Source organism: Schistocerca serialis, chromosome 11 (assembly GCF_023864345.2).
Source record: "Schistocerca serialis cubense isolate TAMUIC-IGC-003099 chromosome 11, iqSchSeri2.2, whole genome shotgun sequence".
Lineage (NCBI taxonomy): Eukaryota > Metazoa > Arthropoda > Insecta > Orthoptera > Acrididae > Schistocerca > Schistocerca serialis.
This window is the reverse complement of record NC_064648.1, coordinates 36,560,228-36,704,406: the sequence shown is the minus strand read 5'-3', so window position 1 is coordinate 36,704,406 and position 144,179 is coordinate 36,560,228. Positions and strand designations below refer to the sequence as shown.

Sequence of the window (144,179 nt, the reverse complement as noted above, 5' to 3'; positions counted from 1 at the left end):
CTTGAGGTATCACGAACAGAGTGACCTCTTCCATGCCTACCAGCATGGATTATGCAAAATCAATCACGTGAAATCCAACTCGCGCCTTTCTCACAGGATGTACTGAAAGCTTTGGATCAAGACAACCGAATAGATGCAGTATTTATTGATTTCTGAAAAGCATTTGACGCGATACCGGACCTACGCTTATTGTCAGAAATACAGTCGTATGAGATATTGAGTCAAATTTGTTACTGGATTGAGGACTTTTTGGTAGGGAGGACACAGCCTGTTATCTCAGATGGAGAGTCCACATCAGATGTAGGAATAACTTTGGGTATGCCTCATGGAAGTGTGCTGGGGCCCTTGCTGTTCATGTTATATGTTAATGACCTTGCAGACAATATCAATAGTAAAACCAGGATTTTGCAGATGATGCCAGTTATCTATAACAAAGTATCATATGAAAGAAGCTGCATAAATATTCAGTCAGATCTTGATAAGAATTCAGAGTGGTGCAGATATTGCCAAGTTGCTCTAAACCTTCAAAAATGTAAAATTTTTCATTTTGCAAAATGAAAAAAAAACATAGTATGCTATGACTATAATATCAGTGAGTCACTGCTGGAATTTGCCATCTCATACAAAGTAGAATGATCACTTAGATCACAGAATGAAGGCTTCCACGACCAAATGAAATAGCTGCTGGTAAACCTTATGAGATGTGAGGTTGTGGTCCAAGAAACTCTTCTGTTCCTGACATTTCATCCAGGACTGTGCTGGACATCCTCAGAGGTGCTCCTCCGCTGAGTCTTGCCGACTGACAGCTCGAGCATCCGAGAGTGACAAAAATATTGTAGGAAAGGGGGTGTGGTCAAAGTAACACATGATGAGCAGAGATGATCCATGTCAGAGATAAAACTTAACCATCAATTGTCGTCTTGTCAAAGATAAAACTGTCTAGCGATTCTGCAGAGCTACTGTGCATATGTCACTAAGTTTCATTGCCTCCTCTTTTCTACTAAAATTATGCTGAAGCCTATAAGTCGTTACCAACTAGGAAAAACAGAGAAATCAGCTGTAGCAGAGCATGCTCTTCAGTCAGGAAACCATGAAGTGCAGTTTTCTGAAACAGAAATTTCATCTACAATATTCGTCTGTACAAAACCCTGATCCAGCCTGTTGTTCTATATGGCTGTGAGACATGGAGTATCCGGAAACAGGACTTCCATAAGCTCCTTGTTTTTGAGAGAAAAGTGCTTTGGGAGATCTTCGGTCCGGTTCTGGATGCAGATACAGGGGAATGGAGGATTAGATACAACCGAGAGCTCGAGGAACTATACCAGCAGCCCAACATAGCAGGAACTGTCAAAGCCAAACGAATGCAATGGGCCGGCCACGTGGCCCGGATGGAGGATCACAGATGGCCTCGGAAGCTCCTGGATTTCACACCTACAGTAAAGAGACCGCCAGGGAGACCCAAGAAGCGTTGGAGGGATGGACTCCGTGAAGATTTAAACCAAGTGTCAATACATGTGAAGGGATGGCGGATAGCAGTAATGGACTGAATACAGCGGAGGAGGAAACTTGTAGATGCGTGCAGTCCACTGGGCCTGATCACGTAGTAGTAGTAGTAGTAGTACAATGTCAAATTATTATCCACAACTATGTAGAGAAGCCATTAAAATTTGTAAGCATCAGGATAATTTCAATAGGAAAGATGAGGCAATGAAACTTAGCGACATATGGACAGTAGCTCTGCAGAATCGCTAGATAGTTTTATCTCGGACAAGATGTCAGTCGATAGTTAAGTTTTACCTCTGACATGGATTATCTCTGCTCAGCACATGTTAATTCGACCATGCCCACTTTTCTACAGATGTCTGAGTGGTCAGTCAGCAAGACTCAGTGGAGGAGCACCTCTGAGGATGTCCGACACAGTCCTGGATGAAATGTCAGGAACAGAAGAGTTTCTTGGACCACAACCTCACATCCCAAAAGGTTTACCAGCAGCTATGATCACTTGGGTTCAGTTGTGAGTAAAGCAGATGATAGAGTTCATTTTATTGGTTGAATTCTGGAGAAGTGCAATCGGTCTACAAAGGAGAATGCTTACCAATCACTCATGTGAGCAGTTCTAGAATATTGTTAAAGTGTGTGGGACCCATACCAGACAGGACTAATAGGAGATACTGAACATACAGAAAGGCTCAAATGGCTCTGAGCACTATGGGACTTAACTTCTAAGGTCATTAGTCCCCTAGAACATAGAACTACTTAAACCTAACCAACCTAAGGTCATCACACACATCCATGCCCGAGGCAGGATTCGAACCTGCAACCGTAGCAGTTGCGCGGTTCCAGACTGTAGCGACTAGAACCGCTCGGCCACCTTGGCCGGCGAACATATAGAAAGAAGAGCATGAATGATACCAGGTTTGTTTGATCCCTGTGTCAGAGATACTGAAGAAAATGAACTGGAAGACTCCTGAAGATAGATGTACACCATCCCAAAAAGTCTGTTAACAAAGTTTCAAGAACCAGTTTTAAATGAATACTCTAGGAATTAACGACAACATGCTATGTATCGCTCACATATAGACCGTGATGACAAAATTAGAATAATTATTGCACGCACAGACGCATTCAAATAACCATTCTCCCCACATTACATATGTGAATGGAACCGGAAGAAACTCTAATAACTGGTACAATGGGGCATACTCTTTGCCATGCACCTCATGGTGGTTTGCAGAGTGTAGGTGTAGATGTTATCTAATTCTGACAAAGGCCTGTTTGGTTGAAAGCTTTGTTTGACAGTCTTTTTGTTGTGCCTATTTGTGGCTCATCATGTCCTCTATGTGGTTGGTAGTAACTATCATTTTCATAATATTGTCATTAAATCATTATTGACATGTGAGAAAACCACAAATTATACACTGTTATCACCTTATAATATAAATCACATAATCAGTCTATAAGAACTGTGCCAGGTTGTGCACTTGTTCATGCCATAACCATAACCACTGTTAACACAGTGAATGGATTCATACCACGTGGGACCGACTGCACAGCTGATCACCGTTTATCTCTGTAACCAGCTGTGCAGTCAGCTTCATGTGATATAAATCGATTCACTGTGTTAACAGTGGTTATGGTTATGGCATGAATAAGTGCACAATCTGGCACAGTTTTTACAGACAGATGGCATGATTTATGTTACAATGTGGTAACAGCGTATAATTAATTATTTTATCACCTGACAATAATGAATTTGACCCCAACATCATTGACAAAATTCTAAGTACAAAGATGAAGAAGCAAGTCAGGTCCTTACTGTCCCCAATGAACAACACAGATAAACTGGAACAGAAATTGTGCCGATTACCTTCCATAGGAAAAATATCAAACAGGATAAGCAAAATTCTGAAGGCAAAGGGTTTCTCCATGCTTTTCTATGTCCCCCAGACAATAGGTAGCTGCTTGTTCCTGTGAAAGACAAACAAACAATGATCACAAAAAATGAGGTTTATAAGATCATAAGCTGGGAGTGTCAATCTTGCTACATTGTACAGACTGGGAGGTGAAAGAACATCATAGGAGCTGGAGATTGATGAAGTCTGAGTCAGTCTTTGTGGAACATTGCCTTCACAAAAAACACAAATACATAATAGATCTAGATGTCTTACATGAAGAGGGAAAGGGGGGAAAAACTCAGCCAGTTAGAAATTCCAGGAATTAAAAAACAGATGTGTATATCCCCACATCTATTATTAAATTAGGAACTCCAATTCAGTTATTCCCAGCTTTTAGACAATATCACAACTCCTAGATAAAAGTAAAACATTGGGCCTAAATCCAAGAGTAGATAAAAAGTTCTAGGCTGGTGTACAACTTTACTCCTAGGTATGTTCGGTCATGTTAGTGTAACTGCTGAATTGTGTAATTCCATATGTAATTTGTCTAAAAATGGTCATCGAAGTAATGTTGCGTGAAGCCAGGGATTGATACATTACGAAGTTGAGATGTTTATCTTTACTTCATCATTTTGGTATCAGTAATGTACTTGAAAATGGACTTAGAACCAGAAACCTAGGTTGTGCAGTAATCATAACAAAATTTGTGAAACAAAGCAAAACACAGTTCTTGTTTAGTTAATGTACAATGAATGTTTCACCAACAAGCCACATTTGATTAAATTAAAATTATAATTTTAAGTTTCACCTATCCTGATGCTGTGAATACCTTTATGAACCTGATGATGGTCAGACAACTGAAAGTGGTTGCATAAATGAAGTGTTTTATCGGCAGCTCATGGTGGTATACGACATTTTTCAAATATATAAGAGCTCTGGGGCACCACCTCCTGAAAATACACACATAGAAAAAAAATTGTATCACCTCAGTTCCCAGAACTCCTTAAGATAGACGTTGACTGTGGATATCGAATCACAGACACAGTCCCTTTGACTGTTCAGAGATGTCACTAAACCTGGCCAAAGATGTAAAAAACCGTGCATGAGCAGTGCCTATTAGACGGAGGGGGTCCAAAAGCCGATCAGTTCCACTCATTCCACCAGGAAGGAGGTACACGGCTAGTGTTGTCTGTAGTTCAACCGTGCCTAGACGGTCAATACTGCACTTCAATCACGTCCGGAGTGAACCAAAGCGATGTTGTTCGGACATGGAGGAGATACAGAGAGACACGGACTGTCGATGACATGCCTCACTCAGGTCGCCCGAGGGCTACTACTGCAGTGGATGACCGCTACCTACGGATTATGGCTCGGAGGAACCCTGACAGTAACGCCACCACGTTGAATAATGCTTAAGCCACAGGACGTCGTGTTAAGTCTCAAACTGTGCGCAGTAGGCTGCACGATTGTCGGCTTCACTCCTGACACCCATGGCGAGGTCCATCTTTGCAACCACGACACCATGCAGCGCCGTACAGGTGGGCCCAACAACATGCCGAATGGACCGCTCAGGATTGGCATCACGTTCTCTTCACAGACGAGTGTCGCATATGACTTCAACCAGACAATTGTCGGAGACGTATTTGGAGGCCTCCCAGTCAGGCTGCACGCCTTAGACACACTGTCCAGCGAGTGCAGCAAGGTGGAGGTGCCCTTCTGTTTTGGGGTGGCATTACGTGGGGGCGACATACTATGCTGGTGATCATGGAAGGCCCGTAATGGCTGTACGATACGTGAACGCCATCCTCCGACCAGTAGGGCAACCGTATTATCACAGAAGAAGCTGAGTAGCACAGTGGTATAGTGGTTATGATAATAAACTGTTGCATGGAGGGTTGTGAGTTCAAAACTTCTATATTCGGTTCTAGTATATTCTAAAGGTATCCACAAATGTCAAGTATCATTGTACTGGAATGTTCTGTAGCTGTATATATACTGTACGTGTTCTTGCCGCAGGCAGTTTACTCCGTGCTCTTGTGCGTGCAGGTGCTGAATAAATCTTCGTTAAGTGAAGTCTGTGTTCGTCATTCATCTAATAACACCAGCTTTGATGTGACATTATTCTGGTGGATGTGCTGGGTATTGGAACTTGTGATTGTGCACAGTGGCTCCCATAAGGCCAACACAGAGCTGCCGTTTATGTGGCGAGAAACCCGAGTTCGGCCCATATTCAGCAGATTGCAATCTACCAGAGCAGATGAAGAAGACGGTTATGATGACAGCAACTGTGTGCCACCACATGAGACATCCTTCCGGGTTCTCTGGCGACGATGGCCAAGATCCCAACAAGTAGCAGAAGGTAAATGAGCATATAGCCAAATTTAACAAAATGGATAACACCATGTGTTTGGCTAACGTATTTCTCTTCTTCAATATGGTATTGTTCCACCCTTAGCCTTGATGACAGCTTCCACTCTCGCAGGCATACATTCAATCATGTGCTGGAAGGTTTCTTGAGGAATGGCAGCCCATTCTTCACGAAGTGCTGCACTGAGGAGAGGTATCGATGTCGGTCACTGAGGTCTGGCAAGAAGTCGGCTTTCCAAAACATCCCAAAGGTGTTCTATAGGATTCAGGTTAGGACTCTGTGCAGGCCAGTCCATTACAGGGATCTCATTGTCGTGTAACCACTCCATCACAGACTGTGCATTACAAACAGCTGCTCGATTGTGTTGAAAGATGCAATCGCCATCCCCAAATTGCTGTTCAAGAGCGGGAAGCAAAAAGGTGCTTAAAACATCAATGTAGGCCTGAGCTGTCATAGTGCCACGCAAAACAACGAGGGGTACAAGCCCCCTCCATGAAAAACACGACCACACCGTAACACCACCGACTCAGAATTTTACTGTCGGCACTACACACGGTGGCAGATGACGCTCACCAGGCATTCGCCGTACCCTAACCCTGCCATCGGATCATCACATTGTGTACCGTCATTCGTCACTCCACACAACGTTTTTCCAGTGGTCGATCGCCCAATGCTTACGCTTCTTACACCGAGCGAGGCGTCGTTTGGCATCTACTGGCGAGATGTGTGGCTTATGAGCGGTTGCTCGACCATGAAATCCGTTTTCTCACCTCCCGCATAACTGTCATAGTACTTGCACTGAATCCTGATGCAGTTTGGAATTGCTGTGTCTTGTCTGGATAGATTACTCTTCAACTGTCAGCGATGTCTGTCAGTCAACACTCGAGGTCGGCCTGTACGCTTTTGTGCTGTACGTGTCCCTTCATGTTTCCAATTCACTATCACATTGGAAACATTGTACCTAGGGATGTTTAGGAGTGTGTAAATCTCATGTACAGACATATGACACAAGTGACACCCAGTCACCTGAGCACGTTTGAAGTCAGTGAGTTCTGCGGAGCACCCGATTCTGCTCTCTTATTATGTCTAATGGTTACTGATATGGAGTACCTGGCAGTAGGTGGCAGCACAATGCACTTAATATGAAAAATGTATGTTTTTCGGGGTGTCCGGATACAGTTGATCACATAGTGTATGTAAAGCCAACTGACAGTTGCACAATATCGATACTTATACGTATGTTTGCACGTGCCACAATTCGACACTCCACCACACTGCGAGAAAATTGAAGCTCAGTCACTACATTGGCACCCTCAGGGGAAGTGGAATGCCGTCCCGATAGCACTCCGGGAAATGTACTCCGCGTTGCCGTCTAGTCGCGTGTGTCGGCAGTGGTTCTGTGGCAGGTGGTGACGGTGCTGGTGCTGGGGCTGGCAAGTGCGTTCGTGGGCTGTCAGGTAGTCAGTCATTGTGTGAGACGTGCGCTGCTGTTTCCCTGTCTGTGGAGAATGTAAAAGGCTTGCCATTTACCAATAACTTGAAAGTGGGTTTCCCTCATTAGAACACCCTGTGGGGACTGGTGTACGACAGTTGCAGGGGCCAGAGGCCTAGTAATATCACCCGATCTGAATCTAGGTTTACAACTGCCGATTCGAGTGAGCGATGCCAATGCTCAGTCGTATCATTATTGGCCGGGTGGTAACTGGTGATGCCATGGTTACTGTGCTGCAGAACTTTGTTACTTGGGTGAACAGGTCTGATTCGAATCAGTGGCCGTAATCTGTCATTATGTATGATGGACAACTGAAGACAGAAAACCAACTTGATGTGAAGGCAGACAACCAATGTTTCTGTAGATATGTTATCCGTAAGGATTGCTTTTGGCCAGCATGTGAGACAACCGTTCGTGCTAAGGATATGTCGTTGACCACTGGAAAATGGGTGTGGGCCCACGATGTTGATGTATGTGTCTGCAAATCACATGTTAGTAATCGTAAAATTCCCCAACTAGTACGCATATGTGTTGGTTGATCTTGCTCCGTTGGCATTTGACACGTGTGCAGGTCCATTTGTGGCAATCTCTTTGTATTCTCGGTCACAAAAAGCGATGGGAGACTAGGTGAATTGTTAACCCGATCCCAGGGTTACTTGAGTTAAGCAGGTTGTCAAAGCTGGGCTTCTGAAACGCTACTAGCTTTGGTTTTCCAGTCGAGAGGTCACAGTTTATGTTGATGTCAGTGCCGAGCACATTGGAGCCACTGGCTAATCTCAATTCCAGCTCTGTCGATGGATTGCTGATATAGTTTTGGAGCTCTCGATCAGACAAAATCCTTAGTGCTTGAGCGGTTCGAAATGGCACAGATGTGCGACAGGCTGTCAGCACCACGTTGTCATCACCCGATATGTGCCTGATGTCTGTGCAGAACTGCTCTCTGAAAACGAGTTGGTTGTGCTGGCAAGGTGAGCTGTTGTTATTCTGCCACAATGCATATGTCTGCGGGATGTAGTCTATAAAAATCGTGAACCCACTTGCTTATAGTTGCGGGCAGAAGTATTTTATCAGGGTGTATACACAGGCAAGACAAAAAAAATCTCGGATGTTTCCCGGTTAAAAATAAACATTTTCTCAAGTGAAAATTCACTTTTTCTCGGTGAAAGTATGGTTTTTCCATGTTAAGTGACAATGTACTTTCTCACGGAGCTGTAAAATGTATCAAACCTTCGATCAGTGGAGGTTTCGTACACCGGCATAAAATTCCAGGCACTTTAGGAGACAAAACGCAGCAAAAAACAACAGGTTTTGTAAAGATCTCTAATGTGCAAACTGCAGATTTTCCTATTGTTGTTGTTGTGGTCTTCAGTCCTGAGACTGGTTTGATGCAGCTCTCCATGCTACTCTATCCTGTGCAAGCTTTTTCATCTCCCAGTACCTACTGCAACCTACATCCTTCTGAATCTGCTTAGTGTATTCATCTCTTGGTCTCCCCCTACAATTTTTACCCTCCACGCTGCCCTCCAATACTAAATTGGTGATCCCTTGATGCCTCAGAACATGTCCTACCCACCGATCCCTTCTTCTGGTCAAGTTGTGCCACAAACTTTTCTTCTCCCCAATCCTATTCAATACCTCCTCGTTAGTTATGTGATCTACCCATCTAATCATCAGCATTCTTCTGTAGCACCACATTTCGAAAGCTTCTATTCTCTTCTTGTCCAAACTATTTATCGTCCATGTTTCACTTCCATACATGGCTACAATCCGTACGAATACTTTCAGAAATGACTTCCTGACACTTAAATCAATACTGGATGTTAACAAATTTCTCTTCTTCAGAAACGCTTTCCTATTACGAAAATATAAACGCAAATTCCACCAAATACAAGACGGTATCTTCCAAAGCACTGAAATCTAGATTGGGAGACGCTTTCCTCGGCCAATTATAGCTCATGTCACCTGATGTCGGAAGCCAATGACAGTAGATATTCACAGCATGTGATACGTGATGTAGTCAGCCAAAGAAACATCACTGTTAAGTAGCGCGAACACAGAAATAAGACAAGTTAATGGTTTCATTTAATATACACTATGTGATCACAAGTATCTGGACATCCCCAAAAACATACGTTTTTCATATTAGGTGCATTGTGCTGCCACCTACTACCAGGTACTCCATATCAGCGACGTCAGTAGTCATGTAGACATCGAGAGAGAGCAGAATGGAGCACTGTGCGGAAATCCCTGACTTTCAATGTAGTCAGGTGACTGGGTGTCACTTGTGTCATACGTCTGTCCGCGAGATTTACACACTCCTAAAGATTCCTAGGTACACTGTTTCTGGTGTGATAGTGAAGTGGAAAAGTGAAGGGACACGTACAGCACAAAAGCGTACACGCCGACCTCATCTGTCGACTGACAGAGACCGCCGACAGTTGAAGAGGGTCGTAATGTGTAATAGGCAGACGTCTATCCAGACCATCACACAGGAACTCCAAACTGCATCAGGATCCACTGCAAGAACTATGACAGTTGGGTGGGAGGTGAGAAAACTTGGATTTCATGGTCGAGCGGCTGCTCATAAGCGACACATCACGCTGGTAACTGCCAAACGACGCCTTGCTCGGTGAAAGGAGCGTAAACATTCGACGATTGAACAGTGGAAAAACGTTGTGTGAACTGACGGATCACGGTACACAATGTGGCGACCCAACAGTTTGGTGTGGGTATGGCAAATGCCCGGTGAATATCATCTGCCAGGGTGTGTAGTGCCGACAGTAAAATTCGGAGGCGGTGGTGTTATGGTGTGGTCATGTTTTTCATGGAGGCGCCTTCCACCCCTTGCTGTTTTGCGTGGCACTATCACAGCACAGGCCTAAATTGATGATTTAAGCACCTTCTTGCGTCCTGCTGAATAGCAATTCGGGGATGGCAACTGCATCTATCAACTCGATCAAGCACCTTTGGTGGAGTGGTTGCACGAAAATAACATCCCTGTAACCGACTGGCCTGCACAGAGTCCTGACTTGAATCCTACAGAACACCTTTAGGATGTTTTGGAACGCCGACTCCGTGCCAGGCCTCACCGACCGGCATCGATACCTCTCCTCAGTGCAACACTCCGTGAAGAATGGGCTGCCATTCCCCAAGAAACGTTGCAGCACCTAATCGAATGTTTGCCTGCGAGAATGGAAGCTGTCATCAAGGCTAAGGGTGGGCCAACACCATATTGGATTCCAGCATTACCGATGGAGGGCGCCATGAACTTGTAAGTCATTTTTAGTCAGGTGTCCGGATACTTCTGATCACAAAGTGGACATACAGTATAGCTACAAGAAACGCTAAGCTTTCTCTTAAAATATTGGTTGTCTAAAGATTTTTTCTATTTTTTACCAATGGTGTGGTTTCGCAGGATCCTACGAGCACACCTTAAATTGCAACAGCTGAATATTTCTGACCAGGACGACTATAAATTTTACTGCTGTGCACCGAATATTTCGTGTTTTTTCTGACTAAATAAATGTTTCGTCAAGCACTTCGACTTTTTCATTGAAAAGCCAGTTAATTGTGAAATTGCTCAAGAACACACCTCGCCCTTTTTTTTATTTTTGAAAGACAATTATACTTTTTGCATTGTTATTGCATAATCTGTAATCTATGAAAGAACTAAAATAAATATGAGAAACTAACATTTAAGTCTGATCCTCTTTAGCGTGTGTTACCCTTTAAGATGTATGAAACATAAATGTGCCAGTAAAATTTGAAGTCATGGCATAAATGCCTAGTCCTCTGGACCTGGAACTTTTCTACGTGCCTCGTCCTCAGTGTTAAGCGTTGCTTTTTATTTATTTATCTCTTGTTCCGGTGATCCATGTTGTGACACTATCACAGGATTTGGAACGTGTCAATTTTACAAGCTTTTGGACAGAATTTATGGTAATACATTAAAAAAAACAGTGAACAGTAACTTAGGTCCCACTACAAAAAATACATTTTAGAGATTACAAAACAAAATCAGTAAACAGTAACTTAGGTCCCATTACAAAAAATACATTTTATAGATAGACAAAGATTACAAATTAATAAGTATTGCAAAATGTATGTTTACAATAAAAATATTCGGTATTCGAAATACAAATTTGGGTATACATTTGCAATTTACAGTGCAAGAAATGTTAAACACTGTAGTTCAGGAATTCTTCTATTGTATAAAATGATCCTTGCAATAGGAACTGCCTTAAGGCTTTTTTAAACAAGAGAGCATTGTCTACCAAACACTTAATTCTTGAAGGGAAGGCATTAAAAATCTTACAGCCACTGAAATGGACTCCTTTCTGCACCACACTTAGATCTGGCTGTTCATAGTGGATATCATGTTTCCTTCTAGTATTGTGACTGTGATATGCACTATTCAGCTTAAAGATGGATTTTTCTTTCCTTATGATGCACATCAAAGACAATATATATATTGCACAGTGGATGTACGTATTTCAAGTTTCTTAAAAAGATTCCTGCATATGGCTCTAGGATGGACTCCACACATGATCCTTGTTGCATGAGAGCCTATCGCTCCGTGATTCAAGAAGTCTGTCGTACATTCTCTCACGTAACGTAATTCAGCCGGCGTCAAAGGGAATTTACTTTGAAACCACCATTAGCAATATTTTCCTGCGAAGCTTCAGATATTGTGACGTCACGCTCATCGGAACGAGGCCCACGAGAAAGATGCATAGAAAGCAGTTTGTTGTTACGAAGTATCGCTTAGTCTGTGGCACATTTTGCTGATGGCAGACGCTTGTGTGTGCACTGAGTTTCCTTGTAAATGGTTCATTTTTATTGCAAACTGAAATTTTATTCCGGTACTATTCTTTCCTTCATGTTTTATTGCTGCAGCGTTACTCTTCAATAGCGGGTTAAAGTAAAATTCTTTGTTGGACCATCAGTCAAAATTACGTCACAATTACAAAAATTCAACTGAAAACTCAAACAATGAAAAAATCACGGAATTCTAAATAATTCCCGCGTTTTTCCCAGTTGAAAAAATTCCCTGGTTTTTCCAGGTCGTATACACCCTGTTTACTGCCTCATATATTGCGAGGAGTTCCCGATCGTAAATGTGGTGTCACCGCCAGACACCACACTTGCTTGGTGTAAGCCTTTAAATCGGCCGCGGTCCGTTAGTATACGTCGGACCCGCGTGCCGCCACTATCAGTGATTGCAGACCGAGCGCCGCCACACGGCAGGTCTAGAGAGACTCCCTAGCATTCGCCCCAGTTATACAGCCGACTTTGCTAGCGATGGTTCACTGTCTACTTATGCTCTCATTTACAGATACGACAGTTAGCATAGCCTTCAGCTACGTCATTTGCTACGACCTAGCAAGGCGCCAGTACCAGTTACTATTGATGCTGTAAAACATGTACCGTCAAGAGCGACGTTCACCATTTATGGATTAAAGTTAAGTATTCCACCAGCTACGTCCGTTTTTCTAATTTCCTTGACCTGTTCCAGACCTCACGCAAGCCTGCGTGAGCTAAAACGCGTGCCTTTCGGCTTCCTCTAGTAACCCGGTGTTGGCTCCTGCCAACCCACAACAGTAAGTGCACCACTTCTGCTGAGATGACGACAGCTTATGGGAGAAGAAGGAGAAAGGTTGCCACGCGCCCTCACGGAGCTGTTGTAGAGCAGCCTCGATCGGTATTCGGCTCACGTTGACCACCTGTGTGAGAGGTCCCTCTAATGCAGGACGGCGGAGGGGTGCCGCATCTGCTCTGCTAAGCCTCGCCACTTCGAAGGCCGAACTCGTGGCGTCGGTCCACTGGACTGGTCAAGTCCGCTCCCTTTTCGACTGGCGGAGGCTGTGGTAAGAGGTTCTCATAATGACGCCGAGTGTGGCAGATGCTGGTGACAGAGGTTCAGCACGCTGAGAAAATGCCGTAACTCCCAAACAGTGCACGAGTGCAAAATGGCTTCTACCTTTTCAGGAAGAGGACACGAGCCCTCGGACGAAATTTGGTCCCCTAAAAGATCGGATTGTGGCTGTCCAGCCGGCCGCTGTGCCCGAGCGATTCTAGGCGCTTCAGTCCGGAACCGCGCTGCTGCTACGGTCGCAGGTTCGAATCCTGCCTCGGGCACGGATGTGTGTGATGTCCTTAGGTTAAGTAGTTCTGAGTGCTTAGAGCCATTTGAACCATTCGTGGCTGTCCAAAATCGCACTTGGCAGTGTTCAATACCGCACTATTTTTATTTAGTTATTCCGACACTTGTAGGAGGTGGTGTTCATGTTATTTTGCAGTCGAGGAGAAGATGAGAATGCCGTTTCAGTATGCGAAACAGAAGCGTAGTCCCTGTAGAATCACATCGATAAATCACTGCCATGTTTGTGCGGTGTTTCACAAGCGTTGTGTCATATACACACTCTCAGACAATCCAAATAGTATGACGACCGCGTTTTTTTCCCACTACAGGTATCTGTGTATAAGCCTCAGCACTGTCTAGCACACGACAAATTGTCGCGCCACGTAATGCGTAGTTGTAATCCCACAGTATACAAATGGGATACCAATCTGGCACTGTCCAGGCATTGAGGGGACTGTAGTCCCTACACAGACGTCACGCACCATTTTTCCTCATCACCAGATGTAAGGGAGTGACACAAACTATTGGATGGCTGTATAATCCACTTCCTCTGTGTGGCCTTTGTGATCGCTAACCGATCTGGGGCCAGGTGTTGTGGTCAACAGGAAACTGTCTGTGGTCTCTATACAGTATAAAGTATCATGTGATCAAAAGTATCTGGACACCCCCAAAAACATATGTTTTTAATATTAGGTGCATTGTGCTGCCACTTACTGCCGGGTACTCCATATCAGCGACCTCAGTAGTCATTAGACATAGTGAGAGAGCAGAGTGGGACACTCTGCAGAACTCACGGATTTCGAACGTGGTCAGGTGATTGGGTGTTACTTGTGTTATATGTCTCTACGCGAGATTTCCACACTCCTAAACATCCGTAGGTACACTGTTTCCAATGTAGCAGTGAGGCGGTAACGTGAAGGGACACGTACAGCACAAAAGCGTACAGGCCGACCTTGTCTGTTGACTGACCGCCAACAGTTGAAGGGGGTCATAATGTGTAATAGACAGACATCTATCCAGACCATCACACAGGAATTTCAAACTGCATCAGGATCCAATGCAAGTATTATGACAGTTAGGCGGGAGGTGAGAAAACGTGGATTTAGTGGTCGAGCGGCTGCTCATAGGCCACACATCACGCCAGTAAACGCCAAATGATGCCTTGCTTGGTGTAAGAAACGTAAACATTGGACGACTGAACAGTAGAAAAACGTTCTGTTGAGTGACGAATCACGGTACACAATGAGGCGATGCGATGGCAGGGTGTGGGTACGGCGAATGCGCGGTGAACGTAATCTGCGAGCGTGTGTAGTGCCAACAGTAAAATTCAGAGGTGGTGGTGTTGTTAGGGTGTGGTCGTGCTATTCGTGGAGGGAGCTTGCATCGCTTGTTGTTTTACGTTGCACTATCACATCACAGACTCACATTGATGTTTTAAGCACCTTCTTGCTTCCTACTGTTGAAAAGCAATTCGGGGATGGCGACTGCATCTTTCAACACGATGGAGCACCTGTTGATAATGCACGGCGTGTGGCGAAGTGGTTAAACAACAATAACATCCCTGTAATGGACTGGCCTGCACAGAGTCCTGACTCGAATCCTACAGAACACGTTTGGGATGTTTTGGAACGCCGACTCCGTGCCAGGCTTCACCGACCGACATCGATGCCTCTCCTCAGTTCAGCACTCCGTGAAGAATGGGCTGCCATTCCCCAAGAAACCTTGCAGGACCTCGTTGAACTTATGCCTGTGTCAGTGGAAGCTTTCGGGAAGGGAGACATGAACTTGTAAGTCATTTTCAGCCAAATGTGTGGATACTTTTGATCACATAGTGTACCTATTCCAGTGCTCCTGGGGGTCGTGTCGAGGCCAGGAACTGTTGCAGTAGACACGTGTCCTCCTCAGCACTTGCGTGCACAACTTTGGCCGAGTGCAGCAGTGGCAGAAGACCAAAGTCGCCGGTAGCAGGTGGCAGGTGGAAGGACCAGCACGTCAGCACCAGTGATGGGCTCAGAGACATCTTCAATTGTAAGACCCCTTACAAACGCTTGGCGCAGCTCCAGATCTAATTTCGAGTGTCGGTTGTCACGGGTCAGTACTGAAGACTTGTTCACAGCAGACAGATGGAACTGGGTTGCCGGTTTATGGCAGTGTAGCAGTCTTTGGGGAAAAATACACACATCCGACTCGATATCCACCATATATTCGTAGCCCGACTCCCGATCACCGATAAAAAGGTGCCGGGACAATGCTCGGCAACTGGAGGCCGCACCCACTTCTGACTGCTGCTGGCATTTAAATACGTGCACGGCGTTGTGCACTCGTGTGCCCTGTCTCTGAATCTTTTGTGATACTGGCAGACCGAGTACTGTTCTCATGCGGACGTTTACGAGGTAGTGGAGGAACGACTTCCGGACCTCCTGCACTGCCAGTTTCTGCCACCGCCGCCGTTGTGCCGGGATAGGAACCGTCGGTTTGCTCGGCGGGAGGCTCGATCTCGACTGCCGGGTTGTGATAGTCTGTCCTCATGACCACTGTCGGCAGCCGGTGCCCCGGTGGAGAACGTTGTCGACCGTACCAGATCACTCGACATTGTCAGCAGCTTGTTACACACAGTGACCGATGCACCGACCGTGGCCGGAACTGCGGTGGCTGCCATCCTGTCGGCCACCGCATCCGAAGCGTATCCACTACACTTTGTCCGGCAGCGTTCCAGTGCCCACCTCGCAGCACAAATGCCATAAAAATTGGGAATGTCTTTGGTCCCCTATATCCTCCTCTGTTAACACTTGCCAGAGGTGTTCCTATTGTGACATCCGCTAAATTTGGATGTTTGTTACAGTACCAGAGGACTGTTATACCACCTGAGTGTAAGATATGATCACCACACCATCTGGAGCTGATATGTATGAAAAGCTACAATCAGAATTGATACGTTGAATTTCCAGCACATACAGGCTAGATGACGAGTCGGTGGATAGCGAATCTAGCAGTACGACCACAGTGTTGACCGTTACACCACATCTGTCGCAGTCACACCTCCAGTCGTTTCCCACATTAGATCACATTGGGGTCACCGTCGTGGTCGTACTGCGGGATTCGCTATCCGCCGACTCGTCATCCAGCCTGTATGTGCTTGAAATGACTTATCACTTTGTATGTAAATGGTCTCTTTATTGCATTTGCCTAAGTAGCTATCCTCTTTACAAGGAAATAGTAAGTTATGGTTGGATGACATACAGTCTTAGTACAGAAAAAATGAAATATATCTGAACTAAAATCATTTCTTGTTGCTAAGGAACAGAAAAGCAGAAACAGGATATAACTCTCTGACAGCTCAGAATAAATTCACCATCAATTCCAGCACCCCTGGTGGCTGACACATTCTCAAACACACAACACAGCTCAACACTGTAACACATTAAATTGCGACAGAAGTGAAGCTCGGTCACTACGTCCACTGATAGGTGTACAGATGCTTTGGATCACATAGTGTACTTGCCAGAAGTCCCATACATATGAACAGCATTCTAGTTTGGGTCACACAAGTGATCTGTAAACAGCCTCCACTCAGTCTACAAAACAGACTGTTTGCAAACAACCGGTGTGACCCAACCTAGAATACTGATGAAATGTGGGTGACTCATACCAAGTAAGATAACAGAGGCTATTGAATGTATGCAGAGGAGGGCTCCTTGAATAGTCACAGATGTGTCTGGACTGTGGGAGTTTAATATGGAGATAGTGAACAAAAAGAACTGACAGATCCTTGAAAAGAGATGCAAACTATGACAAGAAAGCCTACTTACAAAATTTCAGAAACCAGGTTTTAGTGATGAATCTATGAATATGAAGAGGATTACTGGGTTGGTTGCACCAATAATCACACCCATTTAGCAATAGTTCATTAATTAACCTTAACACATACAAGGATCACAAAGAACTTAACTGAACATGGCAGAACAGCCAAAGATAATGCTTAGAGTCCAAAGATGAACGCATATTGCTGTTGGTGTCGATTTCATCGACCCCCTGTGTATGACTCCTGTAGGGGTCCCACAGACAATCATTCTTCTATGGGTTCCTTGTGTGAATGAAATGGGATCAAGCTCTAATATCTAATACAATGGGAAGAACCTGCTGCCATGCACTTCACAGTCATTTCTCGTGCACAGATGTAGATAATACTTCCTTCAAAATCAAGGAAGAAACATTGTGGTGCAAAAAAATTGCACAGAATTTAAAACAGAAGATTTTTTTTTTAATGTTTATGAAGAGGTAACTCCAGTACCATACTTGGCATACTTTCTTTTACATAAAACTGCTTTTACAGGAACTAAATTGGACAAGTCATTTCTAGCTGCTTAATCTATCGTGTAGCCAGAACTTGTAGAATGTCAAAAATAACCTTGGTACAGAGCAGTTTGAACTATAGTTTGACACTGAAAATAGTCCAGTGAATTCAAATGCCATGCAGAGGCAACAGATGGCATGAGTTACTTGTTTGGCAACTGTATGTTCCATATGTCAATTAGTTTGAGCTACCTATGTTTGTTAGATTCTGTTCAGTTAAACTCTAAAGTTAAACTGTGATCTGACATGAATGGAGAGATTAGTTTTATTTTATAATGACTCATTAAACAGAAACTAAGAAATCAGGAAACAAAATAAAAACATCTGGAACATAATAATGAAGCAAAGCAGCAGAAAAAAAACATAACATACATAGAATTTAAAAAAGGTAACAGTTTTGTAAAGAAGCCTGAAACAGTTGCAGAAATATTAGACACACATTTTTTGACAGCGGCAAAGGACTGGCTGTAAAGGATCTCTGGATGAAGCACTGGTCCTTTACAGAAAGCTATTAACAAAAGGATGATGCAGACATCTGTTCCTCGTGTTACAGTAATGAGACTGAAAGAGTAATTATGGCAATTAAAAATAAAAATCTGTCAATGTGAATAATATTTAGTATAGTATTGAAATGTGGCTAAAATGTATAAGGGCAGTCTTCTATAACATATTCAGTACATCTCTGCAAAAGGACCTGTTCCTGATAAACTAAAACCAGCTGTAGTAATAGCACTGTTTAAAAAAAGTGATAAATGTGATGTTGCAAACTATTGCCCAGTCCCTCTTTTAACTATCTTTCCAAAAATTCTTGAAACACTCGTGTTCAGAATGATTGTTGATCATCTATACTTACACAATATCCTCAGCAATAATCAGTTTGGGTTTCTTGTTGGTCTTTCAACCAAACAAGCAATTTTTTATGACAATCAAGTTTTGGAAGCCATCTACAAAACATGTCACCAGTAGGTATTTTTTGTGATCTCTCAAAAGCTCTATTTTAGGTCCACAGCTATTTCTTATTCTATTTCCTCTTTGTTCCAAAACAAAGACTGAATTTATCCTTTACTACAATCCTTATTGATGAAGTGTCAGAAAATAGCTTTGACCAAACTGCCAACAAAGCTTTCACTGCAATCTTAAAATTGTTTTCTCCAAATGGTCTCTCACTCAATGCAGTTAAAACCCATTATACACACATCAAAAAAAAGTATTGCATCATCCCAGTTCCCAGAACTCCTGAAGGTAGGCATTGGCTGTGGGTACTGTATCATAGACACGTCCCCTTTGACTGTTCAGAAACTAAACTCGCCCAAAGATGTAAACAGCCTTGAATGAGCAGCGCCTATTATACGGAGGGGGTCCGACAGCCAATCAGCTCCAGACATTCCACCAGGAAGGAGGTACACGGCTCGTGTTGTCTGTAGTTCAACAATGCCTAGACAGTCAATGCCGTGGTTCGACCGTGTCCGCATTGTTACTTTGTGCCAGGAAGGGCTCTCAACAAGGGAAGTGTCCAGGCGTCTCGGAATGAAGCAAAGTGATGTTGTTCGGATATGGAGGAGGTACAGAGAGACAGGAACTGTCGATGACATCCCTTGCTCAGGCCGCCCTAGGGCTACTACTGCAGTGGATGACCGCTACCTACAGATTTTAGTTTGGAGGAACCCTGACAGCAATGCCACCATGTTGAATAACACTTTTCGTGCAGCCACAGGACGTTCTGTTATGACTCGAACTGTGCGCAATAGGCTGCATTATGTGCAACTTCACTCTCAATGTCCATGCGAGGTCCATCTTGGCAACCACAACACCATGCAGTGCAGTACAGATGGGCCCAACAATATGCCGAATGGATCGCTCAAGATTGGCATCACATTCTCTTCACCAATGAATGTCACATATGCCTTCAACCAGACAATCGTCAGAGACGTGTTTGGAGGCAACCCGTTCTGGCTGAACATCTTAGACACACTGTCCAGCGAGTGGAGGTTCCCTGCTGTTTTGGGTGGCGTTATGTGGGGCCAATGTACGCAGCTGTAGGTCACGGAAGGCGCCGTAACTGCTGTACGATACATGAATGCCATCCTCCAATAGATAGTGCAACCATATCGGCAGCATATTGGGGAGGCATTAATTTTCATGGACGACAATTCACGCCCCCATCGTGCACATCTTGTGAATGACTTCCTTCAGGATAATGACATCGCTCGACTAGAGTGACCAGCATGTTCCCCAGACATGAATCCAGCAAACATGCCTGGAATGGCATGGATAGTATGCCATGATGAATACAGGCATGCATCAATGCAAGAAGACATGCTACCGGGTATTACAGGTACCGGTGTCTATAGCAATTCGCACCCCCATCATGCACATCTTGCACCACATCTGAAGGTCTCACTGTATGGTGGTGCAACATGCAATGTGTGGTTTTCGTGAGCAATAAAAAGGGCAGAAATGATGTTTATGTTGATCTCTATTCCAGTTTTCTGTACAGGTTCCAAAACTCTCAGAACTGAGGTATGCAAACCTTTTTTTTATGTGTGTATTAGTGTCTACACATCACAAAGAAAGTATGAAGAAACTGGAATAAAGTGTAGAGGCTAAAATTCCTTGGTGTTTATATAGAAAGCAAATGCAACTGGTGAACCTACAGCTTTCATCTTTTTAAAAGACTTAGCTGACCAACATTTGCATCACAGATTATCACTTCAGTGGCTGAAGCAAATACCATAAAGGCTTTCTACTCTGGCTACTTTCATTCATTAATATTTTATGTGATTGCATTCTGAGGCAACCAACTACTTTCACAAAAAAAAAGAAAAAAAAATGTCATCAGGATAATAAGTGGTGTCCACCATACACACACTGGCAGGTACTAATGTTTTGAAGTATGGAGTCCTTACCACCGCTTGACAGTACATTTTTTCCTTGTTGACCTTTGACTGTAGTAACTTTTCTCTGTACAAAAACAACAGCAAATATTGTGACTACAACACAAAACCAGAAACAGTCTGCATATTGGACCAAAAAGCCTTGATCAGGTTCAAAAAGGAGTTTATTCGTCCAGCATTAAGCTCTTTACGCGCTGCCATAACATAGTATGTGTCTTCATAAACAACTGCCAAAATTCAAATAATTCTCAAAAAGTACCTAACACAGAAATCTTTTTATACAGTTGATGAATTTCTGAGCCAAAATTAATATCACTGCTAAACTTACAATTATGTTAGAACTATATTTGATTAATTTTATATCAGGATATCTAATTGAAACACAATTGTGATGCACCACTTAACAATTTACATCTACATCTATACTTTGCAAACCGCCTTGCAGTGCGTGGCAGACGGCACATCCCATTGTACTAGTTATTACGGTTTCTTTCTGTTCCATTCACCTATGGACCACAAGAAGAATGATTTTGTGAATGCCAATGTGTGTGCAGTAATTATTCGAACCTTATCCTCGTGATACCTATGTGAGTCATCTTTGGGGGTTGTAGAATATCACCAGGGTCATCATTAAAAGCTGGTTCTTGAAACTTTGTTAATAGACTTTCTCAAGATAGTTTACATCTGTCTTCAAGACTCTTCCAATTCAGTTCCTTCAGTATCTCTGTAAAGCTCTTCCACGGATTAAACAAACCTGTGACCATTCGTGCTGTTCTTCTGTGTATATGTTCAATATCCCCTGTTAGTTCTTTCTGGTGCGGATCCCACACACTTCAGTAATGTTCTAAAACCGGTCACACGAGTGATTTGCAAACAATCTCCTTTGTAGACTGATTGCACTTCCCCAGTATTCCACCAATAAACTGAAGTCTACCACCAGCTTTACCCATGACTGAACCTATGTGATCATTCCGTTTCATATCCCTGCAAAGTATTACATCCAGTATTTGTATGACTTGGCCAATTCCAAGAGTAACTCATTGATATTATAGTCATAAGATACTACGTTTTTCCGTTTTCTGAAGCACATAATCTAACATTTCTGGACATTTACAGCAAGTTGCCAATCTCTGCAGCACGTTGAAATCTTATCAAGATCTGACTGATTATTTATGCAACTACTTTCAAGTAGTACTTCATTACAGATGGTTGCACCATCCGCAAAAAGCCTGATTTTACTATTAATATTGTCTGTGAGGTCATTAATATGCAATATGAACAATAAGGGTCCCAGCACACTTCCCTGGGGCACACCTGAAGTTACTTCTACATCTGACAATGACTCTCCATTCAAGATATCATGCTGTGTTCTCTCTATCAAAAAGTCCTCTATCCAGTTAGAAATTTCACTTGATATCCCATATGATCGTACTTTTGACAATACGTGTAGGTGTAGTACTGAGTCGAATATTTTTTTATTTCAAGAAATACTGCACCTACTAGGTTGCCCCTTGATCCAAAGCTTTCAGTATGTCATGTGACAAAAGTGTGAGCTATGTTTCACATCCGTATCATTGCTGGTTGGCATCAGGGGCGATTCTAGAAGTCAGTCAAGGGGGGGGGGGGGGGGGGCCTATGGTGTGAGGTGGGGGGGAATGCAATATCGCTTAACAAAAGGAGAGTTGGGGTCCTCCACCGACAAACTGGTAAAATTTAGTGTTGCTTAAAGTAGTTTTCAATAACTGTTTTGGATTTCAGGGTACAAAAAAAAAAAAACTTATTTTAACATGGAGTTTTTTATAAATTACATAAACCATAAAAAAGGTCAACTTACAACAAATAAGTTTTCATTAATTTTCTGGGTTCAGAAGATGACATGAATGTAAAAATTTGCCCCCTGGTTGGCACTGAGGAGGTCATCGTGTTCAAGATGCTCATTATGCTAAATCTCAGAAGATGTTTTAAGATTCTACAACACACTGATGTCACTTCTACTACTCCTCTAGTAGATGGTGTGACCTGTGCCTTTTTGCAAGAACTGGGCACGTTTTTTTGTTTGAGGGGTCTATGATAGTTTCTCATTAAAAGAGAAGCTAACTCAGTCACAAATTCGGTATAGACTCTGAAGTGATTCCATCGGGGCCTGGAGCTTTGTTCAATTTTAATGATTTTAGCTGTTTCTTAACACCACTGACACTAATATTTATTTCATTCATGTTCTCCGTAGTGCAAGAATTAAATTGGGACAATTCTCCTGGGATTTCCTTTGTAAAGAAACGTGTGAAAACAGATCATACAATGTAGGCTTTCACAGCTGGTATTGTCTTCACTTAAAACTTTTGGCCTGCTAGGCCATGATCAATGTATAAAACACTCCCCTGACATTTTGTCTCCGACTATGGGAGATATTCTCCGAGGTAAAGCGGCGAACTGCTATCGTGATACCTCCTGTAGTCGGAGACAAAATATCAGGGCAGAGTTTTATACATCGACCTCGGCCTATCAGCCCAGAAGTTTTAAGTGAAGTAAATTTGGTGCTTCTAACAGCCTTTACATATGACCTGTATTTCTTTGGGTCCGTGAATGACTGCTTGACAACATTGTGCTACGGTAGTCACTAGTGGCCTCATGCATAGCTCTATTGACAGGCAATCGCATTTCATTCAGCATCTCCCTGCCTTAGCTCTACACTTTGTTTTACACATATTATGTTTAACCCCTGTTTCTTTACACTGACTGTATACAACAATGTCTGTGTCATACTTTTCGTATTTTTTGTTACTGCTAACCTTATAATTGTTTTGGAACTAGTTCTGATTAACTTTATGCACGAAATTCTTTGTTAAACCTAACAGTGGCGCTCCACTCAAGGACAATGTCTGTATTATAATTTTCAGCTTCATTGCGTTCTTAGGTAACAGTATATGTTAAGTTCGAAATTTTACCACTCCATTATTTTGGGCACTATAACAGATAAGTGAAAATTCAGTTTTTGTATTCATATATTTATTTATTGTGTTATTTAGGGTAACCTTGTGTCATGTATGTATTACTCATCCTTCCACAGACAAAAACAATTTTGCATTCCTTCAGTATATTTTTTGTGATTGATGTTTTATTTAACTGTAGTACGTTTTCGATTGTATAGTGGGGGTCATCACGTAATGCAAAAGAAGTAAATGTTTGGATTTTCTTTTCTTCTGAGAAGCGCCAAGAAATAAAACAGTCATTTATGCTGACAATCATACTCGGAGGAGGGCGTACGTACTAATAATAACGGACGTGTCTTCCAACAAAACCTAATACATACGATCGTTATTTTCTTTACAACTGGTAACATGACGCGAAACTCCTAATCAACGCTCGTAACGATTCCGTAGACACGCAGAATACGTCGCGAATAAACTTCTGGATACGCTTTCAATATTAGCTAATTTTTGACCTCGAAAGTTTTCTCGAGTTCCTGAATCGCCTTGCGTAATAGCGGGTTCTTTTCTCAGACTTAAAAATCACCAGGCGGGATTTATGAATATTTTGTGCGTTGCGGCGAGGCCCTTGAAAAGAATACATTGTTTTCATTAAGTTTGGAAGACTGTCAACACCTTACTCGTATAAATCAGGTATTATCTGTTTCACACTCCTCCATGATGACCATCTCTTAGATGTATATTAACTATTTTAGGAGTACATGATTATTATTGTTAACTCATAGCAACACATCGGTTCTTACAGAACCATTCGTTTTAAAGAAAGCGTCCACTGTATTTGTTCTGGTTCCAATTTGTTGTCTTTGCAACATTTGTTTTCCCTTTCGAATCTGTTGTAAAGGCAGGACAGAAACGGCTAGGGTATTAAAACATTCTTATATTATTTGTGCAGGAATGCTTGCGCAGCCAGTTTATGCAACGCATTGGAACGACAGAACCACTGCTATTCTCCAACCTATCACTGATCTGCTCGTCGACTTCCCAACGCAAGTCCCAATTCCTCTCTTCTCTTGTCAAATATCAAACATCTACGTACGTGCGCGGAAGTACTACCAGTTTCCCACCTCCCGCGTGGTGTACAACGCACTATCAATGGATGTCTAGTGAACACGTAATGTGAAAAAATAAAAAGAATGACTTCCATTATTCGTTGTAGTTCTTTATTAAATGTATGATATAGGGAAAGTAATTCGATAGAAGAAAATCCAAGTATATTTACGAAATTTTTCCTCATTTTTAATTTTGTATTTTACAGTAGCTGCACCAGCTACCTTCTTCTTCGTGAGTACTTTGGTCGTATTTGAGTTGGTTAATGTGTGTTACTGTGTTTGAAAAATGTCTGAAGAATTGAATGACAACGTTAAACATTATGCCAAACTGAAGGTATATTAATGACTATTTTTAAATTACGCACGAAATATTCTGGTAGTTATGGAATGCCTGATTTGTCGACGTCTTTTTATAGTTGCTTAATTCGCCACATCTCCTGTATTGTAAGGACTTCGCAGCGCATTCGGCGTCCTTAAAATAAAAATGCATTGAGTAAACTTTGGGTATTTTATTGCATAACTGTATTATTAATTGTGGACGCCCCATTCTTGTGGAAGTTTGGTGCACTTATATTCAGGGTTTAGCGCATGAACATTGCGTAGGTATGAAGTATATTTACAATCAGAAATTCGCGATACTTGCCAGTAAGTTTCGACCACTAATTTAAAACTGTATGGTGGTCATTCTTTCATGTGTCTGATTATAATGAAATCATTAGCGTAACTTTCTGGTGTGCATGTTTTAGTAATTGCTAATGTCCGATAAGTCCGAAAGAAAGCAGTATGAGTTTCGTCGTGTTAGAATACGAGCTGCTTTATGAGGCATGATTGTAAGGTACGTTCAGTTTTGTATCGGTTAACAGAATGTTCCTTGATTTGGTGACAATGTCGATAGATTGATAGAACAGCTTATCTTCGAAATATGTATTCATCTAGTAATTAGAAACGTGCAGATTTTTTTTTAGACCACGTAATGTTTTTTTGTCAGATAACTCCATACTAGTTAGCAATAATAGTCAGCTAATCATATTACAAGTAAATTTCATACTATCCAAACTGTAGAAAGGCTTTTTGTTTACATTAACTATTTGAAATGAATACGAAATATCATGAGTATTTTTAGTTGTTTAGTACCAGTTTTGAAATTATTGTTACACCACTCACGGTATTCGTGAATATAAATTAAAGTGTGTAGAAAATGTAAACAAAGGTAATAATCAAATGAATTGAAAGTATCAAACACAGCACCTTTACATAGTTGTCACACGTCTTCCTACTACATTCCAAACAAGCTGGCTGGCCACATTTGATACACCTATACTCTGTATTTCTTTTCTGGGCCACAGGAGACTTCATATGCGTCTTCCTCTTTTCTGTTCTATTACTTGGTATGCATTCACTTGATTCCTAAATGTCTCCATGAATGTTTGTGGATCGTTAGCTTGATGTCTGTGGTAGATTTTGAATGTGCAGGTACTTCTTTAGATATGGCTCTATCAGTTCCATGGCTAGACTTTTGGTGACTTTGAAACAGGGTCATTCCATATCAAATCACCCAATAAAAAATAAATTTTACACCCACCTCCTTTGATTTTCATGAAATTTGGCTCAAATGGTTCTAATACCAGCCTAACAACACCTGCATTATGTACAAAGATAGTGTACGTACGACACTTATGTATAACCCAACTGATTGCTTGAAACATTGAATTTTTTGAGTAATTTTGTCTTTTTAATAAACATTAATGCTGATTCAAACTGTTTTTCCGCTTCATCCAAGAGCTTTCAGTTCTTTTGATACAGTCTTTTTTGAAGTAATACATTCTTCCAGTGCCGCTTGATTGAGGTGCATCTACTACACAGACTGTGCTCCAAAGGCACTATGCAAGAATCTTCTCTTTCAGGCCAATAAAATGATGCAGCTGGTCCTGAAGGATGTAGAAATAGAATTTCTGCATCTTCTTCATCATTGAATATTGTTTTTACGAGTACCAGTTACCATCATAATGGAAAGAAAAGACTAAGGAGGGTTTTACACTATCTGTAGTCCTTCTAATTTCAAGGTTGTTTGTTGGAAGTGGTTTGAAGTTATGAAAACTTCTTGTTCCAGGAATGGTTCGGGTTGCTGAAAAACGTTTTTCTAGTTTTAACCGTAGCAAATCAGCTTCTTTTTTGTCAATAAAGTGAAAATGAATGTTTTGAATATTTTTTTTTTCACAAAACTTGTACACATCGATTGCTGTCATTATTTGTTCGTCTGAAAGCTGTAGACTGGCTTTCCTTAAAATTCTTTTAATAGTTCCTCCTAGGCCATCACAAATTGACTTCCCATGACTTGTTGCAAAAAAAGAGTGTTGGGCCTTCAAATTATGGTCTCTCAAGTGTTCAGTCAAATTTTTAAAACTGTTTCTATTTTTGTACTGCCCAACACAACCATCTGTAAAGTAGTGAACTGAATCAATGTCAGTATGATGTAATGACAGCCACTTTGTAATTTCTTTTTGTACAAAGTTAACAAAACCAGTGTCATGTTCTTGGTCATCACTAATAAAACAGTGGTTGGAAACAAAAACATTGTTTTCCTCATTTCTTAGGAAAACTCCAACTGGGTGTAGAGTACAACCACCTCTATTCCAGTGGTAACTTTGGATCTCATTTTGTATAACAGAGGAATAATTTTCACTGAAATCAATCACAATAATTGCTGTTTTGGGTGGTGGGTCTTCTTTCAATCTTTTAAAGGCTGCTGATTGGGATTTTGTTATAAACGAGTGCGGGGTGAGCTTTTCCAATGACCTAACCAATAAAGAAATGTAGTCTTCAACACTGATAGATGTTTGATCATTTCTGCCCTGTCTGATTACAATTTATTCTTCTAAATCATAATCTTCACTTAGTTTTTCAATTAAGTACTCAGTTAGTGCAGCATTTGCAGGACAGCTGTCGCAATGATGTAGCATGCAGTTTTGGTTTTCCGTGTTGCACACAAGCATCTTAATTAGGTCTTTATAAGATTCTTCAATTTTCACAGCATCCAGTAATAGTTTAACATTCTGGTGGATACTGCATACACATACAGTGTGTGTGCCTGCAGCACCAGCAAGGATACACCATTTAGGTCTCAAGAAACAAAATTTTGAAAATCCTACTTCTACCTCTGGATTCTCCCATTTGAAAGAATAATAGTGTTCTCTCAAGTTACACAAAATGAGTCTTTTTTGCATGTACACATTTTTTTGAACACTTACTTTGTCTTTTGTTCCAGGTACCACTCTGGAACTTTCATCCTTTTCATATAAACCTGTTACAAGTCTTACTGTATTTTCAGAAAGAGTTTTACCTTTTTTTGGACCAGGAGTTTCCAAAATACCCTTTTCAGATTTTAGCTTTCTAGCTTGTCACACCATGTACGCACTTACATTAAATTCTTTCATCACTTTATTTCGACTCCAATAATCTGGAGCCAAGGTCAGAATCTGGATTTTTCTAGACCTCCCAACAGATGAAATCTTCTCTTTCATAAGAGAAATCATTACATCAAAATCCTTTGCTTTCTCAACCACACTTGTATCTTCTTCATCATCAGAACTTGGCGCATCATATTTTAATGCTTTTGAAACCGCCTTTTTTTGCAGTCTTTTCAATACTGCTAACCTTCCTTTTAAAATAAGACCCTTTACTTCGTTCTGACAAGCCATGAAGCTTTATCGGTGTTAAACCTAAATTATCAAGAGCAATGTTTGTTTGTATGAGGGATTCATTTCTGGATTCCAATGATTCTAATTCAATCATGACTTCATCATCTGTTTCACTTTCATTGACTTCAACTCATAATTTTTCCTCACAAAAGTTACGGCATGTTGAGCAAAGCTTTTGCCCAGGTTTTATGCTAATATTTTTTGTCAGTAATTGTTTAGAAAGATCCAAGCCTACACTTCTCAACGATTTTTTGATGGGTTTTTGTGTGTTTTTTTTAGTGGGTCTACACATGTTGTTTGATACTTTTCAAAAACATTTAAAAAGTAGTAGCTGTGGTGTGAACATATATTCTTAAATTCACACAGATTAATTCCAGATCGTAAGTGGATCAAATCTTTTTCTTCCTCACTCAATTCAGATACCAGTTGTAACTTTTTTGAAGGTGTGTAGGTTGTTTGGAAACAGTCAGATTTTTTAAGTAACCCTACGCTACAGGTTTGAATATCTGACATACTGATTTCACTTTTGGTCTGATTACTGTTCTGGTTACTTTTAATAGGATATTGGAAAAGAATCTCTGTAAACTAAGTAACAGTACTTACTGAAAGTTCGAATAAACTTAATAAAATACTATCCAAGCACTATTTAACATTGTAATAATTTTTTACTTCAAAACACAGGAGTAACAAAACAAAATCCAAGCGTACATTTTTACTCCAAGAAGACAAAAACTTATTTTCGGTGTCTAAGTCACTTGGTACTTTTTATTTTTAAAATATAATTAATATTATTTTAAAAATTAAATAACTATTAAACAGGTTAAAAAGCCAACATAATTTTTCTTTTATCTAATAGCCTATACAATTAAGAGTATTTTAAAACAAATTTGAGCTTTCTATCAGGTCTGAGACTCGAGATATTGCAGTTTTTGTAAAACAAACAAAACAAAAAAACCTTGTAAATTTTTTTTCATTTGGAAGATTTTAATATATCTTTATGGTATTTTTTTTTAACATTTAGATATAATACACAAACTTATTCCAAAATTTCATACTGATATCTTGAGTATTCTTTAATATACAAATTTTTTTAGTTGTGAGGATACGTTTAAGTTATGGTTTCCGACTGCTGAAACAACGCCAAATCTAAAAACTTTAAAAATTTATAAAAAAAACTATAGGAGATAGAGCAAAAAATTTTACAAGTGCTTTCAGGATGATAAAAGAAGTAATTGTACCAAGTTTCATCAAAATCTGACATGGTTGGTGTCAAGGCCTGGGTGACTTGACATGGAATGACCCAACAGTCAGCATGGGGTTTCCTCTGCAACATAAATACAGAGTAAATTTGTTGATGCAACAGATGGTTTACCAGTATATAGAAGACTACCATCAGCCAGTGTTGTATCCATCTTTTGGCGAATAATTGGAAGATTTTGTGTTGAACAAATCTGCACCAGATTTTGTTGAATTGTTGTAACATATAATTTCTGGCTTATTTTTTATGATATCATTTTCAGTTGAATGATTTATTGACGATATAAGAATTACTGTCTTATTTGTCTTAGGAGAAAATGAAACTGCTGTTGTGTTATCAGAGAGGCCCTGTACTGCTGATATAATTTTATCAGCCTAAAATGCTGGGGGAATTTCCCACTTGTTCTTTCTTACTGTTACCATATAGATTAGTCCCCTCTTTCATAGCTTCTACCAATGAGTTTTCAGGCCACATGCATCACTCCCTTATATAGACATCTGAAGATGTATGTGCTGCCAGAATTTGCTAGGCACATTATTTTTATGCCATATTTGGTCTTGCTAGGCATATAAATGCAGAAAGGAGAATTTCACCTAAATGGGACTAACATTTCATCCACTGTAACATTGGCTTTTAAACAATGTATGCACTGGGAATTGACAATGAATTTATAAAAAAACGTTTTATACTGCAGCTACGTAATCTGACTCTTCTTGCCCCTCTAGTAGTCATAGCGTCAGATCTCAGGCTGCTTAGAAGTATTTCAAAGAACTTCACTGACATTGTCACCACAAATATGCAGTGACTGGTGAGTCTTTTTCAAAATGAGATAACATATCTTCATGAAATGATGTTAATAGTGATGTCATCATTAGAAGGCCTATGAAAACTTGTCATGAAATGATTTTAATACTGATATCATCAGTAGAAGGCCTATGAAAACTTTGATTTCAGTGATGTCAGTATCTCTCTAATCGGATGGAGTAGTTGCTGCTTTCATCTGCACTAACAGGCTCACAACATTCCCACTTGAAATTATTTTTGCCATAGTAGTACTATGATTGCTGTAAGGAATTATCTGTAGCACAGATCACACCGGGCTCTTCTCCCAATAAATCATTTTCTTCACTAGTACCACACTGTGGTATCAAAGTGTGATAATCAGCTGCCTCAGGATCAGCATCAGAATAATTAAAAATATCATTGTCGTTCACATTTTCCTCTTCAGCTATATCATGTAACTACTCTTGCACACAGGCTTCAAAATTTGAAGCAGCTGCAGCTAGCTTATATCTCTTAAAAACCACTACAAATTATAACTGAAAAATAACAAGTAATGGATATAATAAAGCTATAAAATAAGCAAATTGAACACAAAATATGTAATGATTAAAACATACATACATAATTAAAAACATTAAATAATAATTCCATAGTTAAAAACATTAAAAACATATGGCAAATATTTTCCTAATTATTACATGTAATGTGAAACGTGCTGTACTCCAGACATCCAATTTTGTGCTCATCTCTAAAAAATATGGGCCTCACTTTCTCGCTAGACTTTCAAAGTCAATCGATTATTGAATGTTGCTTTACGTGCAACAGTTGTAAGGACAAAGATACCAGTTGTAAAGACAAAGATACTGAAAAAAGTGAGACCGCAGCTTTTTGCAGTGCTGCCATACTCGATGTTTAAAATGAATAATGGTTCTGAGAGATCAATATTTTGAGTTAAGGGTTATGCCAATAAGTTTGTTCCAGTGATCTGAGTTAACATTTTGCTAAAACCAACACACTAGAAACAGTTATAAACTATCGTTGTTTGAACAGTAAAGATTGATTATTTGCTTTTGACCTCTTGCAAGTTTGACACGTCAGCTACAGTATTTGTGCTAAGTAAGATAGATATGCTTACCTGGTGCAATAGGCGTAAATATTAAAGATCTACTTTGTACGGTAACTGTAGAAAGCTTGACAATCATAGTTATGAGTGTAATACACAAAGTATGAATCAGTTTTTGATGTTGGAGAAACTGTTACATCCTATAATGTTAATCAAAGATGTATTTGCAATTTAGCTGCAGGTCTTCAGTTGGGGTCGATCGAAGCGTCCGATCCCACCCATAGGCTTTGACCCGTGACGTAAGGCTGTTGTGGTGTGTGACTTGACGACGGCGCGGTGTTTGGTTTGTGAGTGTGGCGTGTTTGTAGGTGTCGTCGTGCCGCTGTTTGTGGTGCCTTCTGGTGGTGTTTTTAGGGTTTTCATGTTGTGTAGTGTATTGGGCTCAGTTGGATGTTACTGCTTGTTCTGAGTTGGTTCTTGTTTTGACTGTGTGTGGAGAGGAATTGTTTTCAGTGAGTTAACGATTTAGTGTTTTTGTGTGAAAGTTACTGTAGTGCTGTTTGCTGTAGGTCGTGTGTTAATTTGAGTAAATTAATTTGTTGCTGCTCTTGTTAGGTATGGCTATGATGGATAAAATAAACAGTGTGCACTTGCATGCTGTGATGGGAGAGTCCATTGGAGTTGATTAAATTTCTGCAGCTGTTTGGCTTGTTGGCAGAGGTTGTGAAGTGTGCTGTTTGTGGGCATGACATTATATGTGGCAGTGCTGTAGGGATAACCTATGGCACTCCATACATCGCGGTTCCTGGTTAGAGAAGTCTATGTTGGGCATGCACGAGATTGTGTTGTTGACATATTACTTTTGTTATAAATCATCTCTCAGTTTTTGCGCGCATGAGATTGGTGTGAATGAGAGGAGTGTGCTTGACTGGTTTTTGCTTTCTCGTGAAGTATGTTCTGAATTTATTAAGTACAGGGGTAAGTTGGGTGGGCCTGGGGTTGTGGTGGAGGTGGATGATTCACAGTTTGGGAAAAGGAAGTATGGGAGGGGTAAGTCTGTGGTTGATCTCTGGATGTGTGTGTGTGTGTGGGGGGGGGGGGGGGCTGTTGTACCGCGGGGTGGGTTTTCGGAATGTTTTTTTAGGGTTGTGGAGGGGTAGTCTAAGAGGGAATTAGTGGAGTTAATTGAGGAGTTTCAGTTCTTGGGAGGGAGAAGAGGGGTAGGGTAAAAATCGTAGAGGGAGACCAAGAGATGAATACACTAAGCAGATTCAGAAGGATGTAGGTTACAGTAGGTACTGGGAGATGAAGAAGCTTGCACAGGACAGAGTAGCATGGAGAGCTGCATTAAACCAGTCTCAGGACTGAAGACTACAACAACAACATACGTACCAAACAGAAAAAAATGTGTATTCCTTGATAGCATGCAATTCCTGTTAATATTGTACATGCTTGTGTCTAAGTCGAGCTATACAGTGACTATTAGCAGGACAAACATACAGTCGACAGCCTACTACCTATGCTGCCACAAGGAAACCTTGGGTAGGGAGCACCCTATCAGGATGCAGGGAATTTCTGTATTGCAATTTCCAAAAGAATTTTTATAGAGAAAGAGTGCAAGTCAACTCTCACACTTTAACATTTTACAAGATTTTTTGGGAACAGCAGGACATTTTAAAACCAGCAGCTCTACATACTGTATATAGAAACAGTCATCATATGCTAGGGTGACACATAACATTGTGCATTAAGAACCAAAATTAGTGTGGGAAGAAATGTAGCATGATGTTGAGAAACGTCATCTTTCTAATTACTTCATGTTCGTAAAATAGAATACATATCACTAAATTTCTTTTTTTTATTTTGTTTATTATTTTATTACACTTCATAGGTAAAACAAAAATTAATGTACAAGTTTATCTCTTCCACTGTACCAAAGGCTAAGGCGTGTAATGACACATGACAACATGATGTATCAATTTTTCCTACAGTACTATAGCGATGTTAGATACATAATATATATTAAAGGTTGAAGGCATGGAGCAATAGACATCCTGGGGAGAAGTGAGAGATGGAGACACTCCTGGGAAAAATAAGGAGGGTGGACTTCCTAGGGAAGGGGGGAGGTATTTTTTTTTTTGGGAGAAGGGAAGAAGTAGAATGTGGTGTAGTCTTTATTACAAGTTACAATAATCCCGTATAAAACAATTGATACAATACAGTATAAGTCAACTACCGCATGTATGCTTTTATTAATTATTATCCCGGAAACAACGGGATTGTTTCAAATCACTGAATAGTCGAAAACGTTAGCACCACGTATGGTGTATACAAACGAAAGCCTCACGTTTTAGTGACACGTGCCATCAACCACTGTGGCGCCATGAATACTATGGAAAAAAGCCAACTTAGTTTGACGTTGAAAATCACCACCATTTTTCAAATTACATCCTCCCTTTAAAACACTGAATCGTTACAAACCTAAAAGAATATAAAAGTATAAAAACTTTTTCTTAAATAGAGACTTTAATGTTATGTTTTACACTGTACCAAATGCTATGGTCCATGCTGATACATGACAGCATAATCCATCTGTTAAACTGACCAGTAGGGATACATAAAATATATTAAAAGGCAACAGCCATTCTGGATGACAAGGACTGGGACCACACCCGGAGAAAGGCGGCAGGAGAGGCGGGGGTGAGTGTGGGAAGGGGTGAAGGAAATGAGGGAATGGAAAAGGCCAAAAGAGAGAATTGATAAAGGGAGGGCAACAGGAAAAAACTGCAGAATCCTTTATTGTGGTCCTTAAAGTAACGTGAATAGGAACCAGATACTATGGCACTAAAATTGTAGACAAAAGTACAAAAACCAAAGTTATTAGGTCACTGTTGCGAACTGCCTAAACTGTTTGGCAATAAGATACACTAAACTGAAACTTGTTAGCAAATGGAGAAAAAAATATTAGCACGATTCCGTTCGTTGTTTACAAGCACTTCAGGATCAGACTAAGAAATGTTCCGAGTATTACATAGGGTGTATCATTGACAAAGCTCATTCACGGTATTGTTACATAGCCACATGTTTATAAAATGTGCACAATAAACTCTTTCACTAAACTACACTAGATGAAAACATTTTTTAGTAACATCATAATATCCAGCGACCAGCATCTGATAGACCAGCAAACTATAGTTTGTGCTGGAATCGAAGATTGTGTTAACCACTTAGTGCTTCAGCCACAAAGCATCATCTGGTGGAAAAGCTCGTTATCAGCCAAAGGAGATTATACTGAACAGATTGTAAAATATACGGGTTATTCACATTCCTGTTAATGGAGTGTTGGAGGGGGGCAGAGGGGAGGTGTAAAAGAAGTCAGGATTGGGGATAATTGAAACAGCTGAGATGACAAGATGTGCAAGAACCCTGCCTTCACAACTTCCACCATTTTTTTTCTGGGGGTTGTTCTAGTCTTTGTCTCTCCGGAATGGTGGTTGTCTTTTTGCTTTAACACTTTTCATATATTTCATGTATCCATCATCCCTATTGTAATGTTGGGTTAAATAGATACATCATGTTTCTGTGTACTATTATGGGCCCTAGCATTTGGTGCTGTGCAAGACTTAACATTGAAGTATCTATTTAAGAAATTTTTTATACTTTCACATTCTTTTAGGTTTGGTTATGATTAAATGTTTTATGAGGTGGTGGTATTTTCAACACCATGCTAAGTCCATATGCATGGTGCATAGTGGTTGACGGTATCTATCACTAAGACTGGTATTACACTATCAAATTTCTTTGTCAAAGTTGATATGTCAAATATTTTTTGTCAAAGAAGATTGATGGTGTAATAGGGCACTATGTCAAAACTCGTCTGTTGTCAAATAAACTTGATCAAATCTAGGGCCTCGCTGTAGATTTGATCATAAAAGTCAGTTGTCATCTGTTCACTGCAGTGTGGCATGTTACCATGTGGAACGCTAGCATCACTGCAGCGTTCTGTCATCTGTGGTGTTTTTATAAACATAGCCGGTAAATACAGTTGGTGTGTACCGACAACTGCAAAATTAATAGAGATGTATGAAGCTGATTAGGCGCTTTACAACGTGAGGCACCCTGAATACAAAAATAGATTAAGAAGATTGGAGACCCAACCCAACCCTCTCCTGTAGCAAGGTGTCGGAGTGTTACAGTGAGCCGGTCTTCTGCAGATATAGCAGCTCTTAAGTGAGTATTGTGCTTTGTGATATGAGGATACACTTCCCTGAGCAAATACTGAAATGTATGCTCATCCATTCTTAAGTAATATATGTACAACTTGACATCCTCCATTCCACTACAAGCTCACGTAACAAGCTTTGTTGAATGCTTTTATCATCTCATCATAAAACCCACGGCTTCACGTAGGTACATTTCCTTTTTTCCCCCCGCTTCTCTTCCACATGTGCACACAGTGCTATTGTGAAAAGTATGACGACAGTGTAATACTCCTTTGTAGCACCAAGTCAAAAATCTTTGTCACATAAGTTTGACGAATATTTGATCATATCTTTGACAAAGAAATTTGATAGTGTAATACCGGCATAAAGCATGTGGCCTTTGTTTGTATGTGGTGTTGAAATTTCTGACTGTTCAATTGTTTTAAAAGTCCCGTTGTTTTCAGGATGATAATTTATAAGAGTTTGCATCTGGTAATGACCTGCACTGTATTGTATCATTGTTTTATCCGGGCTAATTGTAAATTGTAATAAAGATATTCCCAGCATTCTACATTGCTCCTCCCCCAAAGAAATGCTTTCTCCCTCTCCTTCCTTAGGAGCGAGATGGTGCAGTGGTTAGTGAACTGGACTCACATTCGGGAGGACGACAGTTCAGACCCGTGTCTGGCCATCCTGATTTAGGTTGTCCGTGATTTCCCAGCCTTTAATATACAGGGTGTACATAAAGTCCGGTAACACTTTCAGTTATTTATTGCACGAGAACCAAACACTGTACAGACATCATACATATGTCATTTTGAAGAGAAACCCTAAAAGTATTTTTTTCATGTATACTGCCACAGTGTAGTTTGGTAAATTGCCGATAGTACTTGTAGCAAACATGGTGGGTTGAGGTGCATAGTGAGCTTTCTGTGTGATGGAGTGTGACAAAAACCTGTCGTAATGAATTTATTGTGCCAGTGGTACTTGGTTCTAAACATCCGTTGAACAGCTGTAGCACAATTGTTTTTGTCGAACTCCAACGGGCCTTAGCATTTGGTACAATTGAAAAGGTACTCTTGTATGTTAATTTCTGTTTATCTATGAAATGTCATCAAATAAAAAAAATAATATGAAGAAATTTATAGGTATATAGTCTGTCAATTTGCTTCTGGTTAAGTGTTTTATGAATGTGAATTAATTAAAAAAGTGATTTTTTTCAGTGTCATGCTAAGTTTCTTTCTGCACAAATTATGGTTCGAAATGTATGGCGTTATATGTTGTCATAGCAGATGATGTTTGTTTCTATACACAGTATGTGACACCGCTGTTGTTTACTGCTTATTTTAAACACTAAACTTACTCTTTAAAATTTGTAAGAGTTTTAATATGTCTTACTGTGCCCAAGAGACAGCAAATGACTTGGGAGAGCAGTTGAACGGAATGGACAGTGTCTTGAAAGGAGGATATAAGATGAACATCAACAAAAGCAAAACGAGGATAATGGAATGTAGTCAAATTAAATCGGGTGATGCTGAGGGAATTAGATTAGGAAATGAGACACTTAAAGTAGTAAAGGAGTTTTGCTATTTAGGGAGTAAAATAACTGATGATGGTCGAAGTAGAGAGGATATGAAATGTAGACTGGCAATGGCAAGGAAATCGTTTCTGAAGAAGAGAAATTTGTTAACGTCGACTATAGACTTAAGTGTCAGGAAGTCATTTCTGAAAGTATTTGTATGGAGTGTAGCCATGTATGGAAGTGAAACATGGACGATAACTAATTTGGACAAGAAGAGAATAGAAGCTTTCGAAATGTGGTGCTACAGAAGAATGCTGAAGATTAGATGGGTAGATCACATAACTAATGAGGAGGTGTTGAATAGGATTGGGGAGAAGAGAAGTTTGTGGCACAACTTGACTAGAAGAAGGGATCGGTTGGTAGGACATGTTTTGAGGCATCAAGGGATCACAAATTTAGCATTGGAGGGCAGCGTGGAGGGTAAAAATCGTAGAGGGAGACCAAGAGATGAATACACTAAGCAGATTCAGAAGGATGTAGGTTGCAGTAGGTACTGGGAGATGAAGAAGCTTGCACAGGATAGAGTAGCATGGAGAGCTGCATCAAACCAGTCTCAGGACTGAAGACCACAACAACAACAACAACAACAACAACAACTGTGCCCAAATAACCTTTTAAAATGTTGAAGTGTGGTAGTCGATTTGTACTGTTGCTATATAAAATTTTTCTTAGAAATACAGAAATTCCCTGCATCCTGATAGGGTGTCCCCTACCTGAACGTTTCCTTGTGGAGGTGTAAGAAATACACCATTGGTTGTATGTTTATCCTGCCAGTGGTCACTGTGAAACTTGACTTAGACACAAGCATGTACAATATTAGCATGGTTTGCTTGCTATCATGAGAATATACCATTTTTTTCTGTTTGGTACGTATATTCTTTTGCAATATGTTCTGTATCCTGTTACATGCACTTACTGTTGTAGTGGCTTATTGGATAAGTAGTAATTTTTACTTTCCGTGTATCAGGATGATTTGAAAAATGGTTCTGATAACTAGGTCATCAGTTAAGTAAAAAGAATTGAATTTCACAGCTTTGGCCATTTTCTACATCAAATTAGAGATTTTTTGATGACAAATAAAAATGGTTTACCCAGATTCATGCTTTCTGTACCACAAAATACTAATTAACAGATTTTATCAAGTACCATGTTTTGTAGATCACATGTATATTTCACGTGTCATTGATCGTATTTTATTGATATTATCTTTTCTGTATGTACTTTAATAATAATCTAGAAATACTTTGCACGTGTCAGTGTAGACATCAGGTATAGCAGCTATAAAAATGTGAAACAATCACAACCATTGGGGTTGGCAGCCCTGGAGGCAGGCGACTAGCGCAAGTTTTGGTGTTCTCGTAAAGATAAGTCATTTTAGATTATAAAACATGTAGATTAGTACTGATTACGTGGTAAATAAGTGTATTAGTGTGCCATTTAAGCGTACCATTAAAGGTTTCATTTTTCTTTACGTAATATAGCAGAAAACGCGAAAAGACCGTACAGTCGTATTTTCTGTTTACGTTCTGCTGCAGCAAATCTATAGAATTTCGTTTAGTTGTTCCTTGTTCTCTCCAGCAATTTAACTTAGCGTACCTCTTCATTATTTAACTAGCATTTCCGGAAAATATCGTAAAGTTTAAGTTGTTGTTTCAGAAACTTTGCACTTTTGTTTTTGTTTACACACAGTTGCGTATAGGCCAAATTTGTGTAACCATATTTTCGTGTTTATCTGTAATTTAACTGACTTATTCTTAATAAACTATTACGTTTATCATGAGTGAAAAGTGCTTGACTTGCCGTAGAATTGTTAGGTCGGGGCTTTTGTGTGATGGGTGCTGTAGTTTTTTCCATGTGGGTGACTGTAGTGGCGTGGGAATAGGGGAAGTAAATGAGACTCATCAGTGGTTTTGTAGGATTTGTAGTAGAGATAGGAAGATACTAGAACAGGAGGGGAAAATTGCCGCCCTTCAGGCTGAGTTAGACAAGGCCAGGGGAGATCTTGACAGGTTAAGGAGGGAGAAGGGTAAAGAGAGGTGGGAAGTGGCAACAGGCAACAGGGGGAACAGGCCTAGAACTTTGTCTGACAGCTTCATGGTGAATGTGGAAAATAGATTTGACCTGTTGCTTCAGTTAGAAGCTGGTGAGCCTCAAGCAGTTGCAGGTGTAGACAGGGCACAACAAACTTTCAGCAGCAAATTGAAAAGTAAGAATGTAGGGAACTCAGTAAAGAGAAAGAAAGTGTTGTTGTTAGGTAGTTCCCATGGAAGAGGTGTTGGCCAACTTTTGCAGGATGAACTAGGATCAGAATACCAGGTCACCAATTTTTTTAAACCTAGTGCTGGTATGGAGCAGGTGACAGAGGATTTAGGATCACTTTGCAAAGATTTCACTAAGGAAGACACCGTGGTTATAGTGGGTGGGGCAGGTAACAGTATTGACAGAGATCCTGGGTACAGTATAGAGTGTGACCTGGCGAAGATTGCATCAGCATCGAAGCATACTAGTGTTGAGTTTGTATCTGTTCTTGGGCGCCATGACCGACCTCATTTGAACTCTTCTGTCAAGAGAGTTAATTTGGAGCTGGAACGGCTGCTCATGTCGGGTGCGGGCTCACACATTGGTGTGGTTCATGTTGATTCTGTCAGTAGGTGGGATTATACTAGGCATGGCCTTCACCTCAACAGGAAGGGGAAGGGTAAATTGGCTGGGGAAATAGCAGGAAAGTTAAAGGGGGGAGGCACTGTCATGAGTGGTAAAATACCAGTGGTTATAGGATTCAGAAAAGACCCTTTTTTAGGGTAGGGAGGACAGAAAGAAAGCAAATTTTAAGAGAGGTTAGAACTGAGACAAACCTTCAGTTTGAGAAAGAAATCAAGAACATAATTCCAGCTTATTACATCAGCATAAACAGCCATTGGTTAAGAATTTTCAACTGTCAGCAGATATTTTAACTCCACCCAATTTTAACTCAGTCAGTGTGAAATGTCAGCTATCTTTATTGCATCAAAATATTCGAGGACTGAGAAATAAAATTAATGAATTAACTATCTGCATAGATGAATTAGAGTCTTAAAACCCAGCTGACATAATCTGCCTCTTTGAACATCATGTGACCACTGGTATAGAACTTTTAAGTGTTACAGGGTTTAGGTTAGCATCTCACTTTTGTAGATCCGAAATGGAGAAAGGAGGAGTTGCCACATTCATCAGGAACTGTCATAAATTTAAGAACATAGACATTCATAAATTTTGCCTAGAACAACGTATGGAAGCATGTGCAACAGAATTAGAATTTCACAAAAAATCCTTCATAATATTAAGTGTGTATCGAGCACCTGCAGGTAACTTTAATCTGTTTGTAAACCACCTTGAAGCTGTACTGGCCCATTTAACAACCAAAAACAAAGAAATAGTGGTTGCTGGTGATTTCAATGTAGATTTCCTTAAAGACACTCCCAATAAGAACTTATTTGAGTTAGTAACACTATCATTCAACTTAATTCCCACTGTAAAGTTCCCCACTAGGATAGCCACTTGCTCACAAACAGCCATTGATAATATCTTTATAGAAAAGTCCAATGAACAAAATTATATTACAAAACCAATAGTCAATGGCCACTCAGACCATGACATGCAGTTCCTTCTGTTAAATGTTAATACTGAACAGGATATAAAATCTGTTAAATCTGAGCTCAAGAGGGTAATCAGTAAGCCAAAACTTGATTATTTTAGGACACTCCTCAGAGACATTCACTGGACTGATGTTTACAGTGCTCATGGCATGAATGAAAAATATTACATTTTTGCTAATAAAGTGCTTACCTTATTCGAACACTGCTTTCCCCCAAAACTTACCAAGGTTAGAGCAAAGTCTACAAAGAAGCCATGGATTACTCGAGGAATAGGGGTATCTTGTAAAACAAAAAGAAAACTATCTGTCAATCCGAAACATTTCCAATGTTGATGCTATAGCACATTATAAGAAATACTGCAAAATATTAAAGACTGTAATACGGATGTCAAAGCAAATATATTACAAGGAAAAGATAGTCATATCAGATGACAAAATAAAGACAATATGGGATATAGTGAAGGAGGAGACCGATAGAACCAGACATGAAGAGGAACAAATAGCATTAAGAGTAAATGATAAATTGGTGACAGATGTGTATAGTGTTGCAGAACTTTTTAACAAACATTTTATAACTGTTACTGAAAAGATGGGGTTGTCAGGTTTGGTAGATGCTGCTATGGATTACCTTAGACCAGACATTTCAAGTAACTTCCATAATATGAATTTGACCCTCACTACCCCAACAGAAATAATGTCCATCATAAAATCTTTAAAATCAAAAACATCTAGTGGGTATGATGAAATATCAACAAAGTTAATTAAAGAATGTAGATTCTTCGCTAAGTAACATATTAAGCTATCTGTGTAACCAGTCGTTTACCAGTGGAATATTTCCTGAATGGCTGAAATATGCTGAAGTTAAGCCACTGTTTAAGAAGGGAGATAAAGAAATAGCATCAAATTTCCGTCCAATTTCACTGTTGCCAGCGTTCTCAAAAATGTTCGAAAAAGTAATGTACAGTCGTCTTTATAACCATCTTATCTCAAATAACATACTGTCAAAGTCACAGTTTGGATTTCTAAAAGGTTCTGATATTAAGAAGGCTATCTACACTTACAGTGAAAATGTGCTTAATTCATTAGACAAAAAATTGCAGGCAACTGGTATATTTTGTGATCTGTCAAAGGCATTTGACTGTGTAAATCACAATATCCTTTTAAGTAAACTAGAATATTATAGTGTAACAGGAAATGCTGCAAAATGGTTCAAATCTTATATCTCTGGCAGGAAACTAAGGGTGTTATTAGGAAAGAGACATGTATCAAGCTATCATCCAACTGGGAACTAATTACATGTGGGGTCCCACAAGGTTCCATTTTGGGGCCCCCTACTTATTCTTGTGTATATCAATGACCTTTCATCAGTAACATTACCAGATGCCAAGTTTGTTTTGTTTGCCGATGATACAAACATTGCAATAAATAGAAAATCAAGTGTAGTCTTAGAAAGATCAGCCAATAAAATATTTGTGGACATTAATCACTGGTTCCTAGCCAATTCTTTGTCACTAAACTTTGAAAAAACACACTACATGCAGCTCAGAACTTGTAAGGGGCGTCCCAAGAGTATATGTCTAACATACGATGACAAGAAGATAGAAGAAGTGGACAGTGTTAAATTCTTGGGATTACAGCTTGATAATAAATTCAACTGGGAGGAGCACACCACAGAACTGCTGAAGCGTCTTAACAAATCTCTGTTTGCAATGCAAATTTTGTCAGACATAGGGGATATAAAAATGAAAAAGCTGGCATACTATGCTTACTTTCATTCCATAATGTCATATGGGATTATTTTTTGGGTTAATTCATCAAGCCAAGCTAAAGTTTTCCGGGCACAAAAACGTGCAGTAAGAGTTGTATGTGGTGTGAACTCAAGAACATCCTGCAGAAACCTGTTTAGGGAACTAGGGATACTAACTACTGCTTCCCAATATATTTATTCCTTAATGAAATTTGTCATTAAAAATATATCACTTTTTCAAACCAACAGCGCAATTCATGGAATCAATACTAGAAATAAGAATAATCATCACAAGGATTTAAAGTCACTTAGTCTTGTACAAAAAGGTGTGCATTATTCAGGAACACACATTTTCAATAACTTGCCAGCAGCCGTAAAAAGCTTAACAACCAATGAAATTCAGTTTAAGAGAAGCCTAAAGGATTTATTGGTGGCCAACTCCTTCTACTCCATTGATGAATTTCTTAGTAAAACCAACTGATTTGTATATAAGTACAACATAACTTCTGCACCATTTCAGTGCAGTAATGTGTTCATTGCAAATAAGTATTACAGTAGTTGTATTACATGTTTATTACCTTATAAATAAATAAAAAACTTTTTTATTTTAAATTCAGTGCATTAGTATTTGTAAAATGACACTTAGTGTTCATTAAAAAATGACGATCATTCCACTTGGGACCTGTGGAATGGTACATTAGCTTATTTGTTTTAGTTGTAAATATTTGTCATGTATTGTTGTTTTTCTGACATGTTCCACATCCTGGAGGACCTCCTCACTATGGATCAATTGGAATGAAAGTAAATCTAATCTAATCTAATCATAGTGTATCTAGTTTCTAATAACTGGAGTGTAGCTGCTCGCCTTTGTTTGGGTTATGATGCTTGTTGGTAGCTTGTGTTCTGCTTTTAAATTTAAACGAATGATGTGGGGAAACAGACTGAAGTTTAAGTAGTAGTTATTTACATCCATATTCTGCACACATACACTGTTAGATTCATGGTAGAGGGTACTTAGCACATTTTCAGGTTCCTCCACATTCCTATTTCTGTGGAGTGCAGGAAAAGTGGCTCTTAAATGCCTCTTGTATGTGCTTTGAAAAGTCTTATCTAGCCTTCACAGTTCCTATCTTTGTGATATACAGGGGACTGTAGTATACACCTTACTCTTAATTTGCATGTGGAAAAAGGCCCTATCAACCATACGTCTGTTCCATGAGTCCCTCAACATGCCTTCCTGTTGAGTGCCCTGTTTGTCCATTTGTTGTTGATATGCATCCTAGCTGTGTGCTACCAGATGTTACCTCACGAGCTAATTCTGGGTTTTCCTTTTCCTGTTGTGCAATATATTGTTCTTCAGAATGCTATTCTAGGTAGTCTGTTCTCCATCTTTCTTGCTATACAGTTGCCGAGTTCAACCTTCCCTTCATTATCATCTTAACAATGTTATTGTGTTTGTACATCTGTCATGAATCCTCAGTTTTTCTTATCCTCCATTCTGTGTTATACTCATCACATAGAGATCCAAAAATTTCCTTTAGTATTTTTTTTCTGAATATTAAGTTTCTTCAGATTTTTTTTCCTTTTAAATATTACTGCTTCACATACGTGTAATGTCACTGGCATTTTGGTCTATTGATCAACCAGACTTTGGAGTCGGTACATTAACTGCTCTTTTCTTTAAGATTTTGCTAAAACTAAAAAGTGTTTTGTTTGCTATTACTAAACAGACATCTACACTCAAGAGGCAAAGAAACTGGTACACCTGCCTAATATAGTGTAGGGCCCTTACGAGCACGCAGAAGTGTCGTGACACGACGTGGCATGGACTCGACTAATGTCTGAAGTAGTGCTGGAGAGAATTGACACCATGAATCCTGCAGGGCTGTCCGTAAGAGTGCGAGGGGGAATCTCTACTGGGCAGCATGATGTCGCAAGGCATACCACATATGCTCTCTAATGTTCACATCTGGGGAGTTTGGTGGCCTGCAGAAGTGTTTAAACTCAGAAGAGTGTTCCTGGTGCCACTCTGTAACAGTTCTGGATATGTGGGGAGACGCATTTTCCTGCTGGATTCCCCAAGTCCGTCAGAAAGCATAATGAACATGAATGCGTGCAGGTGACCAGACAAGATGCTTACATACATGTCACCTGTCAGAGCCGTATCTAGACGTATCAGGGGTTCCATATCATTTCAACTGCACACACCCCTCACCATTACAGAGCCTCCACCAGCTTGTACAGTCCCCTGCTGAGATGTGGGGTCCACAGATTCATTGGGTTGTCTGCATACCTGTGCTCATCCATCTGCTCGTTACAATTTGAAACGAGACTCGTCCAATGAGGCAACGTGTTTCCAGTTGTCAACAGTCCAGTGTCGGTGTTGACAGGCCCAGGTGAGGCCGGTCAGGTTCCTCTCAGAGTATGCAGATACAGTAGCTCCGTATTTAGCAATTATATACAACCGCTTGCTCACAGAAAGTTCTGTACCTAAAGACTGGAAAGTTGCTCAAGTCACACCAATACCCAAAAAGGGAAATCCGCTGAATTACAGCCTCATATCACTAATGTCCATTTGCTGTAGTGTTTTGGAACATATACTGTATTCGAACATTATGAAGTACCTCAAAGGAAACAATTTATTGACACATAGTCAGCGCAGATTCAGAAAATATCGTTCTTGCGGAACACAACTACCTCTTTATACTCGTGAAGTAATGAGTGCTATCGACAGGGGATGCCAAATTTACTCCAAATTTTTAGATTTTCAGAAGGCTTTTGACACTGTTCCTCACAAGCGTCTTCTAACCAAACTGTGTGTCTGTGGAGTATCACCTCATTTGTGCAGCTGGATTCGTGATTTCCTGTCAGAAAGGTCACAGTTTCTAGTGATAGACGGAAAGTCATCGAGTAAAACAGAAGTAATATCCGGCATTCCCCAAGTAAGTTTTATAGGCCCTCTATTGTTCCTTATATATATTAACGACATAAGAGACAATCTGAGTAGCCCTCTTAGATTATTTGCAGATGATGCTGTCATTTGCCATCTTGTAAAGTCATCAGATGACCAAAATGAATTGCAAAATGATTTAGATAATACAAACTCAGATGTGATACATGCCCAAAATTCTACGTTGGACAGACAAGCAGAAGTTTTGAAATTAGATACAAAAAACACATTGATGCTTTAAGACTTGGCAACTAGAACAAATCTGCATTTGCAGCCCATATTGCTGAAGAAAACCATTCAGTGGGAAACATTGAGAACAACTTAAAAATTTTACATCTAGCAGAAAAAGTAGCCAATATGAATATATTAGAAGAAATAGAAATACACACACAAAAACAGCACCCCAGACTTCATCCTTGATGAACAAACAGAGTTAGCAACACCCCTTTCCTGAAAAATTTCCAAAAATTATTTTCCAACCTCCAAAGCAAGTAATATTAGTATGCCTATCTGCAGATCAAGTAGCAAATTTATATGTTACTATAATTCTCATGATGCTATATGTAGTTAAATAATGTACTATTTTACCTATACAGTACAAAAACTTTATAATTAATGTTACAGTATCAACTCAAAAAATCAATGTCTCAGTACTAGTGTAAAAGGCATTTCAGTTGTGTAAATAAATATATGATTCTTTCCGAACATTGGACATCTTCAAATGTTACGATATATCATAGCATCTTTGATACTCATATATTTGTAAGCTCTTTGTACATATAAAAACATGTGGTGCGTGGTAGAAATCTTCTCAGTGACAAATCTAAAGTGTTCAGTGAGAAAAATTTAAGTTTGCAACAATAAGAATGCAATGGGAATGTATTCACATCTGTTGGACGAATGTTATGAAAACAAACACTCTAAACCGACATTTCACGTAAGTCACATGCAACGAAAATCTGTAACACAACCATCTGCGTGTGGCGTGCTTATAATGATGTATTATTTATATTTTAGGACAATTAATCTCTAAAAAACACACCACATGTCATAAGGAAAGCGTGTAAACCGTCTGAAGATGAATCACAACAATTCGAAATGTGTAACAGTACCCTTTGAATAAAGGAACTGAAAGTAAATTTGTGGCTGTTTGCTGTCCCAACACCATCAACAATTAGATAAGATATCTGTGTGGTGCGAAAAGTGGCAATTGACCGTGAATAAAGAAAAGTGTGAAGTTATTCACATAAGTACTAAAAGAAATCCACTAAATTTCGATTACGCGATAAGTCACACAAATCTGAAGGCTGTAAATTCAACTAAGTACTTAGGGGTTACAATTAAAATAACCTAAGTTGGAACGATCACATAGATAATGTTGTGGGTAGAGCAAACCAAAGACTGCGACTCATTCGCAGAACACGTAGAAGGTGCAACAGATCTACAAAAGAGACTGCTTACATTACACTTGTCTGCGCTATTCTGGAGTGCTGTGCGGTGTGGGATCCGTATCAGGTGGGACTGACGGATGATATTGAAAAAGTGCAAAGAAGGGCAACCCGTTTTGTGTTGTTGTGAAATAGGGGAGATAGTGCCACAGACACGATGAGTGAATTGGAGTGGCAATCAGTAAAACAAGGCGTTTTTCGTTGCAATGGGATCTTCTCATGAAATTTCAATCACCAGTTTTCTCCTCCGATTGTGAAAACAGTCTGTTGACACCCACCTACATAGGGAGAAATGATCGTCACGATAAAATAAGAGAAGTCGGGCTCACACAGAAAAAGGTTAAGTGCTTGAGTTTCTCGCCCGCTGTTTGAGAGTGGAATGGTAGAGAGACAGCTTGAAGGTGGTTCATTGAACCCTCTGCCAGGCACTTAATTGTAAATAGCAGAGTAATCACATAAATGTAGATGTAGATGTGAAGCTTTGTGTTGCGCAGCCATCAAGGTACATGAGTGGGCCTTGGCTCCGAAAGCCCATGTCGATGATGTTTCATTGGATGGTCGCATGCTGACACTTGTTGATGGCCCAGCATTGAAGTGTGCAGCAGTTTGAGGAAGTTTTGCACCTTGGCCACATTGAACAATTCTCTTCAGTCGTCATTGGTTATGTTCTTGCAGGATCTTTTTCCGGCCACATCAATGTCAGAGATTTGATGATGTACTGGATTCCTGATATTCACAGTACACTCGTGAAATGGTCGTACAGGAAAATCCTCACTTCATTGCTACCTCAGAGCTGCAGTGTCCCGCCGCTCATGTGGCGACTATAGCAACAGTTCAAACTCACTTAAATCTTGATAACGTGTTATTGTAGCAGCAGTAACCGATTTAACAACTGCTCCAGACACTTGTTGTCTTACGTAGACATTGCCAACTGGAGTGCATTATTCTTCCTGTTTACATATTTCTGTATTTGAATACACATGCATATACCAGTTTCTTTGGTGCTTCAGTAAAATGTAAATATCTTGTGACTAGGGTCTCCCGTCGGGTAGACCGTTCGCCGGGTGCAAGTCTTTCGATTCGGCGCCACTTCGGCGACTTGCGTGTCTATGGGGATGAAATGATGATGATTAGAACAACACAACACCCAGTCTCTGAGCGGAGAAAATCTCCGACCCTGCCGTGAATCGAACCCGGGCCCTTGGAATTGACATTCTGCCGTGTTGACCACTCAGCTACCGGGGGTGGACTTTGGTGCTTCAGTGTATTTCTGTAACTAAGTACTTGAAGTGGACAACTATCTTGAAAGTGAATCGATCTGCAGGCAAACGTACATCGCCCACTTATAACCAGATATTGTTTCAGTTGTTCATTAACACACAGACCTGTTTTCTCATTCATTTTGTAATAATTTTCCACTATTTTGATTAATTCTGTTTTGGAACTACTTATTAATGCTACATTATCTGCATAGGCAAGCCTAGATTCCTCAGAAAATTTTGGTTCTTGACACTTTCTAAGTGGGCTTTTGTGGGATAGTTGACATCTGTTAATTGAGGTTTCCAGCATCTCTATGGTGCTCTCCCATACGTGAGACAAACCTGTGAACGTTTATGCTTTCCTTCGCTGTATTCCTTCAGTATCCCCTGCGAGTCCTGTTTGGTGTGGGTCCCACACACATGAATAGTGTAGCTAAACTTAACTATTAGTTCGGGTCAAAGGAAATTAAGCAGTGCTAAGTTGGGGCTGTAGTAGTGTCTCTTGTGTACAACCTAGTGTGGCGAGGGACTGATATGTAGTGTAGCCTGAGGTCTGCGTTATGTTAGACTGTGACACTTCACTTGTTCAGTTGTACCAATCACATTTCAGTTGATGGTTTCAGAAACTTTGTTGGGTATTTTCAGAATGTCTTGATTTATGAGATTGTGGTTAGGCAGGAAACTTAAGAGTATAGCTTAAATTTTAAAAAGCAGTACTTTATGTGACTGCATTTTACACAACTATATTTAATTAAGGCTCTGCATATTTTTGTGCACTCATCATGGTGTTGTTTATTGAACACTATTTTCTGAGTGGATCTGGCATCTTTTCTAATCAGTCAACTTCATTTGTCATCAAATGCTAACCCGTGTTTGTTTTAAAATATAATTTTCAGTGCACTGTACACCAGCTTTTATTATTTGTATTTGTACATTTACTTCTTAGCTACATTTCAATACCTTCGTATGATTCTAATATATGCCAAGCTCTTTGAATTGGTTTCAGATGTATTTTTAAATTTCACCAAATAGTATTGTAAGATGGCCACGTAAGTGATATGTGAGCAGTCATCTTCATAGACCGACTGCATTTTCCCACTACTATTCCAATGAGTTGTAGTCAGTTATAATATGGCAGTCAAATGAAGACAGATGGAAAATAAGTGGGAAGGTGTTTATTCCAAAAGTAATTGCCATAACTGTTAATATGTTTATCCCACTGTGAGACAAGACGGTCAAGGCCTTAACGGAATAATATTTCTGGTTGCCTAAGAAACCATGACTGTATCCAGTTTTGCTCCTCTTCGTCCAAAGCAGGTCGACGGCCACTTTTTTCAGGGCTCTGAAAATATGGAAATCGCATAGGGAGGGACCTGTACTGCATGAAAGATGTGTAAGGGCTTTGCAGAGAAACTTTTGCAGTGTATGCCAAACATGTGAGCTTGCTGTAGAAGTTTCGCCTATACATCCTCCATATAGCCCTGATCTCTCCACACAGGATTTCCAAATTTTTGGAGCCCTGAAGAAAGAAATTCATGGCTGTCAGTTTGCTTTGGGTGAAGAGGTGCACATCTGGGTACAGCCATGGTTCCATAGGCAACCTCAAATGTGTTTCCATGAAGACATTGCCCGTTTAGTCTCAAAGTGGAGCTGTGGTGTCACCGCCAGACACCACACTTGCTAGGTGGTAGCTTAAATCGGCCGCGGTCCATTTAGTACATGTCGGACCCGCGTGTCGCCACTGTGTGATCGCAGACCTAGCGCCACCACAAGGCAGGTCTCGAGAGACGATATAGCACCCGCCCCAGTTGTACGAGGAGATTGCTAGCGACCATACGGACGAAGCCTTCCTCTCATTTGCCGAGAGCCAGTTAGAATAGCCTTCTGCTAAGTCCATGGCTACGACCTAGCAAGGCGCCATTAGCCTTACCTACTTTGAGAGTTATAGTATAAATGTCTCAAGAAGAATGCTGTAGTCATCAACTAATAAAGTTAAGTATAAAGCAGTTACGTACTTTTCTTGCTACCATTCAATAGTTATCCTGTTCCAGAATTGACGCCCGTCGGCGTGTGTGTGTACGCGTGCCTTCCTTTCTTTCGGCTACCCGTCACTGTGGACTGGCTGCCTTGTCAGTCCACTTCAGGAGCAAATGTATTAACAGATATGCTGATTATGTTTGAAAAAAATAAACAGTTTACTTATTTTTTTCCCATCTGCCTAATTTTCATGTGACTGCCCCTTTATGCAGCTGAGCCTGAGAGATCATTCCATTTCATATCCCTACGAATTTTGACACGGTTATTTGTATGAATGAACTGATGACATTTGTAATTCATTGATATTCTAGTTGCAGGATATTGTATTTTAACATCTTGTAAAGTATATAATTTTACACTTCTGCAGACATTGACTGCATACCATAGCGCTTCCTTACCATTATGAACTGTTGTACTGGGTACATATCGATGCAGTGTATGGTCAACTGTTCCTTTAAACTTGAGCCAGAGTTCCTCTACATGCTCCTGTGTGCTGAAAGTTTCAAATTCCTCATTGAGATATGACACTACTCACTTTTTATCTATTTAACTGAACATATATATCTTCTGCTTGTTTTAGTTTTCCTTTGTACTTTGGTAATCATTGTTGCTACAATCATGTCATGGTGACTGATACCAGTTTCGATGTGGACATCCTCAAAGAAGTGAGGTCCATTTGTTGCCATTAGATCCAATATATTTCTGTTGTGAGTGAGGTTCCTAACTATCTGTTCTAGGTCATTTTCAAAGAAGGCATTTAGTAATGTTTCATAGGATGTCTTACCGCACACACTAATTACAAAACTGTAGTTTTCCAGTTGATTGTTGATTGATTAAAGTCTACACCAATGATTACAGTACGATTGGGGAAATTGTGTACAAGTGAACTGAGGTTTTCTCCAAAGTTTTCGATTATATCAGGAGATGAGTCTGGTGGACTGTAGAGGGATCCAATTATTATTTATTGACATTGAGTCTTGTCCAAACAATTTCACATGCAGCTTCAATTTCTGTCTCGGTGGATTTGAGTTTCTTGCCTACTGTGACAAATAATACACCACCTCCATATCCAATTTGCCTATCCTTTCGATGTATACTTAAATGTTTCTCCAAAACACTCACCGATATGAATTTCTCTGTACCAAGTATTATGTGAGCTTCACTGCTTTTCAGGAGAACTTCAAACTCTGGCACTTTTGATGCGAATGCTTCAGCAGTGAGGAAGTAATTTGATGAAAATAATTTAAATGAATTAAACCACAGTAATGCAAGCTGTCGTACTTGAGAACTGGCAAATGTGACGACCTACGGTGATTCTACTATTGTGCGATGTTTGCGTGCAGTGGGGAAGATTAAAAAATCGGGTGTACGGGTGCCGAATGCTCTAAGCTGTAGTCACAAAAAATCTGCCATTGGCCATATGTGTACCATATCTGCTTGCTCATCATCAATCATCGTGTGAAGAGTACCGACCATTTCTGTCCTGTATTGTTACTGGTGATGAGAAATGCTGTCTTTTTGCTAACATAAGGAAAAGAAAGAAATGATTGAGTCCAAACAGAGCAGCAACTCCACATGCAAAATTGCTTCCCAGAGGTGTAACCATTACTGCTGACATTTATCGTGAGCAACTGATATGTTTTGCAGACACAGTGCAGGACTGCATGAAGTGACACTACTCCACGGTAATGCCTGCCCACATTTTGCTAGACTGATAAAAAGTCGCCTTACGGGCGTGGGATTGGGAAGTGTTTCTGCACCGACCTCAATCACCTGATCTTGCGCCCTCAGATTTTTACTTTTTCTGTTGTCTGTTGAACGGACTCAAAGGCTCTTCCTTTCCAGATGAAAATGCAGTCCAAATGTGGCTCAGCAAGTTCTTTGCTGAAAAACAAGTCATTTCTACAGTCACAGAAGCGAAAAGTTCCCATAAGATTGGGAGAGTGTTGTAAGTAATGTCTCTGTTATGTGTATCTGCGGTGTTTATTAAACTTGCAGAGAGACACTATGAACTTCATCACCATAATATTTGTTCTCACATTGTGGTATTTTAATGAACTGTCATTAGAGTACCAAGTGGAAGAGAATTTCTTTTCATATACTTGTACCTTCTTTTCCAATGTTAGAGCAAAGTAATTTTAACAAGTTATTAATTGTTGGACTGCCCATTTGGAGAAACTTGGTGTAATCATGAGATTGTCCAAGTTTAGCACTTCCTTTAACATAGTTTAATGAGTGTATTTCTTTCTCAATTTCTATCATTTCTTGGACCAGTGTCTTGTTTTCTTTTTCTTCTGTACGCTAGCTTGGCAGTGAAGGATGTCTAGTGCAACTTAGGCATTTATCAAATACTACAGTTCAAAGCGCAAGTTGATGGCTTGTATAAAAGAAATTTATATCTAATCAGACACAGCTTTTACAGTTTCTAAGACACAATTCAGCGAAAACTGACATTTTGAGTGCACAGAATGGACATTTCATTAGCAAGTCTAAAGAATTCTAATTTCTAGATGTTGTGATAAGTAGTAAAATGTCATGGAAAAGTCAGTTTTCTTGTTCAAAAACTGCACTACTTACCATTAGAACAGTATCTGCAATAAGTGAGCGTCCAACATGAAAATTAGTCTACTTTCCATATTATTATACTCTGGAGTAACATTTCGCACTCACAAAAGATATTTTTGGCTCAGAAACAGGCAGTTCAAGCGATATGTGGTGTAAGTTTACAACCGTCTTATCGACCACTGTTCAGGAACCTGAGAATTCTGACACTGGTCTCTCAATACATATGTTTTTTAATGCTGTTTGTTGCTAACAATATGGGTTTATTGCCAAGAATTAGCAGTATTCTGCTGCATCCATTTTCAGTAAGTTGCCACAAGAATTAAAAAATCTCAGCAGTAATCATCGCACATTGAAGTCTTAAACTGAAGAATTTCCGCAAGGATCCCTCCTTCTGTTCTGTCAGGCAGTTCCAGGGAAAAAAGCAAGCTAGTTCCTGTAGATTTTGGTAACACGTACTTGGAGCTTGACATCTGCGTAGAGTTTTCTCTGTGATAATTTCATGTAGTGACTTGTTCTATGAACTTTGAGAGTTTGGTCCTATGGGAATAGACCTGTAAAATAAAATAAATAATTAAATAAACAATACAGTCCTGAGTCGATGCAAGAAATGCTTTGTCGGCATTGGTATCCATTCCCACTAGTCGCGACACGTACAACAAGTGGTTCAAAAGTGAGGTTATATTTACAAACTTTGTTTGTACATGTACGGGCTTGTTTGACAAACCTGTGCATAGAAAAAGAGTGAATTTGAAAAGCAACTTTGAACATGCATGGGCTGCTTCAGTGAGGGGATAAGCAATCAATAGGCCACTGGAGTTTTATTCAATATTAGCGATTTCACATTTAGCATTTCTGTCTTTGCTTTGCTAGCCTCAATTTCAGTTCTTGTCTTGTCTATGAGTGTCAAGACACTAAGTTTGGTACCACTGACAGCCTTTGCATATGACCAGAATTTCTTTGGATTTTGTAAGAGAGTTTTTGATAACATTGAAGGTTCCACACATTGCCGTTCTGACCGTAATGGAAAGGAATGTAGATGGATGGAGATATGTAGCTAGGAGAATAGGTGGCAAATGGAAGGGGGAGGTGGTGATTTCTCTGCTTGACACACAGGTCTGTGTGTGTGTGTGTGTGTGTGTGTGTGTGTGTGTGTGTGTGTGTGTGTGTGTGTGAGAGAGAGAGAGAGAGAGAGAGAGAGAGAGAGAGAGAGAGAGAGAGAGAGAGTGTTTTGAGAAGTACTACCAAGTCTGAAAGAGACACTTTTTTTGAATACCTTGTATATAGGTTTCATACTGAAATTATAAAACTGCAGCCAATCACTTACGTGCTTCACTTGTCAGTTTAAAGATGTGCATTAAGTATGTAACAAATATTGCCATGTTAAAAAAAATTACAGATTGTCTGTAACAACTACTGTTTTGTATCCACATTCCTGTTTCCAATTTCTGACCAAGTTTACTTCCCAAGAGTGAAATGTGCCCTGGTTTCAGTGATGAGTCAGGCAGCGATATTGTGGTATTCCGTGGGCATGGTTGCTTTGCTCCTATGGATTATGTGACCGTTTGTCAGAGATGAGGTCCACCCCACGGTACAGTGTTTGTTCCACAATGGTGACGCTGTGTTCCGAGATAACAGGACCTCGTTCACGCCTTGCATTGTCCAGGACCGATTTTGTGAGCGTGATAAGGAATTGATTTGTCTCCCCTGTAAATTTTTCACAAACGCGACTTGTAACAAACACTCTTGTCTTTGTGTGTAGGTGGCAGAACTGAAGAAGGAGCTAAAGGCACGGGGGCTGAACACAACGGGCAACAAGAATGAGCTGGTGGAGCGGCTCATCACAGCCACTGGTGGGGTGCCCGGCCCAGCCATCTCTGGTGAGTCTCTCTCTCTCTCTCTCTCTCTCTCTCTCTCTCTCTCTCTCTCTTTTCAAAGTATTTAAGACAAACAAGGTCGACACCGGGTCATTAAAGTGTTTCGTGACCAGATATTGCCCCAGTGGTTATAGTTTATGATATCCGAAAAACATAAAATTATATTTGGAAGAGACATCATCTGATATTTTGTCCCTGTATATTCCAGCCATCTACAGACTGAGCTGACTGAAACTACAGCACGCTACAGCACTTGTTGACTAATTGTAAATCACAGGGAACTCAAGTGCCAGAGATGTTGATCGGCAGCGAAGAATATGCGTAAATTGAATCTGTGGCTGTGCGCCAATCTGTGCTATCAGTGTGTCATTATTAGCTGCACTGTAGTGACATCTTTGCGAATATGTAGATTGGCACCAACAAAATATTTCCACATTAACCGTAGAAACCTGGTGATTGAAATTTCGCGAGAAGATCTTTCCATAACGAGAAATGCCTTTGTTTTAATTATGTCCGCCCCAAATCTTGTATCGTGTCAGTCACATGGTCTCCCCTATTTCTCAACAATACAAAATGTGCTGCTCTTCTTTGAACTTTATTCATGTACTGCATTAATCTTACCTGGTACGGATCCTACACTGCGCAGCAGTACTCCAAAAGAGGACAGACAAGTGTAGTGCAGGCAGTCTGTAGTAGATACATTGCATCTTCTAAGTGTTCTGCCAATAAAACACAGTCTCTGGTTTGCATTCCCCACAATATTCTCTACGAGTTCTTTCCAATTTAAGTTGTTTGTAATTGTAATTCCTGGGATTTTAATTGAATTTACAGCCTTGATTTGACTGATTTATTGTGCAACTGAAGTTTAACGGACTTCTTTTAACTCTTGTGTGGATGACCTCACACATTTCATTATTTAGTGTCAAGTGCCAATTTTCGCACCATGCAGATGATCTTTTCTAAATCGTTTTGCAGTTTGTTTTGATCTTCTGATTACTTTATTAGTCGATGAACGACAGCGTCATCCGCAAACGACCAAAGATGGCTGCTCAGATTGTCTCCCAAATCGTTTCTATAGATAAGGAACAGCAAAGGGCCTATATCAGTACTTGGGGAATGCCGGAAATCACTTCTGTTTTATGTGATGTCTTTCTGTAAGTTGCTATGAACTGTGATCTCTCTGTTAGGAAATGACGAATCCAGTTTTATAACTGAGATGATATTCCATAAGCACGCAATTTCACATGTGACTTGTAAGTTACAATGTCAAAAGTCTTCCGGAAATCTAGAAATGCATAATCAATCTGAAATCCCTTGTCAATAGCATTCAACACTTCATGCGAGTAAAGAGCTAGTTGTGTTTCGCAAGAATGATGTTTTCTAAATCCATGTTGACTGGGTGTCAATAGACGGTTCTCGTCGAGGTAATGCATTATATTCGAACACAATATATGTACCAGAATCCTGCTGCATATCTATGTTAATGATATGGGCCTGTAATTTAGTGGATTACTCCTACCATCTTTCTTGAATATTGGTGTGACCTCTGCAACTTTCCAGTCTTTGGCTAGGGGTATTTCTTGGAGCGAGTGGTTGTATGTGATTGTTAAGTATGGTGCTGTAGCATCAGCATACTCTGAAAGGAAAATAATTGGTATATAGTCTGGACCAGAAGACTTGCTTATATTAAATGATTTAAGTTGCTTCATTACCCTGGGGATATCTACTTCTAAGTTGACTCATAGCAGCAGTTCTTGATTCCAATTCAGTAATATTTACTTTGTCTTGTGTGGTGAAGGAATTTCAGAAGGCTGTGTGTAGTAACCATGATTTAACAGCACTGTTGTTGATAGAATTTCCATTGCTATCATGCAGAGAAGGCATTGATTGTGTTTGCCTCTAGCATACTTTACTTACGACCAGATTTCTTTGGATTTTATGCCAGGTGTCGAGACAGAGTTTCGTTGTTGCAATGCGGGTTACGCACTTTTGCCGTCGACCCACAGTACACCCATATCCAGAACTTTATTTAGGCAACCAGTGCCTACTTGCATGCAAAAGCTTAATGTTCTCCACCTCCTGGCCCACACATCTTGGGGTGCAGACTGTGCTGCTCTTCTCTATCTTTACTGCGCTCTGGTTTTGTTCAGACTAAATTATGCTAGCCAGGCTTAGGTTTGGCACGTCCTTACACTCTGAAACTACTTGACCCTGTTCATCATTACGGGGTGCGTCTGGCTGTTGGTGATTTTGCACTAGACCCGTCGACAGTCTCCTCTCAGAAGTGGGGATTCCCCCTCTGCAAACACTACAGAGCCAACTCTTGCTTTCTTTTGCAATCGCCATTTGACAATTCCCTGAGCAACCCGTGTGGCCACCTCCTTTGCAATCAATGGACATTTCCTTGCTGATACCCACCCTGGGTTGGGATTGCTGGTTGGAATGCATCTCACTTCTCTCTGTCGGGATCTCCATCTCCCCCCACTGGAAAGTGTCCCGTGTATTTTCTCTTGCACCTCTCCCCCCTTGGGTGGTGACTAGACCACGAATTAGGATCGACCTATTAAAGGGTCCTAAGGTCTTGGTCACCTCTATGGTATTCAGTGTCTTGTATGTTCCATCTTTGAAGAGTTCCAGGGTGCTACCATCTTCTACACTGATGATTCTAAAATGGTAGATAAGGCGGGATGTGCTTTTGTCTCCTTCTGGCATGGGACACCATTTACTGCTTGGATCATGTTGTAAGTTTACAACAGAGCTGCTGGACATTAAAAGCCCTCCCCTCCCCCCATTTTATTACTCAGACCGCCGTCCACATTGTTTTGATATGTACTGACCTCATGAGCAGCCTGCAGGCTATAGACCAATGCCACTCTCTTCACATTTTTGTCTTTCTGTGGGTCCCAAGTCATTTGGGCATCCCAGGGAATGAGCTGGCTGACCATTTGGCTAGGGAGGCAGATACTTAGTCACCTCCCCCCTCCCCCCCCCCCCCCCCCATTTCCTTTTGTGATTCGAGCTGCAGATATGTGGATACACATCAAAGCTCTCTTTGCCCAAAAGTGGAATGACATCTGGTGCACTACTGCTGTCAGCAATAAAATCTGCACAATTGAGGAGACTACCGCAGTTTGGCACTCTTCCTTCTCTTCCTCTCTTAAATGGTCCACTGTATTATGCCGTCTGTGCATCGGTTGTTCTAGGCTCACCCATTGTTTTCTCTTGTGTAATGAGCCACCCCCGCAGTGTGGCTGTGGAGACAGACTGACGTATCCCATATATTGGTGGAATGTCCTCTTCTTTTGGCCCTTTGTACTAAGTACAGCCTTCCAGATTCCTTGTCTTTAGTGTTAGCAGGCGATTCACGGATGGTTGAACTGGGCATCAGTTTCCTTTGTGAAAGTGGTTTTTATTTTCAATTACAAGGCTTTGCTTTACTCCTGAAACAGAGGCACAGTGGTTGTGGTTGAGGCCTCTCTTCGTGTTTTGTGGGCCTAGGTCCCATGGCCCCTGCCCCGTACAATGACAGTTCTTCTGTTTTACAGTTTTTAAACTTTGCCTGCCCTTTTTGTGTGTGTTTTTAGCTTCCTCACTTTGTAGTTTGACCCCTCTGACTGGATCCATCCACTTTTAGCACATGCCTCTATCTTACGCGTGTAACTTTGGAATCACAAGACTGAAGACCTCTGTGTAGTCTTATAATCCCCTTCAATCAGTCAATCAAAGTTCCATCGTGGACACCACTATAAGCATCTCACAAAGGAGTCTGCGCTAGAAGATTGCCAGTCTTGGGGATTTCACATTTGTTTGAATTTGTCGTGCTTTTTCATTGTTTCTGCAACAGTGTTCTGACCTGTTTTGTGTACCAAGGGGGATCAGCTCCTTCGTTTCTTTATTTATTTGGTACAAATCTCTCAATTTCTGCCACTAATATTTCTTTGAAGTTGAGCCACGTCTGGTCAGTACTTATATTATTAACTTGGGAGGAGTGGAGATTGTCTCTCGGGAAGGCGTCAAATGAATTTTTATCTCCTTTTCTGAATTGGTATATTTTTCATTTATTTTTGGAGCATTTGGGAGTTACGATCTTCAGTCTAGCTACAGCCACTATGTGTTCACTAACCCCTGTATCGAATTTGATGCTTATTATTAGCTCGGGATTATTCGTTGCTGAGAGGTCAAATGTGTTTTCACAACTGTTTACTATTCGAGTGGGCTCACGAACTAACTGCTCGAAAGAATTTTCAGAGAATGCATTTAACGCAATTTCTGACAATGTACCTCCAGATTTAAAAATATTTTCGACAGTAAATTGCAGTCACCACCAACTATAATTATATGAGTCGAGTACGTGTTTGGAATTAGACTATAATTTTCTTTGAATCTTTCAGCAGTTGTATCATCAGAGTTGGGTCAGTCGAACGATCCAATTATTATTTTATTCTGAGAGCCAAGAATGACCTCTACCAACACCAAGTCACAGGAACTATCTACTTCAATTTCACTACAAGATAAACTACTTATGAGAGCAACAAACATGCCACTGCCCTCTGTGCTCTGCGACCGTGTGGGCTGTAGATTCCTTGACTTGCACCGTAGGGTGGTTAGGTTGCAGGATCTGCTAAATATTTCAGGAGTATACTACATGCAGCAGGGGTACACAGGTAGCAGGGGCCGTGTTTCTTACATTAAGATGGTCTCGGGGAGACACAAAAAGGGATTCAATCTCAAACTGTGTAGGTTGAACACAGGAAGGACACAGATCCAGGAACCTTCGGTATAACAGTTGTAAAATATACCAGAGGTCCACAGTCGGACCTGCTGTGCTGCAGATGGTGAGCTCTGCCTTCATCTTGCCAGCAAGTCTGGCAGCCTTTACCACTTCCGACATCTGCTCGAAACCAGAGAGTATCTCTTCAGGTCTAAAGCGACACGCGTCACTGTTACCGACTTGAACCACCTCCTGCAGTTGGCTGCACCCTGTGCTCTTCACGGCATCCGGAAGGACCCTTTCCACATCTGGAAAGACTCCACCTGGTATGCACACAGAGTGCACGTTGGCTTTCTCCCCCGAAACTAACTCTGAGAAAACTGAACAAACTGCTCAATATAACTCAGAAGAAATGAAGGAAGCAAAATCTCTGCAGAAATGCAATAGAATAACAAGAAGCCTAGGTACTCGGACGATCGTGCGGCGTTGGCCTCGGATGCAGAAGTATTTGTACAAAAGTTACCTCAGAATTCTGAAGATGTGAAGGATCGGAATGACGACGAAGAATTGATAAAAGCAATAAAGGAGGAATGGGACACGCTGCCATCCGATGGAACATGGACTTATGTGCAATTCTACCAAATAAGAGATCTGTTGACAATGAGTGGGTGTTAAGAGTAAAAAGATATGTACCTGGAATTACTGAAAGGGGTAAGATGCATTTACTTGTTAAAGGTTATGCACAGGTAAAAAGATATGACTGTGAGGATATCTATGCTCCAATTGCTAGAGTCACTACATTCAGAATTTTTGTTTGAGTGTTGAGTCAACAAGATATTTTATGGAACAAATGGATGTACAAAATGCATTTCAATATGGGGAAGTAATTGGACCTAAAATTTTGCTCACGATTCTTCTCTCCAATGTTTCCAGTTTCTTGTCGGAATCAAACAGTGGAAAGTTCAGGATGGAATAGTATGAATATGAGGATTGGGGCATCAGGAGATGACAGTGGCTCTGTGTGTGTGTGTGTGTGTGTGTGTGTGTGTGTGGTGAAGTACATTGTCCAGTAGTTAATATCCAGTAATAATTGTGCCTGCCTGCTGTTCATGTGATATGTGGCAGTCTGTCCCTTATTCACATAGTTATGTGTAGTTTTTACAATTCTTAACTCTGTATGAGACATTTACTTACATAGGGGCATTCTAGTTTCACTACCATGTTGTTATACAATAATTTGGCACTTCTTGATTTGATTCGTGCAGGGAGACAACACAACAGTTGTCTCTCCTTGTCATTTTAGTAAAGCCAGCTAATCACCTAAAGAGTAGTAGGAGAAGCTTTACTAGTTTCTGGATTTCCAGCATGCTGATTTTATAACAGGACAGCAACTTGTGTTAACCAGTCTTGATGTAGAAAACAGTCAAAGTTGCGAGATTCAGTTCTTTTTATTTCCTTGATGGCCAATTCCGGATATCAGAAGGCTTTCTCAACTCACCCAAACAGAAAAAAAATGATGTGTTTTGTGATAGCACGCAGATCTTGTTAATATTGTGTGTACTTACAGCTGTAAGAAGTCCAACATTACAGAACTTCTCTCAAAAGACGGCCTCGACATCATTAGCTTGCCATGTTTTTGTTTTCCAGTTCAACAAATGGAGTTGTCACTCCTGTCGTGGCCATGTCTATTAGCTTCTCCCTTATCACTAATTCCTTACTGATCAGTCTCTCACAGCGGATCTGCCATGTTGCTTTCCCTTAACCTCATAAGGTCCTCATGTCGTTCTGCAATGATCTTTGATATAGCAAATATTTCCACCTGAAATACTGTGGCCAGCTTCCCTAGAGACATTGCTCTCTCTCCATCTCTCTCTCTCTCTCTCTCTCTCTCTCTCTCTCTCTCTCTCTCTCCCCCCCCCCCCTCCCCCCCTCTCCCCCCTCTCCCTCCCCCCTCTCCCTCCCTCCCTCCCTCCCTTCCTTCCTCCCTGCCCCCCCGCCCCCCCGCTAGTCTTGACTGTAGCCCTTATGCTCTGGACCCAGCACTGTTTTCGATCTGTCAGTCAGCTGACTGTGACCCCTGAACAGTATTGTGATACTTTCTTAAACTGCTCACCATTTCCAATTGTCAACTTCCCACGTTTGTTGAAGCAGCTGGAGGTTATTGTATGGTCAGCTGGCATTTCCTTGAACATTTTTATGTTTACCACGTTCGATATATTGGTAAGGGATTCTGAACATCATAAAGGTTTCCATTTTTAACCTGTACGTCCCTGCTGCTGCCTTCTTTGTAACCCAAAGGTGTATTGGGGGCACGTGCAGCAAGGTCTCCATCCGAGCGGTGGACGTGCTGCCAGTTCTGCCTAAGCAGGCCAGTCTCTGTACTTTTGTAAGCTCCTCAGTAGCCTCCTATTGTGCTACTTTATCCCATCGTACTGTAGCCCCGTACATCATCGTAGGTCTTATTATAGGGGTTTATATCCAGTACATACTCCTGGGGCCTAGACCCTAGTTTTTACCACAGTCCCTTGTAGCGCGTGTAAGAATACCTGTCACCTTAAAACATTTATTCTTTATATTTGGTTGGCGCATAAGTTAGTAGCATTTTTGTTTATGTTTAATAGACACAACAGATGCACATAACAGAGACTTAAGTCATCAGCAATTTATTCCGTTCACTATTTAATACAGTCTGCCAATACAGTGGTAACTTTTCAATTTCACGACTGTAGAAATCACAGTTGTGAGACAAAAAACTCATCGAACCACGTTTGGAGCGAATTTTTAGCCAGAAAGGAAATTCCTCGAAGGTTGTTCGATAGAGAGCAGAAATGGTGAAAATCTGAGGGCGCGAGATCACATAAATAAGGTAGGTGTGGAATGATTTCCCAATCCAGATCCTGTATAATGTTTTTTGTCAGTCTAGCAGAATGCAGGCAGGTGTTACCGTGGAGTAGCACCGCTTCACGCAGTCTTCCTGGTCGCCATCCTTCGATTGTGTCTGCAAGACATCTCGGGTGTTGACAAGAAATCCGAACCAGATAGGGTTGATAGAAGAGAGAGAGTAGATCCGACGGAGAGCAGCGCGTTTCGTTACATGATCATTTAGTAATCGCGAAAGCGTTACGGAGATGATAGATAAACTCCAGTGGAAGACTGTGCAGGAGAGACGCTCAGTATCTCGGTACGGGCTTTTGTCGAAGTTTCGAGAACATACCATCACCAAAGAGTCGAGCAGTATATTGCTCCCTCCTACGTATATCTCGTGAAGAGACCGTGAGGATAAAATCAGAGAGATTAGAGCAGACACAGAGGCATACCGACAATCCTTCTCTCCACGAACAATACGACACTGGAATAGAAGGGAGAACCGATAGAGGTACTCAAGGTACCCTCCGCCACACACCGTCAGGTGGCTTGCGGAGTATAGATGTAGATGTAGAAATGTCAGCAGTAATGGTTACAGTTTGGGGAAGGAATTTGTAGTACACCACACTGTCACTGTTCCACCAAGTGCGTAACATTATCTTCAGTGGATGTACCCAGGTCTTTGTAAAGGGAGTTTCCGCTTTGTTTTGGGCCCAGCCATTCCTTTCTTTTCCTTACGTTAGCATATAGATACCAGTAACGATACAGGATAGGAATGGTCAGTATTGTTAACAAGCTATCCGATGACAAGCAAACAAAGGTGCACATATGACCAGCCGCTGATTTTTGTGCTTTTGGCTTAGAACATGCAGTACCCATACACCTGGTTTTTGAACCTTCTACATTGCACGCAAATGTTGCCCAATGTGAAGTGATAATAGTTCATCACATTTACCAGTTTTTGAGTAACTGACATGATTAATTGTGGATTAATGTGCTTAAACAATCTTCATGAAACCCATAATGTCTTCCTAAAAGTGGACATTCACTAATGTCAGAAGATTCTCCTCAAAACGAGAAAATCATTTTCTTGTGGGGCTCTTTCCAGTGGCATTGTCCACATACACGATGCAATTGTTTTTACAATACATAAACTCAAGTAGCAACAGTGAACTACAAATAAAAAATAGCAATCAGAAAATAAACATGCAGCAGCCAGGATACAATCGTGCAAAACAAATATGCTACGAACTTATGTACCAACCTAATATGAGGCAACCGTGATAGTTCTGCATCTAGAGTTTCCCCTAGGTATGTCGCTATTTTCTTATTGGTAGAATTTCATTGAAGACTTAAGACCCCCAGTATGTGTCCTGAGTATGCTTCCTTATAAACTATAAACAGCTTCACTGGGACTGACCCTTGGATCATTTTCCAGCATTAGTTTTACATAATGTTCAGAGCACATTGTGCCATTGTTGTAATGGTTCCTGCAATTTTGCCAAGCATTGATATGACTAAATTGTCTCCATCTTCTTGGCAAATGTAACCTTTAGTATTTAAGTCTTCATTCACCAGTAGGTTTGACAGCAGTGGGGACATAACCAATCCTTGCAGACATCCTTGTCGATCACCATTCTCTGATTCATCATAGTGGCTTCTACCTTTTGTCTACTCAGCGTCATCTTAATCCGTCTGTGCCTAGTGGTGTAAATGGCGTGCTCTTGTGCCACTCTAACCACAGATTCGTAAGTCGTTTTACTAAAAGTCCCCTAAATGTCCAAAAGACGCGGAGGGCAATTACTGTTATTTCCAGTTTTTATCCTGGATGCCCCTGCTGCTGCCTTCATTGTAACCGAAAGGCGTAATGGGACAAATCGTACAAGCATTAAAAATGACTCCTGCTGCTAGTCCGACTCCGAAAAGTCTGCATACGAGTCTGATCAATCCCTCTCCTGCTCATTGCAGGTGACTCGAACGGTCGAAATATATCCGGTGCTCACTGAATTTTTTTTTAAATTGATACTTTCTCTGGCAGATTCTGCGTTCTCCCTTTGGTTATCTGTAAACTAGTATGAGGGACGTGAGTCTCGAGGAGCACGTCCGGCATCTCACTTTCCATCCCCCGCGCCGTCCCCTTCCTGTAGAGTGCCTCTTGGGTTAGTTGGTATTCGTGTGAGAATTTCAAGAAGTCTGGCACTAGTGGCTGTACCTTCCACCACCTTACATAATACCTTCCAGGATGATAGTTTTCATTGCACAGTCACGAGGTTGCATTTGGCAGTGGCTTCAACATTTTACCCATTTTCCTTTCCTTCTTGCAAAATTGAACAGTCTTCTTACCTGCTTCCTTTCCAATTCCAGATTATTGTTCCACCAAAATACATTCTCGTTTGTGCACTTCTCCATGATAGGACAGTTTTCTAAGTGCGCAGTAATAATAGCGTGTATCATGCCATTTGCCCAAGACCTACTGGGTTATTTATCGAAGTTCTGACTTCAGAAAAATGTGAGTTTAGGTCTTTCCCATCTGAGTCGCAGTTTGTTTTCGTAGGATTCTTAATAGGCTGTGTCAGTTTAACTCCCATTTCAACCTCAAACTTGATATATGTATAGCCACATAAGGACAGCTCTAATGCCACATGCCATTATTTGTTGTAACTATCCATTTAGGGGCAATGCCACTGTAACGACCTAAAAAAAGAGTTTTCTTGACAGTTGTTTTGGGTGGAACTAAAGATGATACAGAAATATTACTTTGATTAGTTATTGAGCATATGTTAAAGTGTATTATAAAAAAAATGTAGGAAATTATTACAAAGTGGTAACACTGCAGCATGTCTCATGAGAGGTGTCCTGTGACATGCACAATAAATGGTGTCAATGAGAGTAGCTGGTAAACCACATGAGGGTATTATAGAAATATTGATTTTTCTGTAATTGATGAGTGTTTGAATAAAGTCGGTAAATTTTCATAAAAAAAAAAGTTAATAAATTTTCTTCAAGTTAACGAATCGAAAATCCACTTCATGGTTCACTTTGAAACGTTATTTCCAGTATTGCTTAAATTTTCAAACAAAAAGATTGAAAATTGTTTGAATTATGCTACATGCCAGTGTGAAAATTCATATTACAAGAAAATTGCATTTCAAGTTTTGAAATGTGTTACAGACATGAACAAATGAAAGAATTCTACTCCTACAAAAGTTTTACCACTAATCTGCTATCCCAGGAGTAGCCAGTTGTACTGTAGCAATTGCGATCGAAATCATATCCACTAGTTTATCATAGAATGACTGAAATATTGGTCAGTACCATAAATGCACAAGACTTTAGAGTTTTTTTAATCCTACTTCAAGCTGACATGTTACTACGGTGATTCAACACTTGATTTCATGTGTGTTCCATATGAACTTACTACTTGGCATAATAACTTTTTGTCAATTTGGGCAAGCAATAATTATTGTGAAGCCTGAGCCTAAAGAACTTCGTTCTTGCAATGTGATGTCTGCATTGCACTTTTTACATTTCACTTGTTGAGAAATAACAGAGAAAACACTAACAAAATTTATACTACTAATGCTTAATCTATAATTCACATCAAATTCCTGTTCACCGTCTTTCAGTTTTTTAGCAGAGACACTGACTCCTGAACTGCTCTCAGCCTCATACCTATTCTTTGGATGCTTTGATGATGTACTGCTTTGACACCACGTCAGATATGATGTTTTTGTATCCTTTTTGCACGAGTACATTTTCTTACCACTCATTCTTTGTTGAAAGACAAAACTGTATCCTATAAGATCACAAATAAACTATCAAAAGTCAATACTGGAAACAAAAATTAAGATTCGAAGCAAAATAATTGTCTTTTTTTGTACACGTAGTGACACTTTCTGATGCCAAACTAACGTACTGTTCTTTTTTAAATGCTTCTAACTATACCCAGACACTACATGGGATATGGAGTCGGTGCAGGTAGGCTGTTTTGAGTCACCTGAGGTGCTATATGAGGTGGTTGGAATTCCATAGGACAATCCCCCGCCCACCCAGGGATTAGACTATTTGCCTCATATTTTCGAAGGTTCAGAGAATCTTTTAAGCCAATAAAGAACGGTTTCTTTTTAAATTCTACAGTGGTATTACCCCTTAAGATGGATGCAGAAGTTATGTCAATTACTTCTGCTGTTCCTGACGGTAGATTCTGTAATGCTGTTAAAGATCTCTAAATTGCTCTCGAGTAGATATTCGTGTAGGTACTGACCTCTGCCAATGATGTCACTGCTTCCATACACCAGGTTGTGGGCTAAGGTGTAACATATCACATTGAGTAAAGTAATGTGTTGCTCTCATGTCTTTCTAACTGATAACATGACTTTTGCGATCATGAATTCGTGTGTGTTAAGTGATACGTTCCGAATAGCATACTATAGGAAAGATACTGTGTTCAGTATGTGCATGTTCACGAATTGAAATGGATGCAGCACATTTGCAGATTCGGGTACCGAGGGCAGCCTTTTCGCGTGTTGGCAGCGCTGCCTGTTTGACTGATCACTCCGTGGCATCACCGTCCTGCCGAGTAGGTGCACTGCGGACTGCTGAAGAGTAGATTGTGATGTCAGCACTGTTGTCATGGGAACAAAAGTTGGAGCTATTATTACGTTCAGTGAGAGATGCTTTCTTGGATAAAGAAGCGTCAGATGAGTGGTAATAGCTGTTTGACTTGTGAGCATGTTTTGTGTATACGAAGGTGAATTAGGTGTGATGAATTGTAACTGATGGTACACTATATATACATACAAGAAGTAGTGTTGTTGTTATTCGTTATGGTTGAAGAAATAGATGAGCACACATTTCCATCTCAAACTACAAAGGAGTAGTAGTCCACCATCAGAAGAATATACGGTTTAATGGAAAAAGAAAATCGAAAGATACTAATTCATCATGTTAAAGGTATTTTAACTACGAATTTGACAGCGTTACCAATTCACACCGAATGACATTACAGCTCAGGGCATTGGCATTCAACAAACCAGCAGGAGGAGCACTTTCCTCGGAAGGAAGGTAAGCTGAGGCAAATGCAGATTCCCCCGTGCTTCCTTCCTTGTACTGTTTCATCTCAATGGTCACTAATTCCCTGGAACAAAAGTCTGCCATTGACGTGAGTGAAATACCATTCTCAACTTGAATGCATGTTCTGGGCTTTTTTAGATTTCTAGAACAAATCAAGTTCCCTCCAGTTGCTCCAAAGTTAGGCTCCTGGATCAGGACCACGTCCACCTTCTATCTTCCCAGAAAACTACTACTCACCGTAAAAATGACCCCTTGGGTTGCAGATAGGCACAATGAAGAGAAACAGTTACACATGTAACTGTTGGCCAAACCTTCCTCAGCAAAGTAAACATTCACACAGGCAAGCACACCTCACACACTCACGGCCGCCACCAGCACACGAATAGCAAGGAAGTGGGGTGGGGGCGAGAGAAGTGAGCAGTCTGGGAGACGTGCAGGGACTAGATAGGTGTAGGTTGTGGGGTAGTTTACCATAGGTTGAGGTCAGCATAATTTCTGGACCAGAGAATGTGTTGTAAGCATAACTCTCATCTGTGCAGTTCAGAAAAGCTGGCGGTGGAGGGGAGGATCCCATTGGCCTGGGTTTGAAGCAGCCATTGAAATCAAGCATGTTATGTTCAGCAGCATGTTGTGCCGTAGGGGGTGACTTTGCTTTTGGCCTCGGTTTGGTAGTGGCCACTAATCCTGCTAGGCAGCTGGTCGGTAGTCACCAATATAAAAATCTGCGCATTGGTTGCAGCAGAGCTGGTGTACGACATGGCTGCTTTCACAGGTGGCCCGGCCTCTAATTTGGTAAGATAAGCCTGTGACAAAACTGGATTTGGAAGTACTGGGTAGGTGGATTGGGGTGGTCTTCCACCTGGGTCTGGGATATAATCCCTGTGGCAAGAGGTTGGGATTGGAAGTGACACAGGACTGGACTAGGATGTTGTGGAGGTTGGGTAGGTTGTGGAACACCACTTTAGGAGGGGTGGGAAGGATCTCGAGTAGGATGTCCCTCATTTCAAAGATAGATGATAGATAATCGAAACCCTGACTTGTTCCAGTCCAGACTGGTATTGGGTGACAAAGGGAGCACTCCTTTATGGCTGGTTCTTGTGGGTGGAGAGGATTGGGGGCATGATGGGAAATGGCACAGGAAAGCTAACTGTGGACTAGATGTGAGGGATTGTGCGTTTGTGAAAGTGTTGGTGAGACCCTCAGCATACTGGGCAAGGGAGTTCTTGTCACTGCAGATATGCCATCCCCAGCTGACAAGGGTGTATGGGATGGATTGTTTGGTATGGAAGGGATTGCAGATGCCAAAATTCAGGATGGTTTGTGGGTTTATCGTAGACAGAGGTGGTTGCTGCTCCACCCCCACCGGGCGCTGATAACCTCGCTGTTGTGTGCCCTAAAACACTAATCATCATCATCATCATCATCATCATCATCATCATCATCCACCCCCACCCCACTGCATCCCACCTCCTGACACTTGCTTGGCAGTCTCTTAATCCCTGCACACCTTCTCTCCCCCAATCTATTGCCACCCCTTCCCCTGCGCTGCCCCACTCCAGATTGCTATTCACGTGACAGTTGCATTCTGGTCGGAGCTGGCAAGTGGTGGCAACCGAGTATGCGTGAGGTGTGCTTGCTTGTGTGAATGTGTGTATGTGTTCTTTGCTGAGCAAGACTTTGGCTGATAGCTACATGTGTAACAGTCTTTTCGTTGTGCCTGTCTGCAACTGAACGGGTCATCTTTCCAGTGAGTAGTAATCAATCCTATTCCTAACATTGTTGTTATTCCAACCTAGAGTTTCCATTTTTCGGAGGACTTTGGTTTGAAATGTTTTAACTTGCTATGTTTATGTTAAGAAAGCAATTCTTTGCCTTCCATTTCCTTTTGTTCTCTGAGAAGTTTCCTCATCTGAGCACCAGACCAGGTCAACCTACCCAGTTGTGGAAACAATTTCTGTCTGTTCTAACGCCACTGCTCGGGCGTTTGAGGCCTCATCGAGTATCCTAGTTTTTGTGTCATCTCGTGCGTCCTCCGTTTTGTTCCCAGGAGAACTGGGGATGTATCAGGTCGACACCGACGGAACCCCACACGCTGGAGCTCTCTGTTCGTGATACGTCTTCCCGTGTGCCACTCACCCCTCAGCACAGCTCACATCAGACCTCGGGTTAGATCCTAGGGAAGCAGTGAGGTCTGTCCGGCATGCGAGAAACTGCCAGTAGCTGTGCTACAGCCAGCATAACCCTCAGCTTCACGCGAAGACGATAGCCTCTCCAATCACACTGTCGGTGCTACAGCGAGGCGGTGTCCTCTGGCGAGGTCATTTCTCGGTGTGATCTTTTTACCAGAACAAAAATGCTCCTATTGTAGCGCAACAAAAGCAACTGTGTCCTGGTCAGAGTTAGGGATGCAGAAGAAAGGAACTAGTTATTCGACTAATGGCAGCTTCAAAGACATTTAAATCAAAACAACATTTTTACTAGCCCATTATAATTATCCGGGCTGTTATGCCGTGGTCGGTTGATGAATTTTGTCTCAATTCCCAACCTTTCGTCTCCGACGGCGGGAGACATCTTCAAGGGGGTCCGTAGGTCGACGGAAGGTCCGACACACCCACTGGCTCGCTGCTGGCAGTGCTGCCAACACGCGAAAAGGCTGCCCTCGGTACCCCAATCTGCAAATATGCTGCATCCGTTTCAATTCGTGAACATGCACTTAACGAACACAGTGTCTTTCCTACAGTATGCTATTCAGAACGTTATACTTAACACACACGAAACCAAAATTGCAAAGTACACGATTATCAGTTAGAAAGACATGAGAGCAACACATTACATTACCTAATGTGATACGTTACACCTTAGCCCACAACCTGGTGTGTGGAAGCAGTGACGCCACCGGCAGAGGTCAATACCTACTCAAATATCTACTCGAGAGCAATTTAGAGATATTGAAGACAATTACAGAATCTACCATCACGAACAGCAGAAGTAATTGACTTAACTACTGCATCCATCTTGACGGGTAATACCACTTTAGAACTTAAAAAGAAACCTTTTTTTATCGGCTTAAAAGATTCTCTGAACCTTTGACAATATGAGGCAAATAGTCTAATGCTGGGGCGGGCGGGGGTTTGTGTTATGGTATTCCAGCCTCCTCGTCTAGTGCCTCAGGTGACTCAAAACGGCTTACCTGTACCAACTTGATACCCCATGTAGTGTCTGGGTATAATTAGAAGCATTTCAAAAAGAACAATATGTTAGTTTGGCATCAGAAAGTGTCATTACGTGTACCAAAGAATAGATATGAGGCTGACACCAGTTCAGGAGTCAGTGCCTCGCTGCTGCGAGCCAGTGGGTGTGTCGGACCTTCCATCGACCTACGGACCCCCTTGAAGATGTCTCCTGCAGTCGGAGACGAAAGGTTGGGAATTGAGACAAAATTCATCAACCGACCACGGCATAACAGCCCGGATAATTATAATGGACACGATATTTCTGGCCGTGAAAGTCTACATTTTAGTATCATTTTTACTTGTTAGTATTAATACCTGTGTCATTCAATATAATGAATTGTGTCAAGTAAAGTGACACAATACGTGATGTCTTGTTGTATAATGTGTTGTGTCGTACAGTGTGACATACGCAGTCATGTAGTGCAACGAAGCATTTGTCAGCATTTCTCTAACGTCTAGGATGCATGCATCCCCACTTTGGGATTCTTGCTGTGATAGATGCACTACCCACTCTCAGATCGTTACTGTTGTAGATGCATCCCACTCTAGAGGCACATAAAGTTGTGTCTTTTTGTTCTTGCACACCTCGCAATACATGTAATGGGGAGTGTATCTCGGAGAGTTTACTGCACTGGGGTAGTAGGGTAAACTTGTAAAAGAGTGTGAATATGTGAGATGTTTTGATGTAAATGTCTTTGAAGCTGCCAAATAAGTCAAAAGTCAGGATATATTTGCCTTATTTTGTGCTTCGATATGAACACGTTTCCATCTGGTTCCCGACTTTTACTCTACCATAAATTTGACATTAGACTGCCATAACATGGCAACCAGTGTAGATTTTTGTTCACTCGGGCCACGAGATCTGGTTTAGGTTTTTTTATAGACTTTTGAACCACGTTGCTTATATTGTGGCAACAGATAGTTTTCACAAATCAACAGGATGACCATTAATTACCAGTATTTGTCTACCTTCTTATAAAATTTGAACCACTCTGCACACATTTAAAAGGTGGAAATGGTGCAATTAAAAAAATTCACAAAAAATGTGTTCTTTGCACATAAAATCCAAATGAAGCTAAATTTTTGAAAGTGAATTTTAAATTTTATTGTAAGGATGCAATTTTAATAATTTAATTCCCTTTAATCCGTTTCAACGCATTCATTTCACATAACAGCGAGTTTTTAGTGTTACATTTAGCTCGACTTTAAATCATTGTATCTCGACAAGAGATAGAGATTATCACATTAAAAAAATTCGTTTTGGCTTTATCTCGTTATTTACCTTTGTGCAAAGTTTATACTGATTCGTGCAGGGTCAAAGTAGAGAAGTGGTGCACTTCAGAAACTTACCAGAAAAATGTATTTTTTTGCATGTAAAATCCAAACAAAGAAACTTTTTAAAACAGTTGAAACTTTTCTTAGTCCAAATTTGAAGCATCAGCCTCTCTCCAGTCTGGAGTTATTTGAGGATGACTGTTTTTGCTTATAAAATCTGAATGAGGGTGACTGTTTTTGTACATGAAATCTGAACAGTGCACATACAAATGGTGCCTGTAACTGAGCATTAATGTCAGCCTAATTAAAATCTTTTGTGAAAGGAATCAATCGATTTGCACAATTTGCATGGGCACCAGCTCTGGTCCGTCATTCAAAACTTGCTTAATATACTGTAACATAGCTACGGTAAAATAGATGTTCGACTGGCTATACAGATGGCCTCTGGTCCAGCCTAAACAGAACCCCACATTCCTAGCTCAAATAGGAACCGAGCACGAGGCCCCTCTCCAAACCGCGATTCTGTGCGTGGGCCTTCCAGACATATTTGTTACAGCGTTTCTGTGCCATAATGACTGTAAATATGTATTTGTTACTCTGTGTGCTCTTTGAGACTGAATTGTACAGGGCTATTACAAATGATTGAAGCAATTTCATAAATTCACTGTAGCTCCATTCATTGACATATGGTCATGACACACTACAGATACGTAGAAAAACTCATAAAGTTTTGTTCGGCTGAAGCCGCACTTCAGGTTTCTGCCGCCAGAGCGCTCGAGAGCGCAGTAAGACAAAATGGCGACAGGAGCCGAGAAAGCGTATGTCGTGCTTGAAATGCACTCGCATCAGTCAGTCATAACAGTGCAACGACACTTCAGGACGAAGTTCAACAAAGATCCACCAACTGCTAACTCCATTCGACGATGGTATGCGCAGTTTAAAGCTTCTGGATGTTTCTGTAAGGGGAAATCAACGGGTCGGCCTGCAGTGAACGAAGAAACGGTTAAACGCGTGCGGGCAAGTTTCACGTGTAGCCCGCGGAAGTCGACGAATAAAGCGAGCAGGGAGCTAAACGTACCACAGCCGACGGTTTGGAAAATCTTACGGAAAAGGCTAAAGCAGAAGCCTTACCATTTACAATTGCTACAAGCCCTCACACCCGATGACAAAGTCAAACGCTTTGAATTTTCGGTGCGGTTGCAACAGCTCACGGAAGAGGATGCGTTCAGTGCGAAACTTGTTTTCAGTGATGAAGCAACATTTTTTTCTTAATGGTGAAGTGAACAGACACAATGTGGGAATCTGGGCGGTAGAGAATCCTCACGCATTCGTGCAGCAAATTCGCAATTCACCAAAAGTTAACATGTTTTGTGAAATCTCACGGTTTAAAGTTTACGGCCCCTTTTTCTTCTGCGAAAAAAATGTTACAGGACACGTGTATCTGGACATGCTGGAAAATTGGCTCATGCCACAACTGGAGACCGACAGCGCTGACTTCATCTTTCAACAGGATGGTGCTCCACCGCACTTCCATCACGATGTCCGGCATTTCTTAAACAGGAGATTGGCAAACCGATGGATCGGTCGTGGTGGAGATCATGGTCAGCAATTGGTGTCATGGCCTCCACGCTCTTCCGACTTAACCCCACGTGATTTCTTTCTGTGGGGTTATGTGAAAGATTCAGTGTTTAAACCTCCTCTACCAAGAAATGTGCCAGAACTGCGAGCTCGCATCAACAATGCTTTCGAACTCATTGGTGGGGACATGCTGCGCCGAGTGTGGGAGGAACTTGATTATCGGCTTGATGTCTGCCGAATCACTAAAGGGGCACATATTGAACATTTGTGAATGCCTAAAAAAACTTTTTGAGTTTTTGTATGTGTGTGCAAAGCATTGTGAAAATATCTCAAATAATAAAGTTATTGTAGAGCTGTGAAATCGCTTCAATCATTTGTAGTAACCCTGTATTTCTGCACCAGTAATGTTTTGAGATAGTACCGCCAAATTGTCTGCAAATCCGAGGCACTTTATTACCTGACAAAGGTTATTTTTCCCCACACACCTTATAATGCAGTAGACAGTTGATCTACTTGCTGCAGTTTCCAGTCTTGTTGAAATACAGTTATCGCTATTCTCGATTGTTGCAGGAATTGATGCGGATGTCGATGCAGAGGACATCTTGGGCCACGACGATGAAGACGATGATGTAGATTCAGGTGTAAGTGCTTCTATCTGTACCAGTATGTATGTTAATTGGGGAGGACGTCAGTTTCTTGCATCATAGAGGAATTCGTGAGGGATGTCAATGGAACTGAAGGTCAGTATTAATATCCCAGGATTAACAGTTTGACTAGATTAGTGACCATCATAATTTTGTGTCTGTGGTGGTTTCTGCAGTGTGAGACTGCAGTAAAATCTTTACGGGTTTCCTACCGCATAAGGTCACAGTGCAAACACAACGTATCGGCTATTCTCTTTCCGTCTTCCAGCAAAGTACTGGTGTGTCACGTCCCATCTCCTTACATACGGTAGTTATCGGCAACAGGGGTTTAAATCTCACAGTGAACGCTCCGAAGCAGTTTAACAGGTGTCTTAGCCGGTCACTGAGGTAGCTGCAACTCACGCACGCCGGCCACCGCTGCAGAATGACGCCTCTCTTGCCTTATTGCTTCGGAGGCTGCCTACTGAGCTGCACTGATGGCAAAACTCTTATCTCATTGACATTCTTTTTCAGAAATATTTTTGATGTTTTGGAGCGAGTCTGTGTTTTGAATAGCCATCGTAGTTATTTTGCTGCCCAAGTTGTAAAACTTACCTATTACTTTTAGTATCCTATTTCCTAATCTGATTCCCTAGGGATCACCTGATTTAATTCTACTACTTCATGCTTGTTTTACTTTAGGTGTTGTTGATTTTATAACCTCTTTTGAAGGCACTATCCATTCTGTTCAACTACTCCTCCGTGTACTTTGCTGTCTCCGTACGAATTAAAATGTTGTGGGCAAACCTCGATACGGCTTTTATTCCTCCCTGAACATTAATTCTCTTTCAAAAATTTCTCCTTGCTTTCATTACTACCTTTTCAGTAAACAGTGTTATTAAAATTGGGGATAGGCTACATATCCGTCTAACATCCCAACTACTGTTTCCCCTTTTCATATCCTTCAACTCTTTATAACTGCTGTCTGTTTTCTGTACAAGCTGTAAATAATCTTTCACTCCCTGTATTTTATCCCTATTACCTTCAGAATTACAAACAGTGTATTGCCATCAGCACTGTCCAAAGGTTTCTCCAAATTACAAATGCTTTAAACGGGTTAGCCTTTCTCGACTCTACCTTCTAAGGTAAGTCAGTCAGTATGGCCTCACATGTTTCTCCATTTACCTGGAATTCAAACTGATTTTTGAAAAGATCATCTTATACCAGTTTTTCCATTTTTCTGAAAATAATTTGTGTCAATGTTTTGGAACCATTAATTATTAAAGTGATAATTCAGTGGCATCCACTTCTGTCAGCACCTGCCTTCCTGGGAATTGGAATTATTACATTCTTGTTGAAGTCTGAGGGTATTTCCGCTGTCACACATGTCTTCCAGGTGGAATACTTTTATCATGTCTGGCTCTCTCAAGGCTATCAATAACTCTGAGTGACTTAGCACTTTCAGTCTTGGTCAAATTCTTCTTTGAGTGTTGTATGTAATTTTACAGCTTTGTTGGCTTCCTCTTATTTCTTTATAATATTGTTTTCAAGTTTATATTCATTGACAAAAAAAAAAAAAATTGAAACATCTAGAAAGCTTCTGTACTTTGAACTCTTTGTCAGCAGCACTCCAAACTTCCCCTCTTACAAGTAGTACTGACCATCCATTCTTCCTTTCCCTTCTTCTTCTTCTTCTTCTTCTTCAGCTTCTAAATATACAGTCTGGGACATAGGCCTCTTCTGAAGAGGTCCGTGTCAAGCTTTGCTGTTGCGGTGTAGATCTAGTTTTCCATTTTTTTCCCAGTCGTCGTCGGATTTCATCTCCCCATCTCGTCACAGGGCACCTTATTTCTGGCCACGTGTTCTGTCCAACGCACCTTTAGTCTCACTATCCACTCGCCAATGTGATAGATCCCCACTCTTATCTCTACGTATTTGATCCCACTCCAGGCATTGCTCTCTGTTGCCCTTTGACAGACCCATAGCCAATTTGTGCTACTTATACATCTACATCTACACTCTACAAACCACTGTGAGGTGCGTGACAGAGGGTACGCCACATTTCACCACTTATTAGGATTTCTTCCTGTTCCATTCACGTATGGAACGTGGAAAGAATTACTGTTTGAATGCATCTGCGCATGCAGTAATTATTCTAATCCTGTCTTCCCTGTGTGAGCGATACATAGGGGGTTGTAGTATATATCTAGAGTAATCATTTCGAGCTGTTTCTTGAAACTTTGTCAGTAGTCTTTCTTGGAACAGTTTACGTCTGTCTTCAAGAGTCTGCCATTTCTGTTCCGTCAGTCCTTCTGTGACACTCTCCAGTGATTTAAACGAACATTCGTGCTGCTCTTTTCTGTATACATTCAGTGTTCCCTGTTAGTCCTGTGTGGTACGGGTCCCACACGCTTGAGCAGTATTCTAGGATTTTCGCACGAGTGATTTGTAAGCAATCTCTTTAGTAGACTTTTTGCACTTCCCCCTTATTCTACTAATAAACTGAAGTCTACCAACTGCTTTACCCATGACTGAACATACGTGATCATTAAATTTCATATCCCTACAAAGTGTTACACCCAGTTGTTTGTATGAGTAGGCCAATTCCAGCAGTGACTCATTGAAATTATGGTCATAGCATTCTAGGTTTTTTCGTTTTGTGAAGTGCAAAATTTCACTTTTCTGTACATTTAGAGCAAGTTGCCAGTCTCTGCACTATACTGAAATCACATAAAGATCTGACTGAATATTTATGCAGTGTCTTGCAGACAGTACTTCATTGTAGATAACTGCATCTTCTGCAAAAAACCTGATTTTACTATTAATATTGTCTGCAAGGTCATTAATATAAAACATGAACAGTAAGGGCCACAACACTCTTCTCTGGGGCACAGCCGAAGTTCCTTCTACACCTGACGAGGTGTCTCCATCCGAGACAACGTGCTGTGCCCTCCCTACTAAAAAGTCCTCAGTCCAGTCACAAATTTCACTTGATACCCCATGTGATGGTACTTTTGGAAATAAGCAGTGGTGCGGTATTGAGTCCAATGTTTTTTTTTGGAAATCGAGAAACCTGGTTGCCTCGATCCAAAGACTTCAGTATGTCACGAGAGAAAAGTGCGAGTCAGGTTTCACACGATCGATGTTTTCGAAATCCGTACTGATCGGTCTTGAGGAGGTCATTCTGTTCGAGGTACCTCATTATGTTTGAGTTCAGAATATGTTCTAAGACAACAAATTGATGTCAAGTTTATTGGACGGTACTTTTGTAGATCACATTCTTATAGACAGGTGTGACCTGTGCCTTTGTCCGAGCACGGGGCACAGTTTCTTGTTAGAGTGATCTACGATGGATTACAGTCAGAAAATGGGCTAACTCAGCTGCAAATTCAATATAGAATCTGAAGGAATTCTATTGGGGCCTGGAGTTTTGTTCAATTTTAATGATTTCAGCTGTGTCTCAAGACCACTGACACTAATACTTTTTTCATTCCTCTTTTCAGTAGTACAAGTATTACATTCGGGCAGGTCTCCTGGGTTTTCCTTTGTAAAGAAACACTTGAAAACAGCGTTAAGCATTTCAGCTTTTGCTTTGCTACACTCAATTTCAGTTCCCATCTCATTCACTGGGGAATGGACACTGACTTTTTTGCCACCAACACCACAGAATTTCTTTAGATTTTGTGACATATCATTTGACAATATTCTGCTATGGTAGTCATTGAAGGTATCACACATTGCTCTCTTGACAGCCAAATGTGTTTCATTCAGTGTCTCTCTATTTGTAGCCCTATGCTTGTTTTACACCTGTTATGCAGTACTTTCTGTTTCTTTAGAAGTTTCTTTACATTGACTGTATACCATGGAGGTTCCCTCCCATTATGAACTGTTCTACTGGTGAACTATTCTTTTAAACTTGAGCCAGAGTTCCTCTGCATGCTCCTGCCCTGTGCTGAAAGTTTCAAGTTCCTCACTGAGAATAGATACTACTGATTTTTTATCTAGTTTACTAAACATATATATCTTCCTTCCCTAATCCGAGCTTGTGCTCCGTCTCTAATGACCTCATTGTCGACGGGACGTTAGACAGTAATCTCCTCCTCCTCCTCCTCCAAAGTCTCCACCGATGGTTACAGTATGATTGGGGAACTTATGTAAAAGTGAACTGAGATTTTCTCTGAAGTTTTCAGTTAGATCAGGAGATGATTCTGTTGGGTGATAGAAGGATCCAATTATCATTTTATGCCCATCTCTGATACTGAGTCTTTATTTCCACATGTAGGAGATTAAGTTGGTATATTTGCATTCAATACTGGCTCTGTGTATCCCTCTGAATACTGCCCATGTTTTGATCGTGTCAAACACCTTCTGGTAGTCTACGAAGGCTATGTAAAATGCTCCATACATTTTGCTATTAATGTGTGTACTGCTCGAATACAATCAGTTGTACTGAAACCTCTTCTGAGTCCCGCCAGTTCGACTGTCTGGTACAAATCAAATTTCTGACTCAGGTGGATGGTAATGATTTTTGTTAGTGGCTTTGTAAAAGGTAGACAAAAGACTAACAGATCTGTAATTGATGATGATCATGTTGTCACATTTATTGAAGAGTTCTCCGTGACTGGAATTTTCCCTTCATTGGGACATTTATTTAATAGATTTAAGAGTTGTTCTTCTAGTATTGCTCCTCCAATTTTAAGCATCTTGCTTGCGATCTGATCTTCTCCTAGTGCCTTATAATTCTTGAGTTGTTTCAGATGTGTTTTCATTTTATTTTTTCTCTGTCAGTTCCAGTTCTTCCAATTTCACACGTATAACAGATCTTTGTGATTCATCATCTACACCTTGGCTTCCCACCGATTGACTATAGAGCACCAAATAAAGGTCCCCAATAGTTTATTTGAGTGTCTTTCTTTATGTAACAATGTCTCCTCGACCATTCCTAATTTTGTGGGTGACCCACTTGCCTTTTGACTAACTGAAACAAAGGACTCTTCATGTTCACATTGTTTTTGATGGTCTCTTCAATCGATTTTGTGTTTTGCATTCTCTGATCGCTTTCTTTATGTTTTTGTTAAGGTATCTGTGTTTGAGTGAGTCGCTGTCAGTGTTTCTCTTTCTTTCTATAAGCTGTTCTGTTTTGATTCGGAATTTAGGATTTTGCAATTTTGAATTTTTTTTTTCAAATCCTGGTTCTAACTACTTGTAATTGAAGTTATTTATAACTGACATGTCTGAGTATATTCTCTTGTTTGATGTGAGGATGTAATCTATTTCATTCTTAATTGTGCCACCAGGGCTTCCCAGATCCACATCCTTTTCAGACTTATCTTGTTAAATATGTTCACGCAGTTCAATTGTTCTTTCCTTAAGAAAATTCATCATTGTTTGTCTCCTTTGGTTTCGTGTTCCCGAGTCCAAAATTTCCAATCAGGGGAAGGTCTGCAGACTTCACTCTTATCTTGGCAATAAAATCTTGTAGGATTAGGTAAATATGATGTTTTCTGAATACTTTGTTGTTGTCACAGCTTCATACAATTGTTCTAGCTCTTCTTCGGTTGAGGTGGAAGTAGATGCGTAGGAACAAATTGCTTAGAGGCCAGTCTTAGCATTCGACTCGAGGACCGCGTAGATCACCGTGGCGAAGGTGGACGTGGTCTAGTGATATAGTGTTTCCCCTTCTTATGAGTTAGCAGAGCTACACCCACCAGTATGCAAATTTAAGTCCCAAGCTATTTTTTGAGTATGTCCAAAAAGAATGACTTGATTTCCAAAGTCTGTATTTATTGATAAAAACATACTACAAACATAGGATGAATTGCAGAATACTCACAGAATCAGAATCTCAATTTTAGCTTGTTGTTGTTGTGGTCTTCAGTCCAGAGACTGGTTTGATCCAGCTCTCCATGCTACTCTATCCTGTGCAAGCTCCTTCATCTCCCAGTACCTACTGCAACCTACATCCTTCTGAATCTGCTTAGTGTATTCATCTCTTGGTCTCCCTCTACAATTTTTACCCTCCACGCTGCCCTCCAATGCTAAATTTGTGATCCCTTGATGCCTCAGAACATGTCCTACCAACCGATCCCTTCTTCTAGTCAAGTTGTGCCACAAACTTCTCTTCTCCCCAATCCTATGCAATACTTCCTCATTAGTTATGTGATCTACCCATCTAATCATCAGCATTCTTCTGTAGCACCACATTTTGAAAGCTTCTATTCTCTTCTTGTCCTAACTATTTATCATCCACGTTTCATTTCCATACGTGGCTACACTCCATACAAATACTTTCAGAAAAGACTTCCCGACACTTAAATCTATACTCAATGTTAACAAATTGCTCTTCTTCAGAAACGCTTTCCTTGCCATTGCCAGTCTACATTTTATATCCTCTCTACTTCGACCATCATCGGTTATTTTGCTCCCCAAATAGCAAAACTCCTTAACTACTTTAAGTGTCTCATTTCCTAATCTACACTCCTGGAAATGGAAAAAAGAACACATTGACACCGGTGTGTCAGACCCACCATACTTGCTCCGGACACTGCGAGAGGGCTGTACAAGCAATGATCACACGCACGGCACAGCGGACACACTAGGAACCGCGGTGTTGGCCGTCGAATGGCGCTAGCTGCGCAGCATTTGTGCACCGCCGCCGTCAGTGTCAGCCAGTTTGCCGTGGCATACGGGGCTCCATCGCAGTCTTTAACACTGGTAGCATGCCGCGACAGCGTGGACGTGAACTGTATGTGCAGTTGACGGACTTTGAGCGAGGGCGTATAGTGGGCATGCGGGAGGCCGGGTGGACGTACCGCTGAATTGCTCAACACGTGGGGCGTGAGGTCTCCACAGTACATCGATGTTGTCGCCAGTGGTCGGCGGAAGGTGCACGTGCCCGTCGACCTGGGACCGGACCGCAGCGACGCACGGATGCATGCCAAGACCGTAGGATCCTACGCAGTGCCGTAGGGGACCGCACCGCCTCTTCCCAGCAAATTAGGGAAACTGTTGCCCCTGGGGTATCGGCGAGGACCATTCGCAACCGTCTCCATGAAGCTGGGCTACGGTTCCGCACACCGTTAGGCCGTCTTCCGCTCACGCCCCAACATCGTGCAGCCCGCCTCCAGTGGTGTCGCGACAGGCGTGAATGGAGGGACGAATGGAGACGTGTCGTCTTCAGCGATGAGAGTCGCTTCTGCCTTGGTGCCAATGATGGTCGTATGCGTGTTTGGCGCCGTGCAGGTGAGCGCCACAATCAGGACTGCATACGACCGAGGCACACAGGGCCAACACCCGGCATCATGGTGTGGGGAGCGATCTCCTACACTGGCCGTACACCACTGGTGATCGTCGAGGGGACACTGAATAGTGCACGGTACATCCAAACCATCATCGAACCCATCGTTCTACCATTCCTAGACCGGCAAGGGAACTTGCTGTTCCAACACGACAATGCACGTCCGCATGTATCCCGTGCCACCCAACGTGCTCTAGAAGGTGTATGTCAACTACCCTGGCCAGCAAGATCTCCGGATCTGTCCCCCATTGAGCATGTTTGGGACTGGATGAAGTGTCGTCTCACGCGGTCTGCACGTCCAGCACGAACGCTGGTCCAACTGAGGCGCCAGGTGGAAATGGCATGGCAAGCCGTTCCACAGGACTACATCCAGCATCTCTACGATCGTCTCCATGGGAGAATAGCAGCCTGCGTTGCTGCGAAAGGTGGATATACACTGTACTAGTGCCGACATTGTGCATGCTCTGTTGCCTGTGTCTATGTGCCTGTGGTTCTGTCAGTGTGATCAAGTGATGTATCTGACCCCAGGAATGTGTCAATAAAGTTTCCCCTTCCTGGGACAATGAATTCACGGTGTTCTTATTTCAATTTCCAGGAGTGTAATTCCCTCAGCATCACCCGACTTAATTTGACTACATTCCATTATCCTTGTTTTGCTTTTGTTGATGTTCATCTTATACCCTCCTTTCAAGACACTGTCCACTCCGTTCAACTGCTCTTCCAAGTCCTTTGCTGTCTCTGACAAAATTACAATGTCATCGGCGAACCTCAATGTTTTTATTTCTTCTCCATGGATTTTAATACCTACTTTGAATTTTTCTTTTGTTTCCTTCACTGCTTGCTCAATATAGAGATTGAATAACATTGGGGATAGCCTACAACCCAGTCTCACTCCCTTCCCAACCACTGCTTCCCTCTGATGTCCCTCGACTTTTAGCTATGCCATTACAAATGCTGTGTGTGTCCACCAGGTGCAGCAGGAGCAACATCCAGATGATAGCTAAATTTGTCATAAACTTTACACAGCATCTCTGCTAGAAATTATGGCAACTGTTACTCTGTTCTTCATTTCTTCTATGTAACGAGGCAAAGGAGAGATGAACACACTTTTCTTCACATATTCCCACAAGAAAAAATTGCACGTCATCTTGTATTGCAATCTTGGAGACCAAGAATCCAGGTAAATGTCTCAGGGTCCCACGCATGCTATCCAGCGTGGAGGCAGAGTATCGTTGAGAAACTGACGTGTGTTGTTGTGCCTGTGTGTTGGAGCTCCATCCTGTTGGAAAAGGAAGTTTGAAAACAGCCCATTCCAGTTGCTCGTCAAAAAACAAGGGCTGTACACCGTTTCACGAGAAATGGTACAAGAAACAGTCGCTTTAGGTGAATCACTTTCGTACTCAATAATGCCGTGAGGGATCTGGAGTATAATGTCAATTAACATTACCACTAACGTGAAATTTTGTGGCATCATTCAAAATTAACTGGGGCAAAAATACATCATCTTCCGTGTCCTCTACCAGAGCATTGCTTAAGTCAAACCAAATGTTTCTGGGTGCAGGGGGATCAGTGCCGAAACACCAACAAAAAACACACTGGACCTAAATCACTGACGTTGCTCTGTGCAAATGGCAGAACACAAAATGCATCTGTTGAGTGGATGTTGTCTTTCTTCTGACTGACTGCAAACTGAGAAGACTCATTGACTGACATCTAACAGCGATTTTCTGAAAGTCCCATTTGAGCAACACACATTTCCTTGTCTGCACGTCACGTTTCACAGTTATTACTTCCAAAATTAGATTTTCTTCTTCTTCCTCTCTCTCTCTCTCTCTCTCTCTCTCTCTCTCTCTCTCTCTCTCTCTCTCGCCTTCCCCTCTCGGTATTAGAAGCTGCAGTATTTTGTTGAAGTTGTTTAGTTTGATTAGTTGAATTCTTGCAACAACCCCCCCCCCCCCCCCCCCCCCCTTACACCCCAATTAATCCATTGGGCAAACTGACTTTTCAGCCTCCAGCTCTTCTTGCCTGGTGTATGCTTGTTTTAAAGTTTGACATTTTCATTTAGAGAAGTTTGGACCATATCTTCTCGTGCCGATTGGGTGGGGTCGAGAGGAAGTCGAGGGTCACGTAGGCATTAGTAGAGGTTTAGGTGGTAAGAGTTTTAGAGCACATTCAGCTGGGGATTTGATGATGAAGAATAACAAGTTCTTGTATAGGGCAGGGCCACCACTCTCTGAAACAATCGTTTTTCCCTCTGTGATTGTGATAGGGAACTGCCTCTTACCTCCGGGCCAGCCATTCTACCTCCTCACAGTTGGGAAGTAGAGTAAAGTGGTTTAGTCTTCAGAGAAGTTTGCTAACAGTGCGGTGTTCTCCTCACCGAGATTTGCTGACAGTACGGCGTTCCCCACACAGGGCGACGAGATAGCCGGCGACGAAGAAGACGCGGTGCTCGGCCGGGAGGAGGAGGAGGAAGTCCTGAGCGGTGCCGGCGCACTGCCCGACGTGGTGGGGGCGGGGGCGGTGCCGGCGACGCCGGCCCCGGCTGCAGCCTCACCGGCAGGAGGGGAGCAGCCACAGGCCGCGCAGAAGGTATGCCGGCTGCTGGCTGCAGTCTGGGTTAATGTGGACCCCAGGCCACACAAGTAACCAAAAGATATGGATAAGAAAAGTATCTGTGTCCTTATTGGTAAGTGCTGTTGACTGTATCTGCAATATGTGCTACATGTCACATTTGAATGTCGTCTGCGTTACTTATGCATTACATAGTAAACTGATAATTGATTTACAAAATTACACTTAAAAGAAACTGTAAAGCTTATCGCCTGCTTTCATTTTAGTTTGAGGAAGTCATCATTGCACTTTTTTGTTTCTGTTGTGCAGTCACCTTGTTCCTGACTATAGTTAAATTTGGTCCTGCGTATTCCAGTCTAGTTGTAAGCTCCCCACCTGTTTTTGAGACACCACAGAACATTTAATTTGAAGGTAACTGGTTTTTCGAAGGGAGAAAATGTACAACCGTACCGGGCAGATAATAAAACTGTGTAGCCGGTGTCCGTGAGGTACCGATAATTAACTGCCACACACAATTGGCGCCGAGGGTCTCCTGCAATAAAAGACTTAATTTATTAATTGTCAGTCTATAGAGCACACACAGTTGCGTCCTCCTCTTTCACACTGATGTAATTCACAAATAAAAGTCCATTTACTACAGAGAAGCTACAGTTAATTCAAGTTCGTTGCGTACAAATCTGATTATAATACTTTAAGGTCGGTTATAAGCTATTACCCATGTTCGCAACCCCACTAACAGTCGGCACCGACACAAAATGCGACTGAGCTAGGTGGCGCAGTGGTCGGCACACTGGTCTCGCATTCGGCAGGACGACGGTTCAAACCTGCGTCCGGCCATCCCGATTTAGGTTTTTCGCGATTTCCGTAAATCACTTTAGGTGGATGCCGGGATGGTTCCTTTGAAAGGGCACGGCTGACTTCCTTCCCCCTTTTTTGCTCCGCACCCCCAAATCGATTAACCAACCACAAAATGTGTAAGTTGGCATTTGATCTTGTAAAGTTACTTCTGCTAAATTTAAAAGAGTATCCAATTTACATCATCTAACTAATCTTTTATGTCATTTAACATACAACTCCATAAACACTCCCCACCTTATATTCCACATGTCTGTTTTCTTCAACTCTCTGACCAGTTGTAAATACAGACGACCTGAACTTCTAACTCGGTACCACTACTTGCTCTGTGCATTCACTACTGATAAGTGTTATAATGACCCAGCTGCCAGAAAAGATGTGTAACAATGAAAAAACTAAGCTCACTACCTAGTGCATCCTACGTCAAATAGCATAGGTCTTTCATGCTTCCATAGCAATTCAGGAGTAAAGCAAACCAGTCACTAAATAGTAGTAGTTTTATTTCATACTTCGTAGTTTTCTTTTGTTTAATGAGCCATTTGTTAAAACAAAAGTAGTTCCACAACAGATACAGATGGCGCAATAAGCACCGCATGTACACCTGTCAAGCAAAAATGACCATGGTTCTAATTATTAGAAACAGTATTAAGACTTGAGAACACATTGTGTGTACCATTATTGTTTGTTTAATGTCAAACAAACCAGAATCATCTGATAATGCCAAATAAATTGAATGAAGGTGGCAGCGAGGTTGGACACATTACATTTAATAGCTTAAAGGTATATATATAAGGCCAGACCTCAAAAGTAACTCATACAAAAAAAGTTTATGATGAAGCCATGTCAAAATTTCAAGCACTTGTAAAGCTTTTGAACCCTATTTTAGAAACAACTTGGAAAATTATCCATGTGCAATATGATGGAATTCATACTAAAATTCTACTCGAGACCTACTCACAGTCAAGGATGCTCTAAATAAAACGGTAGGGAAAATCAGATTAGCAGCTTATAAAGAAATGGAAATAAAATTTCTTAATTAATATATAACCTGTTCAAAACCTATTGCTGATGGCATGTAAGTTTAGGGATGGCCAGAGATACTTAACTGTGCATGTCTTCTGCCAGAACTAGTGAGAATGCTAAGCAGCTCACAAATGGTGTGGTGTGCAGACAGAAATTATAAAAGTAAGTCTTCATAGGTGTTTTGAGAGTTTCTATAAATCAAAGGAACCAAAAGCAAAGGAGGCACATTGGCATCCATAGTTACCCCATTTTTCAAACTGAAATAGGTACTGAACACTAGCAGAGAATATGTTGAAGAACTTTTTATTTCACAATTGTTAAAGATGAAACTAGAAGAAGGAGATGGGAAGAATATGCAACATTCTGATAAAAAAAAGGTTGAACTTATTATATGTTTGATGAGGTGTCCAATTCTTTGATAACCAGTGATACTCCCAACACTACAGTAGATCTGGAAACACTACAGTATTTAAAAGACAATGGCAACAGTTTAGATTCCTTGAGCAGATATCCAACAGTAATTTTTTTTTAATGAAATATCGTACTTGTTTACTGAGTTCTTCTCCCGTTGAACAAGTATTTCCTCATTTGGTGGAATAATAATGAGGCCACATAGGCAGAATATGAAAGATTAAATATTTAAACTATTATTGCTGTTAAAATCAGTGAAATAAATGCAATGTAAAATGTTCACTAATTAGTGATATCTTATTTGAATAAAGATATTTAGAGCCCGCATCTCGTGGTCGTGCAGTAGCGTTCTCGCTTCCCACGCCCGGGTTCCCGGGTTCGATTCCCGGCGGGGTCAGGGATTTTCTCTGCCTCGTGATGGCTGGGTGTTGTGTACTGTCCTTAGGTTAGTTAGGTTTAAGTAGTTCTAAGTTCTAGGGGACTGATGACCGTAGCAGTTAAGTCCCATAGTGCTCAGAGCCAAAGATATTTAGAATATACATATTTTGGATTTAAATACTTTTATTCAGAACAATTATGTATTTACATTTGAAATACAAAAAAATATTTGTATTTTGAATTTAAATACTTTTAATAAACTACACTATGTGATCAAAAGCCTTGATGACAGCTTCCACTCTCGCAGGCGTATGTTCAATCAGGTGCTGGAAGGTTTCTTGGGGAATGGCAGCCCATTCTTCACGGAATGCTGCTCTGACGAGAGGTATTGATGTCGGTCGGTGAGGCCTGGCACGAAGTCAGTGTTTCAAAGGTGTTCTATAGAATTCAGGTCAGGACTCTGTGCAGGCCAGTCCAGACTCTGTGCAGGCAAGTCCATTACAGGGATGTTAATGTCATGTAACCACTCTGCCACAGGCCGTACGTTATGAACAGGTGCTTGATAGTGTTGAAAGATGCAGTAGCCATCCCTGAATTGCTGTTTAACGTTGGGAAGCAAGAGAGTACTTAAAACATCAGTGTGGGCCTGTGCTGTGATAGTGCCACGCAAAACAACAAGGGGTGCAAGCCCCTTCCATGAAAAACACGACCACACCATAATACCACCGCCTCCGAATTGGACTGTTGGCACTACACATGCTGGCAGACGACGTTCACTGGGCATTCAACATACCTACACCGTGCCATCAGATCGCCACATTAGGTACCGTGAATCGTCACTCCAAACAACATTTTTTCACTGTTCAATAGTCCAATGTTTACGCTCTTACACCGAGTGAGTCATCTTTTGACATTTACCAGCATGATGTGTGGTTTATGAACAGTCTCTCGACCGTGAAATCCAAGTTTTTTCACCTTCTGCCTAACTGTCATAGTACTTGCAGTGGATTCTCATGCAGTTTGGTATTCCTGTGTGATGGTCTGGATAGATGTCTGCCTATTACACATTACGACCCTCTCAACTGTTGGCAGTCTCTGTCAGTCAACAGACGAGGTCGACCTATACACTATTGTTCTGTACGTCTCTCTTTACGTTCCCACTTCACTATCGCATCGGAAACAGTGGACCTCTTGATGTGTAGGAGTGTGGAAATCTTGCGTACAGGCATTTGAAACAAGTGACACCCATTCACCTGTTAGGATTACAGGGAGCAAAGGATGTGTGGCAAGTATAACTCCCATGTACATAGTTCAGAAAAGCTGGTGCTGGAGGAAAGGATCCAAATGGTTCGGGAATTGTGAAGTAGCGGTTGCACTTGAACATGTTGTTCCACTTAGTTTGGCAGTGGTCATTCGTTTTGGTGGACCATGGTCAGTTGTAATGCCGGACATAAAAATCTGTGCAGTGATAGTTGCAGAGTCGGTATATGACATAGGATGCTTTCACAGGTGGTCCAGCCTCCGACAGGTTAGGATAAGCTGGTGATTGAGGGAGTAGAAAGTGCTGTGTGGTTGAATCGGGCAGGTCTTGCACCTAGGTTTTCAGTGGAAATATGAGGCAATGAATCCTAAATTCAGATCATGAAGGTATCATCAGTGAACTTGAGCCAGACATGGGGTTTGGGGTTTTAGCAGGCCATTTCATATACCAAATCTGCTGCAATAACTGCACAACATTTTATGTCAGCACGACAACCGACCACCTATCTGTCAGGATGAATGGTCACCACCAAACTGTGGCCGAGAATCAGTTGACCCCCTGTAGCGTGACATGCAGTAGCTGCTAATAAACCTGGTTCCTTCCCTTCACCAACAGCTTTTCTGAATTATACAGATGGGAATTATCCTTGCAATACATCCTGGGCTCCCCTCCTTGTTAACTCATTGTCCCCACACCCAACAATTTTCCCTCCTTCTGTCCTGTCGCCCTCTCGCAATCCGCATCCCTGCGTCACCTTCACCATGCATTACGCCTGACCGGCCCCCGTACCCGGGTACCTCGTGCCTAGCCTGTGGACCTGCCACCCCTCCCTCTCCTTCCTAGCCAAAACCGTACTGCCTCCCTTTGAGCCATTAGTTATCCATCCCGAACCCATCTTCTTGCTCCCACCTCATCCTCCCTGTATCCACTTCACCAGACACAGCATCCACCCCACCTGCTGATCAGAAATCCCAGCATTGTGTGTGTAAGGCCGGTATTACACTATCATATTTCTTTGTTAAAGTTGATATGTCAAATATTTATGTCAAAGAAATTTGTTGGTGTAACAGGAAACTTTGTCAAATCTAGCACGTTGTCAAATAAATATCGTCAAATCTAGGGCCTCACCGTAGAAATGATCGTAAAAGTCGCTCGTCTTCTGTTCGCTGCAGTCTGAAATGTTACCACTTGGAGCGTTAACGTCAGTGCAGCTATCTGCCACCAGTAGTACGTTTGTGAAATATATGAAGCTGACGTGGCACCGTACAACGTTTTTTGATGAACAGGTGGGATACGCTGCAGGCGACAGTTCCACAGCCGCCTCTGGACACATCCAGGCAGCCTTTGAGGAAACTGGTATACAGGAGGAAGATGCCCTATAATATATATAAAATTTTCTGAGCTCTCCATTCTTCTTAATCTCTTTTTGTGCTCAGAATGCCTCACATTGTAAAGCCCCTAATCAGCTTCATACATTTCTATTAATTTTGTAGTTGTGGGACACAAAATGTAATTATTACTTTGTTCAACAATAAAAATAGTTCTTAATGCACGTAAAGTGTATTGAACATTTATTTACCTTCAGATATTGGTTCTTTAGTGCTTTATAAATTGCTTCACCTGTTTATGTTTATTATTTTTGTTAGTATGCACTGTGGTATTCGAGTGCTGTACTGTTAGCTAGAGTAACACTGTCCTGTAGCAAGAAATTGGAGTGTTTCTGTGAGCTTGCCTTCTGCGGATATAGCAGTGCTTACGTGAGTATTGTGCTTTGTCATATGACTTCACTTAGCGTATACTGAAATGTATTGTCTTCCATTCTTAAATAATATATGTATGACTTGATGTCCTCCAGCTCACCTAACAAATTTTTCACCCAGGTACGTTTCCTTCCTTTTCCCCACTTCTCTTCCAAATGTGCACACAACTGCTGCGCATGAAAGGTTGTTGTTGTCAGCCATCTTGAACTTTGATGAAAAATATGATGACAGTGTAATACCCCGTTGTTTGTCAAAGAAATTTGACAAATATTTGATCATATCTTTGTCAAATCTTTGTCAAAAAAATATGATAGTGTAACGCCAGCCCAACCAGCACAATGTAGGGACACGTGTGTGTGTGTGTGTGTGTGTGTGTGTGTGTGTGTGCGCGCAAAGGATGTGTGGCAAGTATAACTCCCATGTACATAGTTCAGAAAAGCTGGTGCTGGAGGAAAGGATCCAAATGGTTCGGGAATTGTGAAGTAGCGGTTGCACTTGAACATGTTGTTCCACTTAGTTTGGCAGTGGTCATTCGTTTTGGTGGACCATGGTCAGTTGTAATGCCGGACATAAAAATCTGTGCAGTGATAGTTGCAGAGTCGGTATATGACATAGGATGCTTTCACAGGTGGTCCAGCCTCCGACAGGTTAGGATAAGCTGGTGATTGAGGGAGTAGAAAGTGCTGTGTGGTTGAATCGGGCAGGTCGTGCACCTAGGTTTTCAGTGGAAATATGAGGCAATGAATCCTAAATTCAGATCATGAAGGTATCATCAGTGAACTTTAGCCAGACATGGGGTTTGGGGTTTTAGCAGGCCATTTCATATACCAAATCTGCTGCAATAACTGCACAACATTTTATGTCAGCACGACAACCGACCACCTATCTGTCAGGATGAATGGTCACCACCAAACTGTGGCCGAGAATCAGTTGACCCCCTGTAGCGTGACATGCAGTAGCTGCTAATAAACCTGGTTCCTTCCCTTCACCAACAGCTTTTCTAAATTATACAGATGGGAATTATCCTTGCAATACATCCTGGGCTCCCCTCCTTGTTAACTCATTGTCCCCACACCCAACAATTTTCCCTCCTTCTGTCCTGTCGCCCTCTCGCAATCCGCATCCCTGCGTCACCTTCACCATGCATTACGCCTGACCGGCCCCCGTACCCGGGTACCTCGTGCCTAGCCTGTGGACCTGCCACCCCTCCCTCTCCTTCCTAGCCAAAACCGTACTGCCTCCCTTTGAGCCATTAGTTATCCATCCCGAACCCATCTTCTTGCTCCCACCTCATCCTCCCTGTATCCACCTCACCAGACACAGCATCCACCGCACCTGCTGATCAGAAATCCCAGCATTGTGTGTGTAAGGCCGGTATTACACTATCATATTTCTTTGTTAAAGTTGATATGTCAAATATTTATGTCAAAGAAATTTGATGGTGTAACAGGAAACTTTGTCAAATCTAGCACGTTGTCAAATAAATATCGTCAAATCTAGGGCCTCACCGTAGAAATGATCGTAAAAGTCGCTCGTCTTCTGTTCGCTGCAGTCTGAAATGTTACCACTTGGAGCGTTAACGTCAGTGCAGCTATCTGCCACCAGTAGTACGTTTGTGAAATATATGAAGCTGACGTGGCACCGTACAACGTTTTTTGATGAACAGGTGGGATACGCTGCAGGCGACAGTTCCACAGCCGCCTCTGGACACATCCAGGCAGCCTTTGAGGAAACTGGTATACAGGAGGAAGATGCCCTATAATATATATAAAATTTTCTGAGCTCTCCATTCTTCTTAATCTCTTTTTGTGCTCAGAATGCCTCACATTGTAAAGCCCCTAATCAGCTTCATACATTTCTATTAATTTTGTAGTTGTGGGACACAAAATGTAATTATTACTTTGTTCAACAATAAAAATAGTTCTTAATGCACGTAAAGTGTATTGAACATTTATTTACCTTCAGATATTGGTTCTTTAGTGCTTTATAAATTGCTTCACCTGTTTATGTTTATTATTTTTGTTAGTGTGCACTGTGGTATTCGAGTGCTGTACTGTTAGCTAGAGTAACACTGTCCTGTAGCAAGAAATTGGAGTGTTTCTGTGAGCCTGCCTTCTGCGGATATAGCAGTGCTTACGTGAGTATTGTGGTTTGTCATATGACTTCACTTAGCGTATACTGAAATGTATTGTTTTCCATTCTTAAATAATTTATGTATGACTTGATGTCCTCCAGCTCACCTAACAAATTTTTCACCCAGGTACGTTTCCTTCCTTTTCCCCACTTCTCTTCCAAATGTGCACACAACTGCTGCGCATGAAAGGTTGTTGTTGTCAGCCATCTTGAACTTTGATGAAAAATATGATGACAGTGTAATACCCCGTTGTAGCTCCACATCAAAGATCTTTGTCAAAGAAATTTGACAAATATTTGATCATATCTTTGTCAAATCTTTGTCAAAAAAATATGATAGTGTAACACCAGCCCAACCAGCACAATGTAGGGACACGTGTGTGTGTGTGTGTGTGTGTGTGTGTGTGTGTGTGTGTGTGTGCGCGCGCGCGCGCGCGTGTTGAGTCTTCCAAAAATTTGCAAGTTTTCATTAATTGTGTGTGCCTTGCGATGACTTAATGCTGTTCTGTCTCCTTTATTCCTAAGCTATAGACACTCAACTATTTGTTTTGTCTTATTCTGCACGATTGTTACAATATTGATTTGTGTGTCAGATACGCTATACTACTGAATTTATATCACTGATGTAAAATTTGAGATTTGTCTTTTTTTCTGAATTATTTATAACTGATAAGAAGTTTGTCAGTTCTCAATATACAGTTTCTTCCCAAGTTTTGTTTGTTTAAAATACTATTTTGATTTTTTGCTGAATGTGTGTACATTCCTATTTCCTCTCATTTTCACGATTTGTCTCTGGGTTTCCCATTTCTGTGGCACATCGGGCTCGATCTCTGTACTCCTTGAGAACCTCTCTGCCGGTTCAATACAATTCAGTAGTTTGTTTGAAGCACTACGGTCAGTGTCTCGCAGTTCCCTTTGTTATCCAGTGCAGTTCTCAATCCTTATTTTCCGAAAAGCAGATTTTGTGGTTGATATCCTATGATTCTGGTATTAAATGTGTAGTTGAAGCCTCTTTTTTTATAGTTTCACAAATCCACTTCTGTTTCTTTTAATTTGTCTGTTTTGTATTTATTTTTTACTCCCTCGTGTCTTTCTCACCTCTGCGTATGTTGCCAGATTAGCTTCTGTTTTGGTGCTGTACCTATTGTTGTATGCCATCGTCCTTTTGCTTTATCACGTTTATTCCACGGTGGGTGTCTCTCCTTTTTGATTGAGGAATTTTAACTTCAGATTAGGTGATTATCTTCTCTTTGAATTGTTCCGAGGTCACGGCTGTCTCTTCCTCCCATTCCCCATTTCGTCCTTGACAATTTCTGTTTTGTCGTATCAAACTTTGGTGTCGCCGTGTGTAATTGCTACCAGGTCGATTTGGTATTCTCCGAGGGATCTGACTAGTGATCCCCACATCTCAGCTTTCTTGAAGTGAGTTGATATTATCCTCGTATTGTGTCGATACCATAATTCGGCCAGTCTCTGGCCGATCTTGTTAGTGAGTCTCTGACCTGGGTATATTCTTGTTCTTTTGAATCTCTTTCCTGTCCATAAGTATGAGTTTAAATCCCCTAATCAAATTCGAACGTCTCCCATAGGGATCTTTCTTATGGTTTTCTCTAGTTCCTACCGTTACTTACAGACACCTTCTTTCTCTGTCTTGCTATCTCGCTTTACTGGTGCACATTTGTCGATTATGATGTAGGGTGTGTTAGCAAATTTTAACCTTATCATCATCACTTTTTTGTTCATTGGTTTCAGTGGTGATTGGAGGACCCTCCTGCTGACTGCATCAGCCATTCCCAGGAATGGTGCTCCTTATCCACTTTTTCCTGTCTGTTTTGCTATCGAACTGTCTGTAGTTACCGAAGTCCGTGGAATACCTCGCAACACTGCCCGCCAGTCTTTTTCCTTTTCCACACGGCAATTGAGCGAGGGGAAAACGACTGTCTATATGTTCCTGCACGAGCTGATTTCTTTTTTCTTCTCTTTGCAGTCAGTATGTGACACATTTATTGGTGCCAATAGAATTTTTCAGCAGTGTGCCACAAAAGTTGTTTTTCTAAACTTTCTCAATGGTGTTTTTTGAAAAAAGTGTCTTTTTTCCCCTCCAGGGATTCCCACGTAAGTTCACGGAGCATTTTTCTAATACTCAAATGTTGATTGAATCTACTGGTAACAACTCCAGTAGCATGCCTCTGAAATGCTTCAGTGTATTTCTTTAGTCCAGTCTGGTGGTTCAGGCAAACAGTACTTCATAGTCACTTGCACAAGTGCTGTGCAGCGGTCTCCTTTCCTACAGCCGACCTTATGTGCTTATTCCACTGTGGATTGCATGTCACAGCAGTAACTTCTATCTGTCACTGGCTCTCCACTAAATGCTCTGACCAGCACGATAGCAGTCCGTTTCCGAGGAAGTATTGTTATATGTTGTAGTGTTCGTGATGAATTTAAACGTTTAGACTTGACTTACTTCAATTAATGGAGTGGATATTATTTTGTTTTCTTATTCTTCTCTTTACTGACTGTAGGATTAAGAGTTCTGCTTGCACAATTTATGCTGGAAGGAAACAATCTAATGATTTCTGCTTTTCTTCAGTAATTTTTCTGAGGAAATATTTATCTTCTACTTATCAAAATTGGAAATGCTATGTACACAGATACAACATACAAATTCTGAATTCAGAGTGGCGTATCAGTCAATTATTCCTTTGTTATAAAGAGATTACAGCCATTGTCATGTTTTTCTGCGTGTATTCTGGGGCGGCACGCTTCCCCGATGTTGGTTAGTAATTCACAGAGCTGTGTTATCGCGTCTGTGCAGGTATTCCCCCTTGTGAAGTTACTGCCAGCGCTGTCCCATCTTGAAGGCATACACCTTCCCTATCCTGGTTGTCCACATGCGCAAAAAGCAGTAAATTCACACAGTAGTTGTGCTGGCTTATATCAGTTTTTTGTTTGTCAGTATCATTTGTCAGTAAGGAATATGAAAGGATATATGTCACCCTTGCAGACTGTAATACAACACAATGCTATGTTGCTCCAGTCCCTGCTTGTTCAACATGAAACACAAACAAAATAAACATTTTGCATTTATTTCAAAATTATAATGGACAAAAACATATTACATATGTTTTCTAAACAAATATTTACTGTACACTCCCGAGTCAGTAAAGACAACAGTATGACTGAAAATTCTATCACACCTACGGTGTGTTCTTTACCTGCATGTCAAGTAGCTTATTTTTTTATGTACTATGAGGGTTGAATACAAAGGAATGCCTCCACCTTCGTTGATTGGGTTTGGATGGTAATATTGTAATAAATTAAATGCAGAAATAATCCTTAGAATGTGATCTTTAATTCCAATATTCACTTTTCCACATAATCACCAGCCAATTGGATACATTTCTGCCAACAATGAACAAGTTTTCTGAAGCTATCACGGAAGAATTCCACACTGTTTCTGCAACCACAGTCTCACATTTCCCTCAATGTCTTCATCAGAAGCATAATGTTGTTCCCGCAGATCGTGTTTCATCATCGGGAACAGATGGAAGTCAGACGGTGCTAAATCTGGACTGTATAGAGGATGCCGTACAGTGAGATTCAGTCTCTAAAAGTTCTGCTGTGGTGGTACGTGAAGTGTGTGGTTTGGCACTGTCATGCTGCAGGAAAACATTTCCCTTTTCCTTTTGGACCCTTGTTAGCCGTCGTTTCAGAGTTCACAGCATTGTGATGTAACACTCTGAATTTGTTGTTGTTCCTCACTCAAGGAAATCAACAAGGATAACACCATCTGTGTTTCAGAACACTGTGGTCATGATTTTTCCAGCTGAGGGCTGTGTCTTTGAATTTCTTTTTCTGGGGCGAGTTTGGTGTGTGTGTGTGGGGGGGTGGGGGTGGGGGGGGTGAATATTCCGTAGATTGACGTTTCATCTCCGGGTCATAATGGTGTACCCACGTTTAATCTCCTGTCACAATTTAATGGAGAAAGGCATCACCTTCCTTCTTGTAATACGAGAGGAGTTCCTGGCAAATTTCAAGTCTGTGTGCTTTCATTTCAGCAGTCAGCATCCAGAGTATCCATCGTGCACAGATCTTCTGATAGCCAAGCAAAGCAATAATGTGACCCACACGTTCTTGTGAAATGCCAATTGTGCTTGCTGTTTTTCTCTGATTGATACTACAATCATTCTGAATCAGTTTGTCAACATTTTGCCTGTGGAACTCTGTGGTTGCTGTCACAGGACATCCGACTGTATTTTTGTCACACAGGTCAGATGTTCCTGCCTCAACATCTTTAAGCATACCGCCCAACGACGCGCAGTACTCACATCGACACAATCACCATAAACTGCTTTCATTCTCTGATGAATCTCCTTTGGGGTAACACCTTCCGCTGCCAAGAATTCAATGAATGCACGTCGCCTAAATCACATTGACCGACCGTCTGCACGGGTTCCACACTTTACACTGTAACAACACAACCATTCAATGCTAAGGCTTTCTGCCAACAACAAGCCAGTACCTGCCGCATAGCAATGCTGCCAACTGTTCAAGAGTTACGAAGGTGGAGGCATTAGTTTTCAGACAACCTTCGTAGTTCGTATATTTTGTACTTTTGTGTGTCCCTGGTACGAAATAGATAAAGTCCGGGACTGTATCTGCTCTCTTGCCACTCCCAGCAGGATGCGACACCCAGCTCGGGCACCCCGCGGCGCATCGTCCTAAAGCGGCGCCCGTCCACTCCGCCCAACACGGGCAGCGGTGCGGGGGCGGAGGCCGCCGCGGCGACGTCGTCCACCGGCGGGGGCGTCAGCACCACTACAGGGGGCGGTGGTACAGTGGGGGCGGAGGACCGGCCCGGCAGTGCTGTGGGATCCGCGAGCAAGAGAGTCCGCATCACGGCACTCGGCCCTGCCGAGGTGAGTCGTGTGGCTGCTGGGAAAAATTATCTGATAATTAATAAGAGTTGTCAAGATGACTGACTTACAAAAATTGGTGATAGTGACCTCCGTTGTGCAACTCAAATAATTCAGTATGACAGTGTAAGTTCTTATGGACAACGTGACAAGTCAGTACACTCATTTCTGACTGTTACGATCCTGCGAATGAAGTATCGCAATCCCTGACAGTTAATAACTTATCTTGCAATGAGATCACATGGGAATCAGTTCTTTGTGATTTTTTATGTTCGTGGTGTGTGAGATTCAGAGCCAAAATCAATCACCCAAAGCTGTTAAAAGTATTCTCAAAAACTATTGAGAAAATTTAATTTGAAGGTTTTCGAGTGTATTAATTCGCTGAAGATAAACTAATAATTTGAGGAGCTGCGTGCCTCGATGGTGGAGTGGCTTGCCTGTCCTGTCCAGTGGGTGGCCCGGCTTCGGTTCCTGGCAAATGCTCATTTCTAAATGAAGGTGCACGTTGTACGAGTTTTTCCATGAAGCGTAAAATATGTGAAGATGAAAACTGGAATTTGGCGTGTCATATGTAATTAGAAATAAGATTATGCACAATTCTCATAAAACTAATTAGATATATGATAATTACCACATATTTGATAAATTTTATATTGAAATTATATAGGTATTCTAATTGCATGAAAAAAAGAGAATAGGGTAATGACTATAATCAGACCTGAACTAGCGATTGCCAGACTCGAATGATACCAATTTATTTATTTATTTTTCATGTTTAATATTTTCTGCTTTGCAGAAATGCTCCTAGATCGTGGACCTTCATTTCAAAAATTGCATTGCCCCGAAATTGAACCCTGGCTGCCTGGCGGCAGGTGAGCAGTATGGCAGAGAACCGAGTGACCCATTGAAATATTGTTTTAGTTTTAGAGAATTAAAGGTACTCAGAAAACTTCAAATACACTTTCTGTGAGAATTTTTTAGAGTTGCACGAACCTGACTTGGGGCATTGACATTTGAGTTCTGAAATCCGTATAATGTAAATATAGAAAACCGCAAAAATCCAGCTGCTGTGTGGTGCCCGGCTTAGTGCCTGCTGGAAAGGTGAACTGGCAGACCGACTTTATTTGATCTCTCCACGTGCTCGCTGCTCCCCCACTCTGTCTCGTGCCCTCCAGTGTTCCTTTCGTGATTATTGTCTCTAGATGACCGAACAACTAGAGAATGTTTTGGTTGTCGAGAAAAGAAAGGTGTCCGGAGATATTAAGTTGATCAATAATGGACACCCGTGTTCTTCTTTCAGTTAATTTTACATGCAGCATGTGCACCAACATTAAAGCTCAAATGCATCGATGTGCCGCTTGTTATCGAGACCACGTTTCGCAACTGCAAAAGAAGACTGGAAACGTGTTTCGACAAGCTGAATCTTTGTACTGTCTGTTATCACTCTGTTCTGCCAGATCTCGGTGAGATACTTTGTAGCCACTCGTCATAGTGTGATACGTCTTCTTATCACATCTTCACAGCTTCCCGTGTTGCAGACGGTTGACCCAAGACAGATGATAGAATGTACAACTTTCAGATCCTCTAATTGAAATGCGAGTTAGACCTGTGCCCTTTGATCTATTATCGCTAGTTTGGACTTGACGAGAATGATGTCGGATCCATATAATAGGCTAATGCCCATTACTCTTGTTAGTAACTCAGCAAATGCCTCTTTGATTATGGCTGAAAGCACCGTGCCATCGGCAAATCGGAGGTTGTTGACCCTTTCACTGCTGTGATGGGTATGCGTGTCATACGAGGTGCATTCAAGTTCTAAGGCCTCCGATTTTTTTTCTCCGGACTGGAAAGAGATAGAAACATGCGCATTGTTTTAAAATGAGGCCGCATTCATTGTCAATACGTCCCAGAGATGGCAGCCCCGTACGGCAGATGGAATTTTACCGCCAGCGGCGAGAATGAGAACTGTTTAAATACTTAAAATGGCGACATTTTCCTTACTTGAACAGCGTGCAATCATTCGTTTTCTGAATTTGCGTGGTGTGAAACCAATTGAAATTCGTCGACAGTTGAAGGAGACATGTGGTGACGGAGTTATGGATGTGTCGAAAGTGCATTCGTGGGTGCGACAGTTTAATGAAGGCAGAACATCGAGTGACAACAAACCGAAACAACCTCGGGCTCGCACGAGCCGGTCTGACGACACGATCGAGAAAGTGGAGAGAATTGTTTTGGGGGATCGCCGAATGACTGTCGAACAGATCGCCTGCGGAGTTGGCATTTCTGTGGGTTCTGTGCACACAATCCTGCATGACGACCTGAAAATGCGAAAAGTGTCATCCAGGTGGGTGCCACAAATGCTGACGGACGACCACACGGCTGCCCGTGTGGCACATTGCCGAGCAATGTTGACGCGCAACGACAGCACGAATGGAACTTTCTTTTCGTCGGTTGTGACAATGGATGAGACGTGGATGCCATTTTTCAATCCAGAAACAAAGCGTAAGTCAGCTCGATGGAAGCACACAGATTCACCGCCACCAAAAAAATTTCGGGTAACCGCCAGTGCTGAAAAAATAACGGTGTCCATGTTCTGGGACAGCGAGGGCGTAATCCTTACCCATTGCGTTCCAAAGGGCACTACGGTAACAGGTGCATCCTACAAAAATGTTTTGAAGAACAAATTCCTTCCTGCATGGCAACAAAAACGTCCGGGAAGGGCTGCGCGTGTGCTGTTTCACCGAGACAACGCACCCGCTCGTCGAGCTAACGTTACGCAACAGTTTCTTCGTGATAACAACTTTGAAGTGATTCCTCGTGCTTCCTACTCACCTGACCTGGCTCCTAGTGACTTTCGGCTTTTTCCAACAACGAAAGACGCTCTCCGTCGCCGCACATTCACCAGTCGTGCTGCTATTGCCTCCGCGATTTTCCAGTGGTCAAGACAGACTCCTAAAGAAGCCTTCGCCGCTGCCGTGGAATCGTGGCGTCAGCGTTGTGAAAAATGTGTACGTCTGCAGGGCGATTACATCGAGAAGTAACGCCAGTTTCATTGATTTCGGTTGAGCAGTTAATTAGAAAAAAAATCGGAGGCCTTAGAACTTGAATGCACCTCGTACTACGCCGTTCTCCAGGTGATGCGGATGTGTGTACACCCACTGCTTTGGTTTTCTTACAGTGCTTTGGATGTCTGTCTGTGTCCCGAACTACCGAGCTCACATTGGTGCAGACGAGTTACTTTTGTATCTCAGTTTTGAGTATTTCATACAACAAAGGTGCTTCATAGCAAGCTATCATTTGCAAATGAACCTAATTTCTACATCTCGAATCATTTATGAGATATGACGATTCTTACGATCGTACGAGTCGCAGTGCACGAGGGTATGTCGCCTTACCACCAGGCAGTACACCGAACAGATGCTGTTCGACCGTATGGTGGCTGCTGCATATGCCGGTGGTCCTGAATTCCTTCTCACGCACGGTAATGCCAGGGCCCATTTGGCGGGCATCGGTGGGGATCTCTTTCAGTGACCGGACATCGAAGCAGTGGAACGGTCAGTCGTGAGTCCCGACGTAAACTCTGTAGAGCAAGTGTGGGATGTGCTCGGTGAAGTGTTTGTTGTCCTGTTCTGCCACAGACCACCATTGAAGAGTGGAGACCAATACCGCAGTGTGACCTCCATAGACTTAAGTGGATTGTGCAACATACGTTTCAGGTTGTGATTAATGCTCACAAATGGTTCAAATGGCTCTGAGCACTATGGGACTTAACATCTGAGGTTGTCAGTCCCCTAGACTTAGAACTACTTAAACCTAACTAACCTAAGGACATCACACACATCTGTGCCCGAGGCAGGATTCGAACCTGCGACCGTAGCAGCAATGCGTGTCCGGACTGAAGTGCGTAGAACCGCTCGGCCACAGTGGCTGACTTAATGCTCACAAGTCCAATGAAAAGAATCCAGGATGACAAGCTAAATGACTGTTTCTACTTTGTTTCTGAAACCTGTCAGACATTTCAGTTCTTGTTATGTAAGGGAATGAGGATGTAATGATGATTTGTTTTGTACTTGATTTGTGAAAGATAAAGATATAATTTGGTAAAAATCAAACAGTGGAAAATCTAGGATGATATAATTTATAACACATACAGACCACAATTATTGCTCAGTGGAGTATGGCAGATGCCCAACATCATGTTCCCCTAATTGTTTTGAGCAGTGTATTTATCATGTGTTACATGCTCTATTAACTTTTTGCTGCTCTTGTTCTTTAATGAGGTTTTAAAAAGTCAGTTGCCAGTGGATTGAGATTTCTAAATAGTTTATAATTATACCTAATGCACGTGAGCGTGCACAGAGTGTGTGCGCACGTGTCCAAATTACTTTTAGTGTTAAAATTTGTGCATCTTGATGTGAAAGGCCATCGTGATGTGAAAGGCCATTTGACGTGTTACTAACAGGATGTCCCTCTAGTAGTGAAGAATGAATAAAAATGTTGTCTGTAGTTGTACTACTGTTTCCCTGCACTCTAGTTTGAAAGACACAGTCTGCACGAGATTGATATGAATTTAGATCTTTCAAAGTTCCTTTTCTTACTTTTAAAATTAATATTAAAAGTCACCACAAACAACTAATTTTTGGTACTTTCTGTTGAACAAAGATTTTTCTCTAGCTTAAACAGCAATGTACTGAAATCAGAGCCAGTGGGCTTATAGGTAAGTATAATTAAAAGTTTAGTTTCATGAAAATAGTGTGGAAAGGATAGATTGCTACTCACCGTATAGCAGAGATGTTGAGCCACAGACAGGTACATCAAGAAGTCTACTAAACATGTAAGCTTTGACCAGAAGACCTTTTTCTGAAATTGACACCCCCCCCCCCCCCCCCCCCCCCCCGCTGCCGCCACACACACACACACACACACACACACACACACACAGTGCGACCACTGTCTCTGGCTGCCGAGGCCAGACAGCAAGTGCTTAACGTTCAATGACCTGTTCAGTGCCGTGCTCTGATAGATTGAAATGGAATACCATTTTCATATATATGGCCATTCTCCAAAGAGCTGCTTGAAAAGTAGCCAGCTGATCTCTATACCAGTATAGAAAGCCTCTGTGAAATGGCACATTAAGTGGTGCTCTGATATACCAATAATGTCAGTCAACATCAACGAGCAGTTTACTAACTTCATTTCTAAAACCCCTTATTTCTTGATGAATACCATAATTCCTCTGTAAGTTAGATTCGTTAACTTTTTTTTGAAGGTGGGTACTTTGTTAGAGAGACTTACACAGGAATGCCCACTGGGTGACTTCAGTCTGGAGAAGGTGCAGCTCCAGCACCAGCTACTACAGGAATTTTCCCAGGAGTGAGACCCCCCCCGCCCCCCCCCCCCCCCCCCCCCCCGCCCCCCCGCCCACTACGTTGTCACCTACAAGCTTTGACAGCCTCGCAGCCCCACGCCATTCCCATACGTGCGAAGTTAGTTAACTTCATGTTCCACAGATCATTTTACGATAAATCATAATAATGTGGAACAAGTCATTTTACATTCAGAACATAAATTAGTTTACAGACGTCAAGGAAAGGTAATTTACCCTCCATTTCAGTCTCCATAGTGAATTTGATGTTGGGGTGTATGGAGTTTAGATGTGTAAGGAAGTCAAGGAGTTTATCCATACCATGTGGCCAGATGACGAACGTGTCGTCCACGTAACGGAAAAAGCAAGTAGGTTTCCATACGGATGACAACAGGGCTTCCTCCTCGAAGTTCTCCATGTACAAATTCGCTACCACCGGTGAGAGTGGGCACTTCCTTACACATCTAAACTCCATACACCCCAACATCAAATTCACTATGGAGACTGAAATGGAGGGTAAATTACCTTTCCTTGACGTCTTGGTCAAGAGAAGGGCTGACGGCACCCTAGGCCATGGGGTGTATCGGAAGACTACGCACACTGATCTGTATTTGCACGCAGACAGCTGCCCCCACCCTTCACAGAGGAAAGGGGTACTTAAAACTCTAGTACATAGGGCGCGCACTATCTCTGACACAGAGAGTCTACCCCAGGAATTGGAACATCTGAGAACTGTATTTCGAAAAAATGGGTACTCAGAGTGGCAGAGTCAACGTGCTCTCCGCCCAACCACTGCAGCACAACCTCTTGAGATGGATGAAGTCACGAGGGAGGAGGTAGGCACTGCATTTATTCCTTACACAGGCGCACTCTCGGGGAAAATCGCTCGCATTCTGAAGAAACACCGGGTCGGAACTGTGTTTTGTCCTCCAAATAAAACTCGTGCACTGGTGGGGAGTGCCAAAGATGACATCGGTTTGAGGAAGGCCGGCGTGTACCAGATTCCGTGTCAGTGTGGCAAGTCGTATATTGGTCAGACGATGCGTACCATCGAAGATCGATGCCGTGAACACCAGAGGCACACTCGTCTGATGTATCCGAGCAAGTCGGCGGTCGCTGAACATTGTTTGTCGGAAAATCACGCCATGGAATATGACCGCACGAGGATTCTGGTACAGACGTCGAGATATTGGGACAGCGTTGTTAGAGAGGCCATCGAAATTCGCACCAATGACGACCTCATAAACCGTGACTGTGGCTATAACCTTAGCAAGGCTTGGGAACCAGCGATCGGGTTAATCAAGAGTAAATCGAGCAAACGTATAGTTGTGACGACCACGGCGGACAGAGCCATCACTCCGACGTCATCTCAGACGCCGTCGCAATCTGTTCCACCGTGCGACCGTGGCGCGGGGCGCGGACGGCGGAGGGAGCACGCCGCGGGCGGAGGGTATTTAAATCAGCCGCCGCCGCGACCAAACCCAGTTCCCTCTGAGCAGCCATAGCGTACGGATCTCCGTGCCGGCACGTTCACAGGAGCTCAGTCCGTCAGTTCACCTGATGATGGCGACATGTATGATCGCCGAAATATTGTGCCCGTTGGACACTGTAGACCGGCAGCACACCCGTGGATATTTTGACTATCAAATACGCCGGGAGAAACTCAAGAATCACATTAATTATGTACATCATTGTTCCATTTGAACTGCAGTGAGTTATTTACAACAAACTTTATGAGGGAATAAATATATTGTGGATCAGTAGTCAATTGACTGCCAAACTCCTTTAAAACATGTCTACAAGATTATTGTGGGTGAGCACCATATATTTTACAGCTCATTTTTGAGCAATGAAGACTTTCTTACTTAAATGTGAGTTGCATCAGAACATTATTCCATGTGACATTATTGAATGAAAATATGCAAAATATGTCAACTTACTGATTTGTCTCTCCCCAAGATTTGCAATGATTCTAACCACAAGTGAGGCTGAACTAAGTTGTTTTAAGATAGTCCGAAATATGCTTTTTACAGATTACATTTTCATCAAAATGGATACTTAAGAATTTTGAAATTTCCACCATATATATTATTTTCTCACCATATATTACTCTTATATTTCAGTCTAGTACCCCTAGATGTCCAGAACTGAAAGTGTTATGTCTTTTTAAAATTGAGGGTGAGACCATTCACAGGAAGCTAGTCAAATATTTTTATGGACCTCTTTCTTCTGTTGATGTGTGTACGCTTCAATTGATTATAACACTAGTGTCCTGTGCAGAAAGAACTAATTATACAAAAATCAGTTTAGATGGCAGATTGTTTACATATATGAGGACCAATAGCAGACCTAAGGTTGAACGTTGGGGATCCCGTACATGATTTCTCCCCAGTCAGAATAATTTCCAGGGACTACGTTGATTGAATTACTAAATACAACTTTCTGCATTCTTTTAGTCAGATATGACATTCTTCATTGGTTGGTTACACCATCAGTCCTGTAACACTTCAGTTGATCTAGGGGAATATTATGATTCACATGGTCTAATGCTTTAGTTAGGTGACAAAAAATACCAACGAGCACTATTTTGGTATTTAGCACTTAATTCGGTAAGTGAGTATGGCATTTTCAATAGTGCAACTCTTCTGAAATCCAAACTGTGATTTGCTCAGGTGAGATACTAGTCTAGAATACGTTACATTCTCTGGAAAATGATGTCAGTAGTGAAACAGTTTAACAGTTATTGACATCTTTGAAGATTGTTTTAATGATATACATCCTCTAATAAATTAATTTGAGCAAATATTACCACAAAAAATTAATAAGAAAGTATTTGAAAACTAAAACCATTTTAAAAACTGCAGAGTGATGTGAATAGCTGTCCTCCAACTCTGACTCACACCAAAGATATGTTGCACCTTCCAAGTGCTGTGCCAATAAAAGACTATTTTTGGCTTACCTTCATGACATCATTGTATTTGTGATAGTTGTTATAACCTTTAATCACCAATAATTGCGTGGATATTCAAACACACACACTTAGAAACAATAGCTGGTTACATGATAACAACTCAGTATCTCTCATTCGACTCCCGTGCCGTAACGTGCGGCCGGCGCCGTTCATAGCTAGGTGGCACTCCCGCACTCAGCCGAGTTGCGGAGCGCCTCTATCGCCATTTGCGCGTACTGTCGTGGCAGCACTGTTAAATGTCGTGGCACTGTCACAACACTTCCCCCCCTTAAAAAAAAAAACTCACTTCCTTGGAGACATGGACAGTGCGGAGACATCCATGGCCACTTGTGAGGCCCCGAGAAGATCCCGCAGAGAGACACAAGAGTACGGTCGAAAATGTCCAGGGCGGAAGCTCATGCATTGAACGTGCCTCCTGGACGAGATGATGGGTGCAAACTCCGGAGCAGCATCCATAGGTGTCGTGGACCTGGGGGTGTGCTCCAGCGAGATGGGTCCCGGAGAAGGCGGCGTCGCGACTGGGGCCGGTTCCGGCGTACTCGGAAGCGGTAGCGACGTCGGCTGCATCAACACGTACGGTAGATCGGCAGCAGCGACAGGACTGGCTTCTCGGGCTGGTGGAGATGAAGGAAAGGGCGGTGGCACCAGCGTGGCCACCACTCGTGGGCGCATCTGGTCGTAATGGCGAACAACCGTGCTGTCGTCCGTACGTATTTCACAAAGCCGGCGGCCGCGAAGAGCCTTGACCACCCCTGGAATCCATTTAGGGCGAGATCCGTACCCTCGTGCCCACACGTCGGCGCCCACAGAGTATTTTCCCGCACTAGGGAACACAGCACAAGGCCTGACAGGGTGAAGCAGGTGCAGTAGAGTGCGCGGTTGGCGGCCATGCAGGGCTGCGATCACCCAGAGGCGTGAAGCGATAAGAACTCAGAAATTGCAGCAGAGCGTCATCTGTGGAAAATTCACTAAGGAATTTTTTCATCTGGCTTTTGAAAGTGCGGACAAGGTGCTCGACCTCCCCGTTCGATTGCGGATGGAAGGGCAGTGCTGTAACAAGATTAATCCCTTGTCCAGTACAAAAATCACGGAAGGCCTGCGAAGAGAACTGAGGGCCATTGTCTGTGACGATCGTGGATGGAAGACCTTCTAGCGCAAAGATTTTGGACAAAGCCAGTGTCGTTGCCGCAGTGGTGGGCGACAGACATCGAACAACAAACGGAAACTTCGAGAAGGCGTCAATCGACAGTAGCCAATAAGTACCGAGGAAGGGGCCGGCAAAGTCAGCGTGCACTCGTTCCCATGACTGTGCCGGATCAGGCCACGGAGAGGGCATTGTACGAGGTGCAGCCAGTTGTTGAGCACACTGACCACACGCAGCAACCATGTGGGCGATGTCCGAATCAATACCGGGCCAATAAACGTGCCTGCGGCCTCTTTGCGAAGAGAGGCTGGCACCACGACCCGTGGAGATGCGCCATCCGTGAAGAACAACACCATCACGAACAGACAGACGAAGGCGCAAGGCACGGTAGTTGCGAAGGGGATTCGATGCCCGGCCCTTGGTCCTGTCCGGCCAACCCCGTTGAACAAAACCGATCACCTGATGCAGGACCGGGTCCCGCGCAGTAGCCGACGCGACCTGCGAACCCGTAAGCGGAATACCCTCGACCGCACGATGTTCTTCCTCATCAATGTGGAAACAGAGGAGTTCATCACGATCAAAAACCGGGTCGGGGCCCATCGGCAATCGCAGCAATGTGTCAGCGTTGGCGTGCTGGGCCGTGGGGCGATAGCGAATCTCATAGTGAAAACGAGACAAGTATAAGGCCCAACGTTGCAGGCGGTGAGCTGCCTTATCCGGAAGCGACGCCGAGGGGCTGAACAGAGAGACCAGCACTTGTGGTCGGTGATGAGGTGAAACTTAGAACCGTACAAAAAAACGCTGAACTTTTTTAGAGCATAAATGATAGCGAGTGCCTCCTTTTGGATTTGAGAGTAACGCCGTTGCGCATCGTTGAGGGTTTTGGAAGCATAGGCGATGGGTCGTTCCAACCCATCCTCATACCGGTGTGCGAGAACAGCCCCTAGGCCATACTGTGACGCGTCAGTCGCCAGAACCAAATGCTGACCCAGACGGAATGTGGCAAGACAAGGCGCCGACTGCAAATGAGCCTTCAGGCAGACAAAAGCCTGCTCACACTCGTCGGACCAACAGAAAGGGACGTTTTTGCATAACAGCTGATGCAGAGGATGAGCTACCACCACCGCGGATGGAATGAATTTGTGATAATAAGCAATCTTGCCTGGAAACGCCTGAAGTTCTTTGACCGTATACGGCCGGGGTAGAGTGTTAAGGGCCACAACGTGCTGACATAGAGGACGTATACCCTCACGGGACAAATGGAAACCAAGATACACAATGGAGAGTTGGAAGAACTGTGACTTGTCCAGATTGCACCTCAACCCAGCCAAATGCAAAACCCGAAACAGTGAACGCAAATTGCGAAGGTGCTCCTCAGTGGAGGCCCCCGTGACAACAATGTCATCCAGGTAGTTTATGCAGCCGGGAACGGCAGCCGTGAGCTGTTCCAAAAACCGCTGAAAAATGGCCGGCGCGCTAGCGACTCCAAATGGTAACCGCTGGTACTGATACAACCCACAAGGAGTGTTGATGACGAGAAATTCCTTGGAAGAAGCATCCAACGGCAACTGATGGTTCGCCTCCGATAAGTCAAGTTTGGAAAAGAACTGGCCCCCAGTGAGCCTGGTAAATAACTCCTCAGGACGGGGAAGAGGAGAAGTGTCAATGAGGCTCTGAGCGTTGACGGTGGCTTTAAAATCGCCACACAATCGCAGACTCCCGTTTGGTTTAGAAACCACCTCGATTGGCGATGCCCATTCGCTGGAGGTAACAGGAAGGAGAATCCCCGAAGCTGTTAACCTGTCTATCTCAGTCTTGACAGGTGCACGCAACGCCACCGGAATAGGGTGTGCCCGGAAAAACTTAGGGCGAGCTGTAGGTTTAAGAGTAATGTGGGCTTCAAAATCCTTGGCACGACCCAGACCAGCAGAGAACACGGACGAGAATTCAGACCACAATCCATCCAGCTGTTGATACGGAATATCCTCAGGTATGAGGTGCACATCATCATCAATGGAGAACCCGAACAACTGGAAAGCATCATAACTGAACAGGTTTTCAGTGCCCGCATGATCCACCACATAAAACGTGAGGGGCCTAACAACAGACTTGTAGGCAGTGGAAGCATCAAACTGGCCAACGATAGGAATTTTCTGTTTATTATAAGTTCTCAGATTTCGCGTAACTGGAGACAAGGGAGGGGAGCCCAACTCCAAATACGTGCGAGAATTAATGAGAGTTACTGCAGAGCCAGTGTCCACTTGCATGCGAATGTTTTTATGCAGAACAGGAACAAACAACTTATTCGTTTGAGAAAGCACACAGTTAACATCCATGTCCGATGCCTCATCCTCGTCGACAGGAACTTTAGGGGCTGACACACAGAAGCAATGTGGCCTTTTTTCCTACATGAATTACACGTGGCCCAACGTTTTGGACACGCGGCCCTGTCATGCTGTACGAAACAGCGTGGACAAGAAGGAAGTGCGGAACGAACCTGCCTCTGTGGTTGCTGTTTTCGCTGCGAGCGTTGCGGCCCAACGCGACGTTGTTTACGCGAGTGAACCGCCGCCACATCTTCGTTCTCCTGTGAAACAGGCAAATTGACCGTGTCAAAAGTTGACTGTACAGCGCCTACATCACACCACGCGTCTATTCGCGCGCCAGCAGCGTGAGACACTTCAAAGGATTGAGCGATGCTTAGAACTTCCGACGACGACGAGTTTGGCAGTTGTAGGGCACGTTGCTGAACTTCTTTATCAGGAGCAAGCCGTAGAATAGCATCCCTAACCATTGAATCAGCATAAGACTCATGATGAGTGTCCGTGACAAACTGACATTTCCTACTCAGACCGTGTAGTTCCGCCGCCCAAGCCCGGTAAGATTGATGGGGCTGTTTATGACACCGGTAGAACGCCACGCGGGCGGCAACGACGTGGGTGTTTTTTCGGTAATAGTTAGACAATAAGTCACACATTTCTTGGAAGGACAGAGAGGCAGGTTCCCGCAGCGGGGCTAACTGAGATAGCAGCTGATAGATCCGTGGGGAAATCCAAGATAGAAATAACGACTTACACTTAGGAGCGTCGACAACGCCGAAAGCCAAGAAGTGTTGCCGCAAACGCTTCTCATAATCCTCCCAGTCTTCAGCGGCCTCGTCGTAAGGAGGGAACGGAGGCGGAGAAGAGGAAGACAGACGATGAGTAAGCGACGTCGACAATGCCTGAATAGCAGCTGTCAGCTGTGTTTGCAGTTCAATGAGCGCTTGCATAAGCTGTTCCATGTCTGCCCCGACACGAACACACAAATTCACAACGCAGGAACAAAAATATCCCATCCTTGTCGCCAAAAAGTGTTATAACCTTTAATCACTAATAAATTGCGTGGATATACAAACATAGAAACAATAGCTGGTTACATGCTACCAATTCCGTATCGGTCATTCGACTGCCGTGCCATGACATGTGGCCGGCGCCGTTCGTAGCTAGGTGGCGCTCCCGCGCTCAGCCGAGTTGCGGAGCGCCTCTATCGCCGTTTGCGCGTACTGTCGTGGCGGCACTGTTAAATGTCGTGGCACTGTCACAACAATAGTTCCAGTTGAAGTTGTTTGTAATTGTAATCCCTAGGTATGTAGGCATATGGAGAGTCGTTCGATTTGTGTGATTTGTCATGCAACTGAAATTATTTTTAGTACGCATGTGGAGGACCTTGCACTTTTTGTTGTCCAGGGTCAATTGCTACTTTTTGCAGCGTGCAGATGTCTTATCTAAATCATTTTGTGATTTGATTTACTGATGACTTTGCTAGCAGTAAATGACAGCATCAACTGCAATCAATCCGAAAGAGGTGCTCAGATTGTCTCCTAATTCATTCATATAGATTAATAACAGCAGAGAGAACATAATGTTTCTTGCGGAATCCCTGATATCACTTCTTTTTTGCTCAGTGACCTATCGTAAATTACTACAAACTGTGATCTTAAAGACAGGAAGTCACGAATGTAGTTGCACAGCTGGCTTGAGATCCTTCCACTGTCTTCAGTTCTATCAGTATGTGTGTCCTACTGTCCAAACAGAAGTTCTTCTGCAAACCGCATAGACAGTTCACTGTGGAATGGGAGGTTCGTGCTGACGATGGCACCTAGTTTGTAGTGGTATGCTATATTCGCTCTGATCACTGTCCTAATCCGGCAAGGGGTGCAGAAGAACTTCAGTGAAGTGATGTGTAGGCAATCAGGCAAACACAGTATTTCTTCTGAAAAGCATTGACCTGGAAACACATTAGCGTTTATTACCAAAAGTACTACGCCCCCATCCCCTCTTGTTGAGGTCCATTAGACAGTGTCGAGTAATGTAAGGCATTTCTGGAATCCTTTATCACAGCCAGAAAATGTTGCATTCTTTCCTCGTCTTCTCTCATCCGTCCAGTTGGTATTCTGCTTTTGCACATCATATAAGCTGTTAAAGTTGTCAGTCAGTCACTGTACTTCGATCAGTTAGAAATGTCTATGTGCGTCAGTCCAACACCTCTGTTGTCCTTTCTTACTCGCATGAACCATTAATCAGATACTTTAGGTTTGTTATCCAATAGTTGGGTTGCATTCATCCTGAAGAGAGATCCCTACAGCTTTTGTTGTCATTTATTTATTGACTCCATCAGCTCTTCAGTATCCCTGTCTGTCTATTAAGGTGATACGATTGTACGGACCGTGGAACAAAATCTGTGACCAGATTGAGAATTTCTCGGTACGGAGGGCGCAGCACATTATCTCGGATGGAGCAGTACAAACTTACCTCGAATTCTGTGCAGTGAGCGGAAGCGGGGTAGGGCTGGCAACTCGGCACTCTCTTGTAAGATGTAAACGGCCACATAGTTTGGTTCCATACAGAGCTCACTGCGTGTCTCTAAATGAAGCATCGTGTCTGTGACAAGAGCCATGTTACACTAAAGAGAAGAGGACTAAGAGCACAATCTTACCTTGAGCAACAATTTCAGGAGGGAAAATTAAATGCCACAGTTTGTTGATAGAATTAGTAGATGAATTTTCGGCATTCAAGTGAATTGCGGGAATTCACACTTAACTTGAAGTGTAGTAGGCATAATTGAGTGTTAGTAATTACCAAAATTTTTAATTCTTATTTAGTTTTTCATGTTTGTGTGCTTACCAGACATGCGTAACTAACTATGACACTGTGATGTTTTCACAGCGGATGGAGATCAGGAAACAGAAATTTGGAGTTGTGTCTGACGAAGCGAAGAAGGAGATACGGGCACTCAGGTTTGGAATTGCTCCAAAGGTATGTCCTTTATGCTCACTGCGAAAGCTCTTAGTCGATATAACCTTAAATTTAATATTAAGCTACCAGTTATTTTGAAGGCTGATTTTTAGATTGTTGCTCAAATGCTGCTTTCAGCAAGCACAATATCTGAATTTCACTGATGATATCACCATCAACTCTTTGTGTCTTTTGATAGTTACGCTGCATGTATATGAGGCAGAGCATTGTTTACTATCCTGCTCATTTTTTATCAATGATCTAGCCGCTGGGAGGGGGCGGATCTTCATACCAACTAATTTCTGACACATTATGAAATGAATAGATTGCTACTCACCATATAATGGACATGTTGAGTTGCGGGCAGGAACCCCCCCCCCCCCCCCCCCCCCCCCCCCCCCCTCCCCCGAAAAAAAAAGCTTTCAGCCAAAAAGCCTTCTGCTATAGTAGACACACACACACACACACACACACACACACACACACACACACACACACAAAAAAACCACCATCTCTGGCTGCCGATGTCAGAGTATGAGCAACTGTTCATAATGGGAGAAGCAGTCTGTGTAGTGGGAGCAAGGAGCACGCCAGGTCAGGGAGGGGGGGTAGCAGGGTAGGGGGTGGCCGGCGATGAACTGATGCTTATGGGAGCATATACGGATGAGTAGGGGAGAGGGTAGGGCAGCTATGTGCAGTCGGGAGGTTAGATAAAAGGGCCAGGATGGAGTAAGGAAGAGAAGTGAAAGGACTGTGGATGCATTGGTGGAATAGAAGGCTGTGTAGTGCTGGAGTGGGAAAAGGGAAGGAGCTGGACAGTGACTGGGGCCAAGGGGTTATAGAAATGCAGGTTATAGTGCAGGGAGAGTTCCCACTTGTGCAGTTGAGAAAAGCTGGTGTTGGTAAGAAGGATCCAGGCTGTGAGCAGTCATTGAAATGAAGGATGTTATGTTGGGCAGCATGCTCAGTAACTGGGCGGTCCAGCTGTTTCTTGGGACAGGTTATACTTGTGACTCGACTAGAGTAGGTGGTGGCAGGAGGGTGTACGGGACTGGTCTTCCATCTAAGTCTCTTACAGAGATTACAGATGTGTGGCAAGGGGGTCATAGAAGGGACGAATGAGGATGTTGAGTAGGTTTGGTAAGCATCAGAATACCATTGTAGGAGGGGGTGGGAAGAATATTGGGTAGGACATTCCTCATGTCAGGCCACGATGAGACGTTGTTGAAACGTTGGCGGAGAGTGTGTTTCAGTTGCTCCAGTCCTGGGTGGTCCTGAGTCACGAGGATACTGCTCCTCTGTGACCAGACAGTGGGAGGTGGTGAGTGATTGGAGAGATAAAGCGTGGGAGAACTAATATCTGATGATTTTGTCAAATTTTTATGTCGATATATACGTATATTTAGCACACACAGTGACTGAAGAGCCGGTGATACAAAACTGAGAAAATCCATAAAACTGTTGGAATTTGTCTGTTACCAAATCTTTCTGGCTGCTGATAGTTTGGCTGTAAACCATCCAGCCGTCTTCGGAGCGAATGACTAAGACTGTCAATAAAGTGCTCCTGTCGAACTTATATGCCGTTATGGCGAGCCAATTGCAAACACGTAGGTGGAAGATGGTAGTGAAAATAATTCCACACAGGTGGCAGAAGGGTATGCTACTGTGACCCCTATGAGAAGGATGTTGTGTCACAAATTCTGGTGGATGGGAAACAGTACTGGACTGATGCAGACTGTCTGAATAGTCGGTGCCAGATTCCATGTTTTGTGAAAGTTAAAACAGTCATCACAATTAATTAAATAATTTATCAGACATATTTTGATAGCTTCTGTGAAAACCAATTTCCTGAAGGATGACAGGACACCAATGCTACTTTTTACCTGCCGTTTCAAATTTTACCAGATGTTTTCTGCAGAATGAACATCTGACGAACCAGTAGAGGTGTGACAGCATACCTGAGTGTTCGTCAAATGGGGAATGTGTGTGAGCAGTGCTGTGAACATGGCTGTTGCCATCTTGGAAGGCAGCTGTGCCCACAGTATGCGTTGCATGAAAATGAAAAGGGCATCACTTGATCACACAGAATGTTGCAGTGACATTCACGGTTACCTTAATGTGTAAATCCTTGTCACGGTATGAAGAACACCCACAAAACACCGTAGAACCACCCACGGCCCGAGTTAAGTCCTCCACACTCTACGCGTTAAAAGCCTAACTAAATGTGGTACACTCGGTGCTTCGGACAATTAGAAAAATGGATAAATGGCGACTTCTCGCACTACACAGTGCACCCACAGTCAGCTGCTGTCCAGTTTGTGTGTCGTTTGGCCCACCAAAGCCTTGCATTTTTACTTGCCACTGCACGCGGTGGTCTTTGATGAGGTACCCGAGTCTGAATGTCCACAGACACAGTTTCCACATTGCAATAATTGCTCGGAAAGCAGTCGAGACGGGCCAGCATTTACTGACAGCGGCAGTTGCTGTTGGGTTTCCTCACTGATTGTCATTAACCATGTGTCACACTCACCTCCAGTCCCTTTGCTTGATCCATTGACTTACTGATATTTTCTTTCATAGTTGATCCTGTATTTACCGTTTAAATTTACAAAAATCAGCCTATTCTGTGATGCACACTTTTCTCAAAATTATAAAAATTTTTTATGGGAATTCTTTATAAGATGTACCTTACTATTTACTAAAGTGATGAGGAGTGAAGCTGTTGTATAGGTGTGCTATACCTGAAAACAATCGGGCATGTGCAATGCCACGAGACATTTCTCATACTCATAACCGTGTGTCACCTGTCTTCTTCCTTGCTATGCACACTACACAATTTCTTGAGGGTGTCTTCTTGATGGATTTTGGGGGAAGGAGGGACAAACCTAACAAAATATGCCCAATTTGCTACTAGCAGACTAATGGGCAATTCCAGACTCTGATCATCCACATAAAGGGTAGTCTGGTAGAGTGACCTGCTCAGTTATTTTCTCAACCTGCTGAATTCTAAACTGATTGAAACAAGATTTTTTCCCTGTCACTTTGTTTAGTAGCATACATGAATTGAAAATCCCAATGGCCATTAGGAAAAAGAAAATCTTATATTCTTTGGTACGTCTTCCCACGAGAGGGAAAGACTGCAGTTGCAGGTCTTATCTGTCGACTACATTCATTGTCTTGTTGTATGGCTTGGGCTTCTGGGCTGGGGTTTTGTTTTTCCCGTCAGTTTCTCCTGTTGCTCTCATATTGACATTTACTTCAGAGCCATGACCTTTTGTGAAGATAACAGAGGGTCTCTCCTCTTGTTAGTTTAGATTCTAGGAACTGGTCTGGCATATTTGGTGGTGTGGATCTAACTATCCATATGGCATTTTTGCCTCTTTCTGTGATTCTTATAAACAGTAACATGGAATTGTACCAGTTGTCAATATATACTGTATGGCCATTGTCTAAATACAGTTATGTAAGGTCCATAACAACAGCTTTACTACTGGTGAACTGGTTGCAAAAGTTGATGAGAGGATTTGAGAAAACCGCTGTTTCTTGATGATGACAGAGCAATCACTTAGTTTTCCACAGTGTTTGTTGCTTCAGATTGTTGCACAGAAGCTAGGCAAGATGAGTGCCAAAAATCTTGACAGAAAACAACAAGAAACTGTATATAGCTGCATCGTTAATATTTCTGGATTATTGCAAAAAAGATGACTGATTTATTGATTGAATCGTAACTGGAAATGAGACTTGGTACAAATGTACGAACTGCAAGACCAGATTGCAGTCTGCAGAGGGGAGCCACGCAAATTACTCAAAAAATTGCTTGCTGACGTTGTCTGCGGGAAAGTTTATGCCGACTGTTTCTTGGAATCAAAAAGTTGTGCTTCTTGTCAGTTTTCTTGAGCGTGAGACAACTGTAAACTCTGTGATGTACTGTCAAACTTTGGAGAACTTGAGAAGAGCAATTCATAATAAGTAGAGGAAAGTTGAGCTCAAAAATTTTGTTCTCTCGTGATAACGCTCGACCGTACGCGGCAAATCGCACTCGAGAAGTACTTGATGCTTTCAAGTTGGAGATGTTTCCCCACCTTCGGTACAGTCTGGATTTTGCACCCAGTGACTACCGTCAGTTTCCAACGATAAAGACCTGGCTCGCAGCACAGTGCTTTGATGATGACACAGAACTGTGGAAGGATATGACAGTGGAATTTCCAAGCTTGTTCACAACTATGTTAAGTCCCCAATTTTTTGTGTGGAGACTATGTAGAAAAGTAGTATTAAAGTGTTACTTTGAATTGAAAAAAATAACCTTTTTTTCCTGTAAACACCCCCCCCCCCCAATCCTATAATTTTTTTACACCAAAACAGTCTACTTTCTGGATAGTCCTTGTACCTCTGCTTACCCAGCAAAAGTGTGTCATTTAAGGTGTAATCATTTTCAGAGAGGAAAAACACCAAAGGAAGATTTACAGTATTATCTTGTTGTAATATGCATTGAGTTCAAACTGCATGTCAATAACAAATCTATTCATGTCATTAATAACAGCCAATTACTATATTATCATCATGAGTAATATAGCCCTACAAGAACACTATTTTTAACATATTTCTATGACACAAGATCAAATTGTATGCTTAAAAATGCTGAAATTGCAATAGGAAAATAAAACATTTGCAGCTAAAACTGAAGTGGCACCATTTTAGTACTGGTAATATCAGCTTGTAAATATCTGGAAGGAACTCTTATCTGCAATGCGCAGAACGTTCTGGTTGAGAGTTACGAAACATTTGAAATATTTAGAATAAAGGAGACCACTCACTGAAAGGCATAAGCACTGCTTCACTGATAAGTACACAAAAAAAGTGTAGATTTTTTTGCTAGCTTTCGAAATGAAATTCCTTTTTTCAAGTTTGCAGGAAGAAAAAAAAAAAAAACACACACACACACACACACACACACACACACACACTATTGGTTAAGGGATTGGGAGGGGAGGGGGGGGGGGGACAGCAAGTTACCTTAGGTTTAGGCCATGGAAGTTATGGAGCAAAGGATGTGTTGTAAGGATAGCTCCCATCTGTGCAGCTCAGGAAAGCTGGTGGTAGTGGGGAGGATCCAGATGGCACAGATTGTGAAGCAACCATTGAAGTCTAATATGTTGTGCTCTGCTGCATATTAAGCCACTGAGTGGTCTAGCTTGTTTTTGACAGGTTTGGCAAAGGTCTTTCATTCTGATTGATAGCTGGTTGGTTGTCATGTCAATGTAAAGCGCTGTGCAGTGGTTGCAGCTGAGCTAGTATATAATGTGGCTGATTTCAAAGGTGGCCCAGACTCTGACGGGGTAGGAGAAACCTGTGACAGGACTGGAATAGCTGGTGCTGGGTGGGTGGATTGGCCTTGCCAAAACCACAAACCCCCTGGTCCAGTTCAGGTTTACTGATGACATCTTAATAATCTGGACCCGAGGCCAGGACGGATTATCCTCATTCCTCCACAATCTCAAAACCTTCTCACCCAGTCCTCCATCCATCGTGCCACTTTCCTAGATGTCAATCTCTTCCTCTCAGATGGCTCCGTCGACACATCGTTCCACACAGAACCCACCAATCACCGACAGTACCTGCACTTTGACAGCTGCCACCCCTTCCACACCAAAAAATCCCTCCCGTACAGCGGGTGGCAGATGCATCTGCGGTGACAAGAACTCACTTGCCCAGTGTGCTGAAGGCCCGGAAATGAGAGACATCCCACCCGAGATACTTCTGTCTCCTCCCAAAGTGATGTTCCCCCACACACCTAACCTCCACGACATCCTAGTCCGTCCCTATGCCACTTCCAGCCCCAGTCCCCTTCCACAGGGATCGTACCCTTGTGGAAGATCCAGATCCGAGACCTGCCCAATCCACCCACCCAGCACCACTTCAGTCCCATCACAGGTTTATCCTACCCCATCAGAGGCCGAGCCACGTGCGAAAGCAGCCGTGTTATATACCAGCTTTGCTGCAACCAATGCACAGTGTTTTACATTGGTATGACAACTGACCAGCTGACAGTCAGAATGAATGGCCACTGCCAGACTGTTGCCAAAAACGAGACGCACTCAGTGGCACCACACACGAAATTTCAATAGTTGCTTCGAAACCCGTGCCATCTGGATCCTCCCCACCACCACCACCACCACCACCAGCAGCAGCTTTCCTAAACTATGCAAATGGGAGCTATCCTTACAGCCCATCGTTTGCTCCCTGGCCTAAACCTAAGGTAACTTTCTGTCCCCTCATCCAATAGTGTGTGTGTGTGTGTGTGTGTGTGTGTGTGTGTGTGTGTGTACCCCATCCCCTGTCCCAGTACCCACACCCAATTCATGTCAGCAACTTGTGTGCTGCCATCTCATGCCCTCGCCTGTGAAATCGCGTCCCCTGCTCTCCATCTACCTGCACCTCTAGCTAGCCCACAGACAGCTCCTGTCTCTCTCATGAGCCACTACACACTACCCCCCAGCCCCCTCCCTTCCTCCTGCCTCTCTCCACCCCACCCTGTACCCCACATCACCCCAGTACAAGGAAAGAGCTGCCAGTCAGCTGATCACATTGTAGGCAGACAGGTGTGTGTGTGTGCGTGTGTGTGTGTGTGTGTGTGTGTGTGTGTGTGTGTGTTTTCTTCCTGCAAACTTGAAAAAGCAATTTCATTCTGAAAGCTAGCAAATTTCTGTTCCTTTCGGTTCCTACCAATGACACACACCCTTTTGGTGAGTCGTTGCCTTTATTCCCGAATAATTCAGAATTCTTATTTGTTAATTGAAAAAGTCTAAATCCCCAGTGTTTTAAAAATATTAAGAGCATTGCAGTTGAATAAATGGCAAACAAAAGATTCTTAATGTGCGTAAACAGTGACAGAATTTTTCCTCAAAAAACAATGATGCACTGTATACACAGGGTATAAATGATAACCGTTTACAGAGTGCCACAGTGACGAAGGTGAAGTTGAGATTAACAAATTGGTATGGGCACTTTAGGTCTGTGAAGCCAGGGAACAACCGCAGATTGGCCAACAAAATCCACCTGGGCTACAGTAGGCTGTAGACTTGGAATGTGCGGCATGTGTCTACAAGAGTAAATTTTAGCAGTAAAATGAATTACTTTACCGTTATCTAAATGCGGAAGGTCAAAAATACTATTCTCTCCTTCCCCCTCCCCTACCCTTTCGGTGCGTATCATTTAACACACACACATGTTTTGATCCACTCAGTTTTGTTTTAATATTTTCCACTGTCTTTTCATTCAGTGTGAGTATTTTTACTGTGCAGTGTAAGGTGTGCCGTTTTGAAACTTCCTCGCACATTAAAACTGCGTACCGGACTGTGACTCGAACCCGGGCAGTGCTCTCGCCCACTGAGCCGAACGGGCACGACTCGCGGCCCACAGTCACGGCAGTCGCGGGTGGATAGCTGGCCTGCAAGGGGTGAGGTTCAGGGTTTGAGCTCCGGTCCAGTATGCAGAGTATTAATCTGCCAGTAAGTTTCGAGTGGCCCGTACATCGAGAGGGGAGCTGAGACAGAAGAAGGGACTAAAAAGAAAGAGAGATGAACAGATGGAAGGTGGAGGGAGAGATTACACTGGAGTCTAGGTCTGTTACAGTGTCGGTAGTACTGAGGTTATAGCGTTTCTTCTGCTCAGCCGTCAGCCCTTCTCGAATGTATCCTGTCTCGAGGACTGACAATTAGACACAGGTAACTATCACAATATTTTGCTTTTGTTTCAGACACCGGACTCGGACGTTTTGAAGAAACGAGCAGAGCGCTTCGGTATCACTCCTGAGACGGTAGGTGAAATTGTGAGATGTTACTATGTGAGTTGTCAGATGTAGAAACTCACTTTATAAAGTGTACCGGTAGCTGTCGAGCGATCTATTTAAAAATAACAATAGGTGGACAATACCAGGAAAGTACATTACAAACGGGAGGACGACAGTTCAATCCCGTCTCCAGCCATCCTGATTTAGGTTTTCCGTGATTTCCCTAAATCGTTTCAGGCGAATGCCGAGATGGTTCCTTTGAAAGGGCACAGCCGATTTCCTTCCCAATCCTTCCCTAACCCGAGCTTGCGCTCCGTCTCTAATGACCTCGTTGTCGACGGGACGTTAAACACTAACCACCACCACCACCACCACCTACATTACAAAACAGACTTAACTGCTATACACGATCGTATGTAATTGAATACCTTACATATTGACTGCTTAACTGATGAGGCACAGAGGGACACTTATATTGTAAATTTGTCTGTGCTCTGATTGTTGGAGCTTATTGCTAACAGTTTAGCACAAACAGTGTAAAGCTGACAAATCGCCAGTATAAGAGAAAAAGTGTTCACAACGTAAAACTGAATGTGAAAGCCTTGAAAAAGTGAAAACTAGTAAAAAAAAAATTAAAATTTGTCTAGATAAGATAAATGTGGGTCAGAAGCAGGGTAGTAACTGCACTGCATGTCTAATTTATGCACCCCAGTAGTTAAACAACTTCTTTACCAGTTTTCACTCTGAGATGGCTTTCACATTGTGGACATTTTCAATCTTAATTTTTTTATTTAAGAGTTGCCACCTTTATATTGTTACACTGTGAACTGTAGCTGAAAGTTCTATCAATTGAAGCACAGATGTATTTGCACTGTAAGCGCTTCTCCGAGCCTCTCCAATTAACAAGTAAGTATGTAACGTATTCAACAATATAATGAAAAGGATATTTGCTACTCACCATATAGCGGAGATGCCGAGTCGCAGAAACGCACAATAAAAAGAATGTTAGAAAGTTAGTTTCCAGCCAATGAGGCCTTTGTCAAAATTAGACAACACACACACACACACACACACACACACACACACACACACACACACACGACCACATTCTGTCTGTCTGTCTGTCTGTGTGTGTGTTGTCTAATTTTGACAAAGGCCTCATTGGCTGGAAGCTGATTTTCTAACAGTCTTTTTGTTGTGCATTTCTGCGACTCGGCATCTCCGCTATATGTTGAGTAGCAACTATCCTGTACATTATATTGTTACATTCCATCCTGGATTTTCAATTGTCTTATGTCAAGTACATATAGTTGTTTATAGAAATTACTTTGTTTTGTAATTTAGGTTACTGACACCTTTTCTCATTATTTTTGTGCAAATCATCTGATCATGTGACACTACACCCCCCCCCCCCAGGGGCTCGCCACTGTTAGGTGGGTCTGTGTTCGGCTACCACGGGGCCGCAGCCTTTGCAGCATCTTTCCTCTTTCATACTGCTTGCCTATCTTGCTGTTCTTTTTCCCCTCCCTTGGGAAACATGTCTCTGCTGTTTTTGGCAACATATTCTGTATTTTTGGTAGTCAATATCAGAATACTCTCCACTGTTTTCTGTTCCTTTTTTCTTTCTTCATTCACCTTCTCCTATCGTTCCTCTGCTTCGGTATTTGTGGTTCCTCTTTTTCTTCTTCCCCCTGTGCGCTCCTGAAGGCCAGCCCACGCATCTGACGCATAATGGGTGACTGGGTAATGCGTAATTTCCAGCCCTGGGTCGACAGGTAGGGTTCACATGTACCCCTTGGTACAGGCCAGGCCCAGGAAGCTGCTGTCTTCCCAAATTGCCGATTGGTCCCTCTGTCAGGTGTTCGGGAGGTGTGAACAATCATCTGAGGCAGGTGCACCCCGAGGCAGGTGCGCCCCCATTTGGAAGGAGCGCGCCGTCGGAGACGCTGGCAATCGTGAGTGACTTTCTCACAGTGAGTCGGTCGGTCGCCTTCACAACCGACATCTACAAAACGTAAACGGAATGAGGCTAAAGATTGAAAGTGCTGCACCGTGCTTCCTCGTGGTTTTGTGTACCGAAGACAGAGTCCTTCACTACGGTAAATCCGTTTATTATTTAGAATGGTGTTGATGCAATTACTGGCCCTGTGCAAACCTGCTGTCATTTACGCAGTGGCACTTTGCTTTTAGGGACTACTCCTGATTCTCAACCAGCTTCGCTCCTTCAGGGCTATCCTGTTCATTTCGAGGCCCGTCGAACACTGGGCTGCTCGATGGCCTGACCGAGGCAGATATCCAAACGTACCTCTTTAATCAGGGTGTCATTGCAGTCCCTCGGGTGACGGAAAAGGTAGATGCCTCCTTAGCATCCACACACACTCTCTTTCTCACTTTTGATAGAGTGGTTCTTCCGTCAAAGATTAAAGCAGGTTATGAAGTTATCATAGTCGGACCGTATTTTCTGAACCCGATGTGCTGCTACCGGTGCCATCATTACAACTACTTTCAAGTGTCGTGCCGACATCTTGCCAAATGTGTAACCTGTGGTAGGGTAGGGGTGCTCACGAGGGCGGTTGTCCCCCTCCTCCTCCTCGCCGCATCAACTGCAACGGTGACCACGTTGCCTCCTCCGGCGACTGTCCCGCGTATCTCGATAAGTGAGTGGTTGTCCGGGACATCGGGGTGAAGGTAAAAGTGCCCGACCGATCGCTCGCAAGTTGTCGGCTAGTCGGAAACCCCACGTTCTACAGTCTGGCGCCTACACTACTGTTTTCGGTACATCTCGCTCCGCACAGAACGTGGCCACACAATCGTGCGACCTCAACTTTAGCACCACAATTGTGAAATTGCCCAGCGTCTTGGTAGCTTCTCTGTCTCCTACTCCAGCTGTGCAACGAGCCACCAAACTTTCGCCACATGTGGCGAAGTCACCTGCTACGCAACTGGCGTGCCTCAAAGGACAGAAGCAATGCTCTCCTGAAGACTTCCTACATCCCTCCAGCCGACCGGCATCTGGTCTTCCTCTGCCAACCAGAAAGGCTCCGAAAAGCCAAACAGAGGCAAACGATCTTCTCCTTTGCTGACCCGAAGATCCTCTCCGACAGTGTCGCCACGTGATAGCCTCACCTGACCGACGTCCGTGCCACCGGTGTGCACCGCCAACCATTTTTCTGCCCTGGACTCCACACCTATTCCCATTTAGATCTATACTTCTCCTCTGCCCAGCTTTCCCATCGCCTCGAGTGGTCCGTTCTCTCCGACACATACGCGAGTGACCATTTCCCGTGTGCCGACTCCTACCCCACCTACGTGCACATCCAAATGGAAGCTTACTAAGGGTTACTGGAGGCTTTACTTTCCGTGGCGACCTTCGACGAACGTCATTTCCCCAGTCGTGACGATCAGGTAGAACATCTTACAGACATTATCCTTACTACCGCAGAATGTTCCATTACTCGCAGTTCCTCTTTACCACCCCGTATTCCGGTCCCTCGGTGAACTGAGGCGTGATGCGACACAATTTGCGCGTGCCAATGTGCTCTCGACATTTTTAACCGTCATCCTACGGTGGCAGACTGCATTCGTTATAAACAGTTGCGTGCAGTGTAGTCGTGTTCCTTGGGATAGCAGAAAAGCTAGCTAGATTTCATTCACTAGTCGTGTTAACAGTTCCACTCCCTCTTCCATCGTGTGGGCCGGCCTCCGACGACCCTCTTGGACTGAGAGCCATTCCCCAATTTCCGGCCTGACAGTAGCAGACAATGTCGTCGTGGACCCTGTTGCTGTCTCCGACACCTCGGGCGCCATTTTGTGGACGTTTCGAGCTCCTCCCACTATCACCCTGCCTTCCTCCTTGGGAAACGAGCAGAGGAGGCTCGCACGATACCTTTCTCTTCTCAGAATCGTGAGTACTACAATGCTGCCTTTCCTATGATGGAGCTAGAGTGTGCTCTCATTTCATCCCCATCTTCTGCCCCAGGGCCAGATGATATTCAAATTCAGATGTTGCAGCACCTGTCTCTTGCGGGCAAGTACTCTCTTCATATGTACAAGCACATCTGGGCACATTTCCCAGACACTGGCGTGAAGCCACCATCATACCCGTACCTAAGCCCGTTACGGACAAACACCTCCTTCTAGCTAACCCCCCCCCCCCCCCCCCCATTTCTCTCACCAGCTGTGTTTGCAAGGTGATGGAACATGTTTCCTGCCCAGCTGGTACAGTGGCTCGAGTCTCGCAATTTATTAACCACTGCACAGTGTGGATTTTGAGCACATCGTTCTGCAGTGGACCATCTCATCACTTTGGCATCGCCACCAGTCCTCCCTTCACGGGAACAGCTCCGGTTATCAAGCCTCTCCCAGCGGCTCGGACGACCTCCTCGCGGCCGTCTCGCCACGAGGAGATCTGTTTCACTAGGTTACGTATTGGGCACTGTCTTTTTAGCCGTCACCATTTGTTAAGTGGTGCTGCCCCACCACTTTGTGCGCATTGCACTCAACTATTGACTGTCTGCCAGTTCCTGACAGAATGCCCTTTTTCAACCACTTACGTTCTCATTTGTGTTTTCCATCTGAGTTATTGGTCGTTTTAGCGAACGACACGTGGGCTATCGATCACATTTTACTTTTTATCCGCTTTAGAAATATGGTGAAAGCCATTTAATTTTTAGCTCTGGACCTCCATTGTTCTATGACATATTTTGTAGACCTTTCTCCAGGTCCCTGTTTCTAGCTGTCTTCTCTTCCGTTGATAAGGATTGACATGTAGTCATTTTTAACTCCTCTCTTTGTCTGCATGTTCTACAGTTTGGCACAGGCACATGTGGCCCTAGTTGGTTTTGCACACTAAAATAAAACAAACAATTACAACTGAAACTGCATACATTAGCTCCGTACCACTCTTAAAGAATGTTGCAAAGAACCAATCAGTTTCTTTCTGTGCAAAGACTACCATTTTGTATATACTGCGTGTCCCGGAAGGAATAGTCATTGTTCAGGGATATGACAGGAGTGATCATTCACGTCAGAGCAGTCTTGGTAAACGTGGACTGTAAATATCTTACGAGCGATGAGCACTTTGCCATCTTTGCAAGTGTGAAACACATACTGAACAAGTGTCCATAGTTTGTAAGGTATGTATTTTGTTTACTAGACAGTTTTTCTTGTTTTGGTCCATACTATCTCATCCCAAAATATGGAAAGCAAAGAGCCTGGTGTAGAAGAGATTTGTTTCACAGTATCAAAGATGAAGAAATGCTCATAGCTCTGGAGGAATGCATTCTAGAGTCCATGTTTTTTGACTTTTTTGCTTCAGATGCCATTCCTGCCCCTGAATATTGACCATTCTTCTCGACACACACACACACACACACACACACACACACACACACACACTCACTCACTCACTCTGCATATCTTTTGTTTTTATTTTATTATTTGTTTTGACCAACTAGTTTCAAGTAACAGCTTCATTTCCTCTCTCTTCTTTGTTGTTTCCTATATTTCCAGTATTCCCTCTTCTCCCTTGTTATATCTGTTCTGTCCATGCTGTTTTTCATTTCTTATTTGTTTCTGCTACAAAAGCCTTCTAAACTCAATACATTTTTCTTAAAAAATTCTTTTGTTTATTTCTGTTTATTTCACATTATTTCTGTCTCTTCTCGTGTTTCTACAATCTCTTCTATTATTGGCACCGTTTTTCACAAACAGAGGTGTATTTGTTCATTAGACTGTCCTCATTGTTTAGGAAGCTACGCCAAAGATTGGCCTTTTCTTTGCCATTATTTTTGATATTTCTGTATATTTTCCTAGATCTCTTCATCAGTTCTCATTTTCGAACCATCAGTAGCTTTTGTTAATGCACCATTCGTGTATCCAGGCTATAGTTCATTGATGTTTCATTCTTTTACTATTTATATCTTTGTCGTCCATGTACGTATGTAAGTAATCAATTTCTTCCCCCCTTGTTTCAGGCTCCAAGTTCTGACGTGTTGAAGAAGCGGGCTGAGCGATTCGGAACTACAGTCTCGAGTGCTCTGACAAAGGTACTGGGGTTATCAGTCATATAAAGGTTAAAATAATTTTTAGAGCACTTTGTTTTCCTGATTACTAGTTTCTTTGTCCGCATTCCACTGACACGTGGCTTCCTGCTCCACAAAGGGGAGCCACAAATGTTGGGTGTTTGTGGTGTGCAGCTTTTCTCGTGCCATATTGTAGCTAATCAAACATCGAGAGTTTAGAAAGTTCAGTCCCCAGTTGCCCCTAGGATTTTCTATGTTTAATTAATTATTTCAGTTATTTCTTAATTCATTTCTGTTAATGATGTTCCAATGTGGAAAGTGTCGGCTCGCACTGCGGTTCTGTATCCCCTTCGATGCCCTCGCTGTAATAGGGTGGTAAGTTAGTCAGTAGACAGAGAGCTGAGAACCTCTCGTAGGAATGTGCCCAGTAGATAAGTCTGTGTACTGTTATGATCAGCCTTCAGGTAAATGACAGCTGCAGTTACGCACTACCGAGTCTGTCACCGCAGTGTCTGTATTAGCAGGGTTGTAGTTGGTAGCGTGTCATGATTATGAAACACCGTAAAGCTAAAACACGTGTACACTACCTTATCAAAAGTATAAGGACACTCCTGTGTAATACGGAATTGACCACTAGATGCCACGAGAGACGGATCCCTCAGTATATGAGGAGGCAAGGAGTGTTGTATTGTCAGTAATAGAAGAACGGATCAGTCGGGGGAGCTCGGTGACTTCGAACACGGACTAGTCGCTGGATGTTACCTGAGTAACAGATTCGGCAGTGGCATTTCAACACTGCTATAGCTGCCCGAGTAGACTCTCGGTGGTGTGATTCTGAAGTGGAGATATGAAGGAACAGTGAGCATTACGGAGAAAGGTTGTAGAAAATTGAACAAAACCTGCAGAAGGAATCTCTTGTGAGTTTCTGAGTGCTACTAGCAGACCAGTAGCACAGTGACTTTGTGCAGGGAGTCAAAAAGAGTGAGGCACTGTGCATGAGCAGCTCAGAGCTGAGTGCCACTCGAGACGGTGTAAATAACGACGCCATCGGACAGTGGGTGACTGGAAGTGAGTGGTTTGGACCAACGAATTGGCAGCTATAATTGCTGTCGAACATTTGTACATGTTTCTGGCAATACGGGCACCGTAACTATTTGATTAGTGCTTAACGTTGTCAATTTACATAACGAGCTACAATTTTTCATTTCAGGCAAAGTATTTCATATTACTTGTCATATATTTTGCATGTTTTTATTGTATCACATGTCAATATTTTTTCTCATTATGCGTATATGAGTCTCGTGTTTAACTGGCGCAAGTTAGTTCAAAGAATACGAACAACATTTTAGATTGGAATGTATTGCATAAAGGAAATTCAAATATTGAGTGTATGCCTAATATTGACTTTTTATGTACAATTTTCTGTATTTTACCTCGGAAGGTGGCTCATCAGTGAGCCAAAACCGGTAACCGACAAAGAAAATTTGTGATCTTGACACGAGTTTTATCTGCACGTGTTTTAAATCAAAGGATCACAAATCTCTCCATTCAAAATGTCAAAGATAACATTAAGATAAAAGATAACAAATTCTAGTTGGAAAAAGACTGAGCCTTTGTAACTGTCAGGGTGTATACGGCCTAGGACAACCGGGAGATCCAGGAAAAACCCGGGAATTTTTTCATCCGGGAGAAAACTGGGGAAAACCTAGGTATTTTTTAGAATTCTGTGAATTTTTCATGGTTTTAGTTATCATTTAAATTTTTGTGATTTTGACTGGTAAGAAGCAATACTCTAACAATGGATATTACTCTATCCCGCTTCTTCAGAATAATACTGCAGCAACAAAACATGAACGAGGGAAAAAAACAACCTTAAGTCCCAAAGGAAATGTGCAATATGCAACAATAAAACACAGTGCTCATACAAGTGTCTGCCAACAGCAAAGTGTGTCAAAAGGCTTTAGGAAGAATATGCAATGCTTCCTAACAATGAATTGCCTTCAATGAGCGTGACATAACAGCTGTTTACATTAGATTCATTTGAGCAGTTGTGGGCGGGCTCTTGCCCATGCGCATTTGAGTCGCTTAATGAGTAGTACCTTCTCCCACTTCTGGCTACAGATGTGTGGCTGGGCGCCACTATCTAATATTGCCCCAGTTCAGAAATTTCATAGATCCGGGGCTCATACACAGAGCAATCTGAGTTGTAGTGGGGAGGTGGGTAGTCCCACGTGACCTGTGTTTACGTTTAGTGATTTTGCTGTTTCCTCTTCATTTATTGCTCTCACATTAAATGAAAACAAAACGGATTTCTGTGGCCGGGAGCTACCAAGTGAATTAAAATACATTTGATTAATTACACAAGGCTAAAATATATTATTAGTTTCAGGTTTTATTTCTACCTCTCTGACAGTCAAGCATTAATCGTCTTTCAGAACAATGAAGTTATTTTTGTCGGTTTGCTAAAGAGATTTGGCTTTTGTTAATCTTCTGCGCTCAGCCAGTCAATTTAGTTGAAATTAAGTGTTCAGTTTCACACTGTTGGCTAGTTTCAACTGTTCACTGCATTTCAAGTGTATGTTTTCCATCTTCTAGCTCGTATGGCGTTATACCATAATAAAGGACCAAACATGAGATAATACAGTACTGGTACTCAAGAAAATTTACTTCCGAATCTGGACAAACTTTAATCCGATTTATGCATTTTAGTATGGTCCACGAAATTCTGATGCTCTTGAAGTATCCTCTGATGTCTTGTTTCTTTTATGACATAATGCAAGTTCTTTTAATGTTTTACACGTACGAACATGCAGGCTTCCTGCGTCATCGTAGCTGCGCAGGCGCAGTGACACCTGTTATCTGGCACTCTCTGGCAACTGCTGAAACGAACCAATTTCTAACAGGCCACGGGAAAATATTGCGAATGGTGGTTTGAAAAGCATTACTTTCAGAGTAAATTTCCTTTTACACAAGATGAACTATGTGCGAGAATGTACGATGAATTTTTTAAATCACAGAGCGTTTGACTCTCATTTAAAAATCAACTCTTTGAGGACCATCTAGATGAATTTCGAGCCCAGAAGATCAGACATGTAACACGCACAAACAGGTCATCATTATACGTGGAAGCTTAGCTTCTCTTGCAGCTTATTAATCTGCGAGACCAATATTATATGTGATAGTTTTGTTTTTTTGATAGCAACCCTATGTATATAAATTTAAACCATTAACTTTTCTTATTTGTGTGATTGCGGTGCTTAAGAGTGATCTTGCTGTTGGCTGACTACATTACGTGACGTGTCCTGTGCTCGATTTCAATGCTTCGGAAAATAACATGCGGTGTTCGGTGGAATTCGAATTTATATCTTCGAAACACGAAAAATGCAGCGTACGTGTTGCTGCTATCAAAGATCTTTCCAAAACGTGTTTTTTCACTGAGTTTCAGTGCCGGGAGATTCTACATCGGTGTATAAAACCAGAAACATGGTAAGAATTGATAAGTTTTATAGTGCCGAGGAAAAGTATACTGTCACTTAACACGGATAAAGTGTATTTCCACCCGGAGAAGTGTATTTTCAACTGGGAAATCTGGAATTTTTTTTCCTTGTCCATGTATACACCCTGAACTGTGGAAAATCCAGGATGGAATAATGATAATATTATGAAAAGCAGTAGGAAAGTTCTTGTGAAAAGTAAATACTTTATGTTAAAGGAGACGACTGACTAAAAAGCAGATGCATTAACTTGTTGATAGCCCACACAAAAAAGAAAACTTGCCAGCTTTCAGAGTTATTCTTTGACGAGTACACACACACACACACACACACACACACACACACACACACACACACACACACACACACGCCTTTGCCCCTACATGGTGCCAGCTAAACTGACAGTAGCAGTGCAGTTTTGCGGCAGGTGGGCAGGATGTAGTTGTTGTAATGTCAGATGGGGTGGGTAGCAGCTCGGAGGGAGGACAGTTTGCCGGCTAGGAATGCGGGAGGGAGGAGTGGCAGGTACAGTCGTAGGGGCCTGTGGGAAGCGGCACACGTGGAACACGACGTGCGGACGTGAATTGGAAGGGGGTGACAGGTCGGAGGAAGGAGAAACTGTCGGGTGGAGGGTGTGGGGACAGTGGGTTACCTGAGATTGAGGGCAGGACGATTACGGGAACAGATGACGTGCTTTAAGGATAACTCCCATCTGCGTAGTCCAGAGAAACTGATGGAGGAGAGGATCCAGATGTCTCGGGTTGCGAACCGGCCATTGAAATTCAGTATCTTCTGCTCAGCTGCTCGTCATGCCACCGGGTCGTCAATATTGTTCTCGACACAGTTCGGCAGTGGCCTGTTCGTCCTGGTGGATAGCTAGTCAGTAGCCGCACCGACGTAAAAGGGTGTGCAGGGTTTGCAGCAGGTCGTATCCCTGTGAGAGACTGAGGTGTGAGACCTGCCCAGTCCCCTGCCCTGCCACCTCCTGCCCCTTTCCTGTCACAGGCTTATCCTACCCCATTGTAGGCTTTTTAAGTCGGTGTGACGGCGCTGACCACCCAGTGTTACAACGTGCAGGTGAACACGACACGATCAGTCTCAGTGGCTGCTCCACGACACAAACCGTCTGGATAATTCCCACCACCACCAGTTCTGCTTCACAGCATCCTATTCCAAATAAAGGTGTTGTCATAATTACATGGGTTTCAGGAAAGACTAGGTTTTCTTTTAAGTGAAGGAAATTATAGCTGTCAAAGTTATGTCATTCCTAAAACAGAGGCTTATAAGTGGGATTGAATTTTTCATTGCACAGATTATGTGACTGGTAAATTTCAAATATTTATTTAGAGATAATTTTTATACACAAAGCTGTTATCATCAGCACCATTATGTAAATTATACACTGAATAATACGCTTGAGAAAAATTACGGCTTGAAAAAGAACTCGGCAGTTTGATGTACAGGTTGTTTGTGTGTATATACGTCGTCTGACGAAAGAATGAAACACACGGGGGTGGGGGCAGGGGGAATGGGGATAAAATAAAATTTCACAGCTCGAGAGTGTTATTTCAGTGATTGCAAAATAGTCCAATTTACAAAGAACTTCGTAAAGTGAATCTACTTTTCGGCACAATATTTGCTTCCCCTCTGGCCCGGATGCATTTTCTGATTCATTTGGGAATGACGTCATAAAACTGCTGGCCTACAACTGCAACTGTCATAACTGGTCAGTGGTATCCCGAGCACTTCCACTGGGACAAAGTCGACATCCTATTCGGTTCCACACTTTTTCTCTCACGGACATATCTCGGGATCTCGCCGGCCTCTGCAGTACGTTGACGTTGCACAGACAGTTCGTAGAGACACGTGCCATGTGTGAACGAGTGTCATTCTGTGAAAAGTGGCTCGGGGACACTGTCGCAGGAGGGGTGACACCTGCCGTCACGGGACGTCCGTGACGTACTACTTGCGATCGGAGATCCCTCGGTCACCAGTACCCGAAGGTGCCCCACACCTCGACACCGAGAGTAACACCGTCACGTCTCTCCAAAATATTGAAAGAATAGGACCTTTCCCCAGTCACCATTGTATGCCGTGACAACAGTAATTCATAATTCGGGGTTGTGCAGAATCGCAGTGCGTCGCCGAATACGGCATGACACCATCCGTCGGCAGTCCGTGCTTCCCAGTCACGGCACCACTCCAAACGCATCCGTTCGGGTTGTGGCGATAGCGGCAGCCTACGTGTCAGATGGCAGATCCCTAGTACTGCTGCTGCTAGTCTCCAGTCGTTGGTGCGAGGTGCCACAGAATGTCACGAGTAGTTCGTTACCTGTTGTCACGTGTCGGGTGCAGGTGTGAAGAGGTTACAGCATCCTTGGTGCACAATACATCAATCCTTATACGTGGCAGTTGGACGTGGTCTGCCGGAACTTTGTCTACGAGTGTACTTCCGTTCGTGCTGACATTGGCCGAATGCCAGACAGTTGGAGTTCCACAGATTGACCAGCTAGCCAAAAGGAAAGGCGCACTGAAGCCCCGTTTAAAATCTGCCACGTGGTTTGCATGTCGCAGATAATTGCAATTCTAATTATTTACATACCTGCAGATAATGTGTACGTATACAAAGTTATGTCGACACCTGACAGAGTCCTCTGGGGTGCTTCACATTTTTAAACAGGCAATATCTATTAAATTTGGGAAAGAAATGAGAAAAGAATGGGAAAATAGTGTTCATGTTCGGAGTGGTGTTGCAGCGAGTGGACCTGTTGCAACTCGCTACTTTTTAATGTGATCAGATTTTTTACAAATCAATTTCTTATTAGTCCCCGCATTACCAGAAGTAATTCGTGGGCACATCTCACCGCAGGCCGAGCTGGAGGAGAAGATGCGGAAGAGGCAGGAGCGCTTCGGCACGGTGACGGCGGAGCCCGCGAGCAGTGCAGCCGCTACGACGGCCAAGGCGAAGGCGACTGATATGACGGCGGCGGAGCGGAAGCGGCTGCGCGCCCTGCGCTTCCAGTCCGAGTGAGGCCGGCGTGCAGTGTAGCAGTGTAGGAGGACTTTCCCGTTCCACTTTGTATTGTCTGTCAGCCGTGGGTCGTACAACGAACTCGCAAAAGTACCTGATAGCGAGGAATGCTGTGTGTGATGAAAAATTTATTATTGACTGTATAAATAAATACATTTCTATTATTTACCTAAGATGTTCTGTTCTTCAGTCTTTAACACCTCCCAAAAAGCAGTGTGTGTGTGTGTGTGTGTGTGTGTGTGTGTGTGTGTGTGTGTGTGTGTGTGCGCGCGAGAGGGGGGGGGGGTAAAAACAGCAGTTTCACTTTGTGGTGCTCAAATCAGTCTTGTGGACTCCACCATTGAATCTGTATTTCTTGTTTAAAACTCAAAAAATATTAACTCCTCTACATGACATTTCAAGAACAAACGTTCTCCACTACATGAAATCTACCATTGGACATGTTTGTCCATACTTCCAGCACATTAAAGCTTCCACAAATCTGATATATTGTTACTTCAAATTACAGTAGCATTCTGTAGCACAAATGTTCCTCTGGCTTAATTTTCATTACATATGCATCACTATGATGCAGTTTCTTGGGAAGTCTGTGCTTGTTCAGGGCCAACATTATACATCTACTTTTACTAGATGTACTGTTTTATGTCACTATTCCTCAATGTGTAAATTACTTTTATTGAGAGTGTAATTCATCAGTAAGATGACTTGGGGATATTCCTCACATTCGTGAACAGCCGAGACACTCAGGAAATCTACCTTTTCTGGTCAGCAGTGGACTGTGCTTCTGAAACCAGCAATCATTGAAAATTGTCTCAAGTGCAGGTAGTAATTGAATGTTGTCTGAAATGAGTAAAAACAACTGTGTCAGCTATTTAACTCACCAAAATTATTTTATTCTTTCTAGTGCAGAAATGATGCATTTCCTATCAATTTTGTGTCCGTGCAATAAAACAGTCAGAACAGGAGAAAGTCTATCTTTCTTTTTCCTTTTCTTCTAATAGTTAGTAGATCAAAAATATTTCATTATGAGTGACAGAAGTTGACTACACAGATAAGTCAATAGACCTACGTAATCAGTGTAAATGGCGAAAAGAATACAAAAATATTGCTGGTGTGAGACTGTTAGTTGCATTACATCCCTTCCAGGGATGGCAATATGACAGCTGCTACTGTGATGGTTGCATTCATTCCTGCACCATTCATACATCGTGTCTTCTGTTGCATACAGTAAGTAAAATTATACAGTAATTGGTATACCCAGTCACTGTAAGCTCTTTTAGTTAATTATAGTTATTACAGGTACACACCTTTCTCGTTTTGATTTGTAATCCTGTAAATTCCCCCATCAAATTGCATATGGGATTGTCACCTGCACTTTTCTATGCCCATTCATTCACTCAACTGGATGAGATATATTGAAATATACACATATTTATACATAGAAATATAGACCGAGATAAAAGAAATTTTGGGATACCTCCTAATATTGTGTCGGGCCTGTTTCTGCCTGTCGTCGTGCAGCAATTCGGTGTGGCATGGACTTAATAAGTCATTGGAAGTTCCCTGCAGCAATATTGATCCATTCTGCCTCTATAGCCATCTGTAATTGTGAAAGTGTTGCTGGTGCAGGATCTTGTGCACAAACTGATATTTCAATTATGTCGCATAAATGTTTGATGGGATTTGTGTCAGGCGATCTGGGTGGTCAAATCACTCGCTCAAATTGTCCAGAATGTTCATCAGACTACACTCGTGCTCATAAATTAAGGATAATTGCAACATGTGGTGCCACACAACGTGGCACTACACAAAACTGGTGCTAATAGCAGAGGCACATAGGGAACACACACTCGACACAGATCTGTAAGTCCACAGTATTGGTGATAAGCTGAGAAAACTGTCCCAAAACACATGTGCTATAAAGTGCCACTGTTTGCTGCGTATGTACCCCGACATCAGTATGGGATATGATCACCATGCACTCGTAGACAGGCCGCCCAACGGGTTGGCATACTCTGGATCAGGTGGTCGAGCAGGTGCTGGGATATAGTCTCCCATTCTTGCACCAGTGCCTGTCGGAGCTCCTGAAGTGTCATTGGGGTTTGAAGACGTGCAGCGATATGTCGACCAAGAGCATCCCAGATGCGCTCGATGGAGTTTAGGTCTGGAGAACAGGCAGGCCACTCCATTCGCCTGATATCTTGTGTTTCGAGGTACTCCTCCACGGTGGCAGCTCGGCGGGGCGTTATCATCCATCAGGAGGAAGGTGGGACCCACTGCACCCCTGAAAAGGCAGACGTATTGGTGCAAAATGATACCCCGACACACTTAACCTGTTACAGTTCCTCTTTCAAAGACATGCAGGGGTGTACGTGCACCAGTCATAATCCCACCCCACACCATCAAACTACGACCTCTATCCAGGCCCCTTTCAAGGACATTAAGGGGTCGGTGTCTGGTTTGTGGTTCATGCCAGATGAAACCCAGCGAGAATCACTGTTCAGACTATACCTGGATTCGTCCGTGAACATAACTTGGGACCACTGTTCCAATGACCGTGTACTGTGTTCTTGACACCGGCTTTACGGGCTCTCCTGTGACCAGAAGTCAGTGGAATGCACCGTGCAGGTCTGCGGGTGAATAAACTGAGTCTGTTCAGTCGTCTGTAGACCGTGTGTCTCGAGACAACTGTTCCAGTGGCTGCGGTAAGGTCCCGAGCGAAGCTATCTGCAGCAGTACTCTGTGGCCATCTGCGGGCACTGATGGTGCGATATCGGTCATCTTGTGGTGTCGTACACTGTGGACGTCCCGTACTGTAGCGCCTGGATGTGTTTTTTCTGCTGGAATCGTTGCCATAATCGTGAGATCACACTTTGTGCCACACGGAGGGCCCGTGGTACGACCTGCTGTGTTCGACCAGCCTCCAGTCGCCCTAGTATTCTACCCCTCATGATATCAATATGTGTTCTTTGAGTCATTTTCGACACACAGTCACCATTAGCACGTCTGAAAACGTCTGCACACTTACTCGCTGCACCGTACTCTGACATGCACCAACACACCTCTGCGTAAGTGGACTGCTGCCAGTGCCACCGTGCGACGACTGCAGGTCAAATGCACCGCACGGTCATATCCCGAGGTGATTTAAACCCACAAACCGCCCACCATAGCATTGTTTCACCATCTGTCAGCATTGTCCTTAATTTATGAGCCTGAGTGTAGTTGCCAAAAGTTGTGACATCGCATGTTGTCATCCACAAAAATTACGTCATTGTTTGGGAGCACGGTAGTCCAGGAATTCTTGCAGATGGTCTCCAAGTAGCCAAATATGACCATTTCCAGTCGATGATTGGTTCAGTTGGACCAGAGAACCCAGTGCATTCCATGTAAAAACAGCCCTCACCTTTATGGGCTCCCACCAGCTTGCACAGTGCCTTGTTAACAATTTGGGTCCACAGCTTCAGAGGGTTTTGCACCGTGTTTGAATACTACCGTCAGCTCTTACCATCTGAAACTGGAACTCATCTGACCAGGGCACAGTTTCCCAGTAGTCTAGGGTCTAACGATATTACGAGCCCAGGAGAGGTGCCGCAGGCAGCGATGTGCTTTTAGCACAGGCACTTGCATCGGTCGTCTGGTACCAGAGCCTATTAACACGAGATTTTGCTGCACTGTCCTAACAGATACGTTCGTCGTTCATCCCGTATTGAGTCGTGCAGTTATTTCACACAGTGTTGCTCGACTGTTAACACTGATGTGGTCGGTTAGCACTGACAACCCTAAGCAAACAGTGCTGCTCTTCGCCGTTGTCAGCCATTGTATTGTCTGTTGTAAGAGTTAATGCCAGAAATTTTAGTATTCCTGGCACACTCTTGACACTGTGGGTATCGGAATATTGAATTTCTAAAATGGACTGTCCGATGCGTCTAGCTCGACTACCGTTCCACATTCGAGATCTGTTGCATTTGTGCGGCCACAATCTCGTCGGAAACCTTTTCACGTTAATCGTCTCAGTACAAATGACACGTCTGCCAATGCACTGCCCTTTTATACCTTGTGTATGTGATACCGTCATCTGTATATGTGTGTATTGCTATTCTGTAACTTTTGTCATCTCAGTGTAGGTGTTCATGTGGAAGGTCAGTAGAATGGAATGGGTAGTGCGTCGAAAAGAGCTTATAGGATCAAAATCGAGAAAAATAGAACAGCGGTTCTGTAAGCTGATAATGCCAGAAGTAGAGAACACACAGAATGCGAAGTGGTAATGACAGCAAGAAAAGCATTTCACTAAGGGTTATATTCATGTACACTGTAAAAATAATGTTAAGAAGTCTTTTATTGAAATTATTTGTCAGAAGTGTAGTGTTTTATGGGAGTGAAACATAAACAACAAATAGTTCAGACAAGATAATAGAAGCTTTTGAAATGAAGGTGTACAGAAGAATGCCGAAGATTAGATGGGTAAATTGTATAACAAATAGCAGCTAGTCAACTGAATTGGGAATGTAATTTATGGCATAATTTGACCAAAAGAAGGAATCAGTTGATAGGGCACATCCTGCGGCACGAAAGAGTCGTCGATCTGGTAATGCCGGCAAGTGTGTGTGGTGTGTGGTGGTGGTGGTGGTGGTGGTGGTGGTGGTGGTGGGGAGGGTAAGCACTGTAGAGGGGGACCGAGGCTTGACAACGGGAAGCAGTTTCAAGTGGATCTCAGTTGCAGCAGCTTCAAAGAGGCTTACACAGTGGATAGAATAGTGTGGAGAGACGCATCGAACCAGTCTTCAGACCAAAAACCGTGACATCATCATTAAATAGTAAACAGAAACAGCAGCCTCATAGTGCAAGAGGAAGGGCACTGACTTTTTATCTAAAATGCACTACTGTTTGTTAAAAGTATGACACACTGAACCAATGGTCTGCAACATGCCATGATAAGGAAATGTGTAGAAAAATGGAGCCACAATAAGTGCCCTTTTTGTGTAGCTGGACATGTCAGTGCTAAACAATACTCAGTCCATTAGAGCCATCGTACAATGTGGAAACGTGTAACCGAGTGCCACTACGACTCGCCGATATTACACCCTAGAATATCGGCAGACGAGTTCATTCGAACGGGGCAGAATCGTCGGTCTCGAGGAGGCAGGTCTGTCGTTCTGTGGCACTGCAGCTCGTGCAGGGCACGCTGCTTCGACAGTGAGGTGTACTCGGAACCAGTGGAGAGAAGAGGACCGTACATTGCACCGATAAGGTACCGGAGGTACTGGACGATACAGTGTGAGATGACTGTCATCTCATGTGATTGGCTGTAACAAGTCTGTTAACTGACTACTGAGGCCCCATACAGTGTAGACGATACTAAAATTTCCAAGTACTGAGCACTGATTCTGACAGCCAGTCACAGTTTCGCAAACTGAGGGTAAGTACAAGTCCTGACCGTTTGTTGTATCACCAAATAAATCTAAATCCCAATTGAGACTAACATATGAAAAATTCAAACATTCAATTAGCACATACAAAGGGGGCATTATAACTCTGTGAGAACTGATTTTAAATTACTTTTTTTTATTAGTAGAAAAGCAACTACACTAATCTTTGGAAAAAGTGAAACACCAAGACCAAGAGATGTGATCACAATGAAATTTATTCCATTTACAGACATGACACTACACAAAGGATTAGCATTAGATTGGTACATACACTGTGACTGCGGAAATTCAGTACAGATTATGTGTAAATAAGCTCCAAAACTAAAATAACTTATGTTAACCTATGTAAGAAATGCTGTATTTTTGTATTAACTCCGTGTATTGTCTTTAAATTATCTTATAATGTAAAACTGTAATTAACTCTTAAGGGTATGTGGCTGCTGTTTCTGTCCACTATTTAATGATGTCATGGTTCTTGGTCTGAAGATTGGTTCGATGCATCTCTCCACACTATTCTATCCACTGTGTAAGCCTCTTTGTAGCTGCTCCAACTGAGATCCGTATGAAACTGCTTCCTGTTGTCAAGCCTTGGTCCCTCTCAACAGTGTTTTCACCACCACCACCACCACCACCACCACCACCACCACCACAACAGCCACAACCACAACAGCAGCAGCACCAGCCACAGTGTTGGTGCAATGTCAGAGCACTGCAACGAGTGCGGACACGTCTGTGGACTGGGCTGGTGACACGTGTGCCATTGCGTCGGCTCCCATTGACCAGAAGACCCGGACACTGAGGACTGCACCGGGCACGTGAATCTCGACACTTGTATGCCGAGTGCCAAAATGTATTGTATTCGGACGAGTCCTGCACACACGTTTGACACCGCCGTAACGAACAAACCGGGCAGACTGTACTGCTGAACGGCATAGTGGACAGACACCGAGTGTGACGGTTTGGGGTGTCATTGCCTGTGACGTGTGATCTTTCCTCCTCCATCTGGAGAGGAATTGGAACAGCTACCGCTACGTCAGGGATGTTTTACAGCTTGAGACACTGCCCTGCCTGCAGGCCATTCCACATTCCATATTTCGGCAGGACAACGCGCAGCCGTATGTGGAGAGAAATTGAGTGTCTCCTTCAGAGAATGATGGTTACCACTGCTTTGCCAGCCTTCCCTTTCACCTGGTGTTGAATTATTATTAAAAAAAAGAGTTTCTCTATTTTGTGTGGTGCTGTTTAGTGGTAATTCAAAAATAAATTTTGGTAAGAGGAAATTAACTGGAGTGCTGTTAATTGAAAGAAGTAGCCAAGTATTAAAAAAAGAAAGTTTAAATTATCACACGCGACAGGTAAATTTAATAACTCAAGATTTTCTCTAACCTGTTGTGATACTCTGGAGTGGACTGACCGCGCAATCATTAATATTATGCACAGAAGTGCTGCCTGGAAACTGCATTTACAGATTGGCTTAACAGATCTCAGGGACACACAAGTGGCCACCACAAATTCGAACATCAATGATGGCAATGGCCAGCAAACGATATGTCTGCAGTCTTGCGGTTCTTGTAGCTGAAACAAAGAAAACTTGGCAGGCAAGATTAATGTTGTTGAAATAAAATGTTGGTAAATAATAACAATTATTCATATATTCATGATACTTTTACGTAGATAAATGCTTTACATACCTTGAAAATATCTTTCCAGTACAACTGCCTGTTACAAAATCATTTGAGAGAGCGATCATCAAGGGATGTCAGTAGAGAGCAGGCCTCGGGAGAGGGGGAGGTTTATATACAAGTAGACAACTTTACTGTCGTTTGTCCTCAGTCTCTTCCCGTTCTGAAAGCCTGTTTCGTGGAAAAATGTTTGAGAGACTTCGCTGCACTCCTTTCCGGTGCGGCTGATCCCGTAAAATTTGATTGTTGACGCCGCTTGCACTGTGTCTGATGCATTATTTACCAATTTAGAAATACAATTACTCTCCTTTAATTCATACAAAAATACAGCGTTTCTTACATAATTTAACATAAATTATTTTAGTTTTGGGGCTCAAGTTTATTTACACATAATCCGTACTGAATTTCCGCAGTCACAGTGTGTGTACCAATCTGTAATGCTAATCCTGTGTGTAGTGTCATGTCCGTAATAAGTGGAATAAATTTCATTGTGATTACATCTCTTGGTCTTGGTGTTTCACTTTTTTCAAAGACTAGTGTAGTTGCTTTTCTACTAATAAAAAAAGTAATTTAAAATAAGTTCTCACAGAGTTATAATGCCCCCCTTTGTGTGTGCTAATTGAATGTTTGAATTTTTCATATGTTAGTCTCAATTGGGATTTAGATTTATTTGGTGATACAACAAACGGTCAGGACTTGTACTTACCCTCAGTTTGCGAAACCGTGACTGGCTGTCAGAATCAGTGCTCAGTACTTGGAAATTTTAGTATCGTCTACACTGTATGGAGCCTCAGTAGTCAGTTAACAGACTTAAACATTTTTTAAGGGCACTGGATGCATAACATTGCTTTTAGTACCTGTGAACAGTTAACGAAATTTGTTTAAATAAACTTTGAGCACTGTATATACAGCGTGTGTGTGGCCAGAGTGGTTTGTCCTCGTCTGCTCCACCACTGGCCACACATTTATTTATCGTTCACTTTCAGGAAAACTAGATGCAGGTGTTCTATTTATGTACTCAAAGCAGCAGATACAGCTGACCCCTAGATACCAAAAGCCATAAACAGCAGTGTGCTAGCATTCTAGTTCAGCCATATTCCTAACGATATTTTACCTTATAACCATAAGGAGTAGGCAGTGTTGCACATTGCTACTTGCCATGTATTGAGTCTGTCCTGAGCAGCCAGAGAAAGAGTTTTTGTGTGTGTGTGTGTGTGTGTGTGTGTGTGTGTGTGTGTGTGTTTTTTCCTCCTCCTGACAGAGGCTTTCGCTGAAAGCTTAATGTAGAGGAGTCTTTTTGTTGTGCCTGTCTGCAATTCCACTATTCATCTTTGAAGTCTCCATAAATGTTAACATTACACTTCGATCCTTGAATTAGATATTCAGATAATTTGTGGAATTGTGGTTTATGAGGGATGTTCTTAATTGTCTTTTGAAGTGATTGGAGTTTGCAATTTCTTGCTTTTTGGTAGAATGGAGCTTGCCATCAAAGTATGTAAATCAATTCCAAATGCTGAACAAGGAGACTAAGTGTACACGAGATTATTTTTGTGTCATGTATTGTGACTCTGTAAGTTACATGTTCAGCTGAAACTGATTTTAATTATCAGCAACTACAATCATTTAGGAGTAAGTGTATTGGGAAGGTAGTGTAAGAATCCGAAGTTCTTGAAAATACCTCTGCAAGATGTATGGTTAAGTAATTTACACAGTATTGTTACTGCTCTCTCTTGCTAAACAAAGACTTCATTTACCTTACTGCCCCAATGTACTCCGTAGGAAAGCCCTCGGAACAAATGGTCACCTGTTGTCTGATCTGGATATTAACAAACCGAGCAGCTCCTCAAGCGTTCACAGTGTGGATTTAGGAGACGTCGATACGCTTTTGACAACCTGACCCTGCTAGAGGCAGCTATCCAGCAGCTTTCCTGCTTTAACGGTGCTGTATAGGGATATTTTTTGACATCGGTAAGGCACACGACACTACTTGAGGCACAGTACTCTAGACCACCTCTGCCAGTGATGCTTTTATGGCCAGCCACCCGTATTCACACGCCTGTATCAAAATCCCTAAGTACCAGGGTGGTGATGTGCTATTTGGATAGTTTAGAGCAGGAGAACGCTGTTCCCCAGAAGTTTGTTTCAAGTTTTCCCCTCTTTGTCACAGTCGTAAACAGTACAGTACAGTAATGAGTCACGGGCAGTGCTGCTTATTTGTCAATCTTGCAGTTTCTTGTTCTTCCCCGACAGTACGACAGGGACTCGTCAGTTACAACTTATAATGGAGAGGTTGGAGCAGGGGGTTCAAAAGATGAGTTTTTCTGTGGACAAGTGTCGGTTAATTTGATTTGTTCCTGTCGTATTTTTATGTACATTACTTGCATGTAAGGGCACCATTCTTCATTTTAAAAACCGGTGAGATTTCGGAGCCTCGCCTTTGATCCAAAGCTGTTACGGTTATCGCATGTGAAGAATCTGAAGGCAAGGACGCAGAAAGCGACGAGTACCTTAAGGTGCCTCAGGGAGCGGACGAGCTACATCTGCTGCAGCTTTATAGGGCTTTTGTGAGATTCTGGCTAGACCGTGGGTGGACGGTGTACAGATCAGTGAGACCTTCTTATGTCAGGGGATCGGGCTGACTGCTGGCACTTACAGGACCATCCTGCCCTACCCAGTCCCTGTGCCGGGGGGTTCGTGGACTGCCACGTACCATTCGGCGGCAACAGCCTTAGTAATGTCTCAGAGTGGTGTGCTTTCTTCAAAGAGTGCCGTGTGAACCTTAGTGATTCACCACTCTCTGGGCGGCTGGTAACAGCTGCAGCCCCACAGAATGTCGGAACCATCGAGGCAGCAGTTTGAACGATTGGCGTCTGGAACTGCGAATCGTGTCACAGCAATTCAACATTTCCTATGGCACGGTACTGTTTGTGACACATCGATATTTTGTAAAGTTGGTGCTCGCTGTGTGACCGAGAACCTGACGCACGACCTTGAGGACCAGTGAATGATGACAAGCTCGGGTCTCTTAATGCCTTATTCCGCAGGAGGATATAACTTTCCGAAAGGAATTGTGGTGACGAGTCGTTGGCGTACCACTGTGTGCTCAAAACTGAGCATTCCTTTGTGGAGTGGAAATGTGCTGGGTCCCCCGTGAAGAAAAAAAAAAATTAAAATGACTCAGTGTGCTACCAAAACGCTTGTGACAGTGCTCTAGGATGTGCATGCTGCGCTATTAGTGGGCTTTGCTGAACACAGGACCACTGTGAATGCTGCAGCCTACACTAAAACTTTGGTTAGGTTGTGTCGCACTCTCTGTGACAAAGCCCACAACACTAATGCTCTGACGGTGTCAGACATCTTCGTGACAATGCTCGCCCCCACGTTGCTGCTCCTATTTGTGAGAAAATTCCCAAATCTGAGTGAGAGGTGTTCCAGCATCCACCATACAGTCCACACCTTGCACTGTCGGACTTTCGTCTGTTCGGTCCCGTTAAGAAATTCCTGGCCAGCCAACACTTTGCAACACGTGCAGAAGTGAAATAGGCAGTCCCCAGATGACTATACTCCAAATAAATGTACTTCTACAAACAGGGCATACTGAAACTGCTGTCACGGTGGGAGAAAGGTATTGAAATTGTTGCTGACTAGGTAAATGATGTAAGTTCATTTGTGGTTTTTTTATGTTAAACTATTTGGTAATAAAATTATTGTGCATCACTTTCCGATCTTCCATCGTAGATTCATTGTGGTATAAGAGTATATGAGAGGCTGTAACACAGTATTTTATGAAATTTTAAATGTGTCCCATAACTATACAGCTGTTTTCATGGGTGGGTCTAAAGAGGTGACTCCCTTGCTTGTTCTGTTGTTTTGCCCTGAGCGTATCCTCAAGATCCAGTTACCTCGAGAAGTCGCTTTGTGGAGTTACACGAGTTATGTGTGGAAAAGGATAAATGCAGAATTGTTTCCGGAGTGTTCCACTCCCAAATAACACCACTAGTGAGAGCTGCTAGGTAAGTCCCCTAGGTGCTTATGACAAATAAGTAGTTCGATATAAGATGTAAAGCACAAATTTTTAATGGTGAGTAGGCTAGTGAAATGTCTTGCCATAAATACTTTACTGCATACTTACAATAAACACCTACAGTCCTCATATTTTTAACAGATACTTCCTTTAATTATAGCTTTCTGCTGTTAAATCAAACTTTGTCTTCAAGTAATACATTTCATACAGTTGGAAAATGTATTGAAATAAATATCCTTTTGAAACACAATTCATGTATTTCACAAATTATTCTCAGCTCTGAAGGAGTACTTCTTACTTGAATGACACGGAGGTAAGAAAAAGGTGCCAAAGAAAAATGAAAATCATCCAATTCAACTATTTTCACTGATACTGCGTGCTGTGCATTCAGACGTGTACACGCAAATTATTTGAATAAAAAGACATTTAGTACATGAACAAGAATTTTAAATTATTACTTGTCTGATAAACAAGATACAGCACAACGGTTCCCCAGTGACTGCTGAAGTCACGAATTTACAAATGAATTACTGCACCGGTCAGTCGTATATCGGCTATTTTACAGTGTGCGGGGCATCGAACATTCGATGCACACTCCAAAAAACCACAAACGCTTTGTGTTTGTACTGTTCTTAAGCACCGTGACAGAGTATATTGCATAGAATGAAAACTGTTCTACAGTTGTATGATATATTCTTAAGGAAATTTACGTATGTAAGCTGCATGTCAGTAAAACATGGATAAAAGGATTGGCATCCACACTCTTCATACACTTTGGGCATGTATCTACTTGTTTTGAGGATTGGATACATAAATTGTATGAAACACTACTTTAAAAGTAACAATAAAAACATTTAAGTTCAACAGAATATGGGGAAAGCATATAGATAACCCAAGTGGGGAAAGAACAAGAAAACCATCCACACAGTATGAATACTATCTTTACACGAATTCACATAATAATCATCATCTTTACTCATTTTTTATTTTATGGTTTGTCTTTCCTTTGGTATTAACAAACTTTTACTTTGTTCTTAAATGACGTTGTTCAAACTTCGTCATGACATTGGAAGAGTTCCATAATGATGTAATCAACTGGCGTTGTTGCTTGGCATCAGTGACATGTAGGAAGCCGCAGGCGGAGGTAGCAGGGGTGAGAGTGAGTGTCAGAACACTGCGGCATGTCCAACACTGGTTTGCCTTGTGCC

The 144,179-nt window shown here is 42.4% G+C and overlaps 1 protein-coding gene across 2 annotated transcripts; it reads left to right on the top strand.

The window, feature by feature from the left end:
- The first annotated feature begins 24,914 nt into the window (after positions 1-24,914).
- LOC126426779 (uncharacterized) lies at positions 24,915-132,012 on the top strand. 2 transcript variants are annotated; one of them, XM_050088775.1, is made up of 9 exons: positions 24,915-25,014; positions 54,666-54,783; positions 74,086-74,156; positions 83,851-84,027; positions 96,513-96,749; positions 111,434-111,523; positions 119,259-119,318; positions 125,267-125,338; positions 131,678-132,012. In XM_050088775.1, exons 1-9 carry the CDS (start codon positions 24,967-24,969, stop codon positions 131,837-131,839), a joined length of 1,035 nt encoding a protein of 344 aa, XP_049944732.1. In that variant the 5' UTR covers positions 24,915-24,966; the 3' UTR covers positions 131,840-132,012. The 2 variants fall into 2 exon arrangements, with proteins under 2 accessions (XP_049944732.1, XP_049944731.1); XM_050088774.1 differs by having other exon boundaries at positions 96,510-96,749.
- Positions 132,013-144,179: the final 12,167 nt, after the last annotated feature.

Coding starts and splice junctions, on each gene's coding strand:
- LOC126426779 (XM_050088774.1), top strand. CDS start 24,967: ATGTCTGAAGAATTGAATGACAACGTTAAACATTATGCCAAACTGAAG. Junction 84,028..96,509: donor AGCCACAGGCCGCGCAGAAG/GTATGCCGGCTG, acceptor TGCCACTCCCAG/CAGGATGCGACACCCAGCTC. Junction 119,319..125,266: donor TCGGTATCACTCCTGAGACG/GTAGGTGAAATT, acceptor CCCTTGTTTCAG/GCTCCAAGTTCTGACGTGTT.